This window comes from Anolis carolinensis, chromosome 6, assembly GCF_035594765.1.
Source record: "Anolis carolinensis isolate JA03-04 chromosome 6, rAnoCar3.1.pri, whole genome shotgun sequence".
In the NCBI taxonomy this organism is placed as follows: Eukaryota; Metazoa; Chordata; class Lepidosauria; order Squamata; family Dactyloidae; genus Anolis; species Anolis carolinensis.
Window position 1 is genome coordinate 42713224 of NC_085846.1, and position 144179 is coordinate 42857402.

At 40.0% G+C, this 144179-nt stretch overlaps 4 protein-coding genes and 2 long non-coding RNA genes across 8 annotated transcripts; 3 read left to right on the forward strand and 3 right to left on the reverse strand.

Annotated features, from left to right (window-relative positions):
- Positions 1-8103: 8103 nt before the first annotated feature.
- On the reverse strand, positions 8104-49153 carry ascc2 (activating signal cointegrator 1 complex subunit 2). The gene is made up of 19 exons (XM_062984052.1): positions 48845-49153; positions 28852-29111; positions 28325-28403; positions 26829-26996; positions 23185-23370; positions 22964-23093; positions 22702-22769; positions 22509-22619; positions 21061-21173; positions 20479-20553; positions 20232-20339; positions 17388-17456; positions 17224-17298; positions 16083-16400; positions 12656-12775; positions 11523-11732; positions 11313-11415; positions 8646-8722; positions 8104-8298 (listed from the first exon to the last, which is right to left on the reverse strand). Exons 1-19 carry the CDS (start codon positions 48872-48874, stop codon positions 8133-8135), a joined length of 2466 nt encoding a protein of 821 aa, XP_062840122.1. The 5' UTR covers positions 48875-49153; the 3' UTR covers positions 8104-8132.
- On the reverse strand, positions 31220-46631 carry LOC103279197 (octopamine receptor). 2 transcript variants are annotated; one of them, XM_062984053.1, is made up of 4 exons: positions 43907-46631; positions 41548-41842; positions 36414-36590; positions 31220-32606 (listed from the first exon to the last, which is right to left on the reverse strand). In XM_062984053.1, exons 2-4 carry the CDS (start codon positions 41823-41825, stop codon positions 31934-31936), a joined length of 1128 nt encoding a protein of 375 aa, XP_062840123.1. In that variant the 5' UTR covers positions 41826-41842; positions 43907-46631; the 3' UTR covers positions 31220-31933. The 2 variants fall into 2 exon arrangements, with proteins under 2 accessions (XP_062840123.1, XP_008111292.3); XM_008113085.3 differs by lacking the exons at positions 36414-36590; positions 41548-41842; positions 43907-46631 and adding an exon at positions 33968-35431.
- On the forward strand, positions 45844-53726 carry LOC134299907 (uncharacterized). The gene is made up of 3 exons (XR_010007162.1): positions 45844-45927; positions 49152-49357; positions 52307-53726. It is a non-coding gene; the product is annotated as an uncharacterized LOC134299907 (long non-coding RNA).
- LOC134299906 (uncharacterized) lies at positions 52604-78318 on the reverse strand. 2 transcript variants are annotated; one of them, XM_062984056.1, is made up of 8 exons: positions 78143-78318; positions 74163-74215; positions 71751-71849; positions 63324-63594; positions 59562-59711; positions 58193-58322; positions 56759-56964; positions 52604-52866 (listed from the first exon to the last, which is right to left on the reverse strand). In XM_062984056.1, exons 1-7 carry the CDS (start codon positions 78177-78179, stop codon positions 56796-56798), a joined length of 909 nt encoding a protein of 302 aa, XP_062840126.1. In that variant the 5' UTR covers positions 78180-78318; the 3' UTR covers positions 52604-52866; positions 56759-56795. The 2 variants fall into 2 exon arrangements, with proteins under 2 accessions (XP_062840126.1, XP_062840125.1); XM_062984055.1 differs by having other exon boundaries at positions 52604-52869.
- A 63-nt stretch (positions 78319-78381) lies between these two features.
- LOC134299908 (uncharacterized) lies at positions 78382-85589 on the forward strand. Its single transcript, XR_010007163.1, has 2 exons — positions 78382-78722; positions 81065-85589. It is a non-coding gene; the product is annotated as an uncharacterized LOC134299908 (long non-coding RNA).
- Positions 85590-104388: 18799 nt separating this feature from the next.
- foxi3 (forkhead box I3) lies at positions 104389-124139 on the forward strand. The gene is made up of 2 exons (XM_003222401.4): positions 104389-105120; positions 120974-124139. Exons 1-2 carry the CDS (start codon positions 104502-104504, stop codon positions 121543-121545), a joined length of 1191 nt encoding a protein of 396 aa, XP_003222449.2. The 5' UTR covers positions 104389-104501; the 3' UTR covers positions 121546-124139.
- Positions 124140-144179: the final 20040 nt, after the last annotated feature.

A 144179-nucleotide genomic window follows, 5' to 3' on the forward strand; every position in this document is an offset into this window, starting at 1 on the left:
TCAATGGTTGATTTGGTTTGCTGATGACTAGGACATCTAGAAATGGTTGATTTCCTTCATTTTCTTTTTCCAAGGTAAATTGGATGTTTGGGTGGATGTTGTTGATGTGATGCAGGAACCTGTTCTGTTTTTCTTCTCCATGACTTCAAATGGTGAAGGTGTCATCCAAATATCGGAACAATACGGGGGCTTTTTTGGTGCTATTTCCAGGGCCTTTTTCTCAAATGGCTTTTCTTTCTTCTCTTGTTATGTTGCTGGATGGACCCTTTGTTTCCTGAGGATCCTTAATGTTACCCTCTAACTTCTGCCGCTTCTTCCTCCTTTTGCTCAGATGAATGCTTCGCTGCCTGAGGGGGTTGCCCATCGATCAGATAATCATGGTCTGCGAATTATGAAGTTGAGATCACGGGTGGGAAACGGTACATCCAGGTCACTGGCCAGGTGGGAGGGGAAGGTGCGAGGGTTTTTGCGGGAGGAGGGCGTGGACCGGCTCGAGGCCGAGGAATGATTTTGGGCGGGCTCCACTGTTCCGTGCTCAGGGGCATCTTCGGGAGAAAGGACTGTTGCCTTTTGACTTCTGTCTCTTCCACATTGGCCATCCGGCGCACAAACCCTGGCCGGAGATCCTTTTTGATGGAATCCTGCTGTTCCTTCTGGCCTTCCTTGCCGGTCTTCCCAAGGCCGTGGGGCTTGCTTTGTAAGGCAGGGGGCTCCTGCCGTGTCGGTCTTCGGAGCAGCCTCTCCTCCCGCTGCTTCTTGACCTTCTCCCTCAGGACTTCCGCTTGGGAGGCTTTTCGTGGGGCCAGTTCCCATAAGGGGCGCCTCTGCCTGCTTGGCCGCTTCGGATGGACGGGTGGCCCTGGCCACTTGACGGGGGCTTCCTCGGGCTCAGGGGGGTGACGCAAATAGATCAACCGGATCTCGGGAAGCAGGCAGCCAGTATTTAGCAGGTCGTATGCCTCCATTACAATTCCAAAAAAACAGAAACAAAACTCAAAACAAAAACAAACAAAATCAAAACAAAAACAAAACAAACCAAAAACAGCCAAATAATAAATAATAAAAGAAAATACGGCAAATAAAATAAATAAAATAAAAAGAATACAAACCAATAAATAAAATAAAATAAAATAAATGTATACTATATTTTAGAAAAAAGCTAAATAATTACGATTCTAAACTCTAACAAATACTACAAATAAATATATTCAATAAAACACACTCAATAACAATTAACAGTCTAACAATACACAAACAAACCAATAATGAGAACAAATATCAAATACCACAACAACAACAACTACAACAAATACAACAACAACAAACCAATAAACCAAAACTAAACACAAATACTAGAATTGCAATGGGAGGCAAGGACCGAGGCTAAGGGCAGGGCAGCGATGAGCGGAGGACAAGGGCAGAATGAGGCCAGAGGAAGCTGGAAGAGCCCCAGAGGCAGCAACCGTCCAATCGCCTGGGGAGACATTGTGACATCAGAGGGAGGGAGGGGGAGGGAGGGAGGGGAGGGGGAGGGATGGGGACATCAGAGGGGGAGGGGGTCTGTTGGGGGTGGGGGTCCTGGGAAGACGGTTGTGGAGAAAGAGAAGAATGGGGGCCATGCTGGGAGGCTCCTGAAGAGGGAGGCTGCCATCTTTGCCTTCCTCTGACTCTGAGAGTGGGATTTGCACCAGGGGCTTCCGATGGTAGTCTATTCAGTGCCTTCCATGTTGCCCAATCTTCTGTGTGCTCAGGGGGGAGTCTCTCATCCGCTCTTAGCCATGGATTGAGTTTCCGGGTTTTAGCCTGCCACTTTTGGACTCTCACTTGCTGAGGTCTTCCTGTGAGTATCTTTGTAGATCTTAGAAAGCTATTTTTTGATGTAAGGCATTGGCGTGCTGGTTGATATTCGAAGTTGATGTCAGGTGGTGCAATACCGGCTAAACAGTATATTTTCTCCAGTGGTGTAGGGTGTAGGCATCCTGTGATAAGGCGGCATGTCTCATTAAGAGCCACATCCACTGTTTTAACGTGGTGAGATGTGTTCCACACTGGGCATGCGTTCTCATTAGACATCATGAGTATAGACAACCTGACCCAACAACTTAAAAATGATCAAGGAAAGCCCCCAAAAAATCCATTTAAGGATTATTTGAAACAAGAAAAATTAATGGAAAGATACAAAGGGAAACTATCAATACCAAGAAGAGTGACTGGGTGTGGAAGAATCAAACAAGATTTAGAAACATCTAAACATCCAAAATTATTCCCTTATAGCGGTCCCCCCATCCCATGCACAGCACTCCCTGAACTGATCCCTGAACATTTTTATATGTAAAAGCCTGAGTGAATAAAAAGTGCTTAGCCCTGCTGCTGGAAGGACTGCAGGGAGGGGGCCGTTCTGGCTTTCCTGGGAAGAAGGGACTTCCAGGGTTGAGGGGCAGCCGCCAAGAAGGAAAGCCCTCACTCACATTCCCACCAACCGGGCTTGAGATGGAGGTGGGACCGAGAGACGGGCCTCTCCTGAAGATCTCAGGACCCGGGCACATTCGTACAAGGAAATGCGGTTGGCCAGATAGCCCGGACCTGAACTGTCTAGGGCAGGGGTCCCCAAACTTTTTAAACAGGGGGCCAGTCCACGGTCCCTCAGACCGTTGGAGGGCCGGACTAGAGTTTTTTTAAAAAAAACTATGAACAAATTACTATGCACTCTGCACATGCCTCATTTTGAAGTAAAAAACAAAACAAAACGGGAACAAATACAGCCTTGATGATGATGATGATGATAATAATAATAATAATAATAATAATAATAATAATAATAACAACAACAAAAAATAATAATAATAACAACAAAGAGGGTTGGAAGAGAGCCCTTGGGCCACTGAGTCCGGCCCCCTGTGTGCACCCAAAGCAACCCTGACAGATGGCCTCCCAGCCTCAATGTTAATAATAATAATAATAATAATAATAATAATAATAATAATAATAATATAAAAAGAGGGTTGGAAGAGACCCCTTGGTCCATTGAGTCCAACTCCTTCTACCTTTGTGCACCAAAAGCACAAACAAAGCATCCCTGACATATGGCCACCCAGCCTCAATATTGATGATGATGATGATAATAATAATAATAATAAGGGTTGTAAGAGAAGAAGAGACCCCTTGTGCCATTTAGCCCAACCCCCTTCTGCCCTTGTGCTGTGGGGGCCGGATAAATGGCTTCGATTGGCCGCATCCGGCCCCCGGGCCTTAGTTTGGGGACCCCTGGTCTTGGGCTTTAAATGTCACAACCAGAATTTGGATTTGTGCCCAGAAGCAGACTGGCAGCCAGTATCTTGTCTGGATTAAATTTCAGTTGGTTTTCCCTCATCCAGTCCATTACTGATGACAGACGCTGCTTTAGGATCAGGACAGTTTCCTTGACTTTAGGTGGAAAGGAGTAGTAGAGTTGGGTGTCATCCGCACATAGGTGGCTCCGAACTCCAAAACTTTGGATGACCTTTCATGTATATGTCAAACAGTGTGGGGGGCAAAATGGCATTGATAAAATTACGATCTGCCAACTGCAAAAGGCCACCCTACTGGGATCTGCGCGCATCATCCGAAAATACATCACAGTCCTAGACACTTGGGAAGTGTTTGACTTCTGATTTTGTGATACGAAATCCAGCATATCTACCTTGTTTGCTGTGTCATACATAATAATAATAATAATAATAATAATAATAATAATAATAATAATAATAATAATAATACAACTTGTTAAATAGCATGGGGGACCCCACAGGTCAGTGGCCAGGAGTTCGAGCAGGCATCCCCCAGATTCCCCAACTGGCTGTGATCCTCCAGGAAGGAGCGGAGCCACTGCAAAGCAATGCCCCCAAGTCCCATTCCCGAACTCGGCCCCAGAAGGATACCATGGTCGATGGTCTCGAAAGCCCCCCGGATCGGCGAGGCAGCAGCAATCGCAGAAACTCAGCCCCTCCCGGTGTGAGCAGCAGGGGCAGGGGTGGGGCAGCAGGACGCACTCCTTCTGTGCCGACAAGCAGCGAGTGGCAACAGCAAGGAGTGTCCATCAAGCAGGTGGTTTTGAAGCCTCCTCCTCACCTTCCTCCTCCTTTGCGCTGGCAGCCTAATTTTAAACAAAAAGAACACCTTCCAAAATACGTTTCAAAGACCCACCCTCCGGAGCCAGGCTTGATGCCTGCTCTGACGGCTGTTTTGGCATACATTCTACAGGACCGATTGACACATTTGCTGCTTTGTTCCAAGATTTAGAGGCTCCACAGGAAACCTCGGCAGTTCTTTTTTAAAAGCCCCAGGATGCAGCGATACGGACATGTGGATTTCTGCAAAAGTTTCGTTCTTGGTCCTGGTCAGAAAAACAGTTCCCTCCAGGCGTTTCATGAAGTTTCTGCCACACAAACAAACCTCACGGGGTAGGACCACTTCTGCCCAAGTCAGCACTGCACAATGAAACAGGAACACACACTTTCAAGCCAGGAATAGAGGTGTGTCATTATTGACACTTTTTAGAGCCTGGCAATCTGTCCAGACAGATTTGGTTGCGTACTTGTGGCATGGGACGTACAGCCACTAGTGGACGGTGAAGCAACAGCTCCCCATGGCCGGAATCGTGAAGCTGGAAAAAAAATGTTAAATGCTTCTGTGTCTGTCTATACTGTATGTTGTTTGTCTGTTGGCATTGAATGTTTGCCATATATGTGTTCATTGTAATCCGCCCTGAGTCCCCTTCGGGGTGAGAAGGGCGGAATATAAATACTGTAAATAAAATAAAAATAAATGGGACGGTAGGGTGCTGTGTCTGGATTATACATGGCTGTTTCTATTAGCCACCTGCATGACCTTGGCTCTTAGTATTTACATTCCTCTCCAGCACATCCATGTCCCAACAGCCAGTGGTACGTTTTTGCTATTTACTAAACTGTACCCATGTCGGAGCCCCGGTGGTGAAGTGTGTTAAAGCACTGAGCTGTTGAACTTGCAGACCGAAAGATCCCAGGTTCAAATCCCGGGAACGGAGTGAGCGCCAGCTGTTAGCTCCAGCTTCTGCCAACCTAGCAGTTCGAAAACATGCCAATGTGAGTAGATGAATAGGTACTATTGCAACCTCATTGTTTTTAATTCGATGTTTTAATACCGTGTTGTGTTTTTTTTTATTTTTCCGGTTGCTGTGTATATATTATTATTGGTTTTGTTTTCTGATGTTTCATATTTTATTTTGTATTGTTTTGTATCAGATTGTGCTGTAAGCCGTCCCGAGTCCCCTTTGGGGGAGATGGAGGCGGGATATAAATAAACTTATTATTATTATTATTATTATTATTATTATTATTATTATTATTATTATTATTTACCGCTCCGGCGAGAAGGTAACGGCGCTCCATGCAGTCATGCCAGCCACATGTCCTTGGAGGTGTCTACAGACAACGCCGGCTCTTTGGCTTAGAAATGGAGATGAGCACCAAACCCCAGGGGAAAACTTTTACCTTTTACGGATGTTATCAGCATACATCCAATGAGGAACCAAGATGTATAACTCGGCAACACCATCCTGTTGTTCCCTAGCACAAGTACACCATGAAACCTGTCTGCACAGATGGCCATACAACAAGGTCTGACTAATTGCAGTAATGATGACATTCTGTTCCTGGTTTGAAAGTGTCTGTTCCTGTTTCATTGTGTATTGCTTAATGTGAAAGTACTTGTTGCATCCCAGGAACTTCATTTTCTGCCACAAACTTCATTAAACAGGTGAAGGACAAAGTTCCTCTTCCCAGGACAAAGATTTTGCCTTCTAGACAAAGGTCACCTTCTTTTTAGGAATCGACTAATCAGGAACAAACATCTAAAACCCGAGAACAAACCCAGATTAAATATTATGTGATTTCCAATAGCAGAACATACAGAAGTGCAAAGATATTCGGCTAAAAACCATGATATTCCAGCACCTGGAAATGTCGTGTTTTTTGCCTTTTGTAGCGATTGCTTCTGTGTTTACAGGGAACGGCGTCTGGCCACCCTCCTGTTTTCTGCGGGAGCTCCTGGGATAAAGGTTCTGTCTGGACGGGCCCTTGGAAAGAGGTTTAGGAGAGAGAGGAAGATTAAACATTTGAGGGTTTTTCTGGGAATGATGGGTCTGGGAGTGAGATGGAAAGTGCTGCAGATTGGACTCAAGTAAATGTGAGTGCAGAGCCAGCTTCTGAAGTTGCATCAAGGGAATGGCCAAATACGGATACACCAGGGACATGGGGAGATCGAAGTCTTGAACGGAGATGGAGGGACTGGAGGGACGTTGAGCGAGGTTCACGTGTGGGGTCAAGATCAGCTGTGGATAATGATGACAAGGCGGAGGCCTCATCACCGTCTCATCATGTGCAAGATAAAAGTGGATTTGGAAGTAAAGACTCCTTGCAGAAGGCAAGGTGTCGTTTTGAACATTGGATTGTCACTGCCTGTCCTTCTGCTGGGCTTGGGTCCTGGCTGTACAGCTTCGTGTTCCTGAAATCGGTTTGGCTCCTGACAACAGCATCGCTACTCCTGGTTGGCGTTTCTCTGGTTCCTGAATTTGGTTTGGCTCCTGACAACAGCATCGCTACTCCTGGTTGGCGATTCTCTGGTTCCTGAATTCGGTTTGGCTCCTGACAACAGCATCGCTACTCCTGGTTGGCGTTTCTCTGGTTCCTATATTCGGTTTGGCTCCTGACAACAGCATCGCTACTCCTGGTTGGCGATTCTCTGGTTCCTGAATTCGGTTTGGCTTCTGACAACAGCATCGCTACTCCTGGTTGGCGATTCTCTGGTTCCTGAATTCGGTTTGGCTTCTGACGACAGTATCGCTTCTCCCAGTTGGTTTCTCTTCGGTTCCTGAATTCGGCTTGGCTTTTGACAATGGCATCGCTACTCCCAGTTGGTTTCTCTTCGGTTCCTGAATTCGGCTTGGCTTTCTGGACAACGGTGTCGCCAGCTCTCTTTTCGGGTGTGCATTTGGCTTGCTCCAGCTTACCGAACCGTAGTTGGGCATGACCATAGCTCCAGTGAACTCTTGGCTGGAGTTAAAGCGGATTATCAAGGAAGATAATCCGGATTATTTTCTGTTCCCGTATTTTTTGCCCTTTTGGAAGCTAAAGACATTTACCTTTACCAGGAGCACTGAAGTTAAGTATTCCTAGGTTCAAAATATTGTTTAATAAACGTTGTTGACCTTACTTTCTTGTGTGTGGCCATTTCAAAGGGGTCTGTGTCCTGACAATTATATTATCACAGTATTTTGCAGTTTGGAAACAAATAAACCCTTTACCTTTACTTAAAGGTGTTGATCATCTCTATTATATTATTTCTATATTTTGCAGCTTTTGACACGAAATAAAATAAATTAAATAAATACTGCAATGCTTTAGAATTCTTTTTGGATCAGGACCACATACAAACCCATAACAGGCATGCAGCTCACAGGCCAATGTATTTATTATATGTTGTAATATTATTTTAATATATTTATAAATTATAAATTTTATTATATTTTACCAATTATTATATTAAGTACAATATTGTACAATAAAATACTTTACTATTTATATTATATATATAGTATTACATTAAATTATATATATATATATATATATATATATATATATATATAATTAAAATAATGTAATGATACAATATGACCATTATTATTTTTAATATTATTATATTATTTTACTATTATTATAAAATGTTAACGCAGTACCTATTTATCTACCCATGTTTGTAAATTATAGCCGCCAGGTGGTCATTCTCCAAAGGCTACGGCCTTATGCGACCATCTAGATGGTCTTTGGGGGGCCCTTTCTTTACCTATGGTCTTAGGAGACCGTCTGCACTGAAAATCCCATCATCCGTGGCCCGTTCTCCCCCAAACTTCACCAAGGCGTATTGTGGGTCGTGGGGGCTCCGTGTGCCAAGTCTGGTCCCAGTCCGTCATGCGTGGGGGCCACGGTGGTCATGGGAATGTGTACGAAGGGCAGTGGGCGGGGCTATGCAAATGCCATGCCAAGGGATGTGGCACTCGCCATAACCGGCAATAACAAGGCGCGCAGACACGGCACAACGCACGGCTCCTTTATTGGTTATTGTGGGACCATGCCCTTGCTGCGCTTGCGGTCGGACATCAGGCGCCGGCTGTGATTGGCCCGGCTGGCCTTGGCCGCCTCCTTCCGCCGCCGCTCCGGCCCCGCCTCCGCCTTGGACTGACCTCTTCCATTGGACGAGGAGGAGGAAGGGTCCCCACGAGGCCTGTCGCAAAGACAGAGAGAGAAATATAAATATAAATGATTATTTTTAACGCAGAACCTATTTACCTACTCGCGTTTTATTTCCGAACTGCAAGGAAGGCAGGAGAGAGAAATACATAATATACAATAGCAATATTTATTACTTATTGTAATATTATTTTAATATTATATCTTATTATATTTTACCAATTAAAACAATTATTTTACTATTTATATTTTATATATATGTCCATATTATTAAAATAATATAATGATATAATAATAATATTAAAAATAATAATGGTCCTATTGTATTATTTTACTATTTTTATATAGTATTATTAATGCAGTACCTATTTATCTACTCACCCTTTCCTGGCGAGGAAGGCCATGCGGCGGGCTTCGGCTCGTTCCCGTAACACGGCCGGATCCTGCACAAAGTGGTCCTGTAATATATAACATACAATATACAATATTATATATATATACTCTAATGTTTTTTTACATTTATATTACAAATAATAATATGATACATAATATATTAATATATTTTGATAATATATACTATAATATAAATATATAAATACAAAATATAAACATAACTATATAAAATAATATAGTACTAGATAATGCTAGAATATAATAATATATAATACTAATAATAAATCATAACAAATATAAATACATAACAATATATAATAGTATAAATAATACAAATCTATAATATAATATATATTATAATATAGTATGAATATAAATATGGTAATATAATATATTTAATAACATAAACATAATAATACCATAATGATATAAGATATATAATACCATAATATAATATAAATATAAATACAGTAGAGTCTCACTTATCCAAGCCTCGCTTATCCAAGCTTCTGGATTATCCAAGCCATTTTTGTAGTCAATGTTTTCAATATATCATGATATTTTGGTGCTAAATTCATAAATACGGTAATTGCAGCATAACATTATTGCGTATTGAACTGCTTTTTCTGTCAAATTTGTTGTAAAACATGATTTTTTGGTGCTTAATTCGTAAAATCATAACCTAATTTGATGTTTAATAGTCTTTTCCTTAATCCCTCCTTATTATCCAAGATATTCGCTTATCCAAGCTTCTGCCAGCCCGTTTAGCTTGGATAAGTGAGACTCTTACTGTACATGTAAGAATATGGTACCACACAATGTATAGTTTGCATGTTCTGTTTTATCCTGCTTGCATCCTACTTTTAAGTGTTGAATTTTACAGTGTTTTGTACAGACGTTTGTTTGATGTTGTTTCTGTAAATGCATATGACCATTGGTCGGAGCATTAATAAATTGATTGATTGATTGACATAATAATGTAAATATTTAACTATAATAACAGTCATATATAATAATATATAGTACGTATATGTACTCCCATTAATTCATAATAATACAATAATATAAATATGAAAATGGGTAATAGTATAACAATATATAATAATACAAATATAATACAATAATATAATAGAATAATGTATATTATAGTAAGATATAATAGAAATATTTATAATAATATAGCGGGTGAGAAAGGGCGGGATATAAATGTTGGAAATAAATAACATATATGATAATATAAATATAATAATATAAATAGAATACAATAGAATAGAATAATGTATATTATAATAGGATAATATATAAATATTTAAATATATTAAAAATAAAGTAATATATAATACTAGCTGTGCCTGGCCACGCGTTGCTGTGGCGTTGTCTGGTGGTGTTGGTGAGAAATTGTTGAGGTAGTGGTGGTATTGAATGTCTGTTGTATGGTTGTCTTTATGTTTAGTATGCACACTGAAGTGGATTATATGGCAGTGTGGAGTCAAGATAATCCAGTTCAAAGCAGATAATATAAGATTCTAAATGGGTTATATAGCTGTTTGGAAGGGCCTTGAGTCTACACTGCCATATAATCCAGTTAAAATCTGATAATCTGTGGAAGAGGCCTAAGTGAGGCCTAACTGTGCCTGTCCCCTGGGCTGAGTGAGTTGCTAGGAGACCAAGTGGGTGGAGCTTAGCCTTCAAAGTGGCAGCAATTGGATAAAAACTATTATTCCTCTCCCTGTAATTAGGACTTTATTTTTCTTTTCTTTTTGTTGTATCAACCTAGAGCCGTGAATGATGGGTTGTGTTGTCAATTTTCGAGGTTGGGGCGCCTGTAGTTTTGTTGTTTTGTCCGCTGCCCTGATGCCATCACTCTTTTATATATATAGATAAATATAATAATATAAATATAAAAATATGTATAGTAGAGTCTCGCTTATCCAACATAAACAGGCTGGCAGAACGTTGGATAAGCGAATATGTTGGATAATAAGGAGAGATTAAGGAAAAGCCTATTAAACATCAAATTAGGTTATGATTTTACAAATTAAGCACCAAAACATCATGTTATACAACAAATTTGACAGAAAAAGTAGTTCAATACGTAGTAATGCTATGTAGTAAATACGGTATTTACGAATTTAGCACCAAAATATCATGATGTATTGAAAACATTGACTACAAAAATGTGTTGGATAATCCAGAATGTAGGATAAGCGAGTGTTGGATAAGTGAGACTCTACTGTAATAGTATAACAATATATAATATAAATTTAATAGAATAACGTAATAGAATAATATATATTATAACTAGCTTTGCCCGGCCACGCTGTGGCTTATGGGAATCCTTTGTTGGACAGGTGGAATAGCAGTGAATAGCCTTGAAGTCTCAAAGCCTGGCCGTTTTCTGGAATAGCTGGAGCTATTTGTTGTATAAACGTAGAGGCATGGATGAGGTGTTGTGCTGCCAAGTTTAGTGTTTCTGGAATGTGTAGTTTTGTTGTTTTGTCCTAGGCCAAAATTTCATTACCCTCTTATATATATAGATAGGATAATAATACAATAATATAAATATTTAAATATAATAATAATAATAATAATAATAATGAAGTAATATAAAATAATATAAATGTCGTAATATATTATATGTGCTCCCACGCTTACCTTGGGCCCCTCCTGCTCTTCCTCTTCCTCCTCCTCGTCTTCCTCTTCCTCTTCCTTCCCTTTGTTCGGCCTCGACCTCAGGACCTGAGGGACCGTGAACGGCCTGCGAGACAGATATGACACATATGACCTCACTTCCTGTGTGGTGGTGACTTCATGACCTCACTTCCTGCCCAGCCTGGCCTGGCGGTGGTGACCTCACAACCTCACCTGCGGAGGAGGAGCTCGTCGTGGGAGTCGGCGTCGTTGGCGCCCACCTGGTTCCCATCGTAGGTGTCGTCGTACTCGTCATCGTCGTACGCCTTGGCCGGGATTTCCTCCTCCTCCTCCGCCACCAGCGAGTACTGCTCGTAGCGGCCCCGCTGACCCGACAGGAAGCGCTTGTCCTCCAGCAGCAGCCGCGTGCTCCGCCCCTCCGCCCTGACAGACACACAACCGTCAATCATGGAACGACCTCCAGCAGCAGACTGTCCATCAAGTACCTATCCTCGTCTTCAAAACAATAATAATAAGTATCTATCCTGGCCTTCAAAACAATAAGTACCTGTCCTCACCTGAAAAAAAAACCCACCTAGCAATATAATAATAATAATAATAATAATAATAATAATAATAATAATAATAATAATGAAGAAGAAGAAGAAGAAGAAGAAGAAGAAGAAGAAGAAGTACCTATCCTGGCCTTCAAAACCAACACCCGGCAATATAATAATAATAATAATAATAATAATAATAATAATAATAATAATAATAATAATAAGTACCTATCCTGGACTTCAAATAAAAACCTGGCAATATCATAATAATAATATAATAATAATAATATAATAAGTACCTATCCTGGCCTTCAAAACAAACACCTGGCAATATAATAATAATAACAACAACAATAATAATATAATATTAATATAATAATAATATAATAATAATAATATAATAATGAAATCCAGCATATCTATCTTGTTTGCTGTGTCATACAATAATAATAATAATAAGAAGAAGAAGAAGAAGAAGAAGAAGAAGTACTTATCCTGACCTTCAAAACAAATACCCGGCAATATAATAATAATAATAATAATAATAATAATAATAATAATAATAAGTACCTAACCTGACCTTCAAAACAAACATATCTATTCATATCCAAATCCAGCATATCTATTCTGTTTGCTGTGTCATACGATGATAATAATAATAATGTAATAAGTACCTATCCTTGCCTTCAAAACAAACACCCGGCAATATAATAATAATAATAATAATAATAATAATAATAATAATAATATGTAATACATAATAATGATGTATCTTAAGGTTAATATCGGATAGGAATGCTGCCTGACCGCTTTCCCTTCTGGACGCGGGAGAGGTCGACGTGGTCGGAGGAGAAGACGTCGAAGGCGTCGTCCTGGAAGACGTTGTGCCGCGACCTCAGCAGCGGGGTTGGGTCGGGGTCTGCGGGCCTAGAAAGGAAACCAGGATGGTTTATTATTATTATATTGTATTATTATTTAACATAATAATTATTTTATATTATTATTATTAATACGTTATGACAGAATACAATTATATTATGGTATAAAAATATTCAATAATAATAATGCATTATATTGTTATATTCCATTATAATTATTATTTTTATATTATTTTGTTTCATTATAAGAGAATATAGTTATATTATTGTATAGTACAATACAGTATACAGTGTTATATTTAATTAAAATACAGTAATATAAGAATATAATAATACGCTAATAAACTATAATACCAGTATATTATTATGTTCTTGTTATTCTTATATAATAAAATAATATTATAATGGGAAGAATAATTATTATAATAATATAACACAATGTAATAATATAATGGGGGAGAACAGTGATATATAAATTAAATGAATAAATAAATGAATAAATTAATAATAATAAATATATTATGAAAATTATTATAATAATATAATAATTATACATTGCTGTTATGGATTACATAATACTATAATATATATATAAATTATAATACAGTAGAGTCTCACTTATTCAAGCTAAACAGGCCGGCAGAACCTTGGATAAGCGAATATCTTGGATAATAAGGAGGGATTAAGGAGAAGCCTATTAAACATCAAATTAGGTTATGATTTTACAAATTAAGCACCAAAACATCATGTTATACAACAAATTTGACAGAAAAAGTAGTTCAAGACGCAGTAATGTTATGTTGTAATTACCGTATTTACGAATTTAGCACCAAAATATCATGATATATTGAAAACATTGACTACAAAAATGCCTTGGATAATCCAGAACCTTGGATAAGCGAGTTTCTACTGTATATATAAAATATTATGTCAAATAATAATAACAATAATAATGTATTAATATAATTTAATAATATAATGGGGAGAAGAGTGGTATATAAATTAAATGAATAAATGAATAATAATAAGAATAATTACGAAAATTATTATTAATAAATATATTATGAAAATTATAATTATATATTGCTGTTATGGATTATGTAATACTATATATATATTATAATATCTCAAATAATATAATAATAAAATATTAATATAATAATATAATAGGGGAGAAGAACGGTATATAAATGAATAATTTAATAATAATGATAAATATATTATGAAAATTATGATTATATTGTATTTGTTATGAACTATATATATAATATATATATTATATATAATCTATATATATAAAAGAGTGATGGCATCACGGCGACTCACAAAACAACAAAAGTACAGGCCCCCCAACCTCAAAATTTGACAACACAACCCATCATCCACGCCTCAAGGTTGATACAACAAAAAGAAAAGAAAAATAAAGTCCTAATTAGAGGGAGAGCAATAATTTTTTTTATCCAATTGCTGCCAGTTGGCAACCAATTCAGCCAAAGGACAACCAGGGTTCAGTTAGGGGACAGGCAGATTTAGGTCTCACTTACGCTTCTTCCACAGATTATCTAATTTGCACTGGATTATATGGCAGTGTAGACTCAAGGCCCTTCCACACAGCTATATAACCCATTTATAATCTTATATTATCTGCTTTGCACTGGATTATCTTGACTCCACACTGCCAGATAATCCACTTCAGTGTGCATTTTATACAGCTGTGAAGAAGGGGCCTCATATAATCCAGTTCTAAGCAGATAATATAAGATTATCAATATACAGTAGAGTCTCACCTATCCAACATAAACAGGCCGGCAGGATAAGTGAATATGTTGGGTAATGAGAAGGGATTCAGGAAAAGCCGATTAAACATCAAATTAGGTAATCGTTATACAAATTAAGCACCAAAACATCATATTATCCAACAAATTTGACAGAAAAAGTAGTTCCATGCGCAGTAATGCTATGTAGTAATTACAGTAGAGTCTCACTTATCCAACACTCGCTTATCCAGCGTTCTGGATTTTCCAATGCATTTTTGTAGTCAATGCTTTCATTGATATTTTGGTGCTAAATTCATAAATACAGTAATTACTACATAGCATTACTGTGTATTGAACTACTTTTTCTGCCAAATTTGTTGTCTAACATGATGTTTTGTGCTTAATTTGTAAAATCATAACTCAATTTGATGTTTAATAGGGTTATCCTTAATCCCTCCTTATTATCCAACATATTCGCTTATCCAACGTTCTGCCGGCCCGTTTATGTTGGATAAGTGAGACTCTACTGTACTGTATTTACAAATTTACCACTAAAATATCACAATGAATGTAAAACACTGACTACAAAAACATTGATTATGAAAAGGCAGACTGCGTTGGATAACCCAGAACATTGTATAAGCGAATGTTGGATAAGTGAGATTCTACTTTAATATGAAATAATTATTGGGATAGAATAATGCAGAACAATATAATCTCTAAAACCAGGACAGTAAATAAACAGGAATTCCACACAGGAAACAATCAGGGCCAGCTAACACCTCCCAACAAAGTATTCCCATCATCAAAGTCTGGAAAATCCTCTGTTTTCTCAGGGCCACAGACAGTAGAAGCACATAAAATATTGCAAACAACACCACTCTGAAAACAAGGGAATTCCAGACAGGAAACAATCAGGGCCAGCTAACACCTCCCAACAAAAAATTCACTCAGGGAGGAAACAGCCAGGCTTTAAAACTGCAAGGCCATTACATCCTAATCATTTTTCCTAATTGCAGCATTCATCATTGCCTCCAACAGACCAAAAAAAACCTATCAGAAATATTGTATATTCACAACCTTTAGGAAATAATATCCCCTGATGGCGCAGCGTGTTAAAGTACTGAGCTGCTGAACTTCTGGACCGAAAGGCCGCAGGTTTGAATTGGGGGAGCGGAGAGAGCCCCCACTGTTAGCCCCAGCTTCTGCCAACCCAGAAGTTCAAAAACATGCAAATGTGAGTGCATCAATAGGTACTGCTCCGGCAGGAAGGTAACGCCGCTCCATGCAGTCATCCCACATGACCTTGGAGGAGTCTACGGACAACGCCGGCTCTTTGGCTTAGAAATGGAGATGAGCACCAACCCCCAGAGTCAGACACGACTGGACTTAATATCAGGAGAAAACGTTTACCCTTTACCTTAACTACCACCAATTCCCCAATACTTTATTTCCCATACCACCAGACTTCGCCACAGCAACGCGTGGCCGGGCACAGCTAGTTATATATATATTTTATATCTACCATATTATTATTATTATTATTATTATTATTATTATTATTATTGTGATGAGGACGAGGGCAGTGATGGCTCTCACCGGGGGATCTTCCCTTCCAGGAGGAGGTGGATGACCCTCTCCACGTCGCGGCCGTGTTCCCGCAAGCAGCACTCCACGAACCCCTCCGGCAGGTCCGGGAACACCTCCTTCACCTGACACACCAGCCCAGTGAGGTCCGACTCTTCCTCTTCCCGCGGGACCTCCACGGCCGTTTCCGGGATGGCAGTTTCGAGGCCGCCCCCCGCGGGAGTTTTCCGAGGTCCCCCCCTCCCCGCGTGGCTTCCTCCTTCCTCCTCCTTCTCCTCCTTGCGGGCGCCTTTGACTGCCTGCAGCAGGTATGAGGTGCGTGTCTCATCCCTGACATCAAACGTTCAGGGTTGTTATTGTCGCCATCATTCCTAATAATATTCATATTATTTATCATATTATATAATAATAATATATAATAATATACTACTAATATTATTACTGTATTATTATATTAGTAGTGATTATATTATATAACATAAATATAATATTATTATATAATATGTAATTATATACTACACTGTAATTATATCATATATTATATAAATATATTATTTTACTTTTTATATTAATATTATTATATTAGTAGCAGTACATGATTATTATTATATATTATTATTATTATTATACTAGTAGTGGTGCTATATTTATGTCAATATTATTTTATTACTTTATATATATATATATTGTATAACATACTACTAGTAAAATAAAATAATATAGTAATAAACTAATATAGTACTGCTACTAATATAATAATATCCTAATATAATATAATAAAATAATACCACTACTAACATAAGAATAATATATAACATACTAATATTATATAATAAAATAATACTACTAATATAGTAAGAATATAATACCACTACTAATATAATGTTAATAAAATACCAATAATATTATACTATATATTAATCATATACTTCTATGAATTTAATAAAATAATAATATTAATATAATATACTGCAACTCATGTAATATTAATATTAATATAACAATATAATACTGCTAATATAATATTAATATAATAAAATACAATGATACAATTTGTAATAATAATATACTAATATAATAAAATAATATAATACTGCTACTAATATAATAATATACCCATAATAATAATAGTAAGATACTATTATAAGGATACAACTGGGGTGAAGCCTGTTGGAGGAGGCTCACGTCGTCGGCCACCGGGAAAAGCGAGTCGTATTCGCAGAGGAATCTGGTGGAAAATGAATATATAAATATATATATATATATATATACCATTAAATAATAATAATACTAATGAATAGGATAGGGTCTGCTGACCTTCTTTCCTGAAGGACGGAGGCAAAGATCTGGAGAAACTCTTCCACAAAGGGATGGATGCTCTCAGCACTGGAGTCAGAAAAATAATAATAATTACTATATTACTTAATATTATAATGTTATTATTAATAATAATTTTATATTAGTATATTAATATTAATATATTATTTTAATGTTATCATTATATAGTAAACATATTACTATAATATAATTATACATGTATTGCTATTATATAAAATTATTTTTATATTATATTACTTTATACTGTTACATTATAATATAAATTACTAGTATATTATTATGGTATATAAATACAGTAGAGTCTCACTTATCCAACACTCGCTTATCCAACGTGCTTGATTATCCAACGCATTTTTGTAGTCAACGTTTTCAATATATTGTGATATTTTGGTGCTAAATTCGTAAATACAGTAATTACTACATAGCATTATTGCGTATTGAACTACTTTTTCTGTCACATTTGTTGTATAACATGACTAGCTGTGCCCGGCCACGCGTTGCTGTGGCGTTGTCTGGTGGTGTTGGTGAGAAATTTGAGTTAGTGGTGGTATTGAATGTCTGTTGTATGGTTGTCTTTATGTTTAGTATGTACAGTAGAGTCAGGCCTCTCTGAGTATACAGCTATACTTTTTCTATGTGAAAAAGATAAGCAAACACTCTAAAGGTTCCAAACATAAAAAGAGATGTGGCATGTAAGGGCCACAGAAATAGTCAGGCCTCTCTTAGTATACAGCCATCTTCTTTCTATGTGAAAAAGATAAGCAAACACTCTAAAGCAGGGGTCCCCAAACTAAGGCCCGGGGGCCGGGTGCGGCCCTCCAAGGTCATTTACCTGGCCCCCACCCTCAGGTTTATAATATAATGTTTTATATAATTTTAATAATATAATATATTGTGTATACATATAATATTGATAATAATACCATATAATTATATTAATTATATGTTATATATTACATATAATATTACAGTATAGTGGTATAGTTCAATATAGTAATATATAATGCTAATATTGTGCTATGCTAATAATATAATATATTGTATGTACATACAACTGCTCTGAGTCCCCTTCAGGGTGAGAAGGGCGGGATATAAATGTAATAAATAAATGTAGTAAATGAAAAAATAAATAATTAGACTTAGGCTCGCCCAAAGTCTGAAATGACTTGAAGGCACACAACAACAACAATCCTAATTAACTTGACTATCCTTCAGGGTGAGAAGAGCGGGATATAAATGTAATAAATAAATGTAGTAAATGAAAAAATAAATAATTAGACTTAGGCTCGCCCAAAGTCTGAAATAACTTGAAGGCACACAACAACAACAATCCTAATTAACTTGACTATCTCATTGGCCAGAAGCAGGCCCACACTTCCCATTGAAATCCTGATAGGTTTATGCTGGTTACAATTGTTTTCATTTTAAAATATTGTATTGTTCTTTCATTGTTGTTGTTGTTGTTGTTTTGCACTACAAATAAGACATGTGCAGTGTGCATAGGAATTTGTTCGGTTTTTTTTCCAAATGATAATTCGGCCCCTCCACAGTCTGAAGGATTGTGGATCGGCCCTCTGCTTTAAAAGTTTGAGGACCCCTGCTCTAAAGGTTCCAAACATAAAAAGAGATGTGACATGTCAGGGCCACAGAAATAGTCAGGCCTCTCTGAGTATAGAGCTATCTTCTTTCTATGTGAAAAAGATAAGGAAACACTCTAAAGGTTCCAAACATAAAAAGAGATGTGACATGTCAGGGCCACAGAAATAGTCAGGCCTCTCTGAGTATAGAGCTATCTTCTTTCTATGTGAAAAAGATAAGGAAACACTCTAAAGGTTCCAAACATAAAAAGAGATGTGACATGTAAGGGCCACAGAAATAGTCAGCCTCTGCAAACATTAGGATTGTATGATGTTGTTGTTATTATTATTATTGAGAGGCTGGGTGGCCATCTGTTGGGAGTGCTTGGATTGTGTCCTGCATGGCAGATCGTGGGAGGTGTTCGCTGGCCCTGATTGTTTAGTGTCTGGCATTCCCGTGTTTTAAGAGTGTTGTTTTTTATTTGGTGTTGTGATTTTAAGCTTGTTAAAATATTAGGAGAGAGATTGTGTTGATTGTCATGGTTCATAGCATATATTTAAAATATAGAGTATTAAAATGGGTTGGATATTGTAGAAGGTTGGAGTGGAGATAAATGGTTTGGATGATGGGCGGGCGCTAGGACCCAGGGGACAGCTTTTTCCCATTGCCTGCCTTCCCTGTTGCCGGCGGCCATGAGGGCTTCTCTTTTCCCTCCCTGGCATGGCTCCCAATGGGGCGTTGTGGGTTCTCTCCATGTGGAGGTGCGTGAAGTGATTTTGTGTTGTTTCAACCTTAAGGCGTGGATGATGGGTTGTGTTGTCCAATGTCGAGGTTGGGGGGCCCGTAGTTTAGTTGCTTTGCTCGGTGCCGCGATTCCATCACTCTTTTATATATATAGATGTTTTGGTGTTTAATTTGTAAAATCATAACCTAATTTGATGTTTAATAGGCTTTTCCTTAATCTCTCCTTATTATCCAACATATTCGCTTATCGAACGTTCTGCCGGCCTGTTTACGTTGGATAAGCGAGACTTTACTGTATTAATATATGATTTTTAATATATTAATATTAAAATAATAAATATATTAATAAATATAATTTATTATATTATTATATTATTGTTTATTTCACTTTATATTATAACATTAATAAAATAATAAATATTTTAAAATATAATATAATTGTACATATATTTTTATATGATGATGATGATGATTATTATTATTATTACTATTATTGTGTACCTGTTCTCGAGGATGGGCTGTAGGCAGAGGTGCTGCACCAGGAGGTGGAAGAGCTCGGCTATCTTCCGCTTCGAATGAGACAGCCTCCGCCACAAGTCCGACAGCAGCCTGCAAAAATAATAACATAATTTTATATATATATAATACGTTGTCAGGTTAAAGCAATAGATTACAAGATACAATTAGGAATTAATACCATTAAGTGTATATATTATTAATTATATTATTATGATATTGTGGTTCTGACCTGGGATCTTGGTGGCGCCTCCTCTTGATGGCGGACTCCAGCTCCGGGACCAGCAGCTCGTAAAAGGACGCCAACCTATAAGGCATCATCACATCACATAATATGACATATTATTATAGTTCATATTATAGATCGTATTATTATTATTATTTCACCTATTATTATTATATTTTATGTTACTATAACATTACTGTTTCATTAATTTGTATATTAAAAATCTAAATAATAATATAATATAATAGTATGACAAATAATAATAAATATTATAATAATTTTAAATGGATATGCCCTATAATAATAAATGGATATAATAATATTAAATGTAATATTAAATATAATAATACACGAATATAATATGACAATAATGCTAAATGAATAAATTAAATAAATGAATATTTTATTAAATATGATAATAAATGTTATTATGTTTCATATTATACATTATTCAATATATTTTTTCATATTAAGTATGAATGTTTCATATTATATTTTTCATATATTTTTCTTATTATATTTTATATTTCATTTATTATTATTATTATTATTATTATTATTATTATTATTATTATTATTATTCTATACCTGGCGCAGAAGTCGTGCTTGTGGAAGGTGTTTGCGGCCAGTGGGAAAACCTCCAGGAAAGCCCAGAGCGTCACGCACGAGTCGCACACGTACCGCACGATATCCGCCAGGTCCTAGCGTCAGGAGAATTATATGTAATTATACATACAGTAGAGTCTCACTTATCCAACGTTCTGGATTATCCAACGCATTTTTGTAGTCGATGTTTTCAATACATCCTGATATTTTGGTGCTAAATTCGTAAATACAGTAATTACTACATAGCATTACTGCGTATTGAACTACTTTTTCTGTCAAATTTGTTGTATAACATGTTTTGGTGCTTAATTTGTAAAATCATAACCTACCATACATACTCGAGTATAAGCCGAGGCACCTAATTTTACCACAAAAACCGGGAAAACTTATTGACTCGGGTATAAGCCGAGGGTAGGAAATACAGCAGCTACTGGTAAATTTCAAAATAAAAATAGATACCAATAAAATTACATTAACTGAGGCATAAGTGGGGTAAATGTTTTTTGAATATTTACCGTATTTCGAAGAAAAACAGTAAGCTAACTCTGTAAGTGCATAAGTAGGGTCAACAAAAACAATATGGTATCAACAATAACTTTATAATAATAATCATCATCATTATCATCATCAACAACAATAACAACAACTCCCTTTGTATCCTGTTCTATCTATCTCCCCATGGGGACTCAGGCCGGCTTCGAACATAGTAACAGGCAAACGTTCAATGCCTATATAAACAATGCAGGGCTAGATATAGCTCTATAATTATATATACTATTTTCAAATTTGCATTTCCCCCCTGAAAAGTTTGCAAATCCTTTGTGCATTTCCCTCCTGCAATATTTGCAAGTCCCATTTATCTATGTTTACATCTATCTAGACATCTCTGTGTGTGGGTGTGTGCATATTTTAAAGGCCTATATCTATATTAATATCTATCTATCTATATATAGAGAATTATATCTTTATAGGACTTGCAGAGACTTGCAAACATGTGAAGGGAAATTCATATATAAAATTAATGTATACATATAGGTACAGATATACAGGTACATGGAAATCTCTAGATATCTATATGTATATAGGATTTGCAAAGACCTGCAAACATATGAGGGGAAAATTCATATAATAAATTAATGTATTTGTAGGGGGAAATCTATATATTATTTACAAGCTTTGGGGCATGCATTTGCCCAAGGAAGAAATGCAAGCAAAGCCCTCCTAAAAACAACTTTGGCCTCTTTTCTCCTCCCCTTTCCCGCCTCTTTTATTTCTCCCTCTTTCAAACTTTTCCTTAATCTCTCCTTATTATCCAACATATTTGCTTATCCAACATTATCTGCTGGCCCGTTTACATTGGATAAGTGAGACTCTACTGTAATAAAAGAAATATAAATAAAAAACAGTAATATGGGTGTCTTCCTGCCTACCTGGAGGGGCATGTCGTGCGGGGTGGGCCGCGGCCGCTCTCCCAGCTTCTGGGGCGTCCCTTCGCCCGACGCCGACGCTAAGCCGCACCGCTCCAGGACGCTCCCAAAGACCTACGTCAAGAATCACCACCACAGTCACAATGCTGGTAAGTCAAGGAAGGCGAAGGCAGAGTCACGAGACCGAGACACAGACCTGGAGGACGGTGGGAAGGGACTCGTCCAAGTCGGCAAAGTAGCTCGGCTGCTGCGCAAACACGTTCTCTGAAGGACAGGATGATAGTATTATTATTATTATATATTAAATATTATTATACACAATTATTATTATCATTTATTATTACTAATAAAACTCTGGACGTTATGCCCATAAGGAGACAGTCACATTATGTTAGGTTTCCTAACATTATTATATTATTATAATTTTTTTTTATACTACAACAACAATGTGGACGTACGTATCATCTTGTGGAGGAGGGGCCCGTTGCCCTTCCCGAAGAGGACGCAGAGGTCCATGATTTTGGGGATGTCGAACAGGAAGTGGTTGTAGACAATCTCCCCGAAGGCCGGCGGAGAAAGGAAGTGCTCCTGAGGACAGAGAAAGGAAGGCGGAGATTGGAGACAGACCTTCAGTAGACACACATAAATATGTATCTATGAGAGGGATGTTTGCTCTGACCGGGGACTCCTTGTGAGTGGACATTCGGAGGAAGGTCATGAAGACGCCGCGGTGGAGCCGCCTCTGGACCGCCTCCACTTCCGGGGACACGTGTTCGTCGTCATGCGTGGCCGTGGCGTCGAACTTGCGTGGGGCCGAGCTCAGGAAGGCGTCCAGGGTCTTCTGCAGGCGCTCGTCAAAGACCACCTCCATCCCAGAGACATTCCAATATTCATTATATTATTATTATTATATTTTATTTTATTATAAATAATATAATGTAATATAATAATCTAATAAAAATAATAAAATAATGTTGTATTATTATACTATTCTATAATGTATTATAATTTATTATTACTATATATATAATATTTTATTATTATAATAGTATTCCAATATATTACTATTTGTTATTATTTACAGTAGAGTCTCACTCCAAGAATCGCTTCTTCAAGGTTCTGGATTATCCAACGCATTTTTGTAGTCAATGTTTTCAATACATCGTGATATTTTGGTGCTAAATTTGTAAATACAGTAATTACTACGTAACATTACTGTGTATTGAACTACCGTATTTTTCGCTTTATAAAACGCACTTCCCCCCCCCCCCCCAAAATAGAGGGGAAAAGTCAGTGCGTCTTATAAACGCAATATGACCTCACGATGACGTCATGCAGTCGCCCAGGCAGACACGTGTCGACGCGGTCACGCCTCCAGGCGTTCCCACGAGCCCTGCGCTCAAGCCGGCTTTAAGGCCTGCCTCCCATTACATTTTCCCTCCGGAAATGTGAGGGGAAGCCTCGAAAAGCCCACTTCCACGCAGCCGGCGCTCTTCATACCCCCTCATGGAGACATATTTGCACGTGAATGTCTGAATAAATGCCCGAAAGGTGTTCTTTCGAGGGCTGTCCCGTTCTCCCCCGGGTCCTCACCATCCTGAGGGTCGTCTTCGGGGTCCTGCGAGGCGCCGGGAAGCGGGTTCAGGAGCCGCTCCAGCTCCTCCGCCAAGGGCGCCGCCATCTTCCTTGGCCTGGCTTCTCTTCCGCCTTGCCGGCTGCGAGACTTCATTTCCCAGAAGCCCTCATCATTGCAGAGCGCAGCCGAGGCTTCTGGGAGTTGAAGTTCGCGTGCTCTGAGGCGAGCCAATGAGGAGAGAGAGCCGTTGTGAAACTAGGGGGGGGGGGAGAAGGGTAAGGCACAGTATAGGGGCAATCCTAATGCTGCTGTTGACTGGTAATGTCTACATATTACATGTTATTTTATTAAAATGTTCTAGGTCATCTTTTAGTTCAAATTATTTTTCCCCATTTTCCTCCTCTGAAAACTAGGTGCGTCTTATCATCTGGTGCGTCTTATAAAGTGAAAAATACGGTACTTTTTCTGTCAAATTTGTTGTATAACTTGATGTTTTGGTGCTTAATTTGTAAAATCATAACCTAATTTAATGTTTAATAGGCTTCTCTTTAATCTCTCATTATCCAACATATTCGCTTATCCAATGTTCTGCCGGTCCGTTTATGTTGGATAAGTGAGACTCTACTGTATTTATTTACATCATTTCTACCCCGTCTTTCTCACCCGAGGGGACTCAAGGCGGCTTACAATAATAGGCAAAAATTCAATGCCTGACACAATACATTCACCAACAGTTCAGATAAATAAATAACATAACATAGTAATACAAAAATTAAAAACATATCCAAGTTAAAATCCATTCATCTAAAGTCCTCACATGTAAATCTTAGTCCAGACCATGTCATATAGATGTTCTCATATAGGTGTTCTCATTATATTATTTCATTGTGTTATTATATTACCTTACTATTACATTATTATAGTATTCTATAATATTATATTATTACTCATTATTATTATATATTTATATTATTTTATTATATCATTATAGTATTATATTATTACTATTTATTGCTATTGAGTTGTCATTAAACCTATATTATTTTATTATTATGTTCTATTATTATTTTTAACACCTACATGAAACCGTTGGGAGAGGTCATCCGGAGTTTTGGAGTACGGTGCCATCTCTACGCGGATGAAACCCAACTCTACTACTCTTTCCCACCAAACTCCAAGGAAGCCCTTTGGATACTGGACCAGTGCTTGGTGGCTGTGATGGGCTGGATGAGGGCGAACAAGCTGAAGCTTAATCCTGACAAGACAGAGGTCCTCCAGGTCAGTCGCATGTCTGATCGGGGCATAGGGTGGCCACCTGTGCTTGACGGGGTCGCATTCCCCCTGAAGGCGCAGGTCCGCAGCTTGGGGGTCCTCCTGGACTCATCTCTGACACTTGAGACTCAGGTGTCGGCGGTGGCCGGGAGGGCCTTTGCACAACTAAAACTTGTGCGCCAGCTGCGACCATACCTCGTGAAGTCTGATCTGGCTACGGTGGTCCATGCCTTAGTTACCTCTAGATTGGATTATTGCAACGCACTCTACGTGGGGCTGCCTTTGAAGACGGCCCGGAAACTCCAACTAGTTCAGCAGGCGGCAGCCAGGTTCCTAACAGGAGCGAATTACAGGGAGCGGTCTACGCCCCTGTTCAAGGAGCTCCACTGGCTGCCGTTCACCTTCCGGACCCAATTCAAGGTGCAGGTGCTGACCTACAAAGCCCTGAATGGTTTGGGACCCACTTACCTTTCTGACCGCATCTCCCCCTACGATCCTGCACGATCTCTTCGTTCATCGGGGGAGGCCCTCCTCTCGCTTCTGCCTCCGTCACAAGCGCGGTTGGTGGGGACGAGGGAGAGGGCCTTCTCCGTGGCGGCCCCCCGACTCTGGAACGCGCTCCCCAGGGAAATTAGGCAAGCTGCCACCTTGGAAGTGTTCAGGAAGAGCCTGAAAACCTGGCTCTTCAAACAGGCCTTTGAAGAAGTATACTAAACCCTGGTACTAGCGGGTCCTTCTGACCTGTTGTACCTCTTGGTTAACTCCTTGACATAGCCTCAGTGTTCACCCCAGTCCAAGGCTCTTCCCATGACCTTGTAGCACCTTAACTTCCTTCTTGTTTACAAGTTCCACTCAGTGCACTTTGCCCAGCTCATTTTATGTTTTTATTGCTGTGTTTCTCAAGTGTTTTATAATGATTGTGATTTTAATGCCTTTTAAATTTATTTGTGTGTTTTTGTATTTGATATTATTGTATGTTGGTTTTATATCTGTAAGCCGCCCCGAGTCCCTCTGGGGAGATGGTGGCGGGGTACAAAAATAAAATTATTATTATTATTATTATTATTATTATTATTATTATTATTATTATTCTGTTATTACATTGTATTTTATTATATTCTATTATTCTATTTTATTATATTAATCTTTTATATTATTATTATACTATATTGTTATATTATATTATTATTACACTATTATATATTATTAATCATATAATGATATTATATTATATATATATTATTAAATTATATTAGTATATTATAATATTAAATATAATTTAATATGTAATTATTATTTATGATAGTTTATTATATTATCCTATTTATAATAATAAATTAATACATTATTATATTAATATATTATTTAATTATTATTTCTGATTAATTATTCTATTCCATTATATTATCATGAATTGTTATAAATTATTATATCATTTTTATTACATTATATTATTATATTATATAGGAGATTACCTGGGACCAGAATCGGTGGTGTGGCAGGGCGAGGAGCCAATCGAGGGCGTCGGCCAGAGAGGCGGTCCTTGCCAGGAACTCCTCCCACTCTGCGCTGGGCCACGCCCCCTTGGGCGGAGGAGGGCGGTACTGTGGGAAGGCCCGCTCCTTGCTCATCTGGGACGGGTGCTGTCAGTCAATCATCACAACACAATAATAAACAGTAACAATATAATATAATAATAGATATATTATCATATATCATAACAACTATACTAAATATACTATAATAATAATAAAGGTGTTGGTAATAATATAATATAATTATAAATACGATATAAATATACTAATACAGTAGAGTCTCACTCCAAGAATCGCTTCTTCAAGGTTCTGGATTATCCAATGCATTTTTGTAGTCAACATTTTCAATATATCGTGATATTTTGGTGCTAAATTCGTAAAAACAGTAATTACAATATAACATTACTGCGTATTGAACTACTTTTCTGTCAAATTTGTTGTATAACATGATGTTTTGGTGCTTAATTTGTAAAATCATAACCTAATTTGATGTTTAATAGGCTTTTCCTTAATCTCTCCTTATTATCCAAGATATTCACTTATCCAAACTCCTGCCTGACCGTTTAGCTTGGATAAGTGAGACTCTACTGTATTTAGTAAATATACTAAATATATAATAACATAACAATAAATATAATGAACAATAACAGTATAATAATATGTTAATAATAATATAATATATAATAAACATAATATAAATATATGAATATTTAGTAAATATACTAAGGGTTGTTGTATGTTTTCCGGGCTGTATGGCCATATTCTAGAAGTATTCTCTCCTGACGTTTCGCCCACATCTGTGGCAGGCATCCTCAGATGACTCCTCATATACCTCACAACCTCTGAGGATGCCTGCCATCGATGTGGGCGAAACGTCAGGAGAGAATACTTCTAGAACATGGCCATACTGCCCGGAAAACATACAACAACCCTGTGATCCTGGCCATGAAAGCCTTCGACAACAAATATACTAAATATAATAATAAATACGTTACCAATAATATAATATTAAATTCGATATAAATGCAATATAAATATACTAATAATTATATAAATTTTATCATATGAAATAAAATATATAAAATGTATTTATTATATAAAATGTATTTATTACATAAATATAATAAATGCAATATAAATAAGCCGCCCCGAGTCCCCATTGGGGAGATGGTGGCGGGGTATAAATAAAGTTTTTTATTATTATTATTATTATTATTATTATTATTATTATTATATTAATATTTAGCAACTATACTAAATATAATAGTAACTATAATAAACAATAACAATATAATATGCTGATATTCAATATTTATGTTAATGTTTTGTTTCTATTCTATAGTCCATATTACATGACATAATATACTAAATGTCATGTAATAATAAATATATTAAATTTAATAATAATAATAATAATAATGAATAATACCACCAACCAAGGCGGGCAGGGTCTTCATGGTCCCGGTCGCGGCATCCTTCTCCGTCAGGTAGAGTTCGTCCAGCGCTGGCATCTTTCTATGGACACAAGATCATAGATTGAATGGCCTCGCAGCTCCAAAGCCTGGCTGCTTCCCTGAAGAGTCCCCTGATTGGCAGGAATCAATATTTTTTCCAGGCCTATTTAATTGCTCATAGCCATCAACCATAGGTTCAGGCGAAACATCAGCAGAGAGTGCTGCTGGGGGGTTAATTTGTTATTATTATTATTATTATAACTATAAATATTATTATATTATTTATCGATGGATTCATTTATGTATTTAATTACTCATGCCCATTGGCCATAAGGTTCAGGCGAAACATCAGGAGAGAGTGCTTCAACGTTTCCATCTAAGACAGGAAACGATCAGGGTCAGCTAACACCTCCCAATCCCAGGATTCATTCCTCCCCCCGCCCCAGGCAGGAAGCAGCCAGGCTATGAAGCTGCAAGGCTATTCAGACCCCGAGCTCTCTCTCTCTCACCTCAACTCCGAGCTCCGCGCCTTCCTCCTTCCAGCGGACTCGAAGGGCGGGGCTTCCGCTTTGAGGCTCTGTTTCCAGGACGACCAAAGGCACCCTGGGAGTCGTAGTCCGGGGCCGGGGATCGCGGGAATATCACTAGAGGGCGTTGCTGGACTACGAGGCCCAGCATGCAGCGGGGCGCCGCTAGGGCGATTTAAAGGGACAGGAGCCGCCGCGGGACGGTGGGAAGGTCTTGGAATTTTGGATAAGAGATGCTCAACCTATGAGAGAGAAATTTTTGATGATTTCTTCACTGTATGTGTAATTTCATGCATGTACTAGCTGTGCCCAGCCACGCTTTGCTGTGGCAAAGTGTGGTGGTATGGGAAAAAAAGTATTGAGAAATTGGTGGTAGTTAGTACAGTAGAGTCTCACTTATCCAACATAAACGGGCCGGCAGAATGTTGGATAAGCGAATATGTTGAATAATAAGGAGGAATTAAGGAAAAGCCTATTAAACATCAAATTAGGTTATGATTTTACAAATTAAGCACCAAAACATCATGTTAGACAACAAATTTGACAGAAAAAGTAGTTCAATACGCAGTAATGCTATGTAGTAATTACTGTATTTACAAATTTAGCACCCCAAAATATCACGATGTACTGAAAACATTGACTACAAAAATGCGTTGGATAATCCAGAACGTTGGATAAGTGAGACTCTACTGTATATGTTATTTCCTTAAGCTTGTGAATATACAATATTTCTGATTGTTCCTTTTTTGTCTGTTGGAGACAAGTATGAATGCTGCATTAGTCAGAACGATTAGCATTTAATGGCCTTTCAGCTTCAAAGCCTGGCGGTTTCCTCCCTGGGGGAATCCTTTGTTGGGAGATGTTAGCTGGCCCTGATTGGTTCCTGTCTGGAAATTCCGTGTTTTCAGAGTGTTGTTCTATATCTAGTGTTCTGATTTTAGATATTATATTGTTCTATATCTAGTGTTCTGATTTTAGAGTTTTTTTTAAAATACTGAAAGCCAGATTGTGTTCATTTTCATGGTTCACAGCAAAACAATATTAATAACACAGTAGAGTCTCGCTTATCCAACCTTCGCTTATCCAATGTTCTGTATTATCCAACACAGTTTGCCTTTTAGTAGTCAATGTTTTTGTAGTCAATTTTTCAATTCATTGCGAAGTTTTGGTGCTAAATTCGTAAATACAGTAGTTATTACATAACGTTATTGTGTATTGAACTGCTTTTTCTGTCCATTTGTTGTAAAACATGATGTTTTGGTGCTTAATTTGTAAAATCAAAACATAATTTGACGTTTGATAGGCTTTTCCTTAGTCCCTCATTATCCAACATATTCACTTATCCAACATTCTGCCGGACCGTTTATGTTTGTTTGAGAATATTTACCTAGTGGCTTTTACTGGTACAGTAGAGTCTCACTTATCCAACATTCGCTTATCCAATTTTCTGGATTATCCAACACAGTCTGCCTTTTAATAGTCAATGTTTTTGTAGTCAATCTTTTCAATATATTGTGATGTTTTGGTGCTAAATTTGTAAATACAGTAATTACTACATAACATTGCTGTGTATTAAACTGCTTTTTCTGTCAAATTTGTTGTAAAGCATGATATTGTGGTGCTTAATTTGTAAAATCCTTTTTATTCAACATTTTCACTTATCCAACGTTCTACCGGCCTGTTTATGTTGGATAAGTGAGACTCTACTGTAATAGTAATAATAATGACTTCAATAATACGTACTGCTTCTCTCCCTCCTCAGCTTCCTGCCTGGGGAAATCTTGTGTTGGGAGGGTTAGCTGGCCCTGATTGTTTCCTGTCTGGAAGTCCCCTGTTTTCAGAGTGTTGTTCTTTATTTACTGTCCTGAATTTAGAGATTATATTGTTCTGTTTTATTATACCACAGTAATTTTATATATTATATTTATAATCTTATATTATTTGCAGATGTATTATAGCAGAATAGTTCAGCATTGTAGAAAGAGCAGTAACCCAGGTCTTTAGAACAGTGAATGTCACACTGATATTGCATTATATTTTGTCTTTAAGTGTAAATTGCATTCAGCCATTGCCTGAAAGATTAGTGGCTTCCTTTTTTACCATCTTCTAGATCAGCGGTTACCAATCTTTCTTTTTTTAACCAGGGCCCATTTGACCAGGGACCCCTTGACCGGGGACCACTCTGACCAGGGACCACTCTCCTGGCCCCGCCCCGTGTCCTAATAGGTGCCATCACCGCCCCCCTGTATCACTGCAGTGCCTACCAGGGGGCGGTAGCGCCCACTTTGGGAATCACTGATTTTAACCATAAAGCCCCCCCCCCCTTTCCTTTCAATCACGCACTCTAGACTGGGCCAGAAAACCATATTTAATAATCTAGAGCTGATGTGGTCTATCCAGTGCAATGGTCAGCTCTGAAGAAAGGAGGAAAAATAAAATTATTAAAATAAAATAAATGAATAAAAAAGAAGGTTCGCAGACCAGATTTTTGTTCTCGCGGCCCACTGCTGGGCCATGGCCCACAGGTTGAGAACCACTGTTCTATATACAGTAGAGTCTCACTTATCCAACACTCACTTATCCAAGCTTCTGGATTATCCAACATATTTTTGTAGTCAATGTTTTCAATACATCGTGATATTTTGGTGCTAAATTCGTAAATAAAGTAATTACTACATAGCATTACTGAGTATTGAACTACTTTTTCTGTCAAATTTGTTGTATAACATGATGTTTTGGTGCTTAATTTGTAAAATCATAACCTAATATGATGTTTAATAGGCTTTTCCTTAATCCCTCCTTATTATCCAACATATTCGCTTATCCAACGTTCTGCCGGCCTGTTTATGTTGGATAAGTGAGACTCTACTGTATCTCCCTATCTGCACAGGAAAAGGCATTTATATTGAACTGAATTGAATAATATGTTTTGTTAATATTTTACAACTCTACTACATTGAAAAGCATATGTTTTATAAATATACTGTTCATACTCCACCGAGTTTGCAGAATCTGCCTACATGAAGAGTTAGCATAGATGGTAGAGGAAATAAATCTTAGATATTCATGTGTGTTCTTCAGAGCTGCAGAAGACGGCTGTTTTTTCACAGTGTGCTCTTGGATCTGGAGCTGTCTTTGTAAAAGTGGCTATTGAAACAATGTCCTCATGAATGTCCACCTGAGACCTCCGTCTACAGGTAAGCAGTTTCTTCAGAGCCCGCTGAAAATCCCGATTGAGGAAAGCATAGAGCATTGGGTTGATTGTAGAATTGCAATACCCTAACCATGTTATGATTTTGAAGGTATCAGAAAGAACTTTGCTGGTGGAACTGGTTCCTCTCGTGGCGAGCCATACATTGCACACAAAATATGGCAGCCAACACAAAATGAACACAGATATGAGGATGCTTATTGTGCGAGTCGCCTTGTTCTCTAGCTGCAGATTGTTCTGCCGTTTACTTTGTGGGTGGTAATGAAGGTCAAGGGTCTGAGAAACAATTCGAGAGGCTTTCAGCCGTGATGCACGATAGATGAAGAAGTACATGCTGCACATGACCGTGAAGGGGACGAAAAAAGCAAGGGCTGAGGCTATAATGGCAAAAATCCAGTTGGTGACAAAGATGCATTCTTTGGTGGCATCAAAGTCTATGCCAGGTATCTCATTCCAGCCTTTCATGACAGGTAAAAAGGAGATCAGGGAGGAATATACCCAAACGATGCAAGTCATTACGATACACCTGAGAATGAAAAAAAATGAGAATAATGAACATATCTTACTATTCGGTGTACTTACCATAATTTCAAGTATATCTAAAGATATACAATTTCCCTTGTACCATACTACATATGGAAAATGGAAAGAGATCATGGATAGTCTAAATATTTTGGGTCTCTATTTTCGGGTTCATGATTTTGTGCTATGGAATAGACTACTAAAAAGAAAATGTTTTATAATAATGATGCTTGGCACCTATTCAGACCGAAAACTAACTGATAGTTTTCACTAGAGTTGAACCACTTAATCAGTTGCTGGCTGCTAAGTCGACACAAGTGTAAATACCACTGATTTAATGGATTTGTTCTAGTTGAGACTAGTAATTGCATCTAATATTTTTGAATGTTTAAAGCATTACATGTTATCTTCATGAAACTGATGTTATAACAAGTACAGTAGAGTCTCATCCAACATAAACAGGCCGGCAGAACGTTGGATAAGTTGGATAATAAGAAGGGATTCAGGAAAAGCCTATTAAACATCAAATTAGGTTATGATTTTACAAATTAAGCACCAAAACATCATGTTATACAACAAATTTGACAGAAAAAGTAGTTCAATGGGCAGTAATGTTATGTTGTAATTACTGTATTTACGAATTTAGCACCAAAATATCATGCTATATTGAAAACATTGACTACAAAAATGGCTTGGATAATCCAGAAACTTGGATAAGCAAGGCTTGGATAAGTGAGACTCTACTGTAATAAAAACCCCATATAGGTGGTGGTAGATAGAGGCTAAACAGTTTGCTCAAAGTCTTGTGCGTTGTTGGATATAATTTTTTTTAAGAAATGGGATTTAAAACAGAAACCTCTTTGAATCTAGTTCTGTCTTCTCATTCCAGTATCATAGCATTATGACTAACATGCTTTGATAAGCTTTTGTATCCGTTCTATGACACACAGCCTGTTATTTTCAGTCAAGGAACATTTTTGATATCATAACTGAATAGATATATTCATTTCCATCTCTAAAATGTGCTTGAGGCAATATTCAATTCACCTTCAATGCCAGAATATAATTTTAGTGATCATTCCAACACTTCGGCCCTTTCTATGCTGTCCTTATATCCTAGGATCTGATCACAGATTATCCACTTATCCCAGAGTATATAGCAATGGATACTCATATAATCCAGTTCAAAGCAGATAACCTGGGATCAGATCCTGGGATAGAAGAACAGTGTAGAAGGGGCCTTAGTCCACACTTGTTGCTCTTAGTTTTTTACTTCCATTTGGGTTACAAGAATCATAGTAACAACCAGTGTCTATTAATTCTGCTTTTAAACCGTCAAAATAGATGTTTTCATGGGAGGTCTACCTCATCATGTTGTGATGAGGCATCCAGAACTCTGCACTACTAGAGGACAATGCCTTGGTTACATCCCACTTGTGCCAGCAGACAGATGACTTGAAGGCTCGGTTGCTGACCTGAAGGTTGCTGGTTCGAATCCAACTCAGGGAGAGCGCGGATGAGCTCCCTCTATCAGCTCCAGCTCTATGCGGGGACATGAGAGAAGCCTCCCACAAGGATGGTAAAAACATCAAAACATCCAGGCATCCCCTGGGCAAGCGTTTGAGGAGTAACATCTGAGGTCGATATGACGTGAATCAAGGTGTTAGTGGACGAACTTAACTATATATGCATTTTAAATTTTATAATTCATGGTTTAACAGATTTTAATTAGAGTTTTAATTAATGCGGTACTGTTTTATTGTTTATGGATACTGTTACTGTTTTATTGAATGTATTTTAGGCAATATAATTGCCGACTGTTGTAAGCCGCCCTGAGTCCCTCCGGGTGAGAAGGGTGGGGTAAAAGTGATATAAATAAATAAATAAAATAAACGATAACTCCCAAAATCAAGGTTTATTCCCACTAACCCCTGCAGTATGTTCAGTTGGTCATGGGGCTTCTCTGTGCCAAGTTTGGTCCCAATCCATTGTCGGTGGGGAACACAGTATGAGTGAAAGTACTGCAAGTCCCATCACCCATGGCAAGTGTGGTCCAGATGCATTGTTGTTTGGGTTCACAGTGCTCTATGAATGTAGGTCAAATACAACTCCTGTAAATCATGGTGAATTCTCCCCAAGCCTCTTATTCAGTTGCTAATTAATTCCTCTGTTTGCTGTGTGCCATAGGAAAGGGTTAAGGTAGAGGCCATGAGCGGGGTCAAGCAAATCAAGGAACGCTGGGATGTCCATTTTGGAGGAAAAATAGAACATCAAGGATGAAATGGTCCCCACATGAAGGTCTTCACTTTGGTGGACACTGGCAGGGTTTGGGCTACATGTTCATGGCGCTTACTATAACCTGTATGCCAGTGGAGGGAGGGCCACTGGTGTCTCCTACTCAGTGGAGGCAGGAGGCTGTCTGTGTAAATGGACACTTCTGCCACATACACACTTTTTAAATGTGTATAGATATAGATGTTGGAATCTGCTTTGGGTCCCTTCGTGGGAGAAAAGCAGGATAGAAATAAATAAATAAATAATAAAAGCAAGCTCAATGGAGGCAACACCATCAAGGTCATAAACACCTGGACCATACCTGTCATAAGATATACTGCTGGCATCATAAACTGGACACTGGTGGAACTGGACAATTTGGACAGAAAAACAAGAAAACTCATGACCATTCATCATTCACTGCACCCCCGCAGTGATGTTGACCGGCTATATCTGCCTAGAAGATCAGGGGGCAGAGGACTCTTACAAGTAAAACAAGCAGTCAAAGAAGAAGAACATGCCCTGGCAGAATATGTAAAGCAAAGTGAAGAACCTGCTTTGATTGAAGTCAAAAATCAGAAACTCTTCAAAGCACAGCAGACAAAGAATCAGTACAAGAAAACCGCACTACAAACTAGAGCTGACAGCTGGCACAACAAAACATTGCATGGAAAGTTCCTTGACAAAATTGAAGGAAAAACTGACAAGGAGAAGACCTGGCTATGGCTCACGAATGGGACCCTGAAGAAGGAGACAGAAGGCCTGATCCTTGCTGCCCAGGAGCAAGCCATCAGAACAAAGGCAATAAAGGCCAAGATCGAAAAATCAACTGATTACCCAAAATGCAGACTGTGCAAGGAAGCTGACGAAACCATTGGTCATATCCTCAGCTGCTGTAAGAAAATTGCACAGACAGACTACAAACAGAGGCACAACTATGTGGCCCAAATGATTCATTGGAACTTATGCCTCAAGCACCACCTCCCAGCAGAAAAGAACTGGTGGGATCACAAACCTGCAAAAGTATTGGAAAATGAGCACGCAAAGATACTGTGGGACTTCCGAATCCAGACTGACAAAGTTCTGGAACACAACACACCAGACATCACAGTTGTGGAAAAGAAAAAGGTTTGGATCATTGATGTTGCCATCCCAGGTGACGAATTTCGCATTGACGAAAAACAACAGGAAAAACTCAGCCGCTATCAGGACCTCAAGATTGAACTTCAAAGACTCTGGCAGAAACCAGTGCAGATGGTCCCAGTGGTGATGGGCACACTGGGTGCCATGCCAAAAGATCTCAGCCAGCATTTGGAAACAATAGACACTGACAAAATTACGATCTGCCAACTGCAAAAGGCCACCCTACTGGGATCTGCACGCATCATCCGAAAATACATCACACAGTCCAAGACACTTGGGAAGTGTTCGATTTGTGATTTTGTGATATGAAATCTAGCATATCTATCTTGTTTGCTGTGTCATAATAAAATAATAATATAATAGAATAATAATTATTATTATTATGTATACTTGCCTTTGCCGTGACATCCTCTTTGAATAGTGATAAGGGGTAACCACGGAGCAGTATCTGTCGAGGCTGATAAAACACAATGTGACAATGGAGGCTGTGCAGAACATGACGTCAAATGAGATCCAGACTTTGCAGAACTCTCTCCCAAACAGCCATTTGCCTGTCACTTCATAAACGATACTGAAACAAGAGACCAAGGTAATGTGAGCTGACAACAAAGTTAGTTTGTTAGGTTTCCCCTCTGTAGAGTCAACTCATTTGTGAAAAAGGTGATAGTCTAAACTTCCAGCAGCGTGCGGAAAGGAATGAGGAAGTACTACCATCAAGGACTCGGTGTCACAAGCGGACGATGAAGCAGCAGCTTCCCTGTAGCCAGAATCAAGCATACTCTCATGAAGTCGGAAGCTGGAAAATGTTAAATTGCCTCGGTGTCTGTCTATATGTTGTATGTCTAATGGCATTGAATGTCTGCCATGTATATGTGCATTGTAATCCGCCCTTGAAAGTTGGAAAAATTCTTTTTAAAATACCGTATATACTCGAGTATAAGCCGACCCGAATATAAGCCGAGACACCTAATTTTACCACAAAAAAACTGGGAAAACATTGGCTCCAGTATAAGACGATGGTGGTAAATTTCAGAAATAAAAATAGATACCAATAAAATTACATTAATTGAGGCATCAGTAGGTTAAATGTTTTTGAATATTTACATAAAGCTCAAATTTAAGATAAGACTGTGCAACTCTGATCAAATCATTATTCTCATCTTCTTCAATGTAAATGTGCTTACGTATCCTTTTAATAATAATACAGTAAAATAATACATGTAATAATAAATAGAGTAAAATAATAAATGCAACAATAATAATAATAGAGTGAAATAATAAATGTATTAATAATAATAATGAAAATAGAGTCAATTAAATGTAATAGTAGCAACAATAATAGAGAAAAATAATAAATGTAATAATACCATTAATAATAGAGAAAAATAATAAATGTACCATATTGTCTAGTGTATAAACTGACCCAAATATAAGCCAACCAGGACCCTCACCCGAGTATAAGCTGAGGGGGGCTTTTTCAGTCTTAAAAAAGGGCTGTAAAATTTATTTATTTATTTATTTATTTATATTTACAACATTTATATCCCGCCCTTCTCACCCGAAGGGACTCAGGGCGGCGTACAAATTGGCAACAATTCAATGCCTACACATAATTAAAACAGCAATGAAAATCCAATAAAACAATTAAAACAATATAAAAATATAAAACATATGATTAAAATTAATTCCTAAAAACTAGGCTTATACTTGAGTATATACAGTAGATGCCAAAAAAAATCCTATATTTGGAGATATGGGGACCCCTGAAAACAAAAAATATATTCATGATATAATTTATCAATATGAAGAATAATATATGTCAAGTTTACAAAGAAATACATGGCTAAATGAAGTGGAATCAACTCTTTCATTTGGTATTTAAGTACAGTAGAGCAGGGGTCCCCAAACTAAGGCCCGGGGGCCGGATGCGGCCCTCCAAGGTCATTTACCTGGCCCCCACCCTCAGTTTTATAATATAATATTTTATATCAGGTTTTAATAATATAATATATTGTATACATATAATATTGATAAAAATATTATGTTATACAATATAATACTAGTAATAATACCATATAATAATGTTAATTATATGTTATATATTACATATAATATTACAGTATAGTGGTATAGTTCAATATAGTAATATATGAAGCTAATATTGTGCTATGCTAATAATATATTGTATGTACATACAGCTGCTCTGAGTCTCCTTCAGGGTGAGAAGGGTGGGATATAAATGTAGTAAATAAATGTAGTAAATAAATAAATAAATAATTTTAGACTTAGGCTCACCCAAAGTCTGAAATGACTTGACGGCACACAACAACAACAACAACAATCCTAATTAACTTGACTATCTCATTGGCCAGTAGCAGGCCCACACTTCCTATTGAAATCCTGATAGGTTTATGTTGGTTAAAATTGTTTTCATTTTTAAATATTGTATTGTTCTTTAATTGGTATTGTTGTATTGCACTACAATAAGACATATGCAGTGTGCGTAGGAATTTGTTTGTATTTTTTTTTCAAATGATAATTTGGCCCCTCAATAGTTTGAAGGATTGTGGACCGGCCCTCTGCTTAAAAAGTTTGAGGACCCCTGCAGTAGAGTCTCACTTATCCAACTTAAACGGGCCGGCAGAATGTTGGATAAGCGAATACGTTGGATAATAAGGAGGGATTAAGGAAAAGTCTATTAAACATCAAATTAAGTTATGATTTTACAAATTAAGAACCAAAACATCATGTTACACAACACGTTTGACAGAAAAAGTAGTTCAATACGCAGTAATGCTATGTAGTAATTACTGTATTTACGAATTTAGCACCAAAATATCACGATGTATTGAAAAGATTGACTACAAAAATGCGTTGGATAATCCAGAACGTTGGATAAGCGAGTGTTGGATAAGTGAGACTCTACTGTACAACATAAACTAGTCAATAACTACTTCCTGAAAATCAAGAATTTATGCTGTCCTTTTGCAAACCTAGCAACAATTTAGGTAACATTGAAGCCACTTTACTACATTGGTTGATTTTTTTATTACCGATTTTTGTTTTCTGCCTTATCCTCTATACCAGCGGTTCTCAAAGCGTGCTCCGTGGCGGCCTTGGGGCTTTGGGAAGCATACCGGGGAGCTCCATGCTTCTCCTCTTTCTCCCCCTATAACCTTTCCCTCTTCTTTCCTCCTCCTCTCTCTCCCCACCACCTCCGTCCCCGCCAAAAGCCTTTTTTCCTAACCTTCCTCACTGCCCAAATCTTCTCCCCTCACTTTGCTTGCTATTTCCCTCCTACCACCCTTTCCTTCCACTGCTCAGGGAGTGCTTTGATTGTGCTTTTTCTGCATGGAAGAAAAGAGGTTGGACTGGATGATCCTTGGGGCTTCTGCTATTACTACTACTACTACTACTACTACTACTACTACTACAAAGGCTGAGTGGCCATCTGTTGGGGGTGCTATGATTCTGCTTTTTCTGCATGGCAGAAAGGGGTTGAACTGGATGGCCCTTGGGATCTTCCACTGAAATACTGTTAAGTTTACGTTTTCTTAGTTGTTCTTCATTTAAAATATTGTATTGTTCTTTCTGGAGCCCCCGGTGGCACAGCAGATTAAACTTCTGAGCTGCTGAACTTGCTGACCGAAAGGTCGACAGTTTGAATCCGGGGAGCGGAGTGAGCTCCTGCTGTTAGCCCCACTTTCTGCCAACCTAGCAGTTCAAAAACATGCAAATGTGAGTAGATCAATAGGTACCGCTTCGGCGGGAAGGTAATGCTGCTCCATGCAGTCATGCCGGCCACATGACCTAGGAGGTCTCTATGGACAACGCCGGCTCTTTGGCTTAGAAATTGAGATGAGCGCCAACCCCCAGTGTCAGACACGACTAGACATAATGTCAGGGAAAAACTTTACCCTATTGTTTTTTCTTTCTTTTTTCTTGCACTACAAACGAGATATGTGCAGTGTGCATAGTATTTGTTCATTTTTTAAAATTAGTTAACACAAACACTGGCCATCTATCTGCCACTGGCCTGGCCCATCTGTCAAAATGTTTAAACACAATGTGTCAAAAAGTTTGCCAATGCCTGATATATATAGTAAGTAAAGGTTTCCCCTGACGTTAAGTCCAGTCATGTCTGATTCTGGGGGTTGGTGCTCATCTCCATTTCTAAGCCGAAGAGCCGGCGTTGTCCGTAGACACCTCCAAGGTCATGTGGCCAGCATGACTGCATGGAGCGCCTCTACCTTTCCGCCAGAGCGGAACCTATTGATCTACTCACATTGGCATGTTTTCGAACTGCTAGGTTGGCAGGAGCTGGAGCTAACAGCAGGCGCTCACTCCGCTCCCGGGATTTGAACCTGGCACCTTTCGGTCTGCATATATATACATTGTATCTATATATATAAAAGGGTAATGAAATTTCGGCCTAGGTCAAAACAACAAAACTACACATCCCAGAAACACTAAACTTGGCAGCACAACCCCTCATCCATGCCTCTACGTTCATACAACAAAAAGAAAAGAAAAATAAAGTCCTAATTAGAGGGAGAGGAATAATTGTTTTTATCCAATTGCTGCCAGTTAGAAGGCTACACTCCGCCCACTTGGTCTCCTAACAACCCACTCAGCCCAGGGGACAGGCAGAGTTAGGCCTCACTTAGGCCTCTTCCACACTGCCTATAAAATACAGATTATCTGATTTGAACTGGATTATATGGCAGTGTAAAAGGGGCCCCTGATGGCACAGTGAGCTGCTGAATTTGCGGACCAAAAGGTCCCAGGTTCAAATCCCGGGAGCGGAGTGAGCACCCGCTGTTAGCCCCAGCTCCTGCCAACCTAGCAGTTCGAAAACATGCCAATGTGAGTAGATCAATAGGTACCGCTCCGGCGGGAAGGTAACAGCGCTCCATGCAGTCATGCCGGCCACATGACCTGGAGATGTCTATGGACAACGCCGGCTCTTCGGCTCAGAAATGGAGATGAGCACCAACTCATCACGACTGGACTTAATGTCAGGGGAAAACCTTTACCTTAACTACCACCAATTCCTCAATACTTTATTTCCCATACCACCAGACTTCGCCACAGCAATGCGTGGCTGGGCACAGCTAGTATATAATATAACATAACGTATAAACATTATTTGGGGGTCCACAAGAAACCTTTGCTTTCTTTGCAGATTCATGTTATTTGAGTGATTATATTCCTTCTGCTTATGTGATTGTTTTAGTCAATTGTTATGTTTTTGTTTTTAATTCTTATAGCGTTTTATAGTGTTTTCAGTGTTTTATTGTACAATGTTTTATGCTGATTTTATATTGGAAACCGCCCTGAGTCCCTTTCGGGAGAGAGGGCGGTATACAAATAAACTTTTACTTACTTACTTATTTTACTTCAAAAAGGGCTCTGTGGCTGAAAAAGTTTGAGAATTCCTGCTCTATACCAACAACACCCATTAGTGACCCCAGGCGAAGGAATGGCTTTTGCTACAGAAAACAGTTTTCCTTTAGGAAATTTCTTACCTGAATGGCATCACTAGACAAGCCACAAGGAAATCAGCCATAGCCAAGGACATGATAAACATGTAGGTGACGGTCCGGAGCCTCTTTTCCATCAGCGGACAGATAAATACCACCATGTTTCCCAGAAGAGTCAGCAAATCAATGAATGTGAGTATCAATCCAACGGCTACTTCTTGGAATCCAATCCCTGCTTCTGTCTGGTTCCTACTTCCTTTTACCATGCAGAAGGTTGCAGAACAGACGTTGGGTAGTAAAGATATATTGATATTTGCAGTCATCTTCTCCACTGTTATGGCTTAAGGCAGAGGAAATAAAGCAAATTTTCCAAAGTTGTGGAAGAAGGGAGAAAAGACTCTGCTTTATTCACTAATAGAGGTGACTCACTTAACTGAGAAGCCTGCCATCATTAAGTCATTATTATCTATTCATAGCAACTGCCTACAATACTGGGACTATAAGTGCTCAGAGATTTTCCTCGTAAGTGAAACATTTCATTCATTGGGTAAAGAAAGGGGTAAGAGATCATGGAAAATAGCATGGTCGTGTAATTGAAGTTTGCCTTCACTCCAGTCTATAGCCACACGTTGCTCATCATCGCCTTTCATTTGCTGAGCACTTTTCTCATCAAGATGGGTGAGTTCTTTAATGCCTCTGCTAATGCAGACTCCCAAGGCTGCTGGATTGTAAATCCCATCATCTCAAGCCAGCGGAATACTAGATGTTGCAGCCCAACAAGATCTTACACTTTGTCCACCCTGGCTCTGGATGTCCCAATTCCAGAAGGCAGAAATGGTGAACAGCACACAATGTTAGAAAGCACTAACATTTAGACATTATAGACATACAGTAGGATCAAGATGACACCCACTTATAACTCAAATTTGGGCTACCAGAGGAAGTTTAGTGTCTGAGACTATTTCAAAGCATCCTTTGGGGATATTGAAAACAGTGGGACAAATGGTTTCAGCACAAACTTCCCCCTCTTGGCATTGATATAGTTTGTTCACTCAGTTGTTACCAGTTAAGAAATTCTCATACCCCTCCAATGTGTTGAATATTATAACACCATTATCCACATGTAGGTGGGAATTAGCCCAGAGAAATATAATCCTGAGAGAATGTGTTGTCGAAGGCTTTCATGGCTGGAATCACAGGGTTATTGTGCATTTTTCGGGCTGTATGGCTATTTTACGGAAGCATTCTCTCCTGACATTTCGCCCACATCTATGGCAGGCATCCTCAGAGGTTGTGAGATATATTGGAAAACTAAGCAAGAGAGGTTTATATATCAGTGGAAGGTATAGGGTGGGAGAAAGAACTCTTGTCTGTTGGAGGCCAGTGTGAATGTTGTAATTAATCACCTTGATTATCATTAATGGTCTTGCAAGCTTCATTCCTGCCTAGGGGAATCCTTTGTTGGGAGGTGTTAGCTGGCCCTGATTGATTCATGTCTGGAATTCCTCTGTTTTCAGAGTGTTGTTCCTTATTTACTGTTCTGATTTAATACTGGTAGCCAGATTTTGTTTTTTAATACTGGTATTAAAATACCAGTTTTTTAATAGGCAAAGTGTGTTAATGCGCTGAGCTGCTGAACTTGCAGACCGAAAGGTCCCAGGTTCAAGCCCCGGGAGCAACGTGAGCGGCCGCTGTTAGCTCCAGCTCCTGCCAACCTAGCAGTTCGAAAACATGCCAATGCGAGTAGATCAATAGGTTCCACTCCGGCGGGAAGGTAAGGGCGCTCCATGCAGTCATGCCGGCCACATGACCTTGGAGGTGTCTATGGACAATGCCGGCTCTTCGACTTAGAAATGGAGATGAGCACCAACCCCCAGAGTCAGACATGACTGGAATTAACGTCAGGGGAAACCTTTACCTTACTAATTTGTTTTTTAATACTGGTAGCCAGATTGTGTGGGCGAAACGTCAGGAGAGAATGCTTCTGGAACATGGCCATACAGCCCGGAAAATGAAACATATCCCAATCCTGAGAGAAATTTAGCTCAAAAATGTGACAGTTTAAATGAGAAAGAAATACATAATTTTGATTGCAAAATAAAAATGCCTCTGGTTCTAGTAGCAAGAAGAAACCCATTCTCATAATTAAAACCCCAAGACTTATTTGGTATACTCTGGCTTTTATTTTTTAAACTATGTGTTCCCAATATGGTAGATGCGTAAATCTATACTTGTATTATATACTCTTCTTCCTGCACAGTTCATAAATGCTTTTTCTGGCTTCCTTTGGAAATAATTGGGAAGTAATGCTGGATTAAATCAAGACACATCAAGATAAATTCACAATTGAGCAAAACTACAGGGACATGATGACAACAAAGGAAGGCAATGCAAGGTCACTTACCTTTCCTGTGTCCTCTTTGCTATTTATCAAAATGTTTTTTTCTTCTTCTAATTTCGGCCCTGGGCTGCCCTGGGCTTGCCAGAGAAACTAGAATCTCTGTCCCTCTTGTGCGCGTACTGGATTAAACCACCTCCTTCCTTCCGTAACAGAGTTCTCATCTGATATCTTTTTTCATAGCCCTTATTCCTCTCTCATTAAGAGAGAAAAAGAGAGAAGCAGCTCCCTCTGCCTACACTTCCTCTTCTGGCAGAAGGATCCCAGAGACCAAGAACAGGATGTCTGGTAGGTATAAATGTCGGCATTTCTTTCAAGTACAAGTCACAGCACTTTGCTTCAAATCGCTCTGAAAAGAGCTGTTTTCCTCAAAGGCATAGAGGGGAAATTTCCTCAAATACATTCTCTGTGGCTATTCACAGGACAGTTTAGGTGTTGCTGGATCCAAGGTCAGATTGAGACAAAACTTCTCCGGATGTCCATTCCCTGTTGGTGCGTCTTGTTCTTGTGGTCAATGGCAGTCGGGATAATCAAAAGTGTTCTGGAGGTTGAAAACCACTACTGGTAGTACCATAGAAAAACATTTCTCTTGTTTTGCTTGGCTTCAGGATAGTACTGTCTGATAACCAAATTTTTTTTTACTTTATCTCAAAACAGGCCTTATTTTATAGATCAAAAAATAAGATTTCTATTTCAAAAGAATTGAGGCAGGGGAGAGGTGAGAGCTCCTTCTTCATCAGGCAGGCGGGAATCTTTTTTATACTATCCCACCGCTGCCACCAATATAACGGAAAGAGCAAAGCGAGGAGGCTAATTATAACATATTTTCTTTTAAAATGGTAGCTGCCACCAACCTAAAATATCTTTAGGATTTTTGTTGTTAAATGTGTCTGAGATAAGTTTCTCCCATTCACTGCCCACACTGTTTCCCACCCCTGGCTCCCAAACTGATGTTCATTATGAGGCTTTTCTGTGGTATTTTCTTGTTGTATTGCTGGAACTTTTATTCAGGCTTCTTGATGGAAAATATACACTGTGGAGGCTCTTGAAAATTGCAAATAGAATAAAAAAAATATTTTCTTAAAAACAGACAAATGATTACTTCATAGAGGTACATTAGCATAAACGGTTACAGGCGTTACTGGGCATGTTTAGCCTGCAGAAGAGAAGACTGAGAGGAGACATGATAGCCATGTACAAATACGTGAAGGGAAGTCATAGGGAGGAGGGAGCAAGCTTGTTTTTTGCTGCCCTGCAGACTAGGACACGGAAGAATGGCTTCAGGAAGAACTTCCTCACTGTGAGAGCTGTTCGGCAGTGGAACTCTCTCCCCCGGGTTGTGGTGGAGGCTCCTTTTTTGGAGACTTTTAAGCAGAGGCTGGATGGCCATCTGTCGGGGGTGCTTTGAATGCGATTTCCTGCTTCTTAGCGGGGGGTTGGACTGGATGGCCCATGAGGTCTCTTCCAACTCTACTATTCTATGATTCTTCAGCTTAACTTAGTTGTATGTTTCAGAATTACTTCACTTTGTTTCAAACAGTTCCAACCAACCAATCTATCTATTGGTCACAAAAACCCTCGCTCTATTTACTGAGAATAGACACGAGTTCCCCTGGGTTGTTAATTAACTCTAACCTAGAGTCCTTCCATTAACCAGCCCAGTAGTGAGAGACAATCCCTTATCTTCCTCTCAAGAGACCCAAACTGCCTGACTTAGCCTGTCAGTTTCCACAGCTTTTAGTTCTCTCTCACACACACACCCTCCGAACTCCAAAACCAAACTGCTCTCTTCCAACCCTAAAACCCTCCCTTCTTCAAACCTCAAACCAGAACTGCCTGGAGCTCTTTTTTTCCTCTGCATTCTAAGACTTGGCTCCTCCCATCTGCTCTGGTTGGACAATCCCAGGAGTCTCTCTCTAAGCTCCTCCCCCTTTCTAACCACACTCAAGATGGCTGCCTGGCATTCCTCAACAAAATGTATGCCTACCTCACTCACTGTTACCCAGGCTTCATCCCTGGCCTAATAGGTAAGGTTCACTACAACATGGTATCCAAAGAGTGTGGAAAGGAATAAAAAATATAGGACTTTTCCCAAACTTCCCCTCAAGCCCATATAATGTTCATTCCATCTAGCACTGGACTCAGGGAGCTGCATCGAGTAGTGAACTTCCATTCAAGAGCTCAATAGGTTACCATTCCCCATGCCCACAGTAGGCCCTCAAACACCAACAACAACATACACCTGAGAGCTGCAACAAATGAATACCAAGCTAGTATCGGACCAATTCTGAAGGTATATAATCTACGGGTATGCGAAATGGCAGAAATCTGATCTGTATTCATTTTGAATTTCTGATCCCCCCCTCCCCGGTTCTTTTTTCTTCTTCCCAAAATGGAAAATGAACTCCAGATCCCAAATAATGAACCTGAACGGCCCCTCTCCGGCGGGGGGGAATCTGAAATTCAGAACAAAAACAGAACATATTTCTGCCTTTTCGCACACCCCTAAACTATTATGTTCGCTTCAGGATTGTGTTGGATTTTGGCCAGAACTGGACCAGGTTTGCAGCTCCATAGTTTTCCCCATCTATTCATATATATCAGTGATTCTCGACCTGTGTGTCCCCAGGTGTTTTGACATACAACTCCTAGAAATCCCAGGCAGTTTACTAGCTGTTAGGATTTCTGGGAGTTGAAGGCCAAAGCATCTGAAGACCCACAGTGTGTGTGTGTGTGTGTATATATATATATACACACACACACACATATATATATATGTATCCAAGCTAAACGGGCCGGCAGAAGCTTGGATAAGCAAATATCTTGGATAATAAGGAGAGATTAAGGAAAAACCTATTCAACATCAAATTAGGTTATGATTTTACAAATTAAGCACCAAAACATCATGTTATTCAACAAATTTGACAGAAAAAGTAGTTCAATACACAGTAATGTTATGTTGTAATTACTGTATTTACGAATTTAGCACCAAAATATCATGATATATTGAAAACATTGACTACAAAGATGGCTTGGATAATCCAGAGGCTTGGATAAGCGAGGCTTGGATAAGTGAGACTCTACTGTATATATATATATATATATACACACACACACACAAGTAGGAGCCCCAGTGGCGAAGTGCGTTAAAGCACTGGGCTGGAGACCGAAAGGTCCCAGGTTCAAACCCTGGGAGCAGCGGGAGTGGCCGCTGTTAGCTCCAGCTCCTGCCAACCTAGCAGTTCGAAAACATGCCAATGTGAGTAGATCAATAGGTACGGCTCCGGCGGGAAGGTAAGGGCGCTCCATGCAGTCATGCCGGCCACATGACCTTGGAGGTGTCTACGGACAACGCCGGTTCTTCAGCTTAGAAATGGAGATGAGCACCAACCCCCAGAGTCAGACAGGACTGGAGCAGTTACTGTACTCCCAACTCAAGAATGGGAAATGTAATGTCGGTGGACAGGAAAAGATATTTAAAGATGGGCTCAAAGCTAACCTTAAAAACTGTGGCACAGACACCGAGAACTGGGAAGCCCTGGCCCTTGAGCGCTCTAATTGGAGGTCAGCTGTGACCAGCGGTGCACAAATTCGAAGATGCACGAATGGAGGGCAAAAGGGAGAAATGTGCCAAGAGGAAGGCGCATCAAGTCAACCCGAACCGGGACTGCCTTCCAATCTGGAAACAGATGCCCTCACTGTGGAAGAACATGCGGGTCAAAATTAGGACTCCACAGTCACCTTTGTACTCACTGCCAAGACACTACACTTGGAGGACCACCATGCTTGGACAACAAGGGATCGCCTAAGTAAAGTAATATATGGATGGTGTGTGTGTGTGTATATATACACTTTTGCAAATCTACTGTCTTGCATATATATATATATATATATATATATATATATATATATATAAAGGTAAAGGTTTCCCCTGACGTTAAGTCCAGTCATGTCTGACTCTGGGGGTTGGTGCTCATCTCCATTTCTAAGCCGAAGAGCCGGCGTTGTCCGTAGACGTCTCCAAGGTCATGTGGTTGGCATGACTGCATGGAGCGCCGTTACCTTCCCGCCGGAGCGGTACCTATTGATCTACTCACATTGGCATGTTTTCGAACTGCTAGGTGGGTAGGAGCTGGAGCTAACAGCGGCTGCTCACACCGCTCCCGGGGGTTTGAACCTGGGACCTTTCGGTCTCCAGCTCAGTGCTTTAACGCACTTTGCCACCGGGGCTCTGCATATATATATATATATATATATATATATATATATATACATACATACATACACACATACATACATACATACATACATACATGCAAGACAGCAGATTTGCAAGGGTCAGGAGATGGATACACTCTACCTGTCCCAGTTTGGCAGTTAGACATCTGTGGCTAACAAAAGCATCCAGCTTCACTCTGGCCAGTTATCTGCTGTCCCATTTCCTTACTTACTTTTAAAATATCCTCAGAGTGGGCAACAGGAGAGCAAGACCATTTGGGCTTGGTTTCTGTTGGGGTATTATACTAATGCAAATTGGGAGTTGCTTTGTTGGTCCTGCTTTTTCCAAGCTTGCGGAGGTCTCAAATTCCTTCCTCCAATGGCAGTTCCTGCTGTTTCTACCTGAAGTGAAGCTAGATGCTTTTGCTAGCAATTGATGTCTAAAATGGGAGAAGTAGAAATCAAAACACTGCAGTATTTCTAAAGTGTGGTAGAATGCAGCCACTGTATAAACCAAGGGTAATGTGAGGCATAGCAAAACTCAATGAGTAAATTAGTTATGAAATTTAATTACCAGCAATCAATAAGAATTTTTTTTCTATCATGAAGTCTGGTAAAGTAAACATTGCAGAATAACACAAACATCTCATCTAACTGGTGGTCCTGTGGTAACATTGGGTATCCTTTGTTCACTTGAATGAAATAAACATCTATAAAATTGCTTACCTTAGTCCTGATGTAGGCAGCAACAGACATTTTGGTTCCTCTCTTGTCTTGTTAACCTCAAAAAAGATGGTTGGCTGCAAGAAATGTTACCAGATGGAGACAATAGTGGAGCTTCATTACCCTCCAAAAATGTCCATCTTTATTCACAGGTCTACAGGCCTTCCATTTTCATTAATCTTTAGCCATAATGGTAATAATCATTCATCACAAAGCCATCTCAGTCTTTTTCCCCTCCTGAGAACCAAACTATTGTCGTCTAAAAACAAGCAGCCCATTTATATAATGGTTCTTTTTATCATGCTACCAGATTGGTCTCCATCTGGCTTATGCTTGCCCTCAGAAAAAACATTTGGTCTAAGCAACTGTTCTGCTGCCGAGAGTCCACTGGTTGTCCTTTGCCATCGATTATGCTAACACCGTACAGAGTCAACAGGAGGTTCACCAAGTTCTCTGCATCTGTGGAGCCTACATTTTATATCCTCGGAGTTTCAGTCCCTCCTCTATTTCAAATATGTAAGTGGCAACCTTTTCCTTTTTTTTAATAAGAATTTTCCAACTTCCACATTTTTTTGCAATTGGAAATGGAAAGAACATTTTGTTGTTTTTAAAATGGAACAAATTTTTAAAAGATTTGTCCATGCATATCCATTGTTATTATGGACATCATCTCACACATTCTGGGCTCTGTTTCCATGTGCTTTGGAAATGGAGTCCCATTGGAGACATCACATAACATAAGAGCATTTTCGGTGGGACTCTGCAGGGCATGTAAACGGAGCCCAGAATGTGTTGTCAGCTTAAGATAGTGAAAGATGAGGAGCCGTGGTGGCGCAACAGGTAAGCCCTTGTGCCAGCTGGACTGCTGACCTAAAGGTTGGGTTGCTGACTTGAATGTTGCCAGTTGGAATCTGCGAGATGGGATGAGCTCCCCTCTGTCAGCTCTAGCTTGTGGGGATATGAGAGAAGCTTCCCAGCAGGATGGTAACACATCCGGGCATCCCCTAGACAATATCTCTGTAGATGGCCAATTCTCTCACACCAGAAGTGACTTGCAATATTTCTCAAGTTGCTTCTGACATGATAAAAAAGCGGAATCTTGGGAAAGGATGGGGAAAAGGACATAGGATAGCTGGTCATTTCAGAAGATGGACTTCAATGGTAGGGAACAAAGTAAGATGTTGTTGAAGGCTTTCATGGCCAGAATGGACATTCTCTCCTGACATTTTGCCCACATCTATGGCAGGCATCCTCAGAGGTTGTGAGGCATATTGGGAAAAACGAAGCAAGAAAGGTTTATATATCTGTGGAAGATCCTGGGTGGGAGAAGAACTCTTGTCTGTTGGAAGCCAGTGTGAATGTTTTAATTAATCACCTTGATTAGCATTAATGGCCTTGCCAGATTCATGTCCTGGCTTCTTCCTGCCTGAGGGATTCTTTTGTTCAGAGGTGTTAACTGCCCCTGATTAATTCATGTCTGGAATTCCTTTGTTTTCAAAGTGTTGCTCTTTATTTACTGTTCTGATTTTAGCCAGATTTTGTTCATTTTCATAGTTTCCTTCTTTTTGTTGAAATTGTCCACATGCTTATGGATTTCAAGGGCTTTTCTGTGTAGTCTGACATGAGAGTTGTTAGAGTGGTCCAGCATTTCTGTGTCCTTAAATAATATACTATATCCAAGTTGGTTCATCAAGTGCTCTGCTATGGCTGACTTCTCTGGTTGAAGCAGAAGCATCCTTAACCAAATCACGCAAAGATAAGCAGCAAATAAAAAGGGCTTTCTATTTGGGAATATTTTACCATGTGTTCATGTTGCTGCTCTGATTTTTGTTCTTTCAGAGCAGTAAAATTAAATCATCACAACGTTCCTCATGATGTTGGGGCTGAGTATGACTCAAAGGGTATCTAAAAATAGCCCCATTTTAAAGATGATACAATTGATGCACCAAAATTGATGATGTACCAAGATAATGTACTGTGCCGAAAACAGAGCTGGAGTTGTTCCTAGTTTAGCTGAACCTGATAGTAAAGTGCTATTTAAATGTCAGCCTAGAAGAAAGCTGAGCCCTGTAACATAGAAATGCTATGTATCAGGAATTATGCAATTAAATAAATAATGACAAAGATGCATATACTGTGGCAGCATCCTCAGCGGCTGGGCCTTCTACTTTTACTGCAGAGCTCATCACCACTGATGGAGTTCAGGCAATGTGGGTTCACCAGATCCCCTGCCGGACCACCACGGATTTGCCACGATGCATGGCGAATCTATAGATTTATGTCAGGATGCCAACTCCAATTGTGTGAAAAGGCTGAATTGGTCACCCTGACATGTGTGAAATGCAAGAAGAAGGGGAAGGAGGGAAAGGCTGAGCTGATAAGGCCAGCTGTCCTTTGTTATGAGAATTGAGATAGGATTGAGATAGGTTGGAGGGGTGTGTGCGGGCAGTAGACTATATAACCCAACATTCTGCCTGCCTTGGAAGGACTGTCTTTCTTGTACTCTGATAAAAGGGAAAATAAAGTTTCCAGTGTTTCTGCATGGTGAGCTGCTTTTGTTCCTAGAAGTTCCAGAACCAGACAGGTTAATGTGACAAGGTCCTTAGTCTCCAGTGCTTTCTCATAGACTTGTCAATTTCGATTTACATTAAGAACATAATGTAAATTAAGACCCACCTTTAATTATATATAAGCCTACTTTATATGTTTTGACCAAAGAAGACTGAGCCTGCTTTATTTGTTCGCTAGATTCTATGGATGGAGTGGGACTGGTTGTTTTTCACTTCTGTTTGTGAATACTAATTCCTCTGGTTGAGAGGTATACTGCTATCTCTCACATTCCCAGTCAGGTTACAGGAGTATAAACATAAACAGTTGACCAGATTGTTCAGGTTTTCCTTTCTTTTGTATACTATTGATATGTAAAGGTAAAGGTTTTCCCTCTGACATTAAGTCTAATTGTGTCCGACTCTGGGGGTTGGTGCTCATCTTCATTTCTAAGCCAAACAGCCGGAATTGTCCATAGACGCCTCCTAGGACATGTGGCCAGCATGACTGCATAGAGTGCTGTTACCTTCCCACTGGAGCGGTACCTATTGATCTACTCACATTTGCATGTTTTCGAACTGCTAAGTTGGCAGAAGCTGGGGCTAACAGCGGGAGCTCACGCCACTCCCCAGATTCGAACCTCCGACCTTTCGGTCAGCAATTTCAGCAGCTTAGCGGTTTAATCCACTGCACCACCAGGGGCTCCATACTATTGATAGCATAACATAAATACCCACAAAATAGCAAGAGGTTTCTCCCCACTTATTGACCTGGTTCTCCCTGTTTTGCCTTCAGCCAATTAAAATAGATTAAAATCATCTCTAAATAGTTATCTGCCAGAGTCTACCTGATGCGCTTGTAGTTGACACAAAATCTGAACCAAAGATGTCCTGATTCTCATCTCTTTCTCCTGACCAGTACATTACAGCTTCAGCTTTCCATGGGACAAAGACTGTCTTGTCACCTTTAAAATCAAGAGGTTCACTGTGACTCAGCTGCTTGCCATATGGCACCACTTGGCCATATCAAAGCAAGTGAACGTGGAGGAGGCTTCTGGGTGAATCAAGAGCTGCAACACATGGGGAAACAGGTGGCCTGTTCGCAGCCCTTACAAATCCTGATATTTCCCTTTCTCCACTTGTAATTTGATTTGAAACCAAGCTGCACATGACCCAAGAGGCCCAAAACTGAATTTATGCAACAGGGCACTCCATCTTCTTGTTAAAGTATTTTATTTAAAAGATACAACAACTTGGTAAAATATATTTGGATTACTTATTCTAAGTATTGTGGCATTGTTAGTTTCTATATACAGTTCAACATGAGGCACTAGTTTACTTTGTTACATAGACTTCTAATCAAAACTTAGGTATGGTACATATAAAACATAAATATACATCAAAATATGATATATAAAAGACGCTGGGGCTTCTGCACTCTCATACCAACATGGCTGATGTCTTATGTTGCTTGTAGTGCTGCTGGATAGAACATTTTAAAAGAAAAAATAGAATTTATGTAAAAGCCATTTCATAATGAATGGGAATAAACTTCATGAAGGAAAAACATGTACAAGGAACTTTCCGATGCTGGAATAACATCTGTGTTATAAATGAATGCCATACTAGAACCAATCCACTTCTTCCCATAATCCAAAAAGAATGTATGGCATCTGCAGTCCTGTGATGTGATAGCATAAATTTCACAAGATAGTTAGAGAGTTAGGGCTGGATAAATCCACCTTTTTGAAGTAGAGTCTGGTTTAGAAGGATATTTGTTTGAACCAGCAAGGGATAAGTTCTCAAACATCAATTGATCTGTTTGCTGTATTTTCCCCACCCTTTACAAATCCCGCATAATAAAATGGCAAATTTTAGTGAGTTTAAAAAGTCTCTAGTGAAAATAAACCTGTTTGCTGATTGCCTTTCTTTTTCTCTCACGATTTGCTCTCTGCTGAGACCTAACTTTCTAAACTGATTCAGGAGAAACATCTCAAGATAGGAAATGATCATATCGGCAAAGCCACACTTAGATTATTAAGGGAACATTCCAATGATTGCAGCGATTCGGTGGTTCAATGAGAATCTCCACATCCAAAAAGAATGCAGCACCTTGGAGAGCTCCTCTAAAGTCTCGTTTCAGAAGAAAACTCAAAGATCAACTTTGCCTTCAACAGAACTGGCAGCTTCGATCAATAGACACTCCCTTCAAATGCATTCAGAAACTACAAAGAAACTATTTACAAAGTCTGTATCTTCCATTGTGATGTTTAGAATTCATGCACCTTTTTTATTTACTTAACTTTTGTGCCTCAATAAAAATATTTTTGCATCTTTAACTATATTGAGTATTTTCTGGACTTCAAGCGGTAACAATGCCAATTATAATCCATTTCAGTATCAGGCTGTGTAGCACAACATAAATGTGGAAAAGTCATAGAGGGTGAATACTTCTACATGGGATCAGAGGATATTTTCAGGGTTCAAAACACTTGCACAGTTTATCGCAGCCCATTCAATGACGCAATAATGATAATGCAGATTTCAGAATGGGTGGATTTGGAGGTTCAGGGTGAAAGAAAAAGTGTGTCATCTTCTTACAAAACCCAGTTTCCTGGGTCACCAAAGGATATTTGAGCAAGAGGCTGTCTTATGCTATTCTATTCTCCACTGAGGTCAACCTGATGCTTTTTTAAAGGGTCATTTTTTCCCATTTCTCTATCAGTGTTTAAGAAGCAATTCTTTGCTGGTGCTCATGATAATATTTAAAAACATACTTATTGCAGTATTTCTTACTTTTCCATTCCAGGCAGTCCCCAAGTTACAAATAGATTTGTTCTTAAGTTGAATCTTTATGTAAGTCATTTTTAAAGTGTAACACCAGTCACACATACACAACATGCACACGGATACCACAGGGAAGAGTTAACACCCCTGTGGTGTTTGTTTTGTTGTCTGTCACCTGTTCAGAAGATTCCACCTCACTTTCTGTCACTGTAATAACTGGATTTTTTTAACGGTTTGTTGTGGAACTAAGAATTGGTGAGAAAGCTTCAGTGGAGACACCTTTTCCCCATGAGAACTTTTTCAAGAGTGCATTTTCCTTCCAAATGGTAGATTTCTCTCCATGTTATTACACCCCCATTCTAAACTATGAGTCATTTGTAAGTTGGATATTTGTAACTTTGGGAATGCTTGTATTCTTTTATTGATCAAAGAAATGTTTAGGATTTTTTTTACTTACATACATATTTACATAGAGTAGTCATGATACAAAACAAGGTAGATAAAAAATAAATTTAAAAAACATTAGATATTTGTGTCATATAAAAGTTAAAATATGTTTTAAAATACATTTAAAAACTAAACAGCATCCTTCTAAATCCCACTCCCAGCATTTTCAATGAGACAATGTCATATAAATGGAGGGGCATGAATCCTTACAATACGCTTCTAAAAAGCCCTTAAGGGATAAAATCTAAAAGTAATAAGGGGTTCCTCTATTTTAGCAGAGCAGCAGGGTGAAGTGTTAGCTGCACTAGGGCTCTGTGAATCAATTTCTGCTTAGGCATAGAAACCTGCTGGAAGAACTTGGGCAAGTTATATTCTCTCATCCTCAAAAGGAGGCAATGTGAAACCACCTGAACAAATGTTGCCAAGACACCATAACTCAGAAGCTAGATATCAAAAACACCTTTATCAACAATCACATTGGGCAAAAGTGCTGGAAAATTGGAGTGGTTGTTGCTGGAGTTCTCAATTTTGTTTCGTTTCCATATCCAAACTACTGTCCAACATGACACCCCCCAGGCAATGATTTATAGTTTCCCAAGAATAAAGACATCATTTTTATTTCATTTTTATTCTTTTCTGGACTTCCGCAAGTCCAGAAAAGAAGGATACTGGCAACGAAACAGCGCAGCAACTCTCCCATAAAGACTATATTGTTTCCAAACCCTTAATATTAATCTTTTTTCAACTTGTATCCTTTAGTGCTATTTCTGTCTCTCTCTCTGTGTGTGTAGATAGATAGATAGATAGATAGATAGATAGATAGATAGATAGATAGATAGATAGATAGATAGAGATATAGATATAGCGATAGCAAGATAAGCCTCAGAGGTCACTTTCCAGCCACCCTGCAGAGATATTTCCTGGAAAGTATTATAATGTTTGCAAAATTATATAGTTCACTTTTAGCCAGTAGGTCTGTACCTTTAACTGGTAGTATGCTTGTACTTTGAGCTTTATCAATCAGATACAGGTGGAGCTATGTTTGTCATTTATATATTCTCTGCACTCTGCCTGTATTCTCTCTCTGTATTTTTTGTTCCTGCATTATGCTTCTGTTACAGCATTAAAGTAAGTTGACTTTATGCTACAATGTAGTTTTTATTTGACCACATTACTTCGGGGCTGTATTTCTGTTGCAGCTTTATTCTATTTTTGTTTGATACTCTGCAACCTAAGGTTTTTACCTTTGCTAACAAGGCTGGGCTGATCCCTCCAGCCATCCCTGACAAGGTGATAATCAAGGTCTATTATGTGTACATTTAGATCAATACACAGTTTCTGTGCCTGATCCAATAAGGCCAGCTGATGTTTGTTCAGCCAAGTGTTCCACTTGGGCTGAGAGATTACTGACCATGGAACTAGAAGCTTGAAATATGTACATTTATAGACAGACTCCTTTGTTCCAACTCCAAGACTTGATTAAAAGAGATCATCACCTTTAATATCTGGGACGCCCCACCTTTGTTTTCCCAAAATATTTCATCATGTGTGATTGAGCAATTAAGCTACTCATAAATTCATTATTTTCCAAATATGGGCCCGGATCAGAGCTTGTCTCCTCCCATGGGGACCCCTCCCACAGCTGATAGGCCTTCCTAGACCAATCCCCATTCTCTCCTTTCTACCAGAAGGAATCCTTGCCTAGAAGCGGCGATGTCATCAGAGCACCAGGCATTCAGGGTGCAGATCCAAACTGGCCCCTCTTTTGGCAAATCGGGAGGGACTGGGAGGTTTGAATCACTGTCAGTTGCATAAAACTTGGGGGTCTCTGTATTCATATTATGCTGTACTTTTGAAAGCACCTGCTTGTATACTCATCCTTTCTGGCCAGATCGAATAAACCTTTGTGGCTTGCCTTCAGCCTGGTGAGTGTCTTTCTGTCCTGGCTCAATTCGGGCCAGGCACTGATACTTTTGTCCGTGGTCCTAGTTATCCACAGCAAAACAACATTGTATTTCCAGCCTCAAGTGGATTTATTTTTAATCACAAGACAGACTGGAATAACAACAAAATTATCCTATTTTCTTTTTAATTAAAACAATGTTAATTCTTCTAGGAGGTCAATTTTAGCACCTACCATAATGACTGTGGCTACCAAGTGCCCTTGCTCATTCTCAAGGGGCTGAATTCACTGCTATTGGCGTCTGTGAGGGCATCCCATGTGAGAGATGAGGAATGGGCTTCACTGCAGAGCAGAAAGACGACACAGGGTTCCGGGCTGCCCAGTGTAACTTTTTCAAGAAAATGCTATAGTTGTCCTTGTAGTCTGACATCCAGGGGTGACTATATAAACGAACAGAAGGAAAGGTGAGCAGATAAGGCCAATTTATGTTCATTATATTTATGAACAATTACTGTATTTAATTTTTGATAGTTGTGATTTAGCTTTGTCGAGGCCTTAAATTTAAGAGTAGTGATATTTCCATAGTGCTAATCCACTATGTTTTCTTTCCACATTTGCAAGGCAGACTTTTGCAAATCTGATTATTCAAATATTCTCCTTAGGAATCCCTGGGTCCTCCAGTGTGCTCAATATCTGGTGAAAGTTGACCACAGGGTTGGGCTGAAGGACCTAGAAATTCCTAGTGAAATTCCAAGTAAAAGAAATAGCAATTTTTATTCACTTTCACTAGGGGCCCCTGGTGGCACAGTTTGTTAAAGCGCTGAGCTGCTGAACTTGCGGACCAAAAGGTGCCAGGTTCAAATCCCGGGAGCGGAATGAGCGCCCGCTGTTAGCCCCAGCTCCTACCAACCTAGCTGTTCAAAAACATGCCAACGTGAGTAGATCAATCGTTACCGCTCCGGCGGGAAGGTAACGATGCCCCATGCAGTCATGCCGGCCACATGACCTTGGAGGTGTCTACGGACAATGCCGGCTCTTCGGCTTAGAAATGGAGATGAGCACCAACCCCCAGAGTCGGTCATGACTGGACTTAACATCAGGGGAAACCTTTACCTTTACCTATTCACTTTCGCAGGAGTCTTGTGCCTAGACAGACCCAATGACTGTGGAGTGTTGACAGTGAAGGCAATCAATAAAATCATTTGTTATATAGGCCGAGAAAGATTTTTTTTTAAAAAAAAGCTCTCCATTTAATTAGCTATGCCCTTCTCCTTGTTACTAGACTAGTATCATGAATTTAGGGTGAGGAATCTTTAAATGAATTTAGACTGTGCCCAAGGCTACTTAGGAGACCTGAGAAGAATTTAGAAGGGTTAAAAAAAAAAAACCATTTCCAGTTCCAAGGCTTAGTGGTTAGTAACAATTTTCAATTATATTGGTCAGTCCTTCCACACAATTCAGTGAAGCCACACATCTCTAGATATAAACATAACTAAAACAATCACAAAAGGAGTAATGGTTTCCTTTTCAAAGTTAAAACAGTGGAGTAAATTAGTTCTGTCTTCATTAATTTGGAATGGAAATCAGTTGCAACGAACTTGGTATTTGCTATGCATTACATTAAATTGTGCACATGAATCTAAATTCATGAAATGATCCTGCCCTTACTTTTTATAGAAGGCATCTTCAAGCAAAGGGCTGGAGAAATTCCGATTTGCTCGACTAAATCCACTGCGGACTCTGGGCCAGTTTTTGTAATCTCTTTGGTAAGTACTTGCATCTGTACACCCAATGTAATCTATTAAAAGATCAAATATTAAATCATTAAACGGAGTGTACACAGCATTTACATTATTATATGTTTCATACATTATGTTTGGTTGAGAATATTTATTTAATGGCTTTTACTGGTACAGTAGAGTCTCACTTATCCAACATTCGCTTATCCAATGTTCTAGATTATCCAACACAGTCTGCCTTTTAATAGTCAATGTTTTTGTAGTCAATCTTTTCAATACATTGTGATGTTTTGGTGCTAAATTTGTAAATACAGTAATTACTACATAACATTGCTGTGTATTAAACTGCTTTTTCTGTCAAATTTCTTGTAAAGCATGATGTTTTGGTGCTTAATTTGTAAAATCATTATTATCCAACATATTCGCTTATCCAACATTCTGCCGGCCCATTTATGTTGGATAAGTCAGACTCTACTGTACTCCAAAAGCTCAGCTGTGAGAAGTCAAAATACCCTAAGGCAGGGGTCCCCAAACTTTTTAAACAGGGGGCCAGTTCACGATCCTTCAGACCGTTGGAGGGCCGGACTATAGTTGGCCACCGAGCAATAATAATAATAATAAATAACAACAACAACAACAACAATAATAATAATAAAAAGAGGGTTGGAAAAGACCCTTTGGGCCATTGAGTCCAACGCCCTTCTGCCTTTGTGCACCAAAAACACAAGCAAAGCACCCCTGACAAATGGCCACCCAGCCTCAATGTTAATAATAATAATAATAATAATAATAATAATAATAATAATAATAATAATAATAAGCCTCTGGTGGCCTAGGGGATAAAAGCCTCGTGACTTGAAGGTTGGGTTGCTGACATGAAAGCTGCCAGTTTCGAATCCCACCCGGGGAGAGCGTGGATGAGCTCCCTCTATCAGCTCCAGCTCCATGCAAGGACATGAGAGAAGCCTCCCATGGTAAAACATCAAAAAAAATCCAAGCGTCCCCTGGGCAACGTCCTTGCAGATGGCCAATTCTCTCACTCCAGAAGCAACTCCGGTTGCTCCTGAGACGAAAATAATAATAATAATAATAATAATAATAATAATAATAATAATAATAAGGGTTGTAAGAGAAGAAGAGACCCCTTGGGTCATTTAGCCCAACCCCCTTCTGCCCTTGTGCCATGGGGGCCGGATAAACGGCTTTGATTGGCCCCATCCGGCCCCCGGGCCTTAGTTTGGGGACCCCTGCCCTAAGGATTCTGCCAACTCTGTCTATTTGACTTAACCTCAACTGACCTTTTGGAAATACAGATGTTTCCAGACTCAATCTCTTAATTCCTTTAATTTGTGATTCAGTAGATCGTCGTGATTCCAAGAGAAATTGTTGATAATCGCTCCAGTTTTGGCCACATTCTTCTTTGATCTTGGTGGGAAGAGGTATTTTATCTGGAAAAGATAAAAACTTTATTACAGGACAATCAATATTTCCTAATGATATTGGCCAGCACAATCACATGTGAATTTTGCTGATCACTTCAGCCTCTTATTTCAAGTGCAAGAATATCAGTCCTCCTAATGAATTCACCACAATTAGCCAAATTATCTGGCAAACTTATAGGGTGCTTATGAGTAGGTTATTGCATTCATTTTGGCCAAGCTTCATAGCTACACCCCTGCTGTGTCTTGTAGATAAGTTTGTTGCTTCTATTTGGTGCATATACCCACCATTGCCCGAGTATGCATATTCATTTTTTTAAAAAATGCCCATTGATAGCTTTATGATTTCAGGGATGGTTCAATCAGAGAGGTGAAGAAAAATATCCTCAATTTATCATTTTGAAAACTTTTTACACTTCATTGTCTGTGCAAAGTGTAAAAAGGAGAGAAATGTGTGATACTACACTGTGGTAATAAAAATGAAATGCACAGTGATAGGATGAGTGACACCTGACTCGAAAACAGTCCATGCGAAAGGGATCTAGGAGTCTTAGTAGACTACAAACTAAACATGTGTCAACAGTGTGATTCAGCAGCTAAGAAAGTCAATGTGATTCTAGACTGCACATCAATAGTAGTATACAGTGTTCCCTCACTACTTTGCGGTTCACTTTTCGCAGATTCGCTGTTTTGTGGTTTTTTAATAAACTCTAAAATACTATTATAAATCATAAAAAATTACAATTTACAGCCTAAAGAAGGGAGGAAGGAGAAGTCAAAGGGAGAGAAAACGAGCCCAAGCGGCAACAGGAGGAGAAGGAAGTGATTTATCAACACACAATTGGTTGATAAAGACTTAAAATAGTGTATAACTACTACATAAATGTATAAATATTATGTTATTTTTATTACATTTTATTACATATTTATACTTATATAAGTATAAATATTATACATAAATGTACAAATACATGTATAAATATTAAAATAAATATAGTGCCCCTACTTCGCGGATTTCCACTTATTGCAGGTGGTCCTGGAACGTAACTCCAGTGATAAGTGAGGGAACACTGTAGTGTTAAGATGGAGAGAAGTCGTAGTCCCACTCTGTTCTGATTTGGTGAGACCTCATCTGGAGAACTACGAGGGTTGAACGAAAAGTAATGCATCCACCTTCGTTACTTGGAATTGGATGGGAATTTTTGAATAAATCAAATACAGAAAAAATCCTCAGAATGTGCTCTTTAACTACCACTATTCACTTTTCCACATAATCACCAGACAATTGGATACATTTCTGCCAACAATGAACAAGTTTTCTGGAGCCGTCAATTGAAGAAGTCAACACTCTGTTTCCACAACCAACATCTCACAGTTCTCTCAATGTCTTCATCAGAAGCATAGTGATGTCCCTGTAGATCTTCTTTTATTATCACGAACAGGTGGAAGTCAGACGGTGCTAAATCTGGACTGTATGGAGGATGCCATACAGTGGTGAGATCCAGTCTCTGAAGTTCTGCTGTGGTGGCATGTGAAGTGTGTGGTCTGGCACTGTCATGCTGCAGGAAGGTATTTCCCTTTTCCTTTCGGCCCCTTGTTAGCCATCGTTTCAAAGTTCGCAGCGTTGTGATTTAACACTCTGAATTTATTGTTGTTCCACGTTCAAGGAAATCAACATGGATAACACCATCTGCATCCCAGAACACTGTTGCCATGATATTTCCAGCTGAGGGCTGTGTATTGAATTTCTTTTTCTGGGGTGAGTCTTTGTGTCGATATTCCATAGATTGACGCTTTGTCTCCAGGTCATAATGGTGTACCCGCATTTTGTCTCCTGTCACAATTGAATGGAGAAAGGCGTCATCTTCATTCTCATAAAGCGAGAGGAGTTCCTGGCAAATTTCAAATTTGTGCGCTTTCATTTCAGGTGTCAGCATCCTGGATATCCATTGTGCATAGATCTTCCAATAGCCAAGCAAAGCAATAATGTGACCCACACGTTCTTGTGAAATGCTGATTATGCTTGAAATTTCTCTCTGAGTGATACGACGATCGTCCTGAATCAATGTGTCAACGTTTTGCATGTGAAACTTGGTGGCTGCTGTCACAGGATGTCTAACTCTTTGTTTGTCACGCATGTCAGATGTTCCCACCTTAATATCTTTAAACTTACTCGCTAAACAATGCACCATAAACAGCTTGCATTCTCTGATGTATCTCCTTTGGAGTGACACCTTCTGCTGTCAAGAATTCAATGACTGCATGTTGCTTAAGTCGCGTTGACCGACCATCTGCGCAGGGTTCCATACTTCGCACTTTAACAACACAACCGTTCAATACTAAGGCTTCCTGCCAAATGGAACAGTACAGGAAAGTCCACTGAACAAGCCAGTACCTGCCGCATACCAACACTGCCATCTGTTGAGGAGTTACAAAGGTGGAGGCATTACTTTTCATCCAACCCTCGCATATCCAGTTCTGGGCATTGCAATCCAAAAGGACATTGACAAGAAGGGACTTGTCCAAAGAAGGACAACACAAATGCTCTAAGATTTGGAAACAAAGTTCTTTAAGGAGTTGTTTTGGGAGCTGGCTATGTTTAGCTTGGAGAAAAGAAGATTGAGAAGGGACATGATAGTCATGTTTAAATATTTGAAAGGATGCCACACTGAGAAAAGAATAAGCTTGTCTTCTGATGCTCTGGAGACTAGGACACAATGGAGCAACAGATTTAAAAAGCAGGAAAAAAATCCACTTAAACTTTAGTAAGAACTTTCTGGCAGTAAGAGCTGTTTGGAAATGGAATACGTTGCCAAGGAGGGTGGCAGAGTCTCTTTCCCTGGGGGTCTTTAAGCAGAGGCTGTATGGGCATCTGTCAGGGTTGTTTTAATTGTGTGTTCCTGCCTGGGAGAAAGGGATTGGACAGGATGGCCCTTGGAGTCTCTTCCAACTTTATGATTCCATGATTCTATAAGAAAGCCCCAAACAGGTCCACATTTTCCATTGAAATACTGGTAAGTTTATGTTGGTTAAAGTTGTTCTTCATTTTAAATATTGCATTGTTCTTTCATGTTATTTTGCACTACAAATAAGATATGTACAGTGTGCATAGGAATTTGTTCATTTTTTTTCAAACTATAGCCTGCCCCCCCCCCCCCCAAAAAAAAAAACAGTTTGGGGAACTGTGAACCACTGCTCTGCTTAAAACTTGAGAGAATAAACTCTTTTTCTTTTTTAAAAAAATGCTACCTATCTTATATTTTCAACATCAAAATGGTTTGAATATTTTACTCTGCTTTTCCAGATGATGTTTTCATAACACATGTTGTGGAAGGAGAAATAAAAAAGAGAAGTAGGTTGAGCGCATTCAATGATGATTGATGTGGTTTGCTAATGCTCCGGGGGAACTGCAGATATCAGTATGCCTTTATTCCAATTTATTGTGGGACGGTTGCAACAAAGACGCTAGATATGGAGAACTGTTGCAAACAGGCTCTTCACACATTTCCTTAATACCACATAATGTTGAGTTTTTCATCATATATGAAGGCATTGTTCCACTAGTTCAACCCAAATGGCAATTAATTTGCTAAGAATTTTGCAAGAATTTTGCCTCTTTACCTTGTATAGCATCTCCATGCGTTATCTGATCCCGTCTCTCTCTTTCCTTTGAATGGGTTGCAACTGACTCTGCAGGAGCAGTGTTGTTCAATTGAACTTGGATATGTTGAAAACCTGGTGGAGCTTCTTGGACTTTTGACACCTTCCCACACATTGTTACAGGATAAGGCGGTGCAACATCATGACAAAGGGGCTCTTCCATATATTTCATAGGCTCCTCAACATGCCTTGCAAATTCCTTTTCCTTTAGCTGGGCTTCTAGCTTCAGTTTCTGTACAAGCAAAACACACAAATAATAGATACTTTGGAGATCTATATGCTGCAAGTGCTAGGTCTTGTGGCAACAATGAATACAGTGGTGTCACTAGACTGGTCATGGCGGGTGTAAACCAGTCTGGGCTTCATCACCAGAGAAGGTGAGACCACGGTGAATGCCTATAACATTTTTGTGCAGTGTTTTAGCATAAATTATTATTATTATTATTATTATTATTATTATTATTATTATTATTATTACCCCATTTTATCTCTCCCGCAGGAGAATCAAAGCGGCTTAACATAAAAAACATCAATAAATATTGTTCCCCCCCTTTCAATGTACAAGTAGTTTGAAAACCTTTAATAAAATTATTTTTTAAAAAACAACATAAAAAACATCAGCAAACAATTTAAAATAGCGTATTTACTCGAGTATAAGCCAACCCGAATATAAGCCGAGGCACCTAATTTTACCACAAAAAAAACTGGGAAAACATTGACTCCAGTATAAGCCAAGGGTGGTAAATTTCAGAAATAAAATAGATACCAATAAAATTACATTAATTGAGGCATCAGAAGGTTAAATGTTTTTGAATATTTACATAAAGCTCAGATTTAAGATAAGACTGTCCAACTCTGATCAAATCATTATTCTCATCTTCTTCAATGAAAATGTGCTTATGTATCCTTTTAATAATAATAGAGTAAAATAATACATGTAATAATAATAAATACAGGAAAATAATACATGCAATAATAAATAGAGTAAAATAATAAATGTAATAATAATAATAAGATCAGAGTGAAATAATAAATGTATTATTAATAATAATAAAAATAGAGTCAAATAAATGTAATAGTAGCAACAATAATAGAGAAAAATAATAAATGTAATAATACCAATAATAATAGAGAAAAATAATAAATGTGCCATAGAATCATAGAATCATAGAATAGTAGAATAGTAGAATTGGAAGAGACCTCATGGGCCATCCAGTCCAACCCCTTGCCAAGAAGCGGGAAATCGTATTCAAAGCACCCCTGACAGATGGCCATCCAGCCTCTGCTTAAAAGCCTCCAAGGAAGGAGCCTCCACCACAGCCCGGGGGAGAGAGTTCCACTGCCAAACAGCCCTCACAGTGAGGAAGTTCTTCCTGATGTTCAGGTGGAATCTCCTTTCCTGTAGTTTGAAGCCATTGTTCCGTGTCCTAGTCTGCAGGGCAGCAGAAAACAAGCTTGCTCCCTCCTCCCTATGACTTCCCTTCACGTATTTGTACATGGCTATCATGTCTCCTCTCAGCCTTCTTTTCTGCAGGCTAAACATGCCCAGCTCTTTAAGCCGCTCCTCATAGGGCTTGTTCTCCAGACCCTTAATCATTTTAGTCGCCCTCCTCTGGACGCTTTCCAGCTTGTCAACATCTCCCTTCAACTGTGGTGCCCAAAATTGGACACAGTATTCCAGGTGTGGTCTGACCAAGGCAGAATAGAGGGGGAGCAGGACTTCCCTGGATCTAGACGCTATTCCCCTATTGATGCAGGCCAGAATCCCATTGGCTTTTTTAGCTGCCGCATCACATTGTTGGCTCATGTTTAACTTGTTGTCCATGAGGACTCCAAGGTCTTTTTCGCACACACTGCTGTCAAGCCAGGCGTCCCCCATTCTGTATCTTTGATTCCCATTTTTTCTGCCGAAGTGAAGTATCTTGCATTTGTCCCCATTGAACTTCATTTTGTTAGTTTCGGCCCATCTCTCTAGTCTGTCAAGATCGTTTTGAATTCTGCTCCTGTCTTCTGGAGTGTTAGCTATCCCTCCCAGTTTTGTGTCGTCTGCAAACTTGATGATCGTGCCTTCTAACCCTTCGTCTAAGTCGTTAATAAAGATGTTGAACAGAACCGGGCCCAGGACGGAGCCCTGCGGCACTCCACTTGTCACTTCTTTCCATGATGAAGACGACGCATTGGTGAGCACCCTTTGGGTTCGTTCGCTTAGCCAATTACAGATCCACCTAACCGTAGTTTTGTCTAGCCCACATTTTACTAGTTTGTTTGCCAGAAGGTCGTGGGGGACTTTGTCGAAGGCCTTACTGAAATCCAGGTAGGCTACATCCACAGCATTCCCTGTATCGACCCAACTCGTAACTCTATCGAAAAAAGAGATCAGATTAGTCTGGCACGACTTGTTTTTGGTAAATCCGTGTTGACTATTAGCAATGACCGCATTTGTTTCTAAGTGTTCGCAGACCACTTCCTTAATGATCTTTTCCAGAACCTTGCCTGGTATTGATGTGAGGCTGACCGGATGGTAATTGTTTGGGTCGTTCTTTTTTCCCTTCTTGAAGATAGGGACCACATTCGCCCTCCTCCAATCTGCTGGGACTTCTCCCGTTCTCCAAGAATCTCAAAGATAATTGCCAGTGGTTCTGAAATAACTTCTGCTAGTTCCTTCAATACTCTTGGATGTAGCTGATCTGGCCCTGGGGACTTGAATTCGTTTAGAGAGGCCAGGTGTTCCTGGACAACTTGTTTCCCTATTTGGGGTTGGATTTCCCCCAATCCTTCGTCCATTCCATGTTGCTGAGGTTGAAGATGGCTTTCTTTTTGTGAGAAGACCGCGGCAAAGAAGGCATTAAGCAGTTCTGCCTTTTCCCTATCCCCTGTCGCCATCACCCCATCTTCTCCTTGCAGTGGCCCTATCACCTCCTTTTTCTTCCTTTTTCTACCATATATTCTCGAGCATAAGCTGACCCAAATATAAGCCAACCAGGACCCTCACCCGAGTATAAGCCAAGGGGGGCTTTTTCAGTCTTAAAAAGAGGGCTGAAAAACTAGGCTTATACTCGAGTATATACAGTAGACAAATATACAAATATTAAAATACCATTAAACAGAAATACATTGGTGCTTTTAAAATGGAAATATTCCTTTAGTTATATATAACCACAAAAGCTCAGTTTGCCTACAAAGCTGAAACTCTGTGCTAATTTATTTTTTAACCTTCCAATGTGCATGAGCTCCAGTCAGAGCCATCATTATTACTCAGTCATAATGATACTTCAAATCATGTGGTTTTAGCACTTTAAAGTTGTTGATAGGATTTTTTAAGTCATGTATTTTCTCAATTTTTCTGATATTTTAGCTAGAATATTGTGGCATGGTTTGACATGGGAGGAGGTCCATGGGGGTGACACTATGAGTTCCCTCAATGGGTGACACCAATCCTAGTCATGCCTCTCTTCTACACTACCATATACAATCTAGATTATCTGTTTTGAACTGGATTACATGGCAGTGTAGACTCATGTGGATTATCTGCTTTGATTATCTGAATGATAGGGCAGTATAGAAGGAGCCTGAGCAAATACATAAAGCAAGGATGTTATGTAATCACTACTGAATACTTCGTTTGTATCAAAGGAAAATCCTTTTCAGTTTAATACAACTAAATGAGAAAAAGTCAAATTGAGCATGTGTGGAAAATATCTGTAAGGCATTGGTGAACATTGACGCTATCAATAGGTGTCCTGAGACACAGTATTAGAGAAATTCAGCAAAGGCTGGCTAAAAACTCACCGCTACCAGGCATTTAAAGGATCATGATGAAAACAAAGAGGAAAATTAAACAAAAAAACAAACAAACCCCAAGATCTATTCCAAAGGATATTATGGATGTATACTTATCATAAGCATGTATATTACTGTTGTTTAAAATCCATGGGAAACTGACAAAAACACTCAACCATTTGATATAATAATGTAATACTTATAATTAAATTATTATAATAATTATATGCTGCATAAAAACCTGTCATTTCAAATCCTTAAAACCACAGTTCTATTATTGAATTATATTATTCTATATATGTATATACTGTGACATGCCAAGAAATCTTACATACTTTATTCTAAACACATAATTGTAGCCCAAAATAAACAATTATCCTTAATATGTTATAAGTTGTACTAGATATTCTTTTGAACAATTTGTGTTGTGTGTGTATTCTTAATAGGAACATCTGACCATTTCATCCTCACTTGCAAGGTTGAATAATTAAAATAGTTTTCTCCCGGGTACAGAAAATGAATAGTCCTCCACAAAGGTTTTATCTACTTTGTAATTATTCAAATCCCTACAAGGAGAAGAAAATGTTTTGTTTTTGAAAAGGAAAGAGGTTTTCTGCACAGGTTTTCTGTGCAGAAAAAGCAATTTTCAATGCAGAAAAGGGATTTGTTTAAAATAAAAATGTATTTTTTTTCTGAAGAATAATTCTTGCTCAACACTTTAGAATGGCTATCAGGACAAACTTGTTTAAAATTCTTCTAAACAGGACACTTTTATTATTCTTCTAATGGGTACTTTTAACTAGTACCCATTGGATGCCTGCCATAGATGTGGGCGAAATGTCAGGAGAAAATACTTCTGGAACATGGCCACAGAGCCAGAAAGACATACAACAACCCTGGTACTTTTAACTGTCAGAGAAAACATTTTGCAATTTGGAAATGAATATTTCCAAATTCTTTATGTCCCTACTTTTTAAAATACCCTTTAAATGTTAAACAGATTCATGATTTCTGAAGATTCCTAGACAGGGGTTCTCTCTGGTTTAAAAAAATGCATTTTTTAAAAAATCAAGGTTTTTCACTTTTATGAGGGTCCTGCATCCCTAATTCCCACAAACAACACAGTATTTTTCGTTATGCCCGGTAAAAGGACAAATTCAAGCAGTTCATTTAAGACTTGGGGCCCTTCCACACAGCTGAGGGGAGGGAGATGCTGTCCCCTTTGTTCCCCTCCTTTTAAAAAAAATAAATTTTATTGAATAATTGTGAATTTTACATATTCAGTACTTAAAACTTCTTGTACATTCTTTAACAAATTTGCAGTACAGAATTATGTATATCATAGCTCCTATAATATTCTCACTCTCTAGCTATATTACATACTCATATTATTTACCTTTTATTACCCTTCGGCTAGTGCTATCCCTTCACCCCAGAGCAGCCAATTTCAATATTTATTTCCAAAATTCCCTTGTTTCTTTTACAGGTTTGTTCCCCTTACCTAGCAGTTTGAAAACATGCAAATGTGAGTAGATCAATAGGTACCGCTCCGGCAGGAAGGTAACGGTGCTCCATGCAGTCATGCCAGCCACATGACCTTGGAGGTGTCTATGGACAACGCCGGCTCTTTGGCTTAGAACTGGAGATGAGCACCAACCCCCAGAGTCGGTCACGACTGGACTTAACGTCAGGGGAAACTTTCTATATATACAAACTCTATAAATTTTCCCCATATCTTTCCAAAATCATCCCTTTTTATTAACCCTCTTTTAATTTTAATATTACATGTCAATTTATCATTTAGCGCAATATCCCAAATCTCCTTATACCATTCTTCCAATTGGCACTTTCCCCCTCCTTTCCATTTTTTAGCTATTAACAATCTTGCTGCTGTTACCATGTTGGTAACAGCAGCTATATTGTTTTTATTTTACATTCTGCCTCACTGAAAATGTCCTGTCTCCCTTCATTCCTCCAATTAAATTTGGCAACATTTTCTGGCCAACGTGTGCTCCACACTACGAGAGACGTCAGGCAAAAGCAAGAACACCTCCTGGTTCTTCCCACCAGAATACCACCATCACTGGGAAGCCCTGGCCTTTGAGTGCTCTAACTGGAGGTCAGCTGTGACCAGCAGTGCTGCAGAGGCACGAATGAAGGTCTTAAGGGAGAAACATGCCAAGAGGAAGGCACATCAAGCCAACCCTGACCAGAACCGCCTTCCATCTGGAAACTGATGTGCTCACTGCGGAAGAACATGCGAGTCAAGAATAGGTCTCCACAGCCACCTATGTATCCACTGCCAAGAAACTATGCTTGGAGAGCTATCATCCTCGGGCTACGAGGGATCACCTAAGTAAGTAATCCCATCATGTGTTCATTCTTTCACTTTCTGCTTTGATTCCCCTGCTGTTTCAGTTAGGCTCTTGTCTGTTTGGTGTAGAAATATTATGTGCACATCCAAGAACCCTCTCATGTCTAAGCAGGCATTCCAACCAGGTGCACAACCTCATCGACACTGACTGTTTAATGCACCTTCAAGCTATCTTCAATACACGACTAGACAACCCATGCCATGCAGGTGCACTGTAGTGCACTTTAGGCCCAACACAAGCAAAGTCTGAAATAAAAGCCTTAATGCGCATCAGTGCATTGTAGTATAAACCAGATTATACAGTGAACCTGATTCCGCAGAATGGGAATCATTGTGCAACAGCCAAAGCTCTCTACTGATGCACAGACATTCATTCTAGAGAGGGAAAGTTGCAAAACAAAACTGCATTCTGCCAAGCCATGTATGCTGTGGATCTTGGAACTGGCTTGATGCCAGCCTCTGTGTGTATGGAAGCACCATCCAGGCCTCCAGACAGTAGAGCAGGGGTCCTCAAACTTTTTAAGCCGAGGGCCGGTCCACAATCCTTCAGACTGTTGAGGGGCTGGATTATCAATTGAAAAAAAAAATACAAACAAATTCTGCACATGTCTTATTTGTAGTGCAAAAACAACAACAACAACAACAACAATGAAAGAACAATACAATATTTAAAAATAAAAACAATTTTAACCCAACATACATTTATCAGGATTTCAATGGGAAGTGTGCTCCTGCTTCTGGCCAATGAGATAGTCAAGTTAATTAGGGCTGTTGTTGTTGTTGTTGTTGTTGTTGTTGTTGTGTGCCTTCAAGTCATTTCAGACTTTGGACGAGCCTAAGTCTAAAATTTATTTATTTATTTACTGCATTTATTTACTACGTTTGTATCACACCCTTCTCACCCCAAAGGGGACTCAGAGTGGCTTACAAATTATATTTACATACAACATATTATTAGCATAGCACAATATTAGCATTATATATTACTTTATTGAACTATACCACTATACTGTAATATTATTAGTAATATATGTCATATAGAATATATAATTGATATTATTATATGGTATTATTATTAGTGTTATATTGTATTACATTATAATATTATTATCAATATTATATGTACATACAATATATTATATTATTAGCATAGCACAATATTAGCATTATATATTACTTTATTGAACTATACCACTATACTGTAATATTATTAGTAATATTATATGTCATTTAGAATATATAATTAATATTATTATATGGTATTATTATTAGTGTTATATTGTATTACATTATAATATTATTATCAATATTATATGTATATACAATATATTATATTATAAAACTGAGGGCGGGGGCCAGGTAAATGACCTCGGAGGGCCGCATCCGGCCCCTGGGCCTTAGTATGGGGACCCCTGCAGTAGAGTCTCACTTATCCAACATTCGTTTATCCAACGTTCTGGATTATCCAACACATTTTTGTAGTCAGTGTTTTCAATACATCGTGATATTTTGGTGCTAAATTCGTAAATACAGTAATTACTACATAGCATTCCTGCATATTGAACTACTTTTTCTGTCAAATTTGTTGTATAACATGATGTTTTGGTGCTTAATTTGTAAAATCATAACCTAATTTGATGTTTAATAGGCTTCTCCTTAATCTCTCCTTATTATCCAACATTTTCGCTTATCCAACGTTCTGCCGGCCCATTTATGTTGGATAAGTGAGACTCTACTGTAGTTCCAGGATCCGGTGAGTAGAGTGAGCACCCGCTGCTAGCCCCAGCTTCTGCCAACCTAGCAGTTCGAAAACATGCAAATGTGAGTAGATCAATAGGTACCGCTCCGGCGGGAAGGTAACGGCGCTCCATGCAGTCATGCCGGCCACATGACCTTGGAGGTGTCTACGGACAAAGCTGGCTCTTCGGCTTAGAAATAGAGATGAGCACCAACCCCCAGAGTCAGACATGACTAGACTTAACGTCAGGGAAAACCTTTACCTAAAGGCCTATTAAGGCTTGCCAAGGCTGAAGACACCATATTCCAAGAAATTTGGAACCTGGGAAACTTCCTTATGGTGAAACAAAGGAGGTGAAGAAAAGTGTTGATGAAGCAAAACTACTACACTGTTGAACTACTGACGTAACTGATCTGGAAACTTCTGGAGTAAACAGAACATGTTTACATGGTCAGAGACAATAATTCTTTAAGCAAGGAAATCAGAAGCTGTATACCTGTGAGAGCTCCATGTTGGGTGGATACTGGTAATATTCAGTGTACGGCTGATAGTCCGTCATGTATAAAGTTCTGTACATGCCCAGGTCCACAGGTGGCTGAATGAGAGACCGAAGTGGAGAAACATACCATTCACATTAGTAAGATTTTCTTTTGGCTCACTAAGGGTCCTTCCACACAGCCATATAATCCAGAATATCAAGGCAGAGAATCCACAATATCTGCTTTGAACTCGGTTATCTGACTACACACTGCCATAAAATCCAGTTCAATGTGGATTTTATAGAGCTGTGTGGAAGGGGCCTTAAGCAGTAGTATGGAGAAATGTTTTGAGTTCTTAAGATTGACATGCAAACCTCCCCACCCCTTGCCCACAATACTTTATGAAGAGAAAAACACAGATATTTACCATGTTTTATTTCTATAGACATCTCTCCACTTGCCCAGCCCATGAATACTTCTGGCTGTCCTATGGGGGACATTTTAATTTAATAGCAACCTTAGGTGCACAAATGAAGCACCTTCATGGTAAGTGTTTTACTACAATTAATTCAGTTCTCTTTTATCTGTGCTGTACTATATTAAGTTGAAATCGCAATTGGCTGTATTTATTTTGTATATCCTTTGGTTTGAACCTATAGATATTAATCTCTTTTTTCAATGCACCCTTCTCTAAATATTTTATTTTTATACAATATTTAGTGTGTCGCAATAGCACATAGGCATTAATGTAGAAATAGTTCAGTATGTACTGGGGAAAGTGCTCTAATGGCAGCAGCACTTAAATAAAATTAAACCAATATTTTGCTTGTTTTATTTTTTTTTTCTTAAAGGAATGGGATCCTGTCTTATTATTCACTTACTTATTAGTTTCACATTGTTCTTCCAAGCTGGGGTTCAAGATGGCTAGTAACATTGTTAAACATAGTAAAGGTAAAGGTTTTCCCATGACATTAAGTCTAGTCGTGTCTGACTCTGGGAGTTGGTTCTCATCTCCATTTCTAAGCCGAAGAACCAGCGTTGTCCATAGATACCTCCAAGGTCATGTAGCCGGCATGACTGCATGGAACACCGTTACTTTCCCACTGGAGCGGTACCTATTGATCTACTCACATTTGCATGTTTTTGAACTGCTAAGTTGGCAGAAGCTGGGGCTAACAACAGGAGCTCACTCCCCATCCAATGGATTCGAACCACACACCTTATGGTCAGCAAGCTCTGCAGCTTAGCAGTTTAACCCACTGCACCACTACGGCTCCTTTTGTTAAACATAGTCAATTATAAATTAAAAATAATAAATTAATTTAAAACAGATGAAAATACTTTCTGAAATAGAGACATTAAAATTGTAAATGGCTAGCATGTTCACTTGGACTCAGTTTAATGAATAAAAAGTTCTAAACAACAATTCTATTTTGATTTATATACAACTGCATCAATATGTGACATGTGTTTAACTTCATACATTCGAAGATCCTGTTGGTAGCTTTAAATAATTTCAAGTCCACTTACTGTGGGCAAATAAAAGCTTCTAGTTGACCACAAAACTTAATTTGTTTAGCATTTTCCTGCAAAAACCTTCAGGTGGGCATGGCTTATGCTCATTTATACACGAAACAGACTAGTAAATAATTAACAGGAAGAGAACAAATGGGAAATTAAAGAATTCTGTCCATAACATGTGGGCTACTATCCAAAAAAGCCATCCCATTTTGAAACAAAATGTCAAAAACAATACTTTCCACATACCTTTAACTGTGTGGCTGCCACTGCCTTTACAGTTACTCCTGCACTAGCTTTTCTAGATATTGTTGTTTCCATATATTTTTAAAAATATATGATTTATAAGATAACAAGATACATTTCTGTATCGTTTTTCATTACGTTCCCGTGATGTAATGGACCCCCCGGTACTGCAGTGGGTTAAACCAGCTGAGCTGCTGAACTTGCTGATTGAAAGATCAGCAGTTCAAATCCGGGGAGCAGGGTGAGCTCCTGCTGTTAGCCCCAGCTTCTGCCAACCTAGCAGTGTGAAAACATGCAAATCTGAGTAGATCAATAGGTTCTGCTTTGGCGGGAAGGTAACGGCGCTCCATGCAGTCATGCCAGCCACATGACCTTGGAGGTGTCTATGGACAACGCTGGTTCTTCGGCTTAGAAATGGAGATGAGCACCAACCCCCAGAGTCAGACACAACTAGACTTCACGTCAGGGGAAAATCTTTACTTTTACCCAACCTCCCGTGACACAGCCATATATTGCAGCGGATACATTAATGTATTGCGAGTCTGCAACTCATCGTTTGGAAAGCTCTGATCATTAATCTCTTCAAATAGGTTTGAAGGCCACTATCTTATTTCATCATGATATGCAAGAAAAAAGAAAGTAATTGAAACAAACCTGGGCCTCACCTTGGAACGGGAAATTCTTTGCTGAATTAAGTCTGTCATGTTGCATTGTTTGCCTGGCATTAAAAAAAAGATGGCAACTTAGTCATTTGCAGATTGTTTTGGATGTGCGACATATTCTGATTCAGTTATATCTGATGTTGATTTACAGAGCTTCCCACCATTGATATCTGAACATTTGCTTACCTTCATCATGAAGAGGACCTTTTATAAAATTGGATTATAGAGCAGTGCAGATGCGGCCTAAGTTCAACCCCAACTACAAACTTCAAATGATAGGTATGTGGATATGAAGAAAGAATTTTACTCAGGAGGCAGTGGCTGCCAGGAAAAACCAATAATTCAGAGCAGGGGAAGTTTTGTTGTGTTATTGCACTTTGTACATATTTCAAGCACATCAGCCCGTTGGTATCCACTGGGATTTGGTTCCAGAATCCCTCAAGGATACCACAATTTATGGGTGCTCATGGGTGCTGTATGATATAGTAATAATATGATCTCCCTTATATAAAACTAGCTGTGCCCGTCCACGCGTTGCTGTGGCAAAGTGGTGGTGGTATTGGTTAAAAGTTGTTGTGGAATTTTTATTTGACGTTATTTGTATTTTTTAATTAATTTTATTGTAACTTATCTTTTTTATTTATTATATTTTATTATTTTGTTGTATTATTTTTAGTTATTTTATTATTATAGTATTTTATTGTACTAATTTTTAGTGTTTTTAATTATTTTAGTGTTTTTTATTGTATTATTTTTATTTATTTTATTTTTTATTCTTTTATTAACACTGGGCTGAGTGGGTTGCTAGGAGACCAAGTGGGCGGAGCTTAGCCTTCTAAGTGGCAGCAATTGGATAAAAACAATTATTTCTCTCCCTCTAATTAGGACTTTATTTTTCTTTTCTTTTTGTTGTCGGAACCTAGGGACAAGGATGGTGGGTTGTGTTGCCAAATTTCTAGGTTCTGGGGCTTGTACTTTTGTTGTTTAGTGGGAGGAACAGACACCATTACTCCTTTATATATATAGATGGCAAAATCAAGGATTACTTTTTGGATATTTTTTGAAACTGTAGGTGGAGGACTCAATGGATACAGTGTCTGTGGATATGGACGGCCAACTTGATACCTATTCATCAGCTCTATATCCATTCTGCTACAGTAGAGTCTCACTTATCCAAGACTCGCTTATCCAATGTTCTGGATTATCCAAAGCATTTTTGTAGTCAATGTTTTCAATATATTGTGATATTTTGGTGGTAAATTCGTAAATACAGTAATTACTACATAGCATTACAGTAGAGTCTCACTTATCCAACATAAACGGGCCGGCAGAATGTTGGATAAGTGAATATGTTGGATAATAAGGAGAGATTAAGAAAAAGCCTATTAAACATCAAATTAGGTTATGATTTTACAAATTAAGCACCAAAACATCATGTTATACAACAAATTTGACAGAAAAAGTTGTTCAATACGCAGTAATATTATGTAGTAATTACTGTATTGTATTTACAAATTTAGCACCAAAATATCATGATATATTGAAAACATTGACTACAAAAATGTGTTGGATAATCCAGAACATTGGATAAGCGAGTGTTGGATAAGTGAGACTCTACTGTACTGCATATTGAACTACTTTTTCTGTCAAATTTGTTGTATAACATGATGTTTTGGTGCTTAATTTGTAAAATCATAACCTAATTTGATGTTTAATAGGCTTTTCCTTAATCTCTCCTTATTATCCAACATATTCACTTATCCAACGTTCTGCAGGCCCGTACTGGGTGGGTTCTTTCTTTCTTTTATTGCATTTCTTAAATAGGAAAGTGGAGGAACGAGCCATCTGGGATGTTGAGCAAAAGACATAAACATGTCATTAAATAGTATCTATCTTTAATATGACGGTTAGGGATGTACATCCGAGGCTGTGATTTATCAGTTACCAAAGCTCCCAAATCTGATATGACTAAAATGTAGCCTTTCCCACACACTGAACACAGCACCAAATAAATAATAGGCAGGGGATGGAAGGAAAGACTAATGATTTTTTTTATTGTTAGTCAACTTTAGCCACATGGTGGAGCACTCTCTCCAGATACAAGGCTCAAAATCTCATCAGTTTGGTTCTCACTGAGTTTTTGTACAACTTGAGTATCCCTTATCTGAAATCCTTGGGAACAGAAGTGATTTAGATTTTGGATTTTTAAAGATTTTGGAACACCTGTATTTGCATGCGGCTGCAGTAGCACAGGAGGTTAAACTGCTAAGTTCCTGAACTTGCTAATCAGAAGGTTGGATGTCCAAATTCACAGACGCGGTAAGCTCCTGTTGTTAGCCCCAGCTTCTGCCAAGCTAGTCCACAGTGCTCTCTGGATGTAGGTGAACTCCAAAACTCAAGACCAATGCCCACACAACCCTTCCAGTATTTTCTGTTGGTCATGGGAGTTCTGTGTGCCAAGATTGGTTCAGTTCCATCATTGGTGGAGTTCAGAATGCTCTTTGATTGTAGGTCAACTACAACTCCCAATGACAAAATCAATCCCCCCCCCCCAACTCCACCAGTATTCAAATTTGGGCATATTAGGTATCTGTGCCAAATATGGTCAAGTGAATGAGAATACATCCTGCATATCAGATATGTACGATTCATAACAGTAGCAGGATTACAGTTATGAAGTAGCAACAAAAATAATTTTATGGCTGGGGGTCATTACAACCAGGGCCGGTTGTTACTAGGCGGCCGCTGACGCGGCCGCCTCGGGCGCAGGGCCCGGGGGGCGCCGTCAGGCTTCCCCCCTCCCAGCGGGGACCATGAGCTCACTCGCCGGCGAACAGGAAGGCCTGTTCGGTGACGAGCGAGCTCATGGCCGGCTGGGATGGCCCTGGATGGCCGGCCTGTGCGCCCTGGCCCCGCCTCTCACGTTGTGTGAGAGGCGGGGTCGGGGTGAGCTGCGTGGGAGGCGGGGCCAGGGTTGGCCCCGCCTCCCGCGCAGCTCAGCCTTGCCCGTCTGGCCTTTTCCAGGCGGGCAGACTGCACCGAAGGTCCCTGCAGGCCGCGATCGCGGCCTGCAGGGACCTCCGGTGCAGTCTACCTGCCTGGAAAAGCCCAGGCCGCGCGGGGCGGGAGGCAAGGCCCCGTCTGGGCGGAGCCCTGCCTCCCGGCCTGTGCGCCCCGGCCCCGCCTCTCACGTTGCGTGAGAGGCGGGGTCGGGGTGAGCTGCGTGGGAGGCGGGGCCAGGGTTGGCCCTGCCTCCCACGCAGCTCAGCCTCGCCCGTCTGGCCTTTTCCAGGCGGGCCGACTGCACCGAAGGTCCCTGCAGGCCGCGATCGCGGCCTGCAGGGACCTCCAGTGCAGTCGGCCTGCCTGGAAAAGCCCAGGCCGCGCGGGGCGGGAGGCAAGGCCCCGTCTGGGCGGAGCCCTGCCTCCCGGCCTGTGCGCCCCGGCCCCGCCTCTCACGCTGGGTGAGAGGCAGGGTCGGGGTGAGCTGCGCGGGAGGCGGGGCCAGCCCTGGCCCCGCCTCCCGCGCTGCTCGCCGTGACCCCGCCTCCCACGCTACGTGAGAGGCGGGGCCAGGGAGCAGGAGGCGGGGCCCGCCGGCGCCGCGGTAGGCGTGGCCATGTGCCTCCCGCGGCACATGGCCACGCCTCCCGCGGCGCCGGTGGGGGGGCGCAATTTCCCCCCTCGCTTTACATATAAATTTATCTCCGGCCGGCCCTGATTACAACATAAGGAAATGTATTAGGGAGTCGTGGCATTAGGAAGGGTGAGAACCACTGGTCTAAGAAGAAAAAACTTCTGACACATTTAACCTTAAAGCAACTACTTAAAATACAGTGTATGGTTGCTACAGCAAACAACTGGAGATGTTATGACAAAAGAGGGGATCTCATCCCAATGATACATGACATAAGCAAACACAGCATGTGCTTCAGTATGTTGTTATCACCTAATTATTCTAAGGGAAACTAAATCCTTCATACCTCTGAGCTGGGGTCTCAACTGTTGCTGTTCTGGCATTTTGGCGGCGTTGCTTGAACTAGGCTACACTAGGCCCAGATGATGGAGCTGTTTCCAGGGAAACAGAAGAACATTCCACCCTTTATGAGGCAGTGGAACTCCAGGTAACCTGAGGTCAGGGATATGGTTCAAATCTCCCCTTCAATGGTTTTTCAGCATATGGTTGGGAGAAAAATACAAGTGGAAATGGGAGCCCCCACTGATACAGCGGGTTAAACTGCTGAGCTGCTGAAAAGGTCGGCAGTTCGAATCCGGGGTGCAGGGTGAGCTCCCACTGTTAGCCCCAGCTTCTGCCAACCTAGCAGTTCGAAAACATGCAAATGTGAGTAGATCGATAGGCACCACTCCAGTGGAAAGATAACGGAGCTCCATGCAGTTGCCAGCCACATGACCTTGGAGATGTCTACAGACAACGCCAGCTCTTCGGCTTAGAAGTGGAGATGAGCACCAACCTCCAGAGTCAGACACGACTAGACATTGTCAGGGGAAAACCTTTACCTTTACCAAAGTGAAGCTTCAACAAAGAACATTGGAAGGGACAAGGTGAGTATTGAATTGGAGAATAACTAGATTTAAGCAAGTACCTATTGCACTATGTGCAGAACCTATTGATCTATGTAACACGATTTTTGCTCCTTGGTTATGAATGACATTTCTAATTGGCTCTATCATAAAAACCTAGAAACAGCTTATGAAACTTCAAAAACTTGGTTTTTGTGGGACATCCTGCAGTACATTTTGCTATAGCTTTTCAATGAATATCTTTATTGAGCCTCAACCAATGCAACATAATTTGTGGCAGCCATAAAAAATGAAGTTCCTGGAGCATAACAACTACAGTAGAATCTCAATTATCCAAGCTAAACGGGCCAGAAGAAGCTTGGATAAGCGAATATCTTGGATTATAAGGACGGATTAAGGAAAAGCCTATTAAACATCAAATTAGGTTATGATATTACAAATTAAGCACCAAAACTTCATGTTATACAACAAATTTGACAGAAAAAGTTGTTCAATACGCAGTAATATTATGTTGTAATTACTGTATTTACGAATTTAGCACCAAAATATCACGATATATTGAAAACATTGACTACAAAAATGGCTTGGATTATCCAGAGGCTTGGATAAGCGAAGCTTGGATAAGTGAGACTCTACTGTACTTTCAAAGTAAGTGTCATGCAATTAAACAGGAAACAGCACTTTCAAACTAGGAACAGATATTTTTTCAAATTTTGTTACATAGTGTTATTAATGGCTGGTGGCTAATTTCTGCAAATGCAAGTGAAAAACTGTTAGTACAACCTGGCAGAAGAATGAGAAATATAAGAGCAATTATTCAAAGTGAAAAGTTTGATTAATTCAGCAGGAGAGAGCAAGGAGAGAAGAAGCACAATCCTGTTTTACCCACTAGGGACAGGCAAAAGCAAACTGCTGCAGTATTTTTAGCTTGTCTATTTTTTCCCATGTCAACAGCTTTTGCCTTCTTGACCACATTTTGATGTTACTTGGCCACACACGTTCCAGTTGCCATTTATAAAATGTTGGTGGGGATGTATGAGGCAGCAGACAGGTGGGTTAGTTGGCCAAAGAATCATTTTTATGGTTGCTTTCTGACATTTTAATCAATATTGTTTGATTTTTCTTTCTCCTAGAAGGTAAGTGTATATAACTCATTCACATTAAAGGGATTACAATCAACTTCCTTCTTAATCTGGCTAATTCGCATTGTGGGAAACCCTGAGGCCTGGGATTTAAGTGCTCACTCCGTTAATTAGGAGTAAATCCTTGCCCCGAACCAAAAACACCCAAGGAGGAAACATCATCTTCTCTTCCTGTATGAGGCATCACAGCAACAAACTAGATTTCCTTTCTTTCTTTTCTCAAATCCTTTGGGTAGCAACAATTCACTCAGAAGTTAAAGCAGTGATGAGTTCAGAGCTTGCTAAAATTAAGCACGGAGAAAACCAACATCGCTGGGGAAATTTCTGGTCTACTATATATCTGGAGCCCCTGGTGGTGCAGTGGATTAAACCGCTGAGCTGCTGAATATGCCGACTGAAAGGTTAGTGGTTTGAATCTGGGGAGCGGAGTGAACTCCCGCTGTTAGCCCCAGCTTCTGCCAACCTAGCATGCAAATGTGAGTAGATCAATAGGTACCGTTTCAGTGGGAAGGTAACGATGCTCCATGCAGTCATGCCAGTCACATGAACTTGGAGACGTCTAGGGACAACACCGGCTCTTTGGCTTAGAAATGGAGATGACCACCAACCCCCAGAGTCGGACATGACTGGACTTAACGTCAGGAGAAAACCTTTATCTTTACCTATATATCTGGATTTGTGGTGGTTCTCAGGCTGAAGGGCACACTGGAAATAGAAGTGTAGGAATAAGGGCCAACCTGCAGGCTAGTGTTTTATCAGACTTGGGACAACATTAATTGCAATTTAATAAATGCTGAATGGCTTTGCAGTCATTTGGCAGAACCCTATAAAGTAGAGATAGGTTTGCTAAGCAATTGGGTAGAATCCTGCCTGTCTTTAGGGAAAAATAATTGAACAGTAATAAGATGATGCTCTGGATTTCAGAACATGATCCTACCACAGCTCCATTATGCGTGTCTTTGGCATGTCATCATATTCATTTCACCTAAAAGGGACTTTCCAAGCTCTAAATTTAAGAAGCTGCTAAAGTCGGCCCTTAATGGCATTGTGCCTCCTCTCATTATGCTGGACGGGAAACAGGTTTTCTTAAAAGGTGTTCAGTCACTCAGTCTAAGGTAAACATACCTGTGTGGATCAATGCTTCTCTGTATCAAGTATCAAGAAGGCTTTGCTAAGAATGTGAAGACTTGATGTATCTATTCTGTCATGGTTACCTTTCAGGGTGTTGAAGGTTCAAAGATGTGATCTCATGTCAGCCTGGGAGGGACCGAATAAGAAGGAAATGAAATACACAAAGACTTGAACAGAACACTGTATGCGTTATTAGCTGCTCTTCTGCTGTGTCTCTTTCTCCTTCCCCGATCTTTCAGGTTAATTTCTCCTTCACTTTTTAATCTAATGGTCTGTTTGCAGACACAGTTCAAAATTTTGATTATGACCAATAAAGCTCTATACTGGGTCTAGACAAATTGACGAACCATTCCTTGGAAAGTTCCCTATGCAAACTTGCAAGTAAGATCTTTCTCTTGGTCCCATCATCTTCACACCTGACAGGGGACCCCAATAAAGACTCTTTGGTAGTTATTCTATTGATTTTATCTTTTACATTTTCATGGATTTTTAAAAATTGTCGTAATTCTGCATACGGTTGGGAGAAAAATATAAGTGGAGATGAGAAATTAGTCCCATCTCACTTTCATCTATATATATAAAAGAGTGATGGCATCAGGGCAGCGGACAAAACAACAAAACTACAGGCCCCCCAATCTCGAAATTTGACAACACAACCCATCATTCACGGCTCTAGATTGATACAACAAAAAGAAAAGAAAAATAAAATCCTAATTACAGGGAGAGGAATAATAGTTTTTATCCAATTGCTGCCAGTTAGAAGGCTAAGCTCCACCCACTTGGTCTCCTAGCAACCTACTCAGCCCAGGGGACAGGCACAGTTAGGCCTCACTTAGGCCTCTTCCACAGATTATCAGATTTTAACTGGATTATATGGCAGTGTAGACTTGAGGCCCTTCCACACAGCTATATAACCCATTTAGAATCTTATATTATCTGCTTTGAACTGGATTATCTTGACTCCACACTGCTATATAATCTACTTCAGCGTGCATACTAAACATAAAGACTACCGTACAACAGACATTCAATACCACCACTAACTCAACAATTTCTCACCAACACCACCAGGACAACGCCACAGCAACGCATGGCTGGGCACAGCTAGTATTAACTATTTAAGTACTTGAGCAAAGTTGCTTGAGATTTTCATTTTAGAGTCAGAAATTTTGCACTCCAGTGTATGGACATCTTTCAGACATATAAGTCTTTTACTTAATCCCTGGAAGCATGTCAGTTTGTTTGCTTTGGGGAAACATTTAGTAATCCAGTAAGTCCTGTGCCAACTAAACTTAATATTTGCCGTTGGTTTTTGAAATCATCAACTCAATCTGTCAGGCACTGTGTGCCATGCTGCTTACATTAACCCAGTTTCTCCAGATATTTGTTTCAAATAATTCTCAGATCTTGAAAATGAAGAGTCAGTGTGATTGCTACTTTGAGCTTAACGTATTGTGTGAACAAGAAACGACAACATGGGGAACTAAAAAAACACCTCTCGGGTTACTCTTACAAAATGACGAGGAGGCTTCTGAAAGGATTACAGGCCATGAGTCTTCCTGAAGAATGGGATGCTGTTACACCTAAATCAAAGGTAACCTGGCAAGCAACTGTCAACAGGTGAAGAAAGGAGCTGGCAAAAGAAAGAGTTATGCATCAGGATTAAATTCAGACTGAGTTTAGTTGAAGTGGTCAGTTTTTTTTAAGTATTTTCCCTGATTTGTTTACTGCTGTTGGTGAGACACTTGATGAAATATTTAGAAATAGAAGGATGGATCACATTGGCCCTGAGGTGCAGAGGGTCTCTCTTGGTGATAGATTGATGTGGTTGAAATTTCACCGGGAAACAGGTGATGGAAAGATGAGGAATTCTGGGTGCCTCTTGTGCGTGCCATAGATTAGAACCTTAAAAGAATAGTCACTTCTTGCCAATCTGGTTCAAAGAGCATTGTTCACTTTACCGTCATGTAAATGAACAGAAGACTGTTAGCAAACTGGCAGAACATCACCTATATTGTAATCCTGTATGTTGAATTCTTACCCAGCATGTAATAAATCTAGGATCTCAGCTAGAATTTCCTTGAGTCAAATGCAAAAAGGTGTGTGGAGTACAGAATGTACATACGGAGCTTGGAAGCATAGCTTTTTTTAATGCTGTTGTTCCCAGAATCTCCTAGCCAGCATGGCTTTACCGCCCTTTAAGCAACTTTAATGTATATCTTAAGGACTAGAATTAATGTCAATGTCAGCATACACAAGACCAGAAGGCCAGAAAACCTGGTGATTGTGTCCCAGAATCAGGAACGAAGTGCCCAGTATCACATACTGTGTTTGCTTATGGCTTATGCTTTATTTACTCACCCCGTGCTTTGCTCTTTAAGGCCCAAATTGAACTAGGCAGGATAGGGAGACTAGGACTGGAAAACATGAGTCCATAGAATTAACGGTATGTTTAAAGGGTGGGTGTCACCTTAAATTTTGCGATATTCAATTTGTTTATAGCCAATGTCAGGACAAGTTTTCAAAGAAGTGGCTATTTTAGGACTTTATCACACGAGAAAGGTGAACGTTTAATTATTCTTCCTATCACATGACACCTTGTGCATCTTGTTGCCATTCTGCCCCCCTCTTCTGTGATTCCCTCGTCTCTAACTATTGAAAGGTAAAACCCATCAATATTCACAATCTCTGAACATTTTTGTCCCCTACCTTGATGCAATGGGTTCCTTCCAGTTCTGTGCTGGCAGTAAAGCGACATCATGGAGTCAGATTTAGCTTTTCTCATCCTTCCTCCTTGCTATTTTTAAGATGGTTGTGAATGTGTGTTTGTGTATGACTCTTTTGTAATGCCAGAATGGTGCCGGCCACATGACCTTGGAGGTGTCTACAGACAACGCTGGCTCTTCGGCTTAGAAATGGAGATGAGCACCAACCCCCAGAGTCAGACATGACTGGACTTAACGTCAGGGGAAACCTTTACCTTTAATAGTTATGATGTTGTGCAGAAGTACAATTGCAGGACCACGAATAGATGAATTGTTGCAATTGTACTAATGCAAAGAGGTACCATATTGAGGCTGCTCTGTGCGGTATGTACCCACTAGCAATGACAATGCAACTGTCAACTGCTAAAATGGAAAGGGCAATAAAGCCATGCTGGTTAGGAGATTCTGGGAACAGCATTTAAAAAGCAATGCTTCCAAGCTCCGTATGTACATGCCATATTCCACACCCCTTTTTGCATTTATTATGTACTGGGTAAGAATTCAACATGTAGGATTATGGATCTTCTATAACCTCTGTTTTGCTGTGAAAGCCCATCTCGTTCTATGGATGATGGGGAGTGAGATCAAGGGGTGGAATGGGAAAAGCATTTATATGTATCTCCACAGCCAAACACAGGCCAGGGACATATTTCACTGAAATCTGCTATGATTCTTCAGAGTTCTCACTGGATGATGTCAATTGTCTGCATCTGGCTATAGAAGAATGGGAAAACTTAGAGCTTCCAGATGTTTTGAACTCCCACAATTCCTGATTATTCACTGGACACAAACTTTATTTTTTGCACAAAATAATGAAAAGCCTCCAAGCTAAGTATTTAAGGTGTATGTGAAACATAAATGAATCCCATGTTGAGACTTGGGTTCCATCCCCATTGTGTACACATATGCAAGTGCAGGTATTTGGGCTGAAATACAATACACTGCCTGAGCCAAGCATTGCAAATAAAGAACACTCAACCTGTAGTCCATTTAAAAGTTATTTGTCTATTTGTTAATGCTGCATTGGTACAAATTAGAGATGTGCGCAAAAGTCCCCCCTCCCCCCCTCCCCCCGGAACAAAAATGCAATCTAAACAAAAGCCAGGCGGGAGCTGGTATCGGCTCCAAGCCTGATTTTCAGATTGATTGGCTGCAGGTCCTGCGAGGCCTGGGTGTGTAGACCCAAAGCCTGCACCCATAGGCCCAAAGCTTCTAGGCCTACATGTGACGGCGTGAGTGGCGCCATCTATATGTCGAACTGTAAGTTGCAAGATTTGAATTGTTGAACCATGCCTGATTTTGCCTTTACCCTGTAAATGTAGTTGGATTGATTGGTTATTTATAGCTGTCAATCAATGTTGTTTGCAGCAGTTATATTGCTTCCTCAGCTCAATTGTTTGGCTCCACCTCTTCCTGGAGTAGGACAGTGTTTCCTTTTTTCATTCCACCATCAAGCTTTCTACCAGATGGACGTGAGAGAGAGACTTGGCTCTAAAAGCCCTAGATTAAGTTACCTCTCAGCACCAATTCTGCGGTTCTTACCCTTGAGACTTCTGCTTCATGTTCAGGGCCAACCTGGACGACATTGAGGAGTCTCAAGAGCCTTCAAATCAGTTCTTTGGCACCAAAGGAAGACTGCATCTTCAAACATAGGCCATTTGGACTGAGGCTGAGGATTGCTCCGGCATTCACAGCCATTGGGGGACCCAGAAAAGCTTCTCAGCTACGGAGCTCCCTGGACTTAAGACAACCAAAGACTATAATGTATTTTCCTTTACCCCTTAGAAACTTCCAGCTTATTGCCTTAAAGGGATAACCTTTTGTGAACAATAAAACCAGTTTTTGAATTATCTACAGTGTTTTGGTCCTTGGGAGTTCCAGTTTCCCTAAAGGAGGGCAAGAAGCAATCCCCTGGGAAAGATGTCACATCCATGCCTCTTTCACTAAGAGTTATAGCCAAAGGCTCAACGGCACAATGGGTGTAGGCTTTGGACCTATGCACCCGGGCCTCACAGGGCCTGCAGCCGATTGCCTAGTTAGGAGTGCTCCTTACTCAGCACTTGGCTGTAGGCCCTGTGAGGCCCAGGTACGTAGGCCCAGTGCCTGCACCTGTAGGGCCAGGTGCTTTGGGCAGAAAGAAAACAGATTTTTCAGCCTAGAAGACAAGACAAAACAAATGTCTGACCTCCTGATTTCGGGAGGTCAGTTGAAAATGGAACAGGATCCCACCAAAAGCCGGGACACAAAACGGAACAAGGTAAGTCCTGAATGCACACCACTAGTACCAATAGCAGCCAGATCTATTCAGCTAAATGTTTTCTTTATATGGTGAAAAAATAATGGGAAAACTTTTGTGTGGGGAGGGAACACCAAGTTCTGAATATTTACATGACAGAATTATGAAGGCTGCTGTTGGAGGCAGAGACAGTTTGACACAGCCTTATATGTACATGACTGATACATTGCAGAAATTATCCAAGAGTAGACAAGTAAGCTATTGTTCCCAACTGGATTCTCTGAAAAAGGGGAAAGAACAAAATATATTAAACTTAGTTTTGTATACTTTGTCTGTAAAGTGGCTATGTGAAATGAGAAGCAGAAAACTCAGTAAAGTTTTGAAATTATTAAGCTGAACAAGCTCTGGTTGAAACTGGAGACTGGCAAATCTTGGGGGATACTATTATGTGTCAGGCAATCTCTTAAACTAATCTTCTCTTCTGGGGATGTTCCCCCTCCAAAAAAGAGCCAATTAGGATATCAGTGATCTCCATCAGCTGATATGGGCTTGGCTTCAGTGAGTGCTTGAGGTGAAGATGCAGTTGGGAGTTTTTCAATTAGAGAATGGCCTAAACTCTGGTTCAGTAGCTCAGGAGCAGGACAGCCCCTTGTTTGATCTTCCAGAAATGATCCATTTTAACAGATTAAGGGATTTGCTTCCATTTCACCCCACCTACACAGGAACTGGATGGTGGTCCGGTTCTTAAGGGATAGAAGTGGGATCTATCACAGCGTCTAATTAAAAAGAAATAACCGCACAGAGAGAAGCAACCGAAGCATCCACTTCACTTCTCGGGGAAATTCATGTTGATGGTTCCCTTTGATGCTGTTCAATTGCTTTCCCCTTTGCACCTTAATTCAAATCAGTGACTCGTCTCTCCTGCTCTCACCTTTCAGCCTCTGAATATGAAAGAGAATCAGTTCAAACCTTTAGCATGAGAAACTGTAAATGCAAATATTCTGCTGAAATCTGCTGACTTCCATGAGGGCACAAATTATCCCCAGTACCTGCCTGTGGAGTGACTCACTTCTTTGAATCTTCTGCCGAGGCCATAACTAGTTGGCCAGCATAGGGTTGTGGTTATTCTTTGCACACCATTGTTTTTCTATATGGAAATCAGTTAGGTCTACACATTCACTGAAGTTAGGGATCCAGGACCCCTACGAAAGTGAAAAACCATAAGTTTAAAAAGGCTATTTTTTTTTACCTAGGAATATCTAGGTTCTGCATCACGACTCTAGAAGTTGACCATAGAATTGCATTGGACAAAGCAGAGATGCAAAGTCATTTTCATCAGCCTTATGGTTGCCTTCCAAGGATCTTTGAATCCATGGATGGAGAATCAGTGGATATAGAGGGCCAAGTATTTTTTTCACCTAGAGTACCTTTATTGAAAGAGCTCCTGAAGCAACCAGGAGGGAAGCAATTGCTACAAAAGGCAAAAAATGTGAGATTTCCAGGTACGGTAATATCATGGGTTTTAGCCGAATATCTGGATTTTCAGATATCTGTATTTCCCTGCAATCGGACATCATGGGATTTTTTATCTGGATGTGTTCCCGGGCTTTAGATGTTTGTTCCTGATCAGTCGGTTCCTAAAAAGAAGGTGACACTTGAGTAGAAGGCAAAGATTTTATCCTGGGAAGAGGAACTTCGTCCTTCACCTGTTTAATGAAATTTGTGGCAAAAAAATGAAGTTCCTGGGGTGCAACAAGTACTTTCACATTAAGTAGTACATAAGGAAACAGGAACAGACACTTTCAAACCAGGAACAAAATGTCATCATTACTGTAATTAGTCCGATCTTGTTGTATGGCCATCTGTGTGCAGACAGGTTTTGTGGTGTACCTGTGCCAGGGAACAACAGGATGATGTTGCTGAGTTATACATGTTGGTTCTTCATTGGTTGTATGCTGACAACATGGGTACAGTTTAGTAAATGGCAAAAACTTGCTAGTGGTTGTTGGAACATGGATGTGCTGGAGAGGAAAGTAAATACTGAGAGCCAAGGTCATGTAGGTGGCTAATAGAAACAGCCATGTATAACCCAGGAACAGCACCCTATTGTTCCATGCTACAAGTACACAACCAAGTATGTCTGGACAGATGGCCAGGCAGATAGGCTCTACAAAGTGTCAATATTTACAAAGTTCTGTTCCTGGCTTGAAAGTGTGCTTTTCTGTTTCATTGTGCAGTGCTGTCTTGGGCAGAAGTGGTCCTATCCCATTAGGTTTGTTTGTGTCTCAGATACTTCATGAAATGTCTGGAGGACACAGTTTTTCTGGCCAGGACAAAGAACGGAACTTTTGCAGAGATCCCCATATCCGTATATCCGCATTCCAGGGCTTAAAAAAAAAAAAAGCTGCCGAGGTTTCTGGAGGATATCCCGCAGCGGCCATCTTGAGAGCTTCTAAATCTTGGAACAAAGCAGCAAATCTGGACAACGGAGGAAGAAATCCCAGGACTAACAGGTCTGTATGTGGACCTCTTCTGAAGTCCTGAGATTTTTTGCTGGTTTAAAACCCGTCTGTAGTTTTAGTGCTGTCTGGAAGTGCCCATAGTGATTGGTATTTCTTCTCTTTTATCCAATTTGGGTCCCCAAATGCTGTTGAATGACAACTCCCAATACTTTGGATTATCCTCCATGCGGACTGTGGATAATTGCAGCTCAACAGCACTTGTGGCTCTGAGTTTGGGGAAAACTTAAAGGACATTTTTATGTCAGACATTATAGCTACAAGTCTTGCATCTCAATTCAAACTATTCTGACTCAACCAAACAAACTGCATCCTTCCAGATGTTACTGTATCACAACTCCTATCAGCCCTAGTAATGATTTTTCATGGTGAGGAGTATCAGAGTTATAGTCCAACATCTGGAGGGCCACATAAAGTGGCATGGACCTCAGGCCTTGAGTTTTACACGTGACCTAGAGATTCAAGTTCAGCAGAAAACAAGCCTGCTCCCTCTTCCTTATGACATCCTTTCACATATTTATACATGGCTACCATGTCTCCTTTCAACCTTCTTTTCTGCAGGCTAAACATGCCCAGTTCTCTAAGAAGCTCCTCATAGGGCCTGGTCTCCAGACCTTTGATCATTGTAGTTGCCCTCCTCTGGACACCTTCCAGCTTGTAAACATCTCTTTTGAACTGGTGCCTAGAATTTGACACAATATGAGGTCAAACCAAAGCGGAATGGAGAGGCACCTTGACTTCCCTCAATCTATGAACATGAAAAGCATTCCAATACATTTTAAAATCTACAAATATATAAACATTAAAGCAGAATTAAAAGCAATACACACATATTCAAGATAAAAACAAAAGCAGTTTACAACGTTAAAAACTATACTTAAAAAAAATAAATCCTATTTTTTCCCACTTTTACTGGGGTCCTGTGCCCCTAACAGGGGAGGGCTGATCACATTCACTTTCCCCCAGAATAATAGCATTTAAGCCATAGTAAAGGTAAAGGTTTCCCCTGACATTAAGTCCAGTCATGTCTGACTCTGGGAGTTGGTACTCATCTCCATTTCTGAGTCGAAGAGCCGGCGTTGTCCGTAGACACCTCCAAGGTCATGTGGCTGACATGACTGCATGGAGCGCCGTTACCTTCCCGCCGGAGCGGTACCTATTGATCTACTCAAATTTGCATGTTTCCGAACTGCTAGGTTGGCAGAAGCTGGAGCTATCAGCGGCTGCTCCTGCCACTCCCGGGGTTTGAACCTGGGACCTTTTAAGCCATATTACCCAGAATATCAAGCAGGAAATCCCAGAATACCTGCTTTAAATTGGGTTATCTGAGTCCACACTGCCATGTATTCCAGTTCAAAGCAGATAATGTGGGATTTTATTCAGCTGTGTGGAAGGGGCCTAAGGCCCCATCTACTCCTGTCAGATAAAATCCAGATTATCTGCGTTGAACTGGGTTAAATGGCAGTGTAGACTAATATAATCCAGTTCTAATCAGATAATCTTGATTTTATCTGATGGTATAGATGGGGTCTAAAACTATCCCAGAGGATCTCAGAGATCCCACCCTGGACCTTCCACAGATATATAAACCTCACTTATCCAATGTTCTGGATTATCCAACGCATTTTTGTAGTCAATGTTTTCAATGCATTGTGATATTTGGTGCTAAATTCATAAATGCAGTAATTACTAAATAGCATTAATGTGTAATGAACTACTTTTTTCTGTCAAATTTGTTGTATAACATGATGTTTTAGTGCTTAATTTGTAAAATCATAACCTATTTTGATGTGTAATAGGCTTTTTCTTAATCTCTCCTTATTATCCAACGTTTATGTAGGATAAGTGAGACTCTACTGTACCTCACAACCGCTGAGGATGCCTGCCATAGATGTGGGCGAAACGTCAGGAGACAATGCTTCCGGAACATGGCCATACAACCCGGTAAGCAGCTCCTTATAACCTGTTCCTTATGCCTGAATATAAGAGAAGGCCCAATTGGAAGATTACAGGTAGAGCATCCTTTATGCAGAATTCCAAAATATGTAACAGTCCCAAATCTCACATGATTGGGTATGATAGTGACTCTTTGCCTTCCAAAGATTCAGTGAACTGTAGATTGAATGCAGTTTGATCATACTTGAACTGCATGGCTCAATGCTATGTAATGCTAAGAGCTGCAATTTGGTGAGGCACTAGCACTTTACCCAGTTCGTCTTATCCCCTCTACTTGGGTGCCAAATCCATGTTTTTATTTTGATTATTATTTTATATTTTATCATGTTTAGAGTGTTGAATTAATTTTTGCGTCTGTATTTTCTGATGTCATTTTATTTTGGTTTGTTGTTTTACCTGGGCTTGGCCCCATGTCAGCCACCCCGAGTCCCTGCGGAGAGATGGAGGCAGGGTATAAAAATACATTATTATTATTATTATTATTATTATTATTATTATTATTATTATTATTATTATTATTATTACACAGCAAACAAGATAGATATGCTGGATTTCGTATCACAAAATCACAAGTCAAACACTTCCCAAGTGTCTTGGACTGTGTGATGTATTTTCAGATGATGCATGCAGATCCCAGTAGGGTGGCCTTTTGCAGTTGGCAGATCGTAATTTTGTCAATGTCTATTGTTTCCAAATGCCGGCTGAGATCTTTTGGCATGGCACCCAGTGTGCCCATCACCACCGGGACCACCTGCACTGGTTTCTGCCAGTCTTTGAAGTTCAGTCTTGAGGTCCTGATAGCGGCTGAGTTTTTCCTGTTGTTTTCGTCAATGCGACTGTCACCTGGGATGGTGACATCAATGATCCAAATCTTTTTCTTTTCCACAACTGTGATGTCTGGTGTGTTGTGTTCCAGAACTTTGTCAATCTGGATTCGGAAGTCCCACAGTATCTTTGCGTGCTTATTTTCCAATGCTTTTGCAGGTTTGTGATCCCACCAGTTCTTTGCTGCTGGCAGGTGGTACTTCCAATGTTCCAATGAATCGTTTGGGCCACATACCCTGTTTCCCTGAAAACAAGACATCCTCGAAAAATAAGACCTAGTAGAAGTTTTGCTGAATTGCTAAATATAAGGCCTCCCCCAAAAGTAAGACCTAGCAAAGTTTTTGTTTGGAAACATGCCCAGCACCTGCCAAACAGAACACCAGAGCACGCAGGGATTGGTAAATGTACATACCAGTTGTACATGGAAATAATGGTAGTAACAAGAAATTCTTGATAGGATTTCATAGTTTGTCTGGTTATGCTGGTTTGTGATGACAACTACTGTACAGTATATAATAAATGTTCATTTTTTTGTTCAACAATAAATGTGAATTCTTCTTCATGGAAAAATAAGAAATCCCCTGAAAATAAGACCTAGCACATCTTTGGGAGCAAAAATTAATATAAGACACTGTCTTATTTTCGGGGAAACATGGTAGTTGTGCCTCTGTTTGTAGTCTGTGCGATTTTCTTACAGCAGCTGAGGATATGATCAATGGTTTCGTCAGCTTCGTTGCACAGTCTGCATTTTGGGTCATCAGTTGATTTTTCGATCTTGGCCTTAATTGCATTTGTTCTGATGGCTTGCTCCTGGGCTGCAAGGATCAGACCTTCTGTCTCCTTCTTCAGTGTCCCATTCATGAGCCATAGCCAGGTCTTCTCCTTATCAGCTTTTCCTTCAATTTTGTCAAGGAACTTTCCATGCAATGTTTTGTTGTGCCAGCGGTCAGCTCTAGTTTGTAGTGCGGTTTTCTTGTACTGGTTTTTTGTCTGCTGTAGAGTCATAGAATCATAGAATAGTAGAGTTGGAAGAGACCTCATGGGCCATCCAGTCCAACCCCCTGCTAAGAAGCAGGAAATCGCTTTGTGCTTTGAGGAGTTTCTGATTTTTGACTTCAATCAAAGCAGGTTCTTCACTTTGCTTTACATATTCTGCCAGGGCATGTTCTTCTTCTTTGACTGCTTGTTTTACTTGTAAGAGTCCTCTGCCCCCTGTTCTTCTAGGCAGATACAGCCGGTCAACATCACTGCGAGGGTGCAGTGAATGATGAATGGTCATGAGTTTTCTTGTTTTTCTGTCCAAATTGTCCAGTTCCGCCTGTGTCCAGTTTATAATGCCAGCAGTATATCTTATGACAAGTATGGCCCAGGTGTTTATGGCCTTGATGGTGTTGTCTCCATTGAGCTTGGTTTTGAGAATTTTTCTGACCCTCTGTATGTATTCTTTGCTGACCACAGTTTTCACATGTTCATGCTTGATGTTGTCCAGCTGTAATATGCCCAGATATTTATAGGCCTCTGGCTGGCGACACTTTATTGTTTGTCCATTAGGCATATTTATGCCCTCACTTTCAATTAATTTCTCTTTCTTCAATACCACTGTCGAACATTTGTCCAAACCAAACTCCATGCTGATATCAGTGCTAAAAATTTGGACAGTGTTGGTCAGAGACTGGATTTCAGTTTCCGTTTTCCCATACAGCTTCAGGTCATCCATGTACATCAGATGCGAAATTTTGTGAGATTTCTTAGATGTTTGATAGCCAAGATTTTTTTTTGTAAGATTGTTGACAGAGGGATCATGGCAATAATGAAAAGCAGAGGGGACAATGAATCTCCCTGGAAAATTCCTCTTCTGATGTTGACAAGTCCATAGCTTTCATTTCCAACAAACAGTTCAGTTTTCCAGTGCTCCATCATGTTTTCAATGAAGGTGCCAACGTTTTTACTAATCCCGATGGTGTCCAGGCACTTGATGATCCAGCTGTGTGGGAGTGAGTCAAAGGCCTTTTTGTAGTCAATCCACGTCATGTGAAGATTAGCTTTTCGGCTCTTACAGTTCTCCAGAATCATTTTGTCAATCAATAACTGGTCTTTTGTGCCCCTGCTTTTCCGTTTGTTGCCTTTCTGTTCATCTGGCAAGATGTTTTTTCTTCAAGATAGTCTTGAATTCTTTCAGCTATGATGCCAGTCAGTAGTTTAAACATAGTGGGCAGACACGTTATTGGCCTGTAGTTTCCTGGTGCTGCTCCTTTTGCTGGATCCTTTTGTATCAGGTATGTTCTTCCAGTTGTTAGCCATTCACTGATACTTCCTTTCTGCAGCATCTCATTGAATTGTTGGGCCATTTTTCCATGTAAACTAATCAGATGTTTGAGCCAAAATCCATGAAGTTGATCACTACCAGGCAATGTCCAGTTCTTGACTTTTTGCACTCGTTTGCTGATCGTTTCAGTTGTTATTTCCATCTGTTCCATTTTGTTCTGTGAGAATTTTCCTTCAAACTCCTTTATCCACCCAGCGTTTTTGTTGTAATACTTATTATTTTCCCAAAGCTCTTTCCAGAACTTCGTTGTTGCAGTTTTCTCTGGCTTTATTGTTATTAAAATGCACAACAACCCTGCACCTCTTTCCTGGAATCCTAGGATGCAATGCGCAAAGGTCCCTCTAGGGGGCGCAGAGTTGTTATTTATTTTTCCCCCCACTAACATCACCAGCGTCTCCAAAGTCAGTTTAGCCGCGATTAAACCAGATCAACATTGATTCTTCCCTCTCCCCGTCCCTTCAAACAAAGTTTGCGAATAAACAACGTATAAATTCAGGTATCCACAAAAAGTCCAACATTTAGAGAGCTGGAAGGCAGGAAAGGAACGAAGGAAGAACTATCCCATCCCTGTTTTTTTGTTCTCATTTAGTAACTCATTCTGTAATATCAGGATTGTTTCCATCTGCCAGCCTTAAATGAGCAGAATCGGCAAGGAAAGAGATTCCGATCTTTGGATTGTGTCTCAATGCACACTTCTTTCGATTTGAATTGTGAAAAGACGAACAGGACAAATCTAGTGTTCAAGTTCCTTAGTTTGCGTTATGGAAATATTGCAGCAGGATTTAAGACGCTTAAATCCCTTTGAGCAAGGCTGTTTCAGGAAGCTTTTCCTTCCCTGGATCGTGCCCCTTAAATCGGTTACAGTTTCGTTACGGGTTGGAAACATCCCGGGAAAACCCGCAATTGCTCCGAAAGGTAGTTACCTTTGAAAAGAAGCCGCTGATTTAAATAGAAATTACTTTTTCGCGTTCTTGTACGGCTGGCTTCAAAGGGTTTTGTTTAATCAACTTTTCTAGGAATTGAAACCCGGCTGGTTTATAAAAAAAATCAAAGCATGAATAAAATCTCTTTCTTTCTAATGTCTTTCCTCTCTTCCTGGGGTTTCAAAACCGAGAAGTTTAAGTAATTTCCCAGACGTTAACAAATTAGAATGTAGTTTATTTTATGGCACTATTATATATATATACCCCTCCAATAAACTTGCCCCAAGTTATTCACATTCTTCTGAGATCAAAGTATAGATCAAAGTCTTAAAGAAGGTCTTTTAATCCATGAGGAAAACGGACTGAATCCATCAAATAATAATAATAATAATAATAATAATAATAATAATTGTGGTTTATCTATTTTGTTTGCTGTGTCATCATAAAATAAATAATAATAATAATACATCACACAGTTGTAAACACTTGGGAAGTGTTTGATTAACAATAAGTTCTACTATTTGATTCAATGTAATATTAAATGTATTAAATTAAAAATAGATAATATTTAATGTTAATATTAAAGGCTGCTATTATGTTATTGTTTAATATTAATATCGCAGGCTGCTACTAAATCAAATTGCACACTAAATTTATTACATCTTTATTAAATCATTATTGAACATTTAAATAATAATTATTATTTAATAATAAGAAGTACTACAATTACATTAAATGTAATATAAAATTTGTTAAATTTATAAATATTAAACTTGTATTTATATATACATATACATATATTATACATACATATTGAATTTATTAAATTTAATATCAATACTAAGTTATATCAATGATGATATAATTAATATGATTACATTATCAGATTAGTTATTATTTAATCTTAATATCAAAGGCTGCTCTTAAATTGAATTACATATTAAATGTATTAAATAACAATTATTAAACAATGTAATAATTATTTAATATTAATTAGAAATACTGCTATTCAGTTAAATATAATATTAAATTTATGAAATTTATTAATATTAAACATATCTATATAAATATATAGATCTTATAAATACATCTTCAATTTATTAAATTTAATATCAATATTAAGTGATATCATCAACATTATTACATTATTAAAATAGTTATTATTTAATATTAATATTAAAGACTGTCATTAAATTAAATTACATATTAAATGTATTAATATTAAAATTGTATCTATATATAAATATATAGATTCTACAAATAAATCTTGAATTTATTAAATTTCATATTAATATTAAGTGATATTAATAATGGTATAATTAATCTGAGTCCCCTTGGCGAAATAGAGTGGAATATAAATAAAATTATTATTATTATTATTATTATTATCATCATCATTATCATAGTGTTACATTATTATTATTGATCTTATTAAAATAACTTTTCAAAATAGCAGCCAGCTCTTTTTCTGTATGAAAGATGTTTCTATTAATATTTCAGAATATTTCCAAACATTCATTTTCAGCATCTCATTTCACTGTATTTCATATCTAAGAGCCACATTTATCTATAGAAGTGACTAAATCCTTAATTATTTCTCCCTTTTAATAATGTGTGACAGTGGAATAAATTTATTATTGTCCAGAACTCTGTTTTATAAAGTTTAGGACCAAAATAAATTCCAAAGTGAATGCAATTTTACCAAGAAATCACACCTGGTTTTCTTGAAATAGTCAAAAAGAAGAATTTGTTTCAGACAAAAAAAAAAAGAAACCTTCCAGGAAATCGTTGAGAAAATAATGTTTTCCTCCTTCCCAGTTCAGTTCAATTCGGTTTTTTTGAAAATTGTGTTCTCAGACCATTCAAAAATCAGAGATCTTCATTTATGGAGGTTGAGTTATGACCAAGGCAACAATCTTTATTTGAGGATTAATAAGAAGGGATTAATGTCTCATGAATGAATACTGATCAAAACTGTCATTTTCTAACCAAGCTTTTCAATGTTGTAAGATTTGAGCAGGTTATTTCCATCTTATTTCGGACACTATTAGAAGTTTTTACAAGGTTTGTTTTGAAGGCAGTCCCTCACTAGGAAAGAAAATAATCCGAGGGGACAAAACCCAAAATGGGAATTAAAGTCATTTCATTGTGATGCTAAGCAAATGAAGGGCTTCCACTCTATTCCTGAACTTTGAAGTTTGGGGCATCCTGAAAATGCCGGGGTTTGATGGCTTTGTTTACAGAATAGTTCTTTCCCTCAGTTCCAAAGCAAAACCTGGCACCCCCCAAAAAAGTCTGAAGCCCGAGGTCTCATCTACAAAGATAATTTAATGCATTTCGAAACCAGATGCAAACTATTGCAGCCATACAACAAACTCCACCAAAAGCATGTGAATGAAATCCCATAATGAGCATTAGTGCTCTGTGGCTTCATCATCATCTGCACAGTGAAACTACTTTCTTCAGTGCTGGTTTGAAACTGTGTTAAATGGTCAGTGTAGATGGGGCGGAAGATCAGTGGCGGACTGGACAGAGCGTGAGCTAACACAATGGTAAGTAATTAGCAGGAAATATGGCGTTTTCATTTAACATACTTTCAGTAATGTGTACACAACAATTACTAATATGCAATATGTGCAATATATATGTACACTTATATGTACATGCGGAGCCCCCAATAGTGCAGCGGGTTAAACCACTGAGCTGCTGAATTTGCTGACTGAAAGGTTGGTGGTTTGAATCCGGGGAGCTCATAAGTCGTGTCCGACTCTGGGGGTTGGTGCTCATCTCTATTTCTAAACCGAAGAGCCAGCGTTGTCCATAGACACCTCCTAGGTCATGTGGCTGGCATGACTGCATGGAGCGCCATTACTTTCCCGCCGGAGCGGTACCTATTGATCTACTCACATTTGCATGTTTTCGAACTGCTAGGTTGGTAGAAGCTGGGGCTAACAGTGGGAGCTCACCACGCTCACCTTTTGGTCAGCAAGTTCAGCAGCTTAGCAGTTTAACCTGCTGCTCCACGAGGGGACTCTATATTCAGTATAAATGCCAATAATGTAGTTTGAATTCATCAGTGTTACAGTCTGTGTAGATTCATATCATGCAGTTTGAATTTATCCGTGATTTATAAAGTCAATGTAGCTTCATAGATGATAGTCAAGGTAGATTCATAGATTGTACAGTCAGTGTAGATTATAGGCAGGCCCCGGGTTACAAACATCCCATTTAGGAATGACTCATAGTTACAAATAGGGCAAGACAATAGGAAGTGGAAAAAAAAAATCTACCCTTAGGAAGAGAAATTAACTCTTGAAAGAGTTATTATCATGAGGAAAAGGTGTCTCCACAGGAAAAAAAAATCCAAATTATTACATTAAATCCAAATCCAATTATTGCAGGGACAGAAAGTGAGGGGAAATCTCTAGATTCGCAGATTATATAGCCAGTGTAGGTTCATATACTGCAGTTTGAATGTATCAGCGTAGATTATAGAGGCAGTATCAATTCACAGACTATATATCAGTGTTGTATATCATATAATGTAGTTTGAATTTATTAGCATAGATTATAGAGTGTATCGTTTCAGAGAATCATAGAGTTGGAGGGGACCCCTTGGGCCATCCAGTCCAACCCCCGCCAAAAGCAGGAAAATTACATTCAAAGCACCCCCAGCAGATGGCCATCCAGCCTCTGTTTAAAAGCCTCCAAAGAGGGAGCCTCCATCACACTCTGGGATAGAGAGTTCCACTGCTGAACAGCTCTCACAGTGAGGAAGTTCTTCCTGATGTTCAGGTGGAATCTCCTTTCCTGTAGTTTGAAGCCATTGTTCCGCGTCCTAGTCTGCAGGGCAGCAGAAAACAAGCTTGCTCCCTCTTCCTTATGACATCCTTTCACATATTTATACATGGCCATCATGTCTCCTCTCAGCCTTCTCTTCTGCAGGCTAAACATGCCCAGCTCTTTAAGCTCCTCCTCATAGGGTTTGTTCTCCAGACCCTTATATAGTCACTGTAGGTTCATATAATGCAGTTTGAATTTCTCAGTGTAGATTATAGAGTGACATATATTGCACAGGAACAAAAATCATGTTGTATAGTGTTATACTACATAGTAGTGTAGATTCATATACTGCAGTTCAAATTTATTAGCATAGAATATAGAGTATATTGATTCACAGATTATATAGTCAGTGTAGATTCATCTAATGCAGTTTAAATTGCACTTTTACCTTTGTCAACTCAATATAGACACAGGGTCTATTCCCATCCCAATTTGCACTTCCAAGAATTTGCAGCACTTTATCAGTCACCTCGTGTTTACAATATTTATATGGTGCACCTTACCCAGTCTACTTTTCCAATCTCTCCGTTTTAATCCATGTTTTTATTAGTTCTTGTTTTTTATTGGCTAATGTTTAATTTTTTTTAAAATTGTGCATGTTTTTGTCTATTGCTGTGTTTTATACTGCTACTGTTTTTATTTGGGCTTGGCCCCATGTAAGCCGCCCTGAGTCCCCTTTGGGGAGATAGAGGCGGGGTATAAAAATAAAGTTATTATTATTATTATTATTATTATTATTATTATTATTATTATTATTATTATTATTATTAAATTTGCCAGTGTAAATCAGTGGTTCTCAACCTGGGGTCCCCAGAAATTTTAACAGCTGGTAAACTGGCTGGGATTTCTTGGGAGTTGTAGGCCAAAAACATCTGAGGGCCCTGGGTTGAGAACCACTGGTGTAGATAGTAGTCAGAAATGATTCAAAAATTATATCACCATGGAAGATCCAACCAGTCCATACTCCAGGAAATAATGCCCGGCTGTTCACTGGAGGGAAGGATATTAGAGGCAAAGATGAAGTACTTTGGCCACATCATGAGAAGATGAGAAAACCTGGAGAAGAGAATAATGCTGGGGGGAAAGGAAGGAAAAAGGAAGAGGGGCCGACTAAGGGCAAGATGAATGGATGGTATCATTGAAGTGACTGGCTTGACCTTGAAGGAGCTGGGGTGGTGACAGCCGACAAGGAGCTCTGGCGTGGGCTGGTCCATGAGGTCACGAAGAGTCGGAAGCAACTGAAGGAATAAATAAGGCTCCTCAGCTCCTCCTCGCTTTCAGCCATCAAAGTGGTATCATCTGCATATCTAAGGTTGTTGATGTTTTTTCCAGCAATTTTAACTCCAGCCTTGGATTCATCAAGCCCCGCACATTGCATGATGTGTTCTGCATACAAGTTGAATAGGGAGGGTGAAAGTACAGTAGAGTCTCGCTTATCCAACGTAAACGGGCCGGCAGAATGTTGGATAAGCGAATATGTTGGATGATAAGGAGAGAATAAGGAAAAGCCTATTAATCATTAAATTAGGTTATGATTTTATAAATTAAGCATCAAAACATCATGTTACACAACAAATTTGACAGAAAAAGTAGTTCAATACACAGTAACGCTATGTAGTAATTACTGTGTTTACGAATTTAGCACCAAAATATCATGATGTATTGAAAACATTGACTACAGAAATGGCTTGGATAATCCAGAACGTTGGATAAGCGAGTGTTGGATAAGTGAGACTCTACTGTATACAGCGCTGCCGTACTCCTTTCCCAATCTTGAACCAGTCTGTTGTTCCGTGGTCTGTTCTTACTGTGGCTACTTGGTTGTTATACAGATTCCTCAGGAGACAGACAAGGTGACTTGGTATCGCCATACTACCAAGAACTTTCCACAATTTATTATGATCCACACAGCCAAAGGCTTTAGAATCTATACAAATAATAAAAGTGAAAATCTGTATGTGTTTATGTGGCTCACACAGACAGCCTCCGGCCTCCACAAACAGGCAGAGGAGACAGCAAGTCACTTCCTCCAAGGACATTGCAGATTACAGCGAGCACATCCTAGTGTTCCTTTCTCTCTTAATTTGCATGACCCCGCCCACTGCCTTTCCCATAACCCTTTCCTATCCTTTCTTATGGCACAAACCAAACGGGAATTGCTCAACAACTGAACATACCAGAGAGAGAGGTTTGGGGAGAGTTCACCATGATTTATAGGTGTTGTAGGGACTGGGATGTTTAGTTCACCTGCAATCTAAGAGCCCTCTGAACCGCACCAACGATGGACCTGGAACTAACTTGCCACACAGACCCAACATGGCCAACTTTGCATACTGGCAGGATTTGAGGGTGATTGCCCTGGGAATCTGGGAGTTGTAGTTCACCCTTACCCAGAGAACACTGAACACAGCAAATGACGGATCTGGACCAAACTTGGCACACAAACCCAACATGGCCAATTGTGAATACTGAGGGAGTTTAGGGAGGGTTATCCCATGATTTGGGGGAATCGTAGTTTGCCTACATTCTTATGTATTTTCTAATGGGAGCATTCATAAAAAAACAAAGACTGGGTATTTTTCTAAGACATAGTGTAACATATGGCCAAAGTGATACCTTGCATCCAAAAACAAACAAGACCCTTTTCAAATAAACCGGACACATTGCCAGGTACCCAAGCTAGTAGTCAATAAAACAGAAATACAGTAGAGTCTCACTTATCCAACATCCACTTATCCAACGTTCTGGATTATCCAACGCAGTTTGCCTCCCACCCCGATTCACAGCTGTTTCTCTAGACGGCAAGGACTGAACTTTTTATGGATTTAATTTCCGACAATGTTGCTACTGTAAGTTCATTTTATGCAATTCTATCTTTATTTGTAGTCAATTTGTTAGTAGGCAATGTTTTTGTAGTCAATGTTTTCAATACATTGCAATGTTTCGGTGCTACATTCATAAATACAGTAATTAATTACTACATAATGTTACCATGTTTTGGACTGCTTTTTCTGTCGATGTGTTGTAAAACATGATGTTTTGGTGCTTAATTTGTAAAATCATAACCTAATTTGATGTTTAATAGGCTTTTCCTTAATCCCTCCTTATTATCCAACATATTCGCTTATCCAACATTCTGCCAGCCTGTTTGTTGGATAAACGAGACTCTACTGTAGATGCTTTTCTGAAATTCCCTGCCTTCCTCCATTATCCAGCATCCGGATATTGGCAATTGGGTCTGTGGTTGCTCTGCCTTTTCGAAACCCAGCTTGTACATCTGGCAACTCTTGCTCCATGTACAGTAGAGTCTCACTTATCCAACGTTCTGGATTATCCAACGCATTTTTGTAGTCAATGTTTTCAATACATTGTGATATTTTGGTGCTAAATTTGTAAATACAGTAATTACTACATAGCATTACTGTGTATTGAACTACTTTTTCTGTCAAATTTGTTGTATAACATGATGTTTTGGTGCTTAATTTGTAAAATCATAACCTAATTTGATGTTTAATAGGCTTTTCCTTGGAGCCCCGGTGGCGAAGTGTGTTAAAGCACTGATTTGGAGACCGAAAGGTCCCAGGTTCAAACCCTGGGAGCGGCGTGAGTGGCCGTTGTTAGCTCCAGCTCCTGCCAACCTAGCAGTTAGAAAACATGCCAATGTGAGTAGATCAATAGGTACCGCTCCGGCGGGAAGGTAACGGTGCTCCATGCAGTCATGCCAGCCACATGACCTTGGAGGTGTCTATGGACAACGCCGGCTCTTCGGCTTAGAAATGGAGATGAGCTCCAACCCCCAGAGTCAGACATGACTGAACTTAATGTCAGTGGAAACTTTTACTTTTACCTTAGGCTTTTCCTTAATTTCTCCTAATTATCCAACATATTAGTTTATCCAACATTCTGTCAGCCCGTTTACATTGGATAAGCAAGACTCTACTTATTGTTGATTGATTGTTTTATTGTTATGTTTTTATATAGTTTGTGACCTGGGCTTGGCCCTATGTAAGCTGCCCTGAGTCCCTTCGGGAAGATGGGGCGGGGTATAAAAATATAATAATAATAATAATAATAATAATAATAATAATAATAATAATAATAATAACTTATGCCTCAAGTACCACCTCCCAGCAGCAAAGAACTGGTGGGATCACTAACCTGCAAAAGTATTGGAAAATGAGCATGCAAAGATACTGTGGGACTTCCGAATCCAGACTGACAAAGTTCTGGAACACAACACACCAGACATCACAGTTGTGGAAAAGAACAAGGTTTGGATCATTGATGTCGCCATCCCAGGTGACAGTCGCATTGACGAAAAACAACAAGAAAAACTCAGCCGCTATCAGGACCTCAAAATTGAACTTCAAAGACTCTGGCAGAAACCAGTGCAGGTGGTCCCGGTGGTGATGGGCACATTGGGTGCCGTGCCAAAAGATCTCAGCGGGCATTTGGAAACAATAGGCATTGACAAAATCACGATCTGCCAACTGCAAAAGGCCACCCTACTGGGATCTGCATGCATCATCCGAAAATACATCACACAGTCCTAGACACTTGGGAAGTGTTCGACTTGTGGTTTTGTGATATGAAATCCAGCATGTCTATCTTGTTTGCTGTGTCATAATAAAATAATAATAATAATAATTACTGTATTGCTGGAGTCTACCTTGCAGGCTTTCTCTCAACCCTCCTTATTATCCAACATTTTCACTTATCCAACTTTCTGCAGGCCCATTTATGTTGGATAAGGAAGACTCTAATGCAGTTTGCATGTATCAGTGTTTATTCTAGAGTAGACTACAGAATGGCAGTGCAGCTTCATAGGCTGTATTGTAGTTTCATATAACAAGGCTTAAGCAGAGGCTGGATGGCCATCTGTCGGGGTGCTTTGAATGTGATTTTCCTGCTTCTTGGCAGGGGGTTGGACTGGAGGGCTTGTGAGGTCTCTTCCGGCTCTATGATTCTAAGGCTGTGGAGGAACTGCACTGTTATGGTTGAGGCAGTGGAACTGTGGTGGAGGCTCCTTCTTTGGAGGCTTTTAAGCAGAGGCTGGATGGCCATCTGTCGGGGTGCTTTGAATGTGATTTTCCTGCTTCTTGGCAGGGCGTTGGACTGGATGGCTTGTGAGGTCTCTTCCGGCTCTATGATTCTAAAGCTGTGGAGGAACTGCACTGTTATGGTTGAGGCAGTGGAACTGTGGTGGAGGCTCCTTCTTTGGAGGCTTTTAAGCAGAGGCTGGATGGCCATCTGTCGGGGTGCTTTGAATGTGATTTTCCTGCTTCTTGGCAGGGGGTTGGACTGGATGGCTTGTGAGGTCTCTTCCGGCTCTATGATTCTAAGGCTGTGGAGGAACTGCACTGTTATGGTTGAGGCAGTGGAACTGTGGTGGAGACTCCTTCTTTGGAGGCTTTTAAGCAGAGGCTGGATGGCCATCTGTCGGGGTGCTTTGAATGTGATTTTCCTGCTTCTTGGCAGGGCGTTGGACTGGATGGCTTGTGAGGTCTCTTCCGGCTCTATGATTCTAAAGCTGTGGAGGAACTGCACTGTTATGGTTGAGGCAGTGGAACTGTGGTGGAGGCTCCTTCTTTGGAGGCTTTTAAGCAGAGGCTGGATGGCCATCTGCCGGGGTGCTTTGAATGTGATTTTCCTGCTTCTTGGCAGGGCGTTGGACTGGATGGCTTGTGAGGTCTCTTCCGGCTCTATGATTCTAAGGCTGTGGAGGAACTGCACTGTTATGGTTGAGGCAGTGGAACTGTGGTGGAGACTCCTTCTTTGGAGGCTTTTAAGCAGAGGCTGGATGGCCATCTGCCGGGGGTGCTTTGAATGCGATTTCCTGCTTTTTGGACTGGATGGCCCATGAGGTCTCGTCCAACTCTACTATTCTGTGATTCTATGATTCTAGGCTGGCATTATATGGCAGTGCGGAAGCAGGATGGGGTCCGGATTGGGGAAATGCGCCTCTTGGGAGATGAATGGGGCGTGACAGTTTAACCCATTCCTCTCTTTGGGTGCTGACTTCGACGGGAGGGATGGCGAAGGGGCGGGAAAAGCCGATCCTCCTCGACTCCTTGGATGGGCCCCTCCTTCCCAATTGAGTTTGGGAAGAGGGAGGGAAGGCGAGGAGGGAAGAGATGAGCTCCGTCGAGCGGCACCAGCAGCGGCAGCCACAGGACCAGCGCGCCCCTCGCTCGCCCGCTCTGCCGCCCTGGTCCCGAGACATGGCTGTCTATTGCAGCGAGGCGTTCAGCGTCTATCCCCAAAGCGCGGCGCCCGCCAATTACGAGTACCCGCAGCCGCCGGGCGCCGCCAGCTATTTATGGGGCGCGTACTCGCAGGGGAGCGGGGCCAGCAGCGCCGGGGGCGGCGGAGGGGCAGCGCCGGGGGCCTCCTTCCTTCCCTACGGCTGCCCCCCGCGCGGAGTGGGGGCGCCTCCGCTGCTCAACGCTTCGGGCTCCTCGTCGGGGGGCTCGTCGTCGTCCTCGTCGCCGCCGGAGCTGGGCTGGCTGAGCCTGGCCAGCCAGGAGGAGCTGCTGCGCCTGGTGCGCCCGCCCTACTCCTACTCGGCGCTGATCGCCATGGCCATCCAGAGCGCGCCGGAGCGCAAGCTGACCCTCAGCCACATCTACCAGTACGTGGCCGAGAACTTCCCCTTCTACAAGCGCAGCAAGGCCGGCTGGCAGAACTCCATCCGGCACAACCTCTCGCTCAACGACTGCTTTCGGAAGGTGCCCCGCGATGAGGACGACCCCGGTGGGTGATGCCGACCCCAGGGAGAGCAGGGGGAGGGAGGGAGGGTCCCTCTTTCCATAGTCAGTATCCGCTGGAGGTTGGTCCTAGCATCCCTTGTGTAGTAGTAGCAGTTGTTGTTTATTATTCATTCACGCGCTTCCGAATCTTGGTGATCTCATGGATCAGCTCCCGCTAGAGCTCCCTGTCGGTCGCCGCCGCCACCCCCAGCTCCTTCAAGGACAAGCCAGTCACTTCAAGGATAATAATCATAATTATTATTTTATTATGACACAGCAAACAAGATAGATATGCTGTATTTCGTATCACAAAATCACAAGTCGAACACTTCCCAAGTGTCTAGGACTGTGTGATGTATTTTTGGATGATGCGTGCAGATCCCAGTAGGGTGGCCTTTTGCAGTTGGCAGATCGTAATTTTGTCAATGTCTATTATTATTATTATTATTAGTAGTAGTAGTAGTAGTATTTTATTATGACACAGCAAACAAGATAGATATGCTGGATTTCGTATCACAAAATCACAAGTTGAACACTTCTCAAGTGTCTAGGACTGTGTGATGTATTTTCGAATGATGTGCGCAGATGCCAGTAGGGTGGCCTTTTGCAGTTGGCAGATTGTAATTTTGTCAATGTCTATTGTTTCCAAATGCCGACTGAGATCTTTTGGCACAGCACCCAACGTGCCCATCACCACCGGGACCACCTGCACTGGTTTCTGCCAGAGTCTTTGAAGTTCAATGTTGAGGTCCTGATAGCGGCTGAGTTTTTCCTGTTGTTTTTCATCAATGCGACTGTCACCTGGGATGGCGACATCAATGATCCAAACCTTTTTCTTTTCCACAACTGTGATGTCTGGTGTGTTGTGTTCCAGAACTTTGGCAGCCAGTGCAGGTGGTCCCGGTGGTGATGGGCACACTGGGTGCCGTGCCAAAAGATCTCAGCAGGCATTTGGAAACAATAGACATTGACAAAATTACGATCTGCCAACTGCAAAAGGCCACCCTACTGGAGTCTGCATGCATCATCTGAAAATACATCACACAGTCCTAGACACTTGGGAAGTGTTTGACTTGGGATTTTGTGAAACGAAATCCAGAATATCTATCTTGTTTGCTGTGTCATAATAAAATAATAATAATAATAATATACTACTACTACTACTACAAATAATAATAATATACAGTAGAGTCTCGCTTATCCAAAGTAAACGGGCCGGCAGAACATTGGATAAGCAAATATGTTGGATAATAAGGACAGATTAAGGAAAAGCCTATTAAACATCAAATTAGGTTATGATTTTACAAATTAAGCACCAAAACATTATGTTATACAACAAATTTGACAGAAAAAGTAGTTCAATACGCAGTAATGTTATGTAGTAATTACTCTATTTACAAATTTAGCACCAAAATATCATGATGTATTGAAAACATTGACTACAAAAATGTGTTGGATAATCCAGAAAGTTGGATAAGCAAGTGTTGGATAAGTGAGACTCTACTGTAATAATAATAATAATAATAATAATAATAATATACTAATAATAATGATAATAATGAAATATAATAATAATAATAATAATAATAATAATAATAATAATAATAATAATAGCTTTATTTATAACCCATTTCCATCTCCCCAAGGGGACTCGGAGCGGTTCACATGGGGACCAAGTCCGATCAACAGATAAAACAATATGACCACAGCATATATAATTAAAACCATAACCAAAAAAAATATTTGGGGGGTGGGGGTTCAAACTTTTATTTTAGTGAATCATGAAGAGTAGTTCCACAACTCAAAATAATTTAGAAATCAGGCTCCATCGATAAACTTCAGTGGACACTCAAGACAGATAAACTTCAGTGGATAGTCAAGACAGTTAAACTTCTGTGGATACTCATGGGGATTTGGTTAACCAGATCAAATTCATAAGTAAACCAGTTTTTTTTAAAACTGAAATATTTCGGGGGGGGGAGGGGTTGAACCCTTAACTCCCCCCTGACTACAGCCCTAATTAAAACAATAACAATAAAATATTAATAAAATACATCAGTGAGCATCAGGACTAAACGGTGGGGCTATTAAGAAATTACAAGGGAAGGCAGGCATGTGAAAAAACGCAAGGCAATGGACTTAAAAACGCAAGGTGATAAGATTCAGGGATAGAGTAAATTGCTGAGGGTTAGGGCAGTAAATAGTTAAGACTGGATGGTGATAAAAACCGACCTACTATTGGAAAACACATTGAAACATCCAAGTCTTCAATTTTTGCAGAATGTGGTCAGGGTAGGTGCTAATCTGATCTCCCTAGGGAGAGAGTTCCAGAGCCGGGGGCCACCACCGAGAAGGACCTGAGCCATTTAGGGCTTTATAGGTCATGAACTGCACTTTGAATTGGGACTGGTAAGTTATCGGCAGCCAGTGGAGCTGCTTCAGTAGAGGTGTCGTATGCTCCATGTAGCTAGCTCCTGTTAACAACCTGTTAATATCCATCCATCTTGCCCTTGGTTGGTGTCTTTTCCTTTTTCCTTCCGTTTTCCCCAGCATCATTCTCTTCTCCAAGCTTTCTTGTCTTCTCATGATGTGGCCAAAGTACTTCAGCTTTGCCTCTAATATCCTTCCCTCCAGTGAGCAGCCGGGCATTATTTCCTGGAGGATGGACTGGTTGGATCTTCTTGTGGTCCAAGGCACTCTCAGAATTTTCCTCCAACACCACAGTTGAAAAGCATCTTATCTTCCTTCTCTCAGCCTTCCTTATGGTCCAGCTCTTGCATCCATAGGTTACTACAGGGAATATCATTGCTTTCACTATGCGGACCTTCATTGCCAGTGTGATGTTTCTACTTTCACTATTTTATCAAGATTGGTCATTGATCTCCTCCCAAGAAGTAAATGTCTTTTGATTTCCTGGCTGCAAGAATCTTTGCGCCTTGAAATATAAAGTCTGTCACTGCCTCCACGTTTTCTCTCTCTATTTGCCAGTTATCAATCAGTCTGGTTGCCATAATCTTGGTTGAGACAGTGCTTGTAGTTCTGGAGGGACCTTAATTTTTGCTTCTCATATACTTGGCAGGGGCATTTGGTTAATTAGTTAAAATTTGTTAGTAAACTATGTTTTTTTACCTGAAAAATTTCGAGGGTGGTTTGAACCCCTAAACCGCCTCCTTGGCTACGGACTTGATACAGTGAGTCCTTAGTATCCTCTGGAGCTTGGTTCCAGCATCCCTAGTGTAGCCGTTGTAGTTTATTCAATGCTTAGCCTATAGGACAAACAAACAAATGCATACAAAACAAATTATAAAATACAACACGAAATACACAATTACTATGTAAATCATTAAAAATGCTACATACATCAATGGTGAGATAACTCCTTAAAATAATAACAACAACAACAACAACAACAACAATAATACAGTAGAGTCTCACTTATCCAAGACTCACTTATCCAAGGTTCTGGATTATCTAATGCATTTTTGTAGTCAATGTTTTCAGTATATTGTGATATTTTGGTGCTAAATTCGTAAATACAGTAATTACAACATAACATTACTGCATATTGAACTATCTTTTCTGTCAAATTTGTTGTATAACATGATGTTTTGGTTCTTAATTTGTAAAATCATAACCTAATTTGATGTTTAATAGGCTTTTCCTTAATCCCTCCTTATTAACCAAGATATTCGCTTATCCAAGGTTCTGCCGGCCTGTTCAGCTTGGATAAGTGAGACTCTACTGTAATAATAAACTTTCTACCTCGCCCCATCTCCCCGAAGGGAGTCGGGCAACTTACAACAAGGATACATACAACAGAAATACAAAGAAAATAAAAAATAAGCAAAATAATAACACATCAGATCCATATAAGATGAGACAAGAGAAGCCAAAGCACGAGTAAAAAAAGTTAAACAATAAGCATTATAAAATATTAGTTAAAACCACAGTCATTCTTATAAATTAAATAAAAGCCCTACTACATAAAATGCTATATGAACTCTTACACAATGTGTTGTTGAAGGCTTTCAACCTCGGAGGATGCCTGCCATAGATGCAAGCAAAACGTCAGGAGAGAATGCAACTGGAACATGGCCATATAGCCTGAAAAACTCACAGCAACCCAAGCTCTTGCATAGGTCAAAACCAAATACATTCCAGTATTTTTAAAACACCACACTATGATTAAGTAAAAGCACCCCCAGAATAGTCAACTGCAATATCAGAAATTAATCTTGCCTGGATTTTCAATGCATCACTACTGGAGACCAGCATGCCTGTTGGATCGACACTGACCATATCAATAGGGTCAATATGTAGACCCATATAATACAGCTGAGCTGAATTCTGTGGGTCTCTACCAACCATATACCATATGATGCAGTTTGAATTTCTCAGCACCACAGTCAGTATAGATCAGGCCTGGGCAAACTTCTGTCCTCCAGGTGTTTTGGACTTCAGCTCCCACAATTCCTGTAGGCTGTTATTATATGGCAATGTCATATATGGCCCTCATATACAGGAAGTCCCCGAGTAATAAACATCCCAGGCCCCTTTCTACATTGCCATATAATCAAGATCATCAAAGCAGGTAATTCACGTTATCTGCTTTGAACTGGATTATATGAGTCTGCACTACCATATAATCCCATTCAAATCTGATAATCTGGATTTTCCATGGCAGTAGAAGGACCCCATTTACCAAAGGTCTCTTGAACTGCATTCTGTGGGTCTACTCTTACCCTATAATGTAGTTGAATTGCATACAATGCTCTACACTGACTGTACGATTCAGTTAAACTGCATTATGTTCATCTACATTGACCTGCATTGAGCTGCATTGTATATACACCAGAACTTTCAACCATTTCATGTTGGCAACACACTTTTTGGACACACGTCATTTCTCGACACAGTCATTCTGTTTTGCTAGCACAAACCCTTTTAAGAGATATGGACGCCTACATAAATTGTAATAAGGAAATGTATAGGGACACACTATATCTCATGAAAGCCTTTCAGTTTTATTTTTTTAAAATATATGATTTATATTATTTATTGCTTATTTCACATAGACTCAGGGGTTTCTCGAAACGTCCACATGACATACCTCTGTGCTGCAGCCAAAATACTAAAGTGTTGCAACACACAGTATGGAAAGTTTAGGTGTAGACCCACATTGAACTGCATTCTGTGGGTCTACAATGACCATATAATGCAGTTGGAACTGTATTGAACTTCATTCTTTAGGTCTACACTGGAGTTTTCCAGAAATTTCATGTTGGTGGCACACTTACTAGACATTAGTAAATGTCTTTTTATAAATTGCTATAATGTTGTTAATGGTGCTCTATGCAGTCATGCCAGCCACATGACCTTGGAGGTGTCTACGGACAACGCTGGCTCTTCAGCTTAGAAATGGAGATGAGCACCTACCCCCAGAGTCAGACATGACTGGACTTAACGTCAGGGGAAACCTTTACCTTTACCTATAATGTTGTTGTTTTATTCTGTCGACGTTGTTGAACTGCATTTTTATGTAACTACCTTTTAATAAACTGTGTTGTTTGGACTTGGCCCCATGTAAGCCACCCCGAGTCACTTTGGGGAGATGGAAGTGAAGTACAAAATAAAATTATTATTATTATTATTATTATTATTATTATTATTATTATTATTATTATTATTAATCATTTTGTGACACAGTAATTAGATTTTTCTAGCCAACCAGAGGTTTAACCAACCCCTTATAATAAATATGGACATATATATAAATTGTAATAAAATGTGTGGGGACACAAATTACTCTTATAAGGGATTGGTTGAACACCCGTTTTTCCAGTAAAGCTGAATTACTGTGTCACAAAGTAATGCATGTCTAAAAGGTGTGTCATCAACATGAAATGATTGAAAGCTCTGGTATTACAGCTTCATTAGAGACTGCTTCAAAGATAAACAATTAATCTGTCAAAACAGGCTCTGTGTATATTTTAATTATTCCCTGAAGCTTTCAAACACTGTGGATACTCGCAAGGTAGTGTTGCTCCTGTTGGGTGCCTTCAAGCCCATTTGTACTGAGGGCAACCCTGTCCAATAGTAGTAGTAGTAATAATAATAATAATAATAATAATAATAATAATAATAATAATAATAATAATTGCAACTACTTTATTTTTGTATCCCTCCTCCATCTCCCCGCACTCGGGACGGCTCACATGGGGACAAGCCCAACAATATAGGTTTCTATGTGGTTTCTGCTCAATTTGCAGGTTTTTACTCCCAGAATCTTCATTTACTAGGAGATTTTAAAAAAGAAAAGTTTTGGAAAGGCTTACAGTCTCATCTGCAAGCCTTTCCAAATGCAAGCCTCCAGGTGTTATTGGACTGCAAAACTTACCCGATAGTGAGTTGAACTGTAGTGAACTGATTCTGTGCAGTCCAACCAATGACCTGGATGGATGAATTTAGAAGGCAAGCTAAAGGGACCCTTTGCTGGGGTGGGGATTCTTGGATGATATTGTGAGGAAGCCACTTATACTGGATTTCAAACAGGCACATCATGGCTAAACGGGTTGATTCTAAAGTAAAGTCTCATTCATTTCATGCTGAAATCCTATCAGTGCTTTTCAGGAATCCCCTTTAGACCAGCAACACAGGAAAGGTACACCCAGGAAGTGTACATAATCCACTGTTTCTTTCCCCAGGAGTAGTTTCCACTCAGGGCTTATTCATAGGGAAGTGTCTTAAACGCATTTTTATTTTTGTTATCTTCCTCCCAGTCAGATCCAATTTATGGCAATTATATCTCTGGGTTTTCTAGGCAAAATTTGTTCAGAGGAAATTTGCTATTTCCCTCCTCTAAGCCTGAGAGAGACTGACTTTTGCAAGATCACCCAGTGGGTTTTTGTGACTCAGCAGAGATTTGAACCCTGATACTCAAACCAGGGTGGTGCAGTGGGTTAAACCGCTGAGCTGCAGACTTCGAATCCGGGGAGCGGGGTGAACTCCCGCAGTTAGCCCCAGCTTCTGCCAACCTAGCAGTTCGAAAACATAAAAATGTGAGTAGATCAATAGGTACCACTCTGGCGTGAAGGTAATGGCGCTCCATGCAGTCTTGTTGGCCACATGACATTTATTTATTTATTTATTTATTTGCGACATTTATATACCGCCCTTCTCACCCCGAAGGGGACTCAGGGCGGTTTACAAGTATATATACATACAATATATTATATTATACAACTATATCGCAATATTATTAGTAATATTGCATGTAATATAAATATACAATTATAATAGTGAATTATAATTATTATTACATTGTATTACATCATAATAGTATTATTAATATTACATGTATATACAATGTATTATAATATTAGTATAGTATAATATTATTATATATCATTATATCATTAAATTGATACAGGAGACATGGTGGAAAGATGTCTTCCCGGCCCCGCCTTCTTCATTCTGCTCCAGATATAAAACTAGAATAGCATGTTATTGGAGTGAATAGACATTGGAGGTGTCTACAGACAACACCGGCTCTTCGGCTTAGAAATGGAGATGAGCACCAACCCCCAGAGTGGGACACGACTAGACATAATGTCAGGGGAAAACCTTTACCTTTACTTTACTCAAACCATGCTGGTTTTCCTTAAATGAATGTCATTGGGAGTAAATTCCATTGAACTCATTGGAATTAACTCAGAACTGCGCCCTTCCTTTTAATATCACGATTTAAAAATACAGACCTCTCCCTTTCCTTGTTGCCACAGCATATTTGCAAGCGGACTTTCCCTCTTTTTATTGGAATTGAGATTTCTAATCCATAATAGTGGCAGGTAGAGGTAATTCTAGGTTAATTATCTGTGTGTGGCATGTATTCATCTCTCTGATCCTAGATGCCTTGGAGCTATGCACTAGTCTACTGAAACAGGTAATTTCTGTTTTGGAAGGGAACTTCCTTTCAGATCAGATCAGATGTACGCACACTCTATTGCAGGCTGTTTGAACTGCGGTAATTACCCATTGTTACACATGTTGCTGATGAATGTGAACATATGTGTCTGTGTTGCATTGTACCGAATATATTTTAGAGGATATGCCGCTTCTATTAACAGTCACTGAAACTCATTGGGGGGCTGAGAAGGAAAGTGGCATCTTTAAGATACGTATGTGCATTATCCAGACATGGAATGTTTTTTTTCAAACCACGCCTGTATCCAGATGCCAAAGCAAGCCATAAAATCTTATATAATTTAACATTTGGATTTGTCCCACGTTTCCATTTTAAATTAAAATTAATCCTCCAAAGTAGTATCAATATGTATTTTTGCAACCTTTGGACCGATGGGGAACTAGCTGCATGCTCTGCTCAATCCCTCTGTCCAATACTAGGGATAAAACTACTGACCTGCTTTACAGGCTTTCATGAAGATCACTGAGATAAAGTATGGAAACCGCCTTAAAAATTATGTTTATTTCTCTCTCTGGAAAATATGGATTTTTGTCAAAGAGCATTGGGAACAACATGGATAATCTGTGCATCATAGAGGCAAAGAAGGCGTTGTCAGTGATTTCAAAATATATTTACTTGTCCATACAGTCACTGAAAATACCTGTCAGCCCACAAAGTACGGAGTGAAATAATGCCCAATTTGGGCTGTACAAACCCTAAAAGTTAAAGATTAAGCTGTTTGTTTATCTGTTTATGTGCTCGTCAGCACCCTTTGCCTGAGACGGCACCCACAGATGACAAATAGATACGGACCACCCTGCTTTCAAAGTATCTCACCTTTTCTGGTTATTGCATCTTAGGGATTAATATCTTGTTTCTAGATCAGTGTCTTTCCCAATGAGCCAAGGTAGATGTGAGATGATTCACGCACTGAGTAATTGGATGCATGTGTTGCTGTTTGGAGTAAATAGCAGTTGAGGGGGATTGGGGAGAAATAATTTGATTTCCCTCTACGCACTGCTATTTACTTCTTTAAAATATTAATACTAATCTCACCCTATTTAGCTCTGAATCCAGAGAACTCTAGAATTCATTATCAGTGGTAGTAATAAAATTTCCTGAAATGTGCTGCCTTCCATGAACTACGAGTATCTTCCCTTGCAACTGGAAGGTAAAGCCATGTAGTGCACATTACATTTTACAGTCCCAGGACCAAACTGTATGAGTTGTATGCAGCAATCAATTCATCTTCTTATGTGCTTTTTAAAAACAAAATGCGGAAGTGATTTTAAAAAAAATCTAAGCATGTGTTTCGGGAGAATTTTCTTCTGACTTGCCCACTACTTGTTTGTTGGCCTGACTTACTTCTTGTATTGGACCAGTGCAAGAAAAATATACTTAGACCTATAGATAAAAAATAAATAAAGGGAGATGAAAGAGTTTAATCTCTGCCACTGACATATAGTAGACCTATGGTATCTGCTGGGGTTTAGTTCCAGAATTCCCTGTGGATATTACAATCCGTGGATGCTCAAGTCCCATTATAAACAATGGCAGAGTGAAATAGCTTTCTATAAATTAGTAAAATCAAAGTTTACTTTTTGATTTTTTAAAAATTATTTTCAAGCTATGGATGATTGAATCTTTGCATACAAAATCTGTATATGTGGAGGGCTGATTGTGCTTTGTTTGGACTAAGCAGTCAGATTTACCGCAGTCAGATTTACCGCATTTTGATTGTAGGTGAACTATAAATCCCAGCAACTACTACTCCCAAATTACAAAGACAGACGTGAATACCAGATATGACTGTCTCACCACATCTAGTTTGATCTTTGATTTACAACCACATCCACAAATGTTCGTTTCATCTTTTGGTTTATTTTCCCTTGAATTTTTTTTAAAATTGCGTTCAGATATATTTCATGCACAATGTTGGGCCTCAGCAGAGAAGCCAGTGGGGCTGCGAGGAAGAGTGAGGCCTCGCCAGTGATTTTGAGTGTGATCACAATGGTGAAAGTTATAAATGAGGAAGATCGCACAATTGCGGAAAGGCTGCCACAATTTGTTTTTGCCTCCATGAAAGGCCAAAATCCTGCCCCTCCTCTCTGCTCATGCTGAGTTGCTTGAGTCCAAACTACGTTTATGTTATGCAGCAATTTGCTGTATTTTGCAGCAATCTGCAGCAATTGAAATAAGCTGACAAAGGGGGAAATCAAGCAAGGACAGAGAAACTAGGATATTTTGAAACCCATTGAAAAAGTGGAACAACAGAGGATTGATCAGGACTGTCCCTATCAAAAGCAGTTGGGGTCCCATTTGTTTATTTGTAGCTTGACTAGACCCGGGAGATCTAGGATAGTATAGAGCAGTGGTTCTCAACCTTCCTAATACCATGACCTCTTAATACAGTTCCTTATGTTGTGATCACCAACCATAAATTATTTTCGTTGCTACTTCATAACTGTACTTTTGCTACTGTTATGATTCGTAATGTTAATGTCTGATATGCAGGATGTATTTTGATTCACTGGACCAAATTTGGCACAAATACCCAATACGCCTAAATTTGAATACTGATGGTGTTGGGAGGGGATTGACTTTGTAATTTGGGAGTAGTAGTTGCTGGGATTTATAGTTCACCTACAATCAAAAAGCATTCTGAACTCCACCAATGACTGAATTGAACCAAACTTGGCACATAGAACTCCCATGTTCCAACAGGAATACTGGAAGGATTTGGTGGGGATTGACATTGAGTTTGGGAGTTGTAGTTCACCTACATCCAGTGAGCACTGTGGACTCAAACAATGATAGATCTGGACTAAACTTGGCACAAATACTCAATATGCCCAAATGTGAACACTGGTGGAGTTTGGGGAAATAGACCTTGACATTTGGGAGTTGTAGTTGTTGGGATGTATAGTTCACCTACAATAAAAGAGCCCTTTGAACCCCACCAATGATAGAATTGGGCCAAATTTCCCACAGAGAGCCACCATGAACAACAGAAATTACTGGTCTTTGGCGACCCCTCTGTACCCCCCTTGCAACTCCCCCAGGGGTCCCGACCCCCAGGTTGAGAAATGCTGGTGTAGAGGTTTGAGTATTATACTAGGACTCTGAAGATCAGGGTCTAAATGCTCTAGCTTGGCTTTGGAAATGTATTTTAGGTAAGACACACTCTTTCTGCCTCAAAGGAAGGCCATGACACCGCCTCCACCCCGTTCTATGCATCAATATTATTAAGGAAAACCCATGTTAGACTTACATTAGAGTTGCCATAAGTTGGAAATGACTTGAAGGCACGCAACAAGACTAGTCCCATTGACTCAAATATTGAATGGAGATTCAATGTTTAGCTTTTTGTGTGTGCTTCTGGTGTGAGAGAATTGGCTGTCTGCAAGGATGTTGCCCAGGGAACACCCAGATGTTTTACTATCCTCTGGGAGACTTCTCTCAGGTCCCTGCATGAGGAGCTAGAGCTAACAAATGGGAGCTCACCCTGCTCTCCCCAGATTCAAACCACCGACCTTTCAGTCAGCTGTCCTGCCAGCATAAGGTTTTAACCCATTGTGCCGATATTTAGCCAAATCCAGTTGCGTCACTGGCTCTACTCTAGTTAGGACTGACCAGATTTGGAGTATGATTTTGATCACTGGAAATGCAGCAGGTGGGAGGAGGATAAGGCATCTACATTTGCTGTTTTTTCAACACACTTCCCACCACACCACACCCAATTGCTCTCCTTTGCATGCAAGAAGCACACATGGTAGTGAAGATTCTGTCTTTGCTACCAAGAATGTTTGGCAGCTTGCTCAATATGAAGCTGTCAAGGTTTACAAGCCTGTATGATCAAGGATGTTAATCTCCAGAACCATTCAAATATTTGTGTATCCCAGCAAGTGAAATAATTGTTCAGTTCTTTGCTGTAGACATGACTGCCTTTTAGAGTGCCAAAAAGAACATGCAAATTGGGGAGTTTAATAAACTGTTGGGCTGCCCTTTCAGAGGGTAATATAAGAACTTCAAGAAGCTCATGTTAGAACAAAAATGAAAAAGTATGGCCTTCCAGATGTTTTTGAACTGCGGCTCGCAAGAGCAGAAGCCAATCATGCCATTTGACATTTGTAGGCCACACAGTTCTCACCCTATGTTCCAGACTGTATTAGAGAACCAGCATGGTGTATTAGCTTTGAGAATTGGACTATGATCTTGGGAGACCAGAGATCCAAACCTATTGGGCAAGTCATACCTTCTCAATCTTGGAGGAAGAAGGTAACAGCAATAAAGCTTCTCACAAAATCTGGCCAAGAAAATCCCTGAGATAGGGTCACCATAAACTGCATATTGTGGTTGGAATGATTAGTCTCAGACCTTGCTCTGGCCACCAGCTAGGACCCTGCCTTGCACTTTACTCACTCCCCCCTCCCCCCCATGGCACCACATATTACCCTAGTTTCCATAACTGCTCAGAAGGCCTTGGAATTGAGCAGCCCAGGCCCTATCCTGGCCACCAGTTTTTGCCCTCCACCCACTTCCCAGCCCTATATTATCTCAAATAGTTGCCTTGGCCCACCCTGAAATTCTCACCATTGGTAGTTGAATTTCACCCAATGGAGTAGTACTGGAACTGAATGTTCCAGTACTTTAGTTGATTGTTTTTCATAGTAATATGTTGATGTTTTAGTATGGCTATGTTGTATGTTCTGTGTTGGTAACTGAATGTTTTGCCTACGTTGGAAACTGCCCTTTGTCACTTCATTATTGTTGTTGTTGTTGTTGTTGTTGTTGTTGTTGTTGTTGTTGTTGTTATTGGAATCTAGATAGCTTCAACAGTAGACCTTGGTACAATGTTCATCTGAGAAACCCATTCTGGAACACTAAGAGGCTTCCAAGATGAACACCCATTGCATTCAAACGGATGCAGCTAAAAGCAAACGTTATTGGACTATGTGAACATATATAACTTTTGGGATCCTGTGCAATAATGAGGATTATGAATATCTTACATTTACTATCCCTGTTACAACAGAAAAAGGCATTATTGGGAGTTGTTTATGAACACAAAGCAGTGGAAGCAAAAAGCTCAAGACTAAAAATTCTTGAGATGAAGAATTTTGAATCCCCCCTTTCCTGGTTTCCTATGCCAACATTATTGTTTAGTTGTGGTACTGGGATGTGTTTATAGTGTGAAGCTCCTCTTTCTAAGAATAAAGGTCATCATAGTGTTTGAAGTCACATAAAACATGCCCAGCTCCAGTTGTGTGAATGGTGACTCCAAACCAAATTTGCATTTCTCTAGCAGCGTATCAGTTATTGGCCTTCTTTTCATCCACACATGAGTTCATATTTTCTGTTGCATCCTAATTCAGGATCATGAGGGAAGTTAATTTGGGAGAATTAGAAGATATTATGGCATTCCATTCAAATTAAGAAAGATAAACAGTTTAATAGGTTTTAAACCCATTTAAATTATTTTGTGACTTTATATTCTATATGGTTTCAGACTGTTAAAGTAGATTTTATTCTAAACTGTCCCTGAAATCTCATAGTAAAAATAGTTCAGTAATAAATACATATTTTACATTTGGGCTTCCTGAAGATAGTTTCAATTTCTGCATTTGGCTTTTGATAAATAATTGCTTGGCTTGAAATACATTTATTTGGTTAAAAAACAACAACATATTTCTCAGAAGTTAACGGCCACATGAATTCTGTGCTCCAAATGTCATATTTGTGGTAAGATAAATATATGGTAGCTTGAACATCATCGATCGCTTGCATCATGCTTAGGGACACATGATATATGAATACGCGGCCCCAGCACAGGTCTATGCATTGGTGCAGAGCTTCACATATATCTTGGTTTTCCTTCTGTTTATCTCTCACACCCCCAATAACCAGACATAGAGTTTGCAAACATTGTTATGCTTATCAGAAAAATCATACACGTTTCCCATATTTGGATGCCTTGTTTTTTCCACTTCTTCCATCTAGGACCATAGTAAAAGGATTTTACACTAAACCCTGTTGGCGTGTGAATGCAATGTAAATGTCTCGTATCTTTTTAATGTCATGGAATCAGAGCAACTAAATGCCACACGCCAATTTTAATTGATTTTGAGAAATAGGTGGGCATTTCAGCAATCTTCCCCATATAGCAGGAACTTATTCTGAGAGTCGTTTTTTCATATTTGAATTGTGGATTTCCTGTTTATATAACAGACGGAATCTCCATTGCTTAGTCTATTTTTAAGGCTACATGGATTTAATTTTTGAGAGTGTTTGGCTGATGCTTAGTTATAATATGGAATGAAAAATACAGTAATAGCAATCAGTCTGTTGTCAACAGAGATTGATAAGCACTTTTCTTTTATTACCCACATATCCTCAAAGAATCTGTATTAAGAGTTGTGATATACATGTTTTAAAACTTCGTTCAGAGATAGAGCAGCTCCATTGGTTACTTTGATTCCTTTGATTGATTGACAGCACAAACAGGATATTTTGTTATGTTTTATCTCAGTATGATTATCTATCTAGTATCTACCCTTCCCATCCTAATTCATAGTTTTCTGTTTAGGAATGGTTTTAAGATCTAGACAAAGAAACAGTGCTCATTTCTATTTTTTTACCTACAGCACAACCATCTTGAAACATAGGGGATTTTTGCACAATCATTGTAATGCATAACAACACATGGTGTAACCATGTAGGCTAGAATCTGTTTGGTAGTAGATTCCGAATCAGTTGTTGAGCGCTGAATCAACATACAAGTGATATACTTGGTCCTCTCTATTGCGAGTAAAAGCAGAATTTAGGCAGCATTCTTCAGTTCTGTCATATAATTATTGTACATCAATGTAAACTTTTCATTTGTAGAGTTCCATATGAGTGGGTTTATGATTAGTCAGGGTAATCCCAATAAAGTAGAGTCTCAGTTATCCAACACTCACTTATCCAACATTCTGGATTATCCAACACATTTTTGTAGTCAATATTTTCAATATATTGTGATATTTTGGTGCTAAATTCGTAAATACAGTAATTACTACATAGCATTACTGTGTATTGAACTACTTTTTCTGTCAAATTTGTTGTTAAACATGATATTTTGGTGCTTAATTTGTAAAATCATAACCTAATTTGATGTGTAATAGGCTTTTCCTTAATCCTTATTATCATATTCAATTATCCAATGTTCTGCCGGCCCGTTTATGTTAGATAAGTGAGACTCTACTGTAATTTATTATTATGATGATGCTAATAATAATAATGTGTTGCTTGCTTCTCCCTACGGGTACAACACAGTCAAAACACATCAACATAAAATACATTCAACAAAATACACATCACTATAAACACATATGAGAGTATAAAGATTGAAAAGCCACAACCATTATTTTAATATTCTGTTTCTTTCTCCTATCAATTTCATTTAAGAAAGAGTAGATTTAACTCCGATTAACGTTTAGATTGCCGATATCAAAAACTCCTATTTCCAATTGCACATTTTATTTTTCTCCTGCACAAAATATATCAATAATAATAATAATAATAATTTTATTCTTATACCCCGCCCCATCTCCCCGAAGGGACTCGGGGCGGCTTACATGGGGCCAAGCCCGAACAGAACAATATAAAAACAAAACAATAAAACCAATCTATCAGACAATAAAAGCAAGTCATCAAAAACCACATACAAAATAAAGTGTTAAAATCATGGATTGGGTTCAAAAAATCTAGGCCAAAGTGCTAAAAGTGCAAATATATCCATGTGAATATTACAAATGGCTGAGTTTGTTAGGGGTCAGTGAGATTTCCTGCACTTTGCAGGAAAGGATTTCTTTTTGTTTGTCTTTTTCAACATTGGTTCTCTGTCATCCTTCAGGGAAGGGAAACTACTGGACCTTGGACCCAAACTGTGAGAAAATGTTTGACAACGGGAATTTCCGCCGCAAGCGCAAGAGGCGCTCAGACCCTAATGCCTCTGCTGTGACCTCCACCGTTTCCACCTTGGGGACCCTGAAGACTGAGGAAGGGCACTTGATTTCTTTAGCTGCAGGAAAGCCCAGCGGTGAAAGCCCCTCCTCAGAGCTCGAACCAATGGCTTCCATGCGGGGCCATTCGAAGAGTGCCTCTCCACCTGTGATCGTCTCGCCTACTCCCAGTTGCCTTAGCAGCTTTTTCAGTGGCATGAACTCGCTCAGCAATGGAGGCCGCCTTCCCGGGAGCTTCAGCAGTGATTTACACCACCGAAACCTCCCAGCTGGGCCACTGAGTGGGAGCAGTTTTGCCCAGGAAGTCCCCCCTACGGAGCAGCTCCAGCGGGTTTCCGGGCCAGCCGGGGCCTACTACAGCCCGTTCCATCCCAGCAGTGGTGGCCAATCGGGCCAGTACAACCACTTATACAACTTCACAGTCAACAGCCTCATCTATGCACGGGAAGGCACTGAAGTGTAACTCTGTTGTGTAGGCAAACCTTGGTCCTACTAGACCAAGGAGAAGAAGGCCAGGTTTATTATTCTGCATCTGAGAAGACAATGTCCCACTTCCAACTTTTTTCCACCCGTAAAATTGACTTCACGCAGGACAACTTTCAGGGCCATGAACAAAAAGGTTTTGACACTTGATCTTTAAGGGGGAATGTACGGCACACTCTGGACTTCAAAATATTTCTTTTGCATATTACCAGCATGTCACAAGTTTTGCAACTGAGGACCACCTAGACTGATTTGAAATGTTTTCAATGTTGGTATTAAAATCTATTTTTTTAAGCTGGAAAGAGAACCAAATATCGAGAAGTATATTGTTTGTGGGCTGTTGGGGTTTTTGATGTGCATTTTGGGTGCCTCTGTTTACAAGTGCTATAGTACAAAAACAGATGAAGAGATTAAATGAAGTGCCTTGAACAATGTAAAAATGTAGTTGCCTTTGCTTAGAAGGTTCTGTTTGAAACTTCTGTTAGCCAGCCTTTCACTGCCACAGATTTCTTCTTCAGTCCACAGACAGGCACCAAGCAAGGATTTCTTGGGCCCCTGAGTTTTTTGCTGATACGATTTTTATAAATTTGATTTGATCAGGGCTGGCCCTATCATTAGAAAGATTGGTGCAACATCTTCAGTTAGTACATACTGGGATACACAATTCCCATTAGTTGGAGGGCAGTACCACTCCTCACCTTCTAAGTCAGTGGTTCTCAACCTTCCTAATGCTGCGACCCCTTAATACAGTTCCTTATGTTGTGGTGACCCCCAACCATAAAGTTATTTTCATTGCTACTTCATAACAGTCATTTTGCTACTGTTATGAATCGTAATGTCAATATCTCATATGCAGGATGATTTTTCATTCACTTGACCAAATTTGGCACAAATATCCGATACACCCAAATTTGAATGGTGGTGTTGAGGGGGATTGATTTTGTCATTTGGGAGTTGTAGTTGCTGAGATTTATAGCTAACCTACAATCAAAAAGCATTCTGATCTCCACCAACGATGGAATTGAACCAATCTTGGCACACAGAACTCACATGACTAACAGAAAATACTGGAAGGGTTTGGTGGGCATTGACCTTGAGTTTTGGAGTTGTAGTTCACCTACATCCAGAGAGCAATGATGGATCTGGATGAAAATTGGCACGAATGCTCAATATGCCCAAATGTGAACACTGGTGGAATTTGGGGATAATAGGCCGTGACATTTGGGAGTTGTGGTTCCTGGGATTTATAGTTTTCTGATGGTCTTTGGTGACCCCTCCCATACCCCCTTTGCAACCCCTTCAGGGGTCCCGACCCAAAGGTTGAGAAACGCTGTTCCAAGTTACCTTGTTGTTTCCCCCAACACTACCAGGGTTGAAGTAAGATTCAATTACTGGTGCATTAAACTTCTGTAGGTGGGCTGAAGGAGTATCAGAACGTCTTAGCCAGTCCTGGATTTAGAAACCACAAGTACGGGCTTGCCGGGAACCAGCATACGAAACAGCGTTTCTTTAAGAAAAGCACTATGCATTTTGTAGGACTCTGTAGAACTTTGTGGATTTTTATCAAGCAGCCTGGTCCTTTGCTACTTATCCAAGACTATGAGAACACTTCTATATGAAAATAAATTTCAGCAAAATTTGTGAGTGCAGAACTGATAGAAAAATCATGCAATAATACAACCCCCTCATCCACAATTCAATAATCACACTTCCAAAAATATTCCTCCACCAGGAGTGTTTGCAGACCATTCTAGATCTTCAAGTGGGATTCTATGGTATGCTTCCAGCCTACAGAGAGTCAAAATGTCAGGTTTATTATTATCTACAGTTTTAGGTATTCATGGGGAGGAAGGTATTGGAACTCAACTTCTGTGGATATGGCGGTCACACTATAATACAATATGCTCCCAACTGTTGAGGTGTACGGTTTTCAACTGCCAGCAGTGAGAAGGATGTTAAAAATTTGAATCTCTTTTATGAGTAATTATGGAGTAAGCAAAAGTGGTGAGGCAACATTTGTGGGGTGACGTGTCCTCCTAATTTGGTCCAAGAGCCATTGCTATCTTTCACCATAAAAAAGTTCCTGGCATAGAGAATATGTGTATATTCCAAGCCAGACTTCTCTATTACTGTGTTTGTCAAGCAGTGTGGAAGTATAACACTTTCAGAGCAGCATCCTGGATCAGTTCAGTCCTAGGGCTGTGGGACTGTAAGACTGTAAAAATTGGACAGGTCCCTTGCATCCAGGTTTTGTGGTAAGACCCTGATGCCACCATCATTACTTATTTTCGCAAGTTATGTAGTTTTGTACCAAAGATGTGTGTATTTTTTTCAGCCTTCAGTTTTTGCCGAAACAGTATGTTGGGTATTTTATATATACATACATGCTACTTTGTCATATCCTACTCTGTAAATTTATTTTTACACGAGTCTTTATTTGTAAATTATGGACTGGAAATTGTACTTATTTATAATGCTTTGGGAAAGTTTTACGTTTTCTTTTTTCTCCAGTAGTACATTGAGGCAATCTAGAAATGTTGGGAATAAAACTCTTAAAGTTGCTACCTTTTAAAACATTCCTTCATGATTCATTTTTGAGAGATTTTGCAATTTGCACACAGGCTCTAGACATGCTAGCTTGTGGAAAAGGTTCTTAATTCACTGACATATCTTCTTTTCTATATCAATATTTACCGTATATACGCGAGTATAAGCCAACCCGAATATAAGCCGAGGCACCTAATTTTACCACAAAAAACTGGGAAAACTTATTGACTCGAGTATAAGCCGAGGGTGGGAAATGCAGCAGCTACTGGTAAATTTCAAAAATAAAATTAGATACCAATAAAATTACATTAATTGAGGCATCAGTGGGTTAAATGTTTTGAATATTTACTGTATTTCAAAGAAAAACAGTAAACTAACTCTATAAGTGGAAAAGCAACAATAACTTTATAATCATCATCATCATCATCAACAACAGCTTCATTTGTACCCTGCCCTATCTATCTCCCCCTGGGGACTCTGGCCAGCTTCCTACATAGTAACAGGCAAACATATAATGCCTACATAAACAATGCAGAGCTAGATATAGATCTATCATTATATATACTAATTTCACATGTGTATTTCCCCCTGAAACCTTTGCAAATCCTCTCTCTGTGTGCATTTTCCTCCTGCAATATTTCCAAGCCCGATTTATCAATGTTTATATCTATCTAGACATCTGTGTGTGTGTGTGTGTGTGTGTGTGCATGCACATTTTCCCTCTGCACTTGCAAATATGTGAGGGTAAAATTCATATATAAAATTAATGTATACATATAGGAACAGATATACAGGTACATGGAAATCTCTAGTTATCTGTATTTACATAGGATTTGCAAAGACCTGTAAACATATGAGGGGAAAATTCATATATTAATGTATTTGTAGGGGGAACATCTATATAAATATTTAGAAGCTTTGGGGCATGCATTTAAAGGAAGAAATGCAAGCAAAGCCCCCCTAAAAAACAACTTCATCCTCTTTTCTCCTGCCCTTTCCCACCTCTTTTCTTTCTCCCTTTTTCAAACTCTAAAAGTAGCCAGAAAAGGCTTTTTAAAACTTCTCTCCCCCTCCCAAAAAAACCCCCACCTCATTTTTGTTTCCTTAGGAATAAAAAGAAATACACACCTTCTGTTGCTCTCTTTTCCCTCCTTCCCTCCCTTTGAACTCAAATGTTCTTGCAATAGTAGTAGTAGTAGTAGTAGTAGTAATAATAGTAATGAATTTTGCAAATTTGCAAGAATATCTTTTTTTCTTCCCCTTCTGCCCATGCAATCTGGCTTGCAAGGGTTTCTCTCACACACTCCTTTCGCTTTTGAAAATATTCGCTTCTTCTCTGTCTCTCTCTCAAAAAAATATAAGATAACCAGCTTGGGAGGAGAAGCAGAGGAGGGAGGTTTTGGAAAAGAAAACATACTGTGGCCTCCAGGCTCTGCTGCTGGCTTGACCTTGACCCGAGTATAAGCCAGGGGAGGCTTTTTCAGCTCATAAATAAGGGCTGAAAAACTCGGCTTATCTTCGAGTATATACAGTATATCACAATCCATGTTGCACAAAATCTGTTGAAGACAAGTGAAATCTATGCTTGCTTTTCTATTTGGATTAGTATGCTTTGTTTTAGAAAGTGGTGCCCTTTATCAGTAAATTCAATTTAGCAGTCTGAACAAAAATGTTTTTTTATGGCTATTCATTGCTTACCAGGCCAAGTAGAAGAAGGGCAGCTTTATTATTCTGCATTTAAGAAGACTGATTCATTTTGTTGGGTGTCATCCTGGACTACACGTCTCCAGTCCCCAATGAGTATGTTCTGTCACGCGCTGGGCCTGTAACCGATTGTCTATTATATAGGACGTACACTTTACGCCCAGCGGGTAGCCAGGATGCCTAAAGAAAGGTTGTTGAGGAATTTCCCTGAAAAGATGGCCTTTGAGTCTTTAAAGAAATAACAAAGTCTTTATTGACGAACAAATAATAAATCTTCAAGGAGTCTTGTCCCCACGGGACAGGCGATTGGTTTTGAATAACTGTGAAAACCCTCTTATAACCTCTCCCAGGCTATCTATTATCTGGGCCTAGCTGGTCTGGGACCCACTGCCAACTCCCAAGTGCGTCTGGGTGTCGAGTGGACCTACCAGCCAAGGCTTGCAGATGTTTCTGTGCTGTTGTTCTGTATCCCCGGACGGTCTTTATCCCTGATGTTCTTGAAATATGAAGCTTTTTACGGGACGAGCTGGTCTACGTCCTATAGATGAGCTTCCTAAGTGAGACTAACTTAAAAATGGCTCCTTCCCTCCCAGAGCCCTGAACAAGAGGCGGAACCAAACTTAATGGTGATTGACAGGTGGCCTGTCCTATGATTGCAAACATTTGCAACAAGAAAATAAAGTTGAAGTTTCTGGTGCAGCTGTACCAGCACAGAGTAGCTAGACTAAGGAAACAGGATTAGAATAAGGAATTCCTTTCTCTGTTCCTATGCATGCCTTCCTAGATGGGGCTTTCTGTCTCTACTCCTCTCTTCCTATTTGCTACTATCTCCTCCCCCATTTATTGATGTAGCAATGTGATCTCTTTGAGGTATGAGGCAACTTCCTCCCTATTGCCATCTTGTTTTGGGCCTAGGCTTTGACCACATGGTCGGCCTCCATTTTTCCTTCTCTTCTGCCTTTTGTCTCCTCCTGTGAGGCAGCATCTTGCCATTTTCCAGGCAAGATGTAGCTGCATGCATATTTTTGGATATCTTTTCATTTTGCCTTCCTTAGAATAGGAGATTTAGAAAGTTAGTTAGCTCCGAGAACTTTCCTATCCAGAATGTATTTCTTTTGAATACTTTTGAACTTAGATTTTTGGCTCTGCAATCCTGTGCCATCCTACGCAACAGAGGCTTATCCCAGCTCACCACATGTAAGTTTATGCTGGTTGTGAAGTGTACTTTTGGCATCTTATATATATATAAAAGGGTAATGAAATTTCGGCCTAGGACAAAACAACAAAACTACACATTCCAGGAACACTAAACTTGGCAGCACAGCCCCTCATCCATGCCTCTACGTTCATACAACAAAAAGAAAAGAAAAATAAAGTCCTAATTAGAGGGAGAAGAATAATTGTTTTTATCCAATTGCTGCCAGCTAGAATGCTAAGCTCCGCCCACGTGGTCTCCTAGCAACCCACTCAGCCCAGGGGAAAGGCAGAGTTAGGCCTCACTTAGGCCTCTTCCACACTGCCTATAAAATACAGATTATCTGATTTTAACAGGATTATATGGCAGTGTGGACTCAGGGACCTTCCACACAGCTATATAACCCATTTATAATGGACTTAATGTCAGGGGAATACCGTTACCCTTTACCTTAATTACCACCAATTCCTCAATACTTTATTTTCCATACCACCATACTTCGCCACAGCAACGCGTGGCTGGGCACAGCTAGTTGTGCTATATTTTTGGTGGAATCACCCCAAGAGAGGGTTATTTTGAATCTTACCATTCAATAGATTCCCAACACATTTAAAAGAAGTTTTCTTTTGCTGATATAAGCAAGTGATTTAAGAGCACACAGATCCTTGGAGAAAGTTAGATGTGACTAATATCATTTCATCTTTGGTAAACTTGAACCCTGGGCGAAATTACTTCTTTACATAAAGCTGAAACTAATGACCAAACTGCAGATTATTTTCAGCACGCTTATGAAACCACTTTTATTTTTAAAGAAAAGGCAGGCTAATTTGATTTTTTGCTCACACTGTGCTCACCTGCTATCTGCCTGCCACAGTTTGCAATAAAATGTGTTAGGAATGTGGCAACAGACACAGGTTCTACCCAACAGCTTTCAAAATTAAAGTGGCAGCATTACACAAAAGTTTTAAAATGTCCCTCGGCTCTAAATTCTTATCCCTCCCGAGGCAGAGAGCTGTGTAACAGATTCTTATCTCTTGCAGTTCTATAGCTTGCATCTCATGGAACAGATGGTAGAAAATCAGGGTGAACATAAACTAATCTGGTTGACTCCAGGATGTCTTTAAGAGGGGCAAAATGAGGGCATTGTCCCCCAAAAGAGGATTTGATCTATCCAGAAGAAATCTTCCTTCGGGTCTCCACATTTCTAACTCTGCAGAGTGAAACAATCAAAGTCATTCCTGTCTAGAACTTCTACATTTTCAGCTTTTGCGTTCTCCTTGCAATTTTGTTTGGTCCTTTTCTTTAGATGCATAACATTTATTTCCAACTACTAAACGCAACTTTGAAAGTACTGCAATGTTAGATTGTGTGTGTGTAAAGCAACATTTCATCTGAAGGGCAGACTTCTTACTTGCCCTCATTTCGCCCCTTCCCCATAACTGCTCCCCTGCTGTGACTCAATCAGAAAGAGAAACAAAAAAGATGTTGGGAAATAAATCTTGATGGGAAAGGACTGCAAGATTGGTCCTGATGCTAAAAAGCTTCCACAGCTACCCATTTCCTTCATGTTTAAGATTCTGCCTTCTATCATCTATAGCTACCGTACCATCACTATTTTGCAGCTGACTTTGATTGGATCTTTGCTAAAATATAACAATATCCTGCAGAAAAAATGGCTGGTAATTAAAATCAAGAAATACTAATCTAACAATGAGTAAGATGAATGGAACTATACTATTCATTCTCTCTCTCTCTCTCTCTCTCTCTCTCTCTCTCTCTCTCTCTCTCTCTATATATATATATATATATATATATATATATATATATATATATATACACACACACACACACACACACACACACACACACACACACACACACAGATAGGGATAGGGAAAGGTTTTTCCCTGACTAAGTCTAGTCGTGTCCAACTCAGGGGGTTGGTGCTCATCTCCATTTCTAAGCTGAAGAGCCAGTGTTGTCCGTAGACACCCCCAAGGTCATGTGGCCGGCATGACTGCATGGAGCGCCGTTACCTTCCTGCCAGAGGGGTACCTATTGATCTACTCACATTTGCATGTTTTTGAATTGTTAGGTTGGCAGAAGCTGGGGCTAACATCAGGAACTCACCCTGCTTCCTGGATTCAAACTGCTGACCTTTCAGTCAGCAAGTTCAGCAGCTCAGCAGTTTAACCCGCTGCATCACCAGGGGCTACCATATACTGTATACAGCTATGGGGAACGTCTTTGCATATATATATATATATATATATATATATATATATATATATGCAAAGCAGTTCCTCGTGGCTATGTCTCAATGAGAACCAACAACAAAAAAATGTATGAAATACATAATTCAACTACTATACGCTCTTGAAGAATTGGGCTAATTCTGAAGAAGTAGCCCTATCTATCAGAGGGCAAACCATTTTTGAAAGAAAGGGGATCTTTGATCCTTTATATGGAATTATAAAGAAAAATATCATCTGAAGCCAAAATTTCTAGTGGGTATGCTTATTCCGGTTCTTCAAATCCCAGCTGTGATTTCAATGCACTCTTCAGCATTGTACCATCAAGGTAACCCCAGCGAGCTCATTGGGACTAAGGCCCCAGCAAAGTGTGTGTAGACTTGTATCCGAAACCTCTGAGAAAGTCATGTAAGTATTGACCTTTTGAATCATACATTTGATTCTCGTTGTGTTGCCAATACAAGCTAAAGAAAAGCATGACTCAGCCTTGTGACAGCTGCATTGTAGTAAGAACATTAAAGAAGCTATCCTATTTGCTGAATCCATTTGGAGTGTAATACCATAGGTAAGTTTTTTAATGTTTGAACTAAAATCCAGAGTGAATCCGCCTACTGATTTTGTACTGTACCATGTTTGTCGCTAGCTCCAGCAAAGATGGACTTTGGTACAGATTTTGAGGGGCAGGATACCTCAGCCCATCCCTACCAAGAAGGCAACGGTGGCTGATAAGGGTGGAGATAGTGGGAAAGAGGTACAGCATCAGCAGTCCACATAGATATATTGCACGGCATCCGTTCTCCATGTTCCCTTCCAGGACAGGAGCTGAGCCACACATACAGCCTGTCCTTTCCAGAGAGGTGGATATGGTTGGCTCCTTGATAGTGGGCACATTGCTGTATTACATGTCCACCTGATTAAATGTTAAAAAAAGAAAAAAATGGGGACAAGATCCTATCTGTGCCCTGGTAAACTAAAGGAGGACAGGAAGAGGAGAAAGAAGACCACTGGTAAGGGCATTGGCATCAGATGCTGACCTACTGGAGTTAGGGAAGAGCTATGCATTGTGGCTTAGGGACAACGCTAAGATGTTTTTTAAATTGTTGATTTTAGCCGGTTTTTGTAAGCCGCTCCGAGCCCTAGGGGAGTGGCGGCATATAAGTTTGAAAAATAAATAAATAAATAAATAAACACGTGTTTAGTATGGGGTGGAATTAAGAGAAATCTTAAGTGAACAGTGTGCTTCCTTAATTCTGCCTACTCACCTTCATTCCTATCCTTGTGGTTTCTGGCAAAGCGGTTAAAAACGTGAAACCGTAGATTATCTCCTGACATCAATTGCTGCCAAGGCCTATCTGCCTGTACAGATCCTTGGAAAGAGAATGTTCACATCGCATTTCCCCATACCATTTGCTTCACTTTCCCACACATTGCTGTTTTGTTTATAATGTTGTCCTAGCACTCAGTGCTTTCGGGATGAATCCAAACTAATGTGATTTAAACCTGGTTCAAACCCTAACATTTTTAATAATTCTAAGTTGTTCCATCACGATCGTTCATGTTTTCTCTTAGAATGTTCAGTGATTTGGAAGAACCCCATTCAAAGGCTTCTTAGAAAACCAAACAAACATGAGTCTGGATCATCTGCATCCTTAATTTTCCCCTTTCTCTATGAAAAAAAGCTGCAAAAGAAGGAAGATTCAAGTGAAGACAGAAGCACAGACAGTAAGGTAATTTATTGCCATTCATGCTCAACATTTTCGTGCTGAGAACAACCACTTCTCCAACTCGCTATTTACTTAGTTGGCATTTTGTTTAGGTTAGTCTTAAGCCTTCAAACCAATGATACTCCTTTCTGTAGGAAAGGTTTTCATCTTTAAGTGAGAACTATTATGGCATTCTAGCTTACTTTTTATCATAGATATTGCAGACCACGAGTAGAACATGAAGAGTTCACACAGTGACATGAGAGCTCCTAGGCAGTATTTCCATTGTGTGAGACGGGAGAGAGAGGCTTCAACTGTCTACCATGTCAGTGGGCGGTACATCCACTCCAGGTTTTAGTAGGCCTCAAAGGAGCTATCCAAGGTTCTAGATCTAGTTGTGATTAGGATATAGGCCAGTGGTTCTCAACCTGGGGTCTCCGGATATTTTTGGCCTACAACTTCCAGAAATCCCAGCCAATTTACCAGCTGTTAGAATTTCTGGGAATTGAAGGCCAAAAACATCTGGAGACCCCAGGTTGAGAACCACTGATATAGCCACATAGAGAATATCTTGAAAATCTAGAGTGGATTCATTGTCCCGCCAAAATGGGAGTCATTATCTTTGCCCCTTTGTCATATTGCAGGGCTTGTTTCCTCAACCTAACCCACATCTCAGGCAAAGATCGGCAAGGCAAATGTGTTAATTCCTGTGATGCTCCTTCCATGATTATAACTCTACAGAAGTTCACCCAACAATGTGAGGATGACTGAAAAGCTGAGCACCGTGACGTAATAGTAAAGGCAAGGCAGAAATGCATGGGCTTATTCTTTCTACTCATGAAAAGGAAAACAAATTTATTTAAACTTCTGAAAAGGGCTGTTTTTGTGAAATGAATCTACATAATTGCGATCTCACTGTGGAACTTGCCTAGGAGAACAATTAGAGAACAGCAAATTAAAACTTATATATGAAAGCAATTCAACAGTAGAAATCAGAGTAGCATAACTTGCCCAAGGGAACTCCTATGAGTTCAAAAAACATTCCTTTGTAATGAAAGAAGTAGTCCAGGTTCTCATACTCCAAATTGTGACCAGCAGCCCCTCAAATAAACTAAGAATCCTGCTGACAGTTTTATTACTGTTTGTTGTCCAGTTGCATTTCCTAATTAACCAGATGCCCTGACAAATTTGCGAACATCCTGCAGCTCCTCCATGATGACATGATGGCAACAGTCTTGGACAGCAATGGTTTCCAAAGTGACCCATTTAAGATAGAATCAGATGTCAAATAGGGATGTGTTATTGCCCCAACCTTATTTTCCATCTTCATCACTATGATACTTCATCTTGTTGATGGGAAGCTTCCCACCAGAGTGGAAATCATCTATCGGATAGATGGCAAGCTATTTAACCTCAGAAGACTGAAAGCCAAAAACCAAGGTCACAACAACATCTGTTATAGAATTCCAATATGCTGATGATAACGTAGTCTGTGCGCATTAAGAAGATCTGCAAGCCACTCTGAACACCTTTGCAGAAGTATATGAGAAACTCGTCCTCTCATTGAACATTGAGAAAACCAAAGTGCTCTTCCAGTAGTCGCCAGCCAATCCCTCTGCAATGCCAGAAATACAGCTTAATGGTGTAACATTAGAAAATGTTGACCATTTCCACTGCCTTGACAGCCACCTCTCCACAAAAGTCAACATTGACATGGAAATACAACACAGCCTGAGCTCTGCAAGTGCAGCATTCTTCCGAATGAAGGAGAGAGTGTTTGAGGATCAGAACATCCGTAGGGATATCAAGACGCTTGTTTATAAAGCCATTGTCCTCCCAACCCTGCTATACTCTTACGAAACATGGATTGTCTACAGACGTCACACTCAACTCCTCGAAAGAATCCATCAGCGTTGCCTCTGAAAAATCCTGCAAATCTCTTGGGAAGACAGGCGGACAAATGTCAATGTGCTGGATGAAGCAAAGACCACGAGCATTGAAGCGATGCTCCTATGCTATCAACTCCGTTGGACTGTCCATGTTGTCCAAATGCCCTATCACAGTATCCCAAAGCAGTTGCCATACTCTCAACTCAAGAACGGGAAACGTAATGTTGGTGGGCAGGAAAAGAGATTTAAAGATGGGCTTAAAGCCAACCTCGGTGTGACATAGACACCGAGAACTAGAAAGGCCTGGCCCTTGAGCGTTCTAACTTGAGGTCAGCTGTGACTAGCAGTGCTGCAGAATTTGAAGAGGCATAAATGGAGGGCTTAAGGGAGAAACATGCCAAGAAGAAGCCGTGTCAAGCCAACCCTAACCGGGACCGCCTTCCATCTGGAAACCTATGTCCTCACTGCAGAAGAACATGTGGGTCAAGAATAGGTCTCCACAGCCACCTATACATCCATGCCAAGACACTACACTTGGAGGGTCATCATCCTCGGGCTACGAGGGATTGCCTAAGTAAGTAAGTAAATATTCCCTAATAAAGCTGGGATAGACTTTTGATTTCTGTAGTGGATTGCTTTGTGCTTTATATATATATCATTCCAGTCATAAAATGGGTGTGAACACTTAGTTCTACACAGAGAGGGAAATTCCAGACAGGTGGAAATCTCAAGTTATATTCACGGCCCTCCTTAAAAACATGAAAGGACTACAGCATGCTTCCACAAACCACATTAAGAGCATTCATTCTGTAAGATCAACATTCGGTGCCAATATGTAGCACTGAACCTGTGGGAAAGGGATCTCAGATAATGGCAGATGTCAAATACTAGTATTTGGCTGATTTCTGCCCTCGTTCAATAATGTAGTTCAGTAGGTCATAACAGATGAGTGATGGTTTCCTTCATGCTGCATTCTTAGGGCAGTCATTTGTTTTGTTAGTTTTTCCGACTGTCACAAACAACATTTAAAAAATCTGGTAATCTAAGTTGTTCCTTTTCAAAAGAAGTGTTGAAAATGTCTGTCTACCACAGTTTTTGAGAATGTTTGCTCTTTATCAGTTCTCAGGAAGGGCAAGGTGGGGACGAGAAAGGATGAGAAGAGCTGAGAGAGAGAAGCAGTTTCTTGGCACAATTCTCATTGGTACTTGCAAATAAAAGGCAATTAAATTATGGCAAGAAACTAAATTTACTATTAACCATACTAGCCTTATGTGAAGAGTACAATTCTACGAATAGGAGGATAATCCATTTGTTCTGTGCAAAATTTTCTGCAGAGCTTTGGACTTTAAAAGAGTCTGAAAAGTAATTTTTGATGGCCCTGTTTAGAGTTTTGTTCATACAACTGTTAGCAGGGTAAAATTTATTATATTTTCTAAACATATGCTGGAAATTGATTAGCTATGCTAGATAAACATTGTATTCTGTGATAGGATGCAAGCCTAATACATGTCCCACCGAGCTGGAACTTGTGGACAAACTTGTATTGATCAAGGCATTTAGAAAAGAATTAAGACATTTAAGACATCCTAGCATATATGGTAAGTTACACATTAGACCAGAGAATCAATAACTGTTCTTAAGCAAAAATAAGCAAGGATGGTGCGATAATAACAAGAAGCCTACAACTGAGCAAATAAACATGAAGGAAAAGCAAAAATAACCAAGAATAGATAGAACAATGGTTACAGCAATCATGGGAGGATGTTAAAATAGGCCTTCCATTTTCACAGGGGTTAAGGCATCAGGACCCCACAAAAGTGGGAAAACTGCAAATAAAAAATAGATTTTTTTTATCTGAAAGGAGTTGAACCTTAGGGCCCTTCCACACAGCCATATAACCCAGAATATCAAGGCAGATAATCCACAATATCATCTTCCTTGATATACTGGGTTATATGGCTGTGTGGAACATGAATATCTGAGTCCACACTGCTATACAATCCAATTCAATGTGGATTGTAAACAACTGTCATAAAATCATAGAATAATAGAGTTGGAAGAAACCTCGTGGACCATCCAGTCCAACCCCCTGCCAAGAAGCAGGACAACTGCATTCAGAGCACCCCAACAGATGGCCGTCCAGCTTCTGCTTAAAAGCCTCCACCACACTCCACAGCAGTGAGTTCCACTGCTTAACAGCTCTCACAATTAGGAAGTTCTTCCTAACGTTCTGGTGGAATCTGCTTTCGTGTAGTTTGAAGCCATTGTTCCGTGTCCTAGTATCCAGGGCAGCAGAAAACAAGCTTGCTCCTTCCTCCCTATGACTTTCCCTCACATATTTATGCATAGCTATCATGTCTCCTCTCAGTCTTCTCTTCCACAGGCTAAACATGCCCAGCTCTTTAAGCCGTTCCTCATAGGGCTTGTTCTCCAGACCCTTGATCATTTTAGTCGCCCTCCTCTGAACACATTTCAGTTTGTCATCATCTCCCTTCAATTGCAGTGCCCAGAATTCGACACAGTGTGATTCCAGGTGTGATCTGATCAAGGAAGAATAGAGGGGTAGCATGACTTCCCTGGATCTAGACTTCTCCTTGACTATACCAGAAGCCCCCCATAACCATTTTCCAGTGCCTCCTGAAAACAGGCACACTGTCGAATAGGCATTTTTGTTCCACATCTGAAATAAACAATTATTTTTGGCCCATTGACAGCAATGGGGGAACTTACGAGGCTTCTCTTTCCCCTGGGAACCTTCCCTTCAAGGGACCCTGGGTGTCAGCAACGGGGTTAAGAAAGCACCCTATCCAGCTCATTATGGGGGGACTTCCCACAGGCTCCCCTTCTATATCCTTCATTAAGACCTGGATTTAAAAAAGCATCAGAGTTACCACTTTTTTTGAATCCTATTCCTTTCCCTTCTGTTCGTAGGAGGAGGAGACCAGGTTTAATTCTTTCTAAAGCTGTTCTATCCTAGAGGAGAAGCATGCTTTTCAAGGCATTTTAAGGAGGCCCAGGGAAGGAAGAGCAATGACCTGGAGTTCAGTGGAGCTATCCTTCCTGGACTACCTTAAAAATCCCTCTTTTGCCTACAATATCTTTCTGGTTGGGGTTTTGCTCCTTTAAAGTTGTTTCTACTTTCTGCTCTAGAGGAGAGATAGGATTCTCTTTTTGTTTGCTGGGGTTACTATTATTAATTATTATCTTTTAGATGTATTTTCTGGAGGAGAGGAAGGGAAGGAAAAAAAGAAGCTAAAAGGGTGAAAACCCCCAAATGCATTTGCGCACTCCTCCACCGTCCCTCAGGTCCCCAACTCCCAGTCAGTTCCACTAAATAAAAAGAATCAGGAAAATAAAGGAAAACCAAAAAGATTCAACTGTGATGCCGAATAGGGGAGGAGGAGCCGAGATTGGCTCCTGTTTCCTTTTGTTGTGGATGAGTTTTTGTACCAGGAGGGCCCTTACCATTGTGGGCTCCCAGAGGTATCGAAGGTACTGGAAGAAAACTAATCTGTGCACAAGTCTACTTTTCAGTTACTCTCCGTGGAGATGTCAAGTAACTCATAGTACAAATTAAGCTATTTTGAGTCCTGTAATCTCACAAAATACAGTGATTGCATGAACATAGGAGAAGAGGCGGGATCATACCCTCTACTACCTTCCTTGGGTAGTCAATATATCTTCTGAAAGAGTCTATGAACAGAAATCATAGACTGGAGGAGTTGTTTTGGATTATAGTTCCCAAATCCCCCAGCAAGCATAGCCAAAATATACAAGTGTAAGTTATGTATGCAGATTCAGTGGCCTATTCTTTGCTCTTTCAGGGAATAATGGGTTGAAAAAAATGGGTTTAGAATAAGACCATAATCATATTTAGAAATAGATTGGACTTTGGCTAATAATGACTTAAGGATTTCTGTGCGGGTAATCTAAGCATGACTCCTTGCAGATGAACCTGCAAACTCAATAGGAAGCTATAGAAGACCTAGAAAAGAAGATTATATTTCCACATGTAACAATGGAATAAATGACAACACTGTACAGAAGCCAGTTATCCCCTAAGAGAAGGGGAGTCCCTTATTTCAAAGGATTGTCTGCTGTGTTTTTAATATTATAATTCTTTACCATGCTCCAGGAACCTTTAGAGAACAAAATGCCCTTTCTCAGTAATTGAAATCTCTGTTATCTGATAGTTTATCAGCTTAATTGCCTTAAACTAGCTTGTAATTCTTATTACTGTCCAAAAAACCATAATTTAATTCAGGGCTATGTAGGCTGAGCAAGTGTTGGGACTTTGCTCTAAAAATGTAGGATGAGGCAACCTTCACTTGAGACACAAGCTACCCTTGCTTCAGGGATGCTTTGACAATTCTAGTGATATGAAACCAAGATAGGTTTGCTTTATTGTGTAGCCATGCTTGGAGTATTTAATTGGTCTGGAAAAATGGTGCAGAATCCATTTCTAATTGAGATTGGTATTCCTCATCTTAGAACTTCCCAAATGAAGGCATCATTCTTATTTATTTAAAACATTTATATTCCACCCTTCTCACTCCGAAGGGGACAACACATATACAGCAAATATTCAATGCCAGAACATAAAACAAACTGTAAATATACATAAACACTAAAAATAATTATCTCCACTTTAAAATCAGTTGTTTAAAAACCCTTCAGAGGAGAAATCATTGTCCTGGAGCCTTAACAGATGGTGTTCATTTGATAGCAGAAACGTGATGACATTTTTTTTTTTGTGTCAGGAGCAACCGGAGTTGCTTCTGGAGTGAGAGAATTGGCCGTCTGCAAGGACATTGCCCAGGGGACACCCAGATGTTTTGATGTTTTACCATCCTTGTGGGAGGTTTCTCTCATGTCCCTGCATGGAGCTGGAGCTGATAGAGGGAGCTCATCCGCGCTCTCCCCGTGTGGGATTCGAACCTGGCAGCTTTCAGGTCAGCAACCCAACCTTCAAGTCACGAGGCTTTTATCCCCTAGGCCACCGGAGGCTCCACCTGATGACATTGTGTGTTTCCTTACGACCAAAACAAGAGATGCTCTCTCGTCCCCGCCGATCACACCTGTGATGGTGACGGGACCGAGAGCAGGGCCTCCCCGGAATATCTTAATTTCCACGGTGGTTCATAGAGGGAGATGCATTCAGAAAGGTAAACTGTGCCATTTAGGGTTTTAATGGCCAAAGCCAGCACTTTGAATTGTGCTCAGTAGCTAACTGGCAACCAATGAAGCTGACACAACAAGGGAGTTGTGTGCTCCCTGTATGCTGCCCCAGTTATTAACCTGGCTGTCTCTTGTTGGACTATTTGAAGCTTCTGAACAATCTTCAAAGGCAACCCCACATAGAGTGTGTTGCAGTAATCTGTCCTAGATGTAATGAGAGCATGGACCACTGTGGCCATATCTGACTTCCCAAGGTACAGGCACAACTGGTGCACAAGTTTTAATTGTGCAAATGCTCTCCTGGCCACCACCAAAATCTGAGATTCCAGGCTCAGCGAGGACTCCCAAGCTGCAAACCTGTTCCTTCAACGAAAGTGTGACCCTATCCAGCACAGGCTGTAACCAGAGGCGGTGCACTGGCAAGGCCAATTGGGCATTCGCCTGTGGCGCATTCTTACCGGGGCTGCCGTCAAGGCGCCCCCACGTGTGCCAGGAGTCCTGGCCCGCCTAGGCCGCTCTGCGCGGCGCCAGGCCGAAGCAATCGCTCCACGCGGTGCCAGGCAATCAACCACGCAGACAGGTGGGCCTTCCGTGTCCACGCGGTTGTTTGGAAGGCCTGCGCATGTGCATAGGCCCATCGCCCAAAAAGCATGGTCGATGGGCCTGTGCACGTGTGCAGGCCTTCCAATCGCCCCCATGGATGGGTGGCTGGGCCTTCTGTGTCTGCGTGTGCTGCCGTGTGCGCTCTCCAGGGGGCTGCCACCGCCGCATGTATTTTTCGATGATTTGTTTGGAGGGGGTGCCAAAATTCGGGGGGGGGGGGGAATTATGGTCGCCTACTCCCGAAAATTACCTTGGGACGGCTCTGGCTGTAACCCTATACCCTGTTCAGACTGACCAGGAAGACCTCTGTCTTGTCTGGATTCAAATTCAATGTGTTAGCCCTCATCCAGATCGTCACAGCGGCCAGGCATTGGTTCATGACCTGGATAGTCTCCTTACATCTGGTGAAGAGGAGTAGTAGATTTGGATGTCTTCTCACGGAAGAACCCATAGGACTTTTGTATAGGCATCTTTCATTCCTAAACAAACACCATAGAATTTCAGCTTTCACAGATTGAGTGTGATCAACACAATGAGACAATTGGCAGTTTTTAATTTACTCTAGTGAGGCCAAGATGGTGCCTGTTGCTGTTATTCCAAATCATTGGCTGCTGTTTTGCTTGCAGGTCTTGAGCATTACAGTCAATAACACTATACCAGATGGGCCTATGGCATGAATTTATCATGGCAGTTATTTTGCTCCTTTCTCTCCCCATTTATTTCAATGATGTGTGCACCAAATAACCTTTCTCCGAATAGATCCATCTCTCATTCTGTTGTAATTAATGAAACTCAGAAAATGCCACTTGAGGCATTTTCAACTACCTCATTTAAACTAATGGCAAGACTATCTTTGAAATGGAAGCTGGCATGCTAACATGGATATTAAATACCTGGTCATTCATATATATACACAGAGAAAGAGTCTCTTTCACCTCAAAAGATTTCCTTCTGGAACTGAAACTTCTTTTGTGACTCAAGGAACCCAATTTCCATCCAATTCATGGTTCCTTGTAATACACAGTGGCAGAATTGATCTATGTCGTCTTCCTCTGTCACTCAATTAAATGGTTCGTTTATGCAACAGGCTGCCTTTTTGAATCCAAGCTAGGTCACTCTTAGGCTGAGGTAACATTAATTATTTTTCCGCTTGTCGGATCTCATGAAAAGGATGTGAAAATGGCCTGTTTATGAAAGAGAGTGGGCAAAGGCTGTGAGCTGATTATGTCAAACATATTCAAAGCTTCCTCTGCAAAAGGGATTGTGATCAACAAAGCATAGCCCACACCTGCACTTGGTTTTTCCACAATGTGAGCGGCTGGTTGGGCTATGAAGCTAGTTACCGGAGTGGGGGAGCGAGGACTACACTTAGATTAACCCCTTCGGAAAAATGAGGATCCTCAGCAGCTCAAAGAAGAGAAGTCCTGTCAAATGCAATCCTTATACTAAGCCAACATTTCACCAAAGAAAATCAAGGAAGCACATGTATTTGTAGCATTTATTTTCACATCTGGGATGTTTTTGCATTACACAATCGTAGTGCTATATTCCATTTTAGCTGCCATGGCAATAATCTATAAAATTTTGGGATTTACAGTTTCTACTGGAGAGCTCAAGCACGTCACCAAAGTGCAATTCCTATAGACATTTCAAGGTGAGACAAGTATGTATGGAGAATGAGATATTCTTGATGTTCATACTCTCATACTAAAAGAGTAATCTACAAACATGGTGGAATCAATGGGGTGGTAAATCTGCTCTGAATTGTAGTCTGATTTTTCAAGAAACTGTCCAAGGAGCTGTATCTTATTCCCAAGGTAGGATCTTAAGGTACTACTGAAAGTGGTGATGAGTGACTGCCTTGCAATCGTGCAAACTACTAGAAATTATATGATGTACTACCACAGCTGCTGAAGAAGCAGAAGTAGATCAGTTTCATAAAAGCATCTATTTCTTTTTTATTGACTATTCTAAAGCCTTTGACTGGATTATAATAAATTGTGGCAAGTTCTTGATAGTATGAGGATGCCAAGTCACCTTGTCTGTCTCCTGAGGAATCTGTATAACGATCAAGTAGCAACAGTAAGAACAGACCATAGAACAACAGACTGGTTCAAGATTGGGAAAGGAGTACGGCAGGGCTGTATACTCTCACCCTACCTATTCAATTTGTATGCAGAACACATCATGCAACATGCAGGGCTTGATGAATCCAAGGCTGGAGTTGAAATTGCTGGAAGAAACATTAACAACCTTAGATATGCAGATGATACCACTTTGATAACTAAAAGTGAAGAGAAGCTGAGGAGCCTTGTAACCAAGGTGAAAGAAGAAAGTGCAAAAGCTGGGTTTCAGTTTAACATAAAAAAACCCCAAGATTATGGCAACCAGACTGATTGATAACTGGCAAATAGAGGGAGAAAACGTGGAGGCAGTGACAGACTATATATTTCTATGCGTGAAGATTACTGCAGACGCAGACTGCAGGAAATCAAGACGTTTATATCTTGGGAGGAGAGCAATGACCAACCTCAATAAAATAGTGAAGAGTAGAGACATCACACTGGCAATGAAGGTCCGCATAGTTAAAGCAATGGTATTCCCTGTAGTGAAAGCTGGACCATAAGGAAGGCTGAGAGAAGGAAGATAGATGCTTTTGAACTGTGGTGTTGGAGGAACATTCTGAGAGTGCCTTGGACTGCAAGAAGATCCAACCAGTCCATACCCCAGGAAATAATGCCTGGCTGCTCACTGGATGGAAGGATATTAGAGGCAAAGATGAAGTACTTTGGCTACATAATGAAAAAAACAGGAAAGCTTGGAGAAGATAATTGTGCCAGGGAAATGGAAGGAAAAGGAAGAGGGGCCAACCAAGGGCAAGATGAATGAATGGTATCATTGAAGTGACTGGCTTGACCTTGAAGGAGCTGAGGGTGGTGATGGCCGACAGGGAGCTCTGTCATGGGCTAGTCCATGAGGTCACGAAGAGTCGGAAGCGACTGAACGAATAAACAACAAACTACCAAACTGACATGGATACCACCTTTTCTGTAGGCCATCCCTTTAGTATGTAAGTCACTTGAGGAACTTTATCTTGAGAGGCAGTACATACATTTCCCAAACAAACAGTAGAGAATGTCAACTCATGACCCCCATTTCAGGGCATGGTTTGAATAAGCTCCATGTTTTGATATGAACATTAAAGAAACTATCCAAGGTTCTGAATCCTAGCGTCAAAATCAGGTCAGCACTTCCAATAGATTCTGCAATTTTGAAATTAAAATCCAGAGTGGATTTGCCACCATACTAACAAAAAAGGTACCAGCCACCATTGCCATACATATTGGTCTAAAGGATTTGCTATACGATCCTTCACTGTCTCTTTATTTCCAACTTCAATTGAAAGTGGCTTTCTGGGATTAGAAAAGGGGTATTCAGGAGCCACGAAAGTGGAGGCTAGGGCAACCATCGCCCCATGAGCTGCACAACACTTTCATTTACATTCTAGGGAAATACTCTAACCATGCTTCATAGATAAGAAGAATTATAGCAAGTAAAGTGAATGTGATTTCTAGACATCTCTGCAGTTCTCTGTACATGTTTCAGATGCTTTGGTTGCAGCATTAAAAAAAGGAAAAAGTATGATTTCTTTTTGTTGTATTATCAATGATTTAGATCTTAAGATAGATGAATGTTATGAAACTTACAGAAGGAAAGTTCCTGACCTCTCTGCCATTTGAAGCTTAACCCCAAAGTCTCCTTAGGGGATCAGGGGCCTTCCTGGACCATGTGCTTTGAGGGAGGGAGGGTTTCCTAGAACTTAATATGGTGGAGATAAGAACAGATTTTCCTCTTCAAATTAATAGAACTCCAGTATCCAGAACAAGTTAGGTTATAGTTCCACTCTAGTCTGCTCAGGTCATTTCAATATAAAAAATAATGCCCTGCATTTATTTTCTCAGCCATTAAAAAAGATATTGATATATTGCTTATATGGTATTTATATTTATACCCTAAATGTATCTGTATTTCTTGAAAATTCCCACTGACTTCCCTTCAGGGGAGAAATCATTGTCCTGGAGCCTTAATAGATGGTGTTCATTTGATAGCAGAAACCTGATGACATTTTTTTTTTTTTCGTGTCAGGAGCAACTGGAGTTGCTTCTGGAGTGAGAGAATTGGCCGTCTGCAAGGACGTTGCCCAGGGGATGCCCGGATGTTTTGATGTTTTACCATCCTTGTGGGAGGCTTCTCTCATGTCCCCGCATGGAGCTAGAGCTGATAGAGGGAGCTCATCCGCGCTCTTCCCGTGTGGGATTCGAACTTGGCAGCTTTCAGGTCAGCAACCCAACCTTCAGGTCACGAGGCTTTTATCCCCTAGGCCATCGGAGGCTCCACCTGATGAGATTGTGTGTTTCCTTACGACCAAAAGAAGAGATGCACCAGAACCAAGGACTCACACTCTGAATTCTGAAATAGAAAATCCACATTGAAGATTTAAGTGACAATTTTTGAAGACTTGCAACCATTCATTTTATTTCATCTCTCCCACCTCTCTATATATGTATACATGAGAACACTATTAATAACTGATCTTTAAAAGCAATGCAGTGGCACAGTAGAGGTGAGGAGGACTTTGTCTGCAATTGAAGTCATCCTCACAGATATTACTTCATACACCAGTTGGCATGGAGCTTCAAAGGGCAATTATACTTATTGTGATCTGCACAATTCTTCTTAATGATCCAGTAAGGGCTATACATGTGTGAGACAATGAACGTAAACACTGAAGGCAGAACGGAGTTGACATGCAGGTAACAATTAAGCAGGATAAATGCCCATTATCATGGAGGCCTAATGACTAGTGGCGATTGCTATCTGTTCAGGAACTGTTTGCTTCCCCCTCCAATTAGCTTGCCTGAGAGATTCCCCTGCTTTCTTCAGCATTTACAAATGACAGGCTAGAAAATCTCCTCAAGAGGTGGCATCCAAGAGGACTGCCAAGGTCTCTTTCCTGTCTTTACCCTCCATCTGCTAGCGGGAGTTTTAATTACATGCCAGAGTTCAGACAGACCAGGGTGGGCACATGCAAACGTTTCCGGAGCTGGCGCTGAAAGAATATCTTTATAACACTACCCACTATAGCAGGGGGTGAAGGGGGAGACATAGCCAGATAGGTGTAAAAAAATTGTAGAAATAGGATGTCAAAGAATGCATTCTGAGCAACGACCATGAAGAAGACACATGTTGCTTTATAACTGTTGGTTTTCAAAAAGGTAACTGTGTTAGTCTGTTTCAGCACTGAAAGGAAAAGCAACAAGGGCAGAGAAGAATCACAGACTCAAAGGGATGGAAGGGCCTCCTCCTCTGGATGTTTTTAAACAGAGGCTAGATGGCCATTTGTGTCGGCGTGTGGAGGGTCAGGGTGCGTGCCCGGTGAGTGTCTTCAAACTCCATCGATCATCTTCTCCAGCACCCTGATGAATTGGTTGCAATCATCTGCCTCACCAATTCCTCTGTTCAAATGTCAGACTCAAACACAT

What these genes read in the sequence shown, in the direction of transcription:
- LOC134299906 (XM_062984056.1), bottom strand. Translation starts at nt 78,179, where the DNA reads ATGCCAGAACAGCAACAGTTGAGACCCCAGCTCAGAG. An exon ending in GTTGAGACCCCAGCTCAGAG is followed by an intron (nt 74,216 to 78,142) that starts GTATGAAGGATT and finishes TTTTAATGCCAG; the next exon opens with GCAAACAATGCAACATGACA. An exon ending in GCATGGAGATGCTATACAAG is followed by an intron (nt 59,712 to 63,323) that starts GTAAAGAGGCAA and finishes TATCTTTTCCAG; the next exon opens with ATAAAATACCTCTTCCCACC.
- ascc2 (XM_062984052.1), bottom strand. Translation starts at nt 48,874, where the DNA reads ATGTCTGTTGCTGCCTACATCAGGACTAAG. An exon ending in AGGCGCCACCAAGATCCCAG is followed by an intron (nt 20,340 to 20,478) that starts GTCAGAACCACA and finishes TTATTTTTGCAG; the next exon opens with GCTGCTGTCGGACTTGTGGC. An exon ending in TCCGTCCTTCAGGAAAGAAG is followed by an intron (nt 17,299 to 17,387) that starts GTCAGCAGACCC and finishes ATTTTCCACCAG; the next exon opens with ATTCCTCTGCGAATACGACT.
- foxi3 (XM_003222401.4), top strand. Translation starts at nt 104,502, where the DNA reads ATGAGCTCCGTCGAGCGGCACCAGCAGCGGCAGCCACAGGACCAGCGC. An exon ending in CCGCGATGAGGACGACCCCG is followed by an intron (nt 105,121 to 120,973) that starts GTGGGTGATGCC and finishes GTCATCCTTCAG; the next exon opens with GGAAGGGAAACTACTGGACC.
- LOC103279197 (XM_062984053.1), bottom strand. Translation starts at nt 41,825, where the DNA reads ATGACTGCAAATATCAATATATCTTTACTACCCAACGTCTGTTCTGCA. An exon ending in TGTCTAGTGATGCCATTCAG is followed by an intron (nt 36,591 to 41,547) that starts GTAAGAAATTTC and finishes CTCTTGTTTCAG; the next exon opens with TATCGTTTATGAAGTGACAG. An exon ending in AAGAGGATGTCACGGCAAAG is followed by an intron (nt 32,607 to 36,413) that starts GCAAGTATACAT and finishes TTTCATTCTCAG; the next exon opens with GTGTATCGTAATGACTTGCA.